This window comes from Neovison vison, chromosome 2, assembly GCF_020171115.1.
Source record: "Neovison vison isolate M4711 chromosome 2, ASM_NN_V1, whole genome shotgun sequence".
Classification (NCBI taxonomy): Eukaryota; Metazoa; Chordata; class Mammalia; order Carnivora; family Mustelidae; genus Neogale; species Neogale vison.
This window is the reverse complement of record NC_058092.1, coordinates 52,401,461-52,545,639: the sequence shown is the minus strand read 5'-3', so window position 1 is coordinate 52,545,639 and position 144,179 is coordinate 52,401,461. Positions and strand designations below refer to the sequence as shown.

The 144,179-nt window shown below is 43.7% G+C and overlaps 1 protein-coding gene across 1 annotated transcript; it reads right to left on the bottom strand.

The window, feature by feature from the left end:
* Positions 1-64,787: 64,787 nt before the first annotated feature.
* Positions 64,788-127,962, bottom strand: PGM1 (phosphoglucomutase 1). Its single transcript, XM_044238373.1, has 11 exons — positions 127,469-127,962; positions 93,703-93,865; positions 93,214-93,360; positions 90,989-91,114; positions 88,451-88,641; positions 87,041-87,195; positions 83,970-84,085; positions 73,677-73,812; positions 70,473-70,656; positions 67,842-67,976; positions 64,788-65,427 (listed from the first exon to the last, which is right to left on the bottom strand). The coding sequence occupies exons 1-11, from the start codon at positions 127,712-127,714 to the stop codon at positions 65,338-65,340; spliced, it is 1,689 nt and encodes a 562-aa protein (XP_044094308.1). The 5' UTR covers positions 127,715-127,962; the 3' UTR covers positions 64,788-65,337.
* Between the last annotated feature and the right edge of the window lie 16,217 nt (positions 127,963-144,179).

Genomic DNA, 144,179 nt, shown 5'->3' with positions numbered 1-144,179 from the left:
TTGATTCTAGGTAAGTCAACTGATTCCTGAGTACCTCAGTTTCCCTATCTATAAAATGAAAAAAATGACTCACTGGAGCATGGTTGTGGAATTTAATTAAGATAACAGACACAAAAGTGCTTTGAAAATCCCAGATAGCCACAAGACAGGAGATGCTATTGTGGATTATAATTATTAAATTCTAAATTGTCACTGATAACTGTAATACTAATAGTAAATTCAAGTTGCATTGAATTCCTGGTAAAAAGCACTTTTCAGAATGACATCCAGCTTTGGTCTGTGTCATATAGTTTACTGGTAAATACTTGTGTATGGATGGCAAGCGACGTCCCCAGATGTGTCTAAGCCAATAGGAACATAAGATAGCCATCATTCCAATGTCTGATTCCTCCTCTCTGAAAAATGTTGTCCTGTTATAAGTGAATGGCACACACTTGGGATATTTGAAGAGTAGCCAAGAAGACAGTATGGCCAGAGCAGAGCAAGCAGGGGAGATGGTAAGAGGGAATGAGCTCGGAGAAGCATAAGTAACAAGGGCCTGTAGCATCATGGAGGGGGAAACCCACTGGAGGGCTGTGAGCAGAGCATCTTGTGACCCAGCTAAGTTCTGACCAGACCTGTCCTTGTGGAAGCAGGGAGGCCGGTGAGGAGAACATAATCTCTACAAGAGACAGGGGCTTGGAGTGGGGAGTCAGTGGTGGAGGTGGTGAGAAGTGACAGGAGTCTGAAGAGAAGAAAGGATGTGTAGGAGAGAATTATATCAAGGATGAGCTCCAATTTTGGCCTGAACAACTGGAAAGAGGACAGTGTTGCAAGTCCTGGGAGATGAAGAGTTCTGCTTTTTAAAAGTATTTGAAAGAATTATACTTTTGAGTTTTACTAAGAAATTTTTCCACGTGTGATTTTTTGAAGAAAAGGCTCACATTTGCATAATACACATTATACTTTTCAAAACAATTTCTCCTCCATGACCTCATTTGATCCTTAAAGCAGTCTCATGAAGGGGCTGCCATTGTGCTCCATTAGGTCGGTGAGAATTGGAGCAGAGAAGTGGTCACTGGGCCGATAGAGAATAAGGCATCTGTTGTAGAAATAAGCCTTTCTGCAGTGTGTGAAACTGCCAGAGAAGCGGACATCAGCTGCTGGGCCTCAAGTTGATACAGGTCAGTGGGCTGGAAGTTGGGAAGGAAAGCTGGACATGAAATAACATGAGCCAGAACAAACTGGAACCCACGTGGAAGATCTAGAGACCATGGAGATCAACTGGAACCCGCATTGGTCTTCCACCACCTCCAACCTCAGTGGCACAGATGACCTGCCGGAGAAGCTGTGCCCTTTGCATGTAACTGCACACACTTGGGTCAGGAGTTGCCAAAGCGACAGAAGGATCTAGCAGGGGCTGAAGGCACTGTGGGCCCAGCTTCACCAACTGGCCGAGCTAGCAGGCCAGCAGCAACATGTGAGTGCCGCCACAGTGCCTAAACACAGCTGGAAAACAGTTCCTGCTTCACTTTCACCTCGCCTCCCAAGCTGGCACACAGGTGCCCTGGGGCCAAGTCTAAGGCAGACCCATCAGGAAGGGAATTCTGAGAACCAGAATTCCAGCTTAGCTGAGTTGACACAGTAGCAAGCCACCACACCGACCTGACAAATGAAGACAATTACCACCCAGAGAAATCAGCAGAATTGCCCATGGCCTTGCAGGACAATGGTAGCAGCTGACCCCATGCCAACTGGCTTTAATTCATCTTTTTTGAACCCTGCTGTGTGGCAGACTCTGAACCATCACATCCAATGCTCACCACAACTCTATGGAATTGGAATTATTATGCCCATTTATAGATGAACATGCTGAGGCTCAAACAGAAGTCAACAAACCAATGTAACACAGCTGCAGAAAGGGATAGCTGAGACTTAGACACAGGCTGGTCAGACCTCAAGCCCCACAGTCAGCTTCTGGGTGTTTGGTCTTTCTTGCCACTAACTCTGTGCCTGCCCTGTTTCCCAGGGCAAAGTATCAGAACGTGGCTCACAGTAAGAGAGGTCCTGACGCCCCAGTTTCTCCTCTGTAGCCTGTGGTGCTGGTCTGGGGCCAGCTCCCTCCCACTCCCATGGACAGTGTAAACACATGGTTGGCAGAACTTTGGTTAGTGCAGTGAGGACTTGCACAGATGGGAATATGGACTCCAAAAACAATGGGGCAAAAGCACCAGAACACAGGCTTACAAGTCAAGCAAGTGCTCCCTCCATGCTGAGAAACTTCCCATGATTCCAGGGAGGTCAGAAAATAGAGCTGGGTGGGCATGGGGAAAGGGCTATTGCTTTAGTAATGAAACCCGAGATTTGCAGCTCTGGAGTCAGCAAGCAACTCTACATTCATTTCTTCATCGTCATCATCACCGCAACAGCTATCCTTACTTGCTGCAGTTGATTGCTTATTTTATGCCAGACACTCTTGTAAGCATTTCCCTTTAATTAACCCAGTTATTCCTCACAATAAGCATATACAGTAGGACATATTATTGTCCCCATTTTACAGATGGGGAAATGGAGGCACAGTAAGTTTAAATAACTACCCCACAATCACAAGAGGCCATAAAATCTGCCTATAGAGTCTAACCTCCCAACCTTTACCCTGACTCCCCAAAAACCCTGTGAGAGAAGGAGACAGGATGAGAAAGTGGCGGGACTATGGTTCCCATTTTGCAGATGAGGAAACCAAGGCTTGCGATGGTTGACTAAAGTATCGAAATTCTTCCTTGAAGCCAGAGTTGTGGGACTACAAAGCCCAGGCTCTTTCCACTCTGTCACTCCGCCCTGTTAACTGGCACATTCAGGACATGAAACCAAGTCTTTCGGTGTCTAACTCAAGCCCAACCACAATTCCTCATGATTTGCTAGAAAGACTCATTGCTTTGAATACCCACATGGGAAATTCATTAGCCAATGTCCAGCTGGAGGCCAAAAGCCAACTACCTGGTGAGCAGAAGGGTCCTCTCACACTTTCAGTCAGCAAAGTACCAACACTAACTTCCCTAACTTGGAAATGATACCTCACATCCTGGAACCAGAAGAACAAAAATAGTCTGATTCTTGGAGATTAAACAAACCCAACTCTGGTCTATGGTCAACACCATGGTCACCTCAGTGTTTGGCCCATTGGAGGTAATGGTGAAATCACTTATTCATAGTTCAACAAATCTCATTCACCCAGCATGGACTTACTAGGGCATCCCCTCCATACAGACAAACCGTAAGGGAGCTCACACATAGCTCCTGCCTTCAGTGAATTTACTGAAGATATGGAAAACTCTAGTTCTCCCTCCTCCTCCCCACCCCCACCACATACCTAATGTCAAGAAGCACCATCATAGAAACCAGGGGAAGTTAGTAGGAAAATAGCAGATAAAAATTTCTTTCATCATTCATCAGTGATGAATTTCATCAACAGTAAGTAAATATATATTGAGTTTCTCTTACTTGTCAGGCACTTTGCTAGGTGCTTTGGATATGAATCACATTTAATCTTCATAACACCCCTGTATGGGAGGTATTATTATCTTTATTATCTCAGAAAACTGAGGCACATGCAGGGAAAATTACTTCCTCAGGATTATCCTGTGAGATAGTGTTAATTCTAGAACCCAGATCTGACTAATAATTCTAGAACCCAGATCTGACTTCCAGCTCTTTATTTTATTTATTTTTTTAAAGTAAGCTCTGTGCTAAATGTGGGGCTTGAACTCATGATCCTGAGATCAAGAGTCATATGCTCTACCAACTAAGCCTGCCAGGAGCCCTCCATCAGAGTTCTTCTAATCCCATCGTCCCAGAAAGGGAATTATAAAATCCTGGAGAGCCAACAGAAAGCCAACACACAAAAAAGAGTAAAAGAGGCAAATCAATGAGAAACTAAAGTTTGTTTGTTTGTTGTTTTTTAACCTACCAGTGAAAAGCAGTAGTGATAAGACAGTTAATTTCGCAACAATGTGACATATTCCTTTTCCATAGCAGAGAGATGTTGCAGAAAGTGACTGCCAAGCCAGGGTCTCCCTTACCCCCTGCATCTTGCTATGGCCAGGTGACTAGCTCTCTCCAAAATAATGTGGACAGAAGCAATATATATCATTTTTGGGTTAGAGTGTTGAAGAAATGGGTATGCCTTCTCTACTCCCATTTCTACCTACAACTAGCAGAAAGCAGTGATCCTGTGGACACTAAGTTTCCTGCAACCCTTCTGGGAGAAGAGCAGCTTGGTAAACAGAAACACACATTTGGACTTGATGTGAACAAGAAAAGAACTTCCATTCTGTTGGTCCATTATACGTGTGTGTGTGTGTGTGTGCGCGCACGCACACGCTGGGGGAGGTGGACAGTGTTACCTGTTACAGCTTCTGACATGACCTTAACTAAATATGGTAGATGAGGCCGAAGTGCCAGGCTCTGAGTTATAATGGAATAGAATTCATTCTACCCTACAGGTAGTCAATAAATCAACCTATATGTACCTGCTTCGAATCACAAGTACATATAGGTTAATTGGCCTTTCTGAAGCCAGGAAAGACCCTTGGTCAGAAGGACAACCTTCACTAGGCAAAAAGATGCTCAAGGACGGGAGATATCTCACTGTTCTCTGCATCCGGGACTTGCACAGGGCCTGTTTCCCAGCACACATCCAACATGTGCTCAATCAACACATAACTTCCCAGATCTCCCTCACCACCAGAACATAGTAAATGGATGCAAGACTGAACCAGAATATCTTAAAACCAAATATCTTGGGACCAGAAACAAAGGGAATATTTCTAGAACATCCAGGAAAGAATTTTAACTAAGCTTTGAGCTTCTCTCCACAAGACAGGCTGGACGAACATGACAACAGATAGCAATACGGAAATATTTTGGACTTAAGTGACATTACACTTAGAGTAAAACAAAAGAAGAAATCCCTCAATAAAATACCCTTGTGACAGTCCCACCAGGGGAGGTTTCCTGTGGCATGAATGGAAGTGCTGCAATCCTTGTCCTAATCCATGACCAGCCCTCATATCCCCAGAGGATTTTTCTGCTTAGGAAGTTGAATGGGGAGGCCCTTGACATACCCTGGGGGAAAGCTTATGGTAAATGTTTTAACAGGGTACAGTAGCCAAAATATGATACTTAATGTGGAAGGAAACCCAGATGGTGGCTGAGATGTCAGGAAATACAATTTTCTGTTTTATCTGGGGAAAAAATTTCCCCTGAATTCCAGAATCTACAGTGATCTGGCCTCATAGAGAGTCAACTTGAAGCCTCAACACAAAAGGATCTCTTTGTATTTGTTCAGGAGGGGGTCCCGGGCCCCTACATCTGGGACCACTCAGCAGCTGGACTAGGGTCCCTCTAACCAAGCTGCAGCAGAAGTCAACCGATTCGACTAAGAGAGTGATTCATTCATCGGAAGGCCTGTGGGCTGATAAACACGGTGGAGTTGAGACAAGCCCGTGCTGGACAGTGAGTACCCTGCGGATACCACTCCTTTACCGTGGGAACTTTGAAGATATTTACCTTCACAATAACTCTGAAAAGTGGGTATCCTACTACCACCTTACGAACTCACCCGCCTGAGGCACGCCAGCCGTCCAGCTGGGAAGTGGCAGCGTCTGGCTTCAGTCCAAATCTAGAGGATGCTACTAAATCCCACTGGGCAGATGCCCCTTAGGCGGTACCCTCCTGACTGCGGATGCAACAGGTTTCCCACCACATCGCCGCTGTCTGGGGCAAAGGGAAAGACATTCCTCCTTAAATCACACACAGTGGCTCCACCTCGGGATTTGGCTTTGCTGAAGGGACAGGGCTAAAATACCTATAACTTGAAGGGTCAGGAGATACCATAAATATGTGATCTCTCAGGAAACCCCTTGGACCCTCGCTTTGGTGCCTAGTTAATTCAACTGCCATCACCACCAAAGGCAAGAGCCTGCCTTTCTCCTCTCTTGCCTCATGCCTTATGAGTGCAGCATTAACAGTTCTGTAACCTTCTTTTACGATGAGGTGCCTGAAATATAACACTCTCCGCAGTTTAGAGCACAAAACTGACTTTAACACATTATGGTACATCTGGGGATTCAAACCTCTTGGAAGCAGGTCAAACGCAAGTACTGAATCTGCTGTAGAATTCAGCTCGCCAAGTCAGACACAGAAAGCTACGTTTGCATTCCAACCTGTTATACCTCTAAGCCCAGCTACGCGATTTCCCCAACCCCAATGCTGGGGAGTGTCACGCTCATTTTGGCTGGAAACCAAGTACAGTCTCCAGAGCTTAGGCCAAAATTGTTTTTTCCAGGAGCCCTTGACACACCTAGGTCACCTGCCTCCTTTTCTGAGCCCCCCTGAATTCCCCTCTCTCTAGCCAGCCATTCTTGCTCTTGACCCAAACCTCCTCTCATAGAGTTTTCTTTTCCTTTTTCTATCCTTGTCCCATAGAATCATCATTTTTTTAAAAGATTTTATTTATTTATTTGACAGAGAGAGATCACAAGTAGGCAAAGAGGCAGGCAGAGAGAGAGAGAGGAGGAAGCAGGCTCCCCGTCGAGCAGAGAGCCCGATGTGGGACTCGATCCCAGGACCCTGAGATCATGACCCGAGCCGAAGGCAGCGGCTTAACCCACTGAGCCACCCAGGCGCCCCAGAATCATCATTTTTAAAATCTCTGTATCTCTGAGGTATTTAAACCTGCCTACTTATCATAAAAACAGGACCCAAAAGCCTCACCCACATCCTGCTACTTGTCCTGTTTCTAGTTCATTTGCAGACACAATAGCTATAGAGTTAGCATAATTAGATCACAGATACCATTTTGGCAGCTGCTATATTCCTTCATGGCTGTGAAAGCAAATGAGCCTCATCTCTTACCCTCAATTTGGCCGGTCCACCTGGGGAGCTGACTTGAAAAAATTCTTCGACTTGGCAAGTAAGCATGCTGCAACAATTAGTAGTTGCTGTCACTGACACGTCTACTTCTCTATACGGTCTATGTCTGCTGCAGATTGTCTGATAACATCACTTCTACCAATTCCTCCTGTCTCTCGGGGCATGGAGGTTGAGTCTATGTCTCCCTTGAATCCTGGCTGGCTTTTTAACCAGTTTTGACCAATAGAACACAGTGAAAATGACACTGTTGCCTTCTAGCCCTTTGAGGTCTTGAAGCCTCTGTGTACACTCTTGGGATCCAGCCACCACATAAAGAAATTCAAGTTAGATTGGTGAGAGATCCCACGGAGAGAGAGAGAGAAGCCCCGTTGGTCCCAGCTTTTCCAGCCACCTCAGTGAAGCACCAGGCATGGGAATGAAGCCATCTTGGATACACAGCCCACACCAGGCTCCTAGCTGAATGCATCCACATGAGTGACCTGGTTAGTACCACATGCACCAGAAGAATTTTCTAGCAATACCCATCCAATCCACAGAATCATGAGAAATAATACAATATTGTGGGTTTTAGCCACAATTGGTGGGGGGGTCTATTATACAGCAGTAGACAATGCATGCATTGTTTTAATAACAGATTTTCCTAATTTCCAATTTAGACCATCATGTCACCTCCTGCATAACATCTTCCTTGACTCTTCTCCACTCAAATGGAAATCACAGCTCTCTCTTTTGTGTCTCTTCTGACTCCTTATCTGTCTTCTCTACTGGATTGTGGACTGCTGGAGGCCACTGTCTGGGTTTCATTCATATTTGTATCATCAGCTATATAAGAGAGGGCATAGTGATAAGAGCTCAGTAAATGTTTAATAAATGAAGGAACCAAATTAATAAATTGACCACTGCCCTGTGTCCTCTCTGCCTGCAATACTGTCTCCCTCACTTCACCAAATCTCTTAATACCAAGGACTCCCTCTACTACCTGATCCAGAAGAGCAACTTCCTCTATACCTCTGTAGTCTTTTACTCACTTTTATTTTCCTTCATAGCCCACATAACCCTCTGAGAGTTTGTATACTACTTACTGTTTGTCTCTCCCCATTTTAGAAAGTAAGCTCATGATGTCTGAGACTTGTTTTATTCACCGTTGTGCCCTAGTACCAAGAACATTACCTGACCTCTAGTAGGTGTTCGATAAATATTTGTTAGGCAAATAAATAAATATATGTATCATAACAAGAATGACAAATTTGGGCAGTTTTCTCACTTTTGATTTGGGCTGCCCTACATTTCACCTTGAGCCTTCCTGAGGTTGGCATGGTTAGTACACACAACATCCAGTTCTCTCCGCCTGCCTAGGCACACAGAAAACGAGTCATACTAGCAATCTTGCCACGGGGTGTGGCCACGTGAGAAGATCTGACCAATGGGCTCTGAGGGGAAGTGACAGCTAGCACTCCTGGGCTGAGGCACAGCTGAGAGGACGTGTTTTCTCCGCAAGTTCTTGCCCGCTTGATGCTGAGATGATGGGGACACCAAATCAAAGGATTGTGGGATTGCTGAGATGCTGTATGGAGAACAGCTGCCCTGGAGAGCTGCCCGGAACCACAGGGGACTTTTCATGAGTCAGAAATAAACTTGCATGAAGTCCCTGAGACTTGGGAGTGGGCTGTTAGTACAACAGCCTAGCCCAACCTGATTTAAAAAAAGAAAAAAAGGCAAAAAGTCTCTTTGGTTCAAATTCCTTTAGATCTGAGAAATAGATGAGGCACATGTGTGGGAAAGAGGGAAAGAATGAGGTGTTTCCAACACCCAAATACTAATCTACAATTTCCAAGTACAAAAGTGTCCACTCTGAGCCAGGCATGGTGCCAGGACCTGAGCTAGGCGCTGAGAAAATAGGGATGAATCTGACTTTATCTCTCTTCTCACATAGAACACAGACCAGTAAGAAAGACAGGCATGTTGGGGCACCTGGGTGGCTCAGTTGGATAAGCATCTGACTCTTGATTTCAGCTCATGTTGTGATCTCAGGGTCATGAGACCAAGCCCTGTGACAGGGGGCAGAACGGAGTCTGCTGAACATTCTCTCCCTCTACCCCTCCCCTTATTCGCACATGCTCTCTCTTTAAAGTGAATAAAATAAAATATTTTTTTTTAAAAGAAAGACAGGTATGGGGGCGCCTGGGTAGCTCTGTGGTTTAAAGCCTCTGCCTTCAGCTCGGGTCATGTTCCCAGGGTCCTGGAATGGAGCCCTGCATCAGGCCCTCCGCTCAGCAGGCAGCCTGCTTCCCCCTCTCTCTGTGCCTGCCTGTCTGCCTACTTGTGATCTCTGTCTGTCAAATAAATAAATAAAATCTTTAAAAAAAAAAAAAAAAGAAAGAAAGAAAGACAGGTATGTTACTGAAATATGGTAGAATATTGCATGGTTATAGTTCTACCATGTACAAAATGCTCAGGGCACACGGAAGATGGGACAACTCATTCTGCCTCGTTCCATATTAAGCTCCCTCAGGGCTCAGCCAAACAAGCACCATTCCTAGAATACTCACACTAGCCAGACCAGGTCAGACTATCTGTGACAGTTAAAGTGGACAAACAAGGAAATGGGGCAAAGTTTTCCTTCCTTCCCTATCACACCTGCTGTTGGTTCCTGCACCTGTGAGGCCAAGAAGTCCCAAGATCTGTAATCAAGAAGCTGGAAACCCAGGAAAGCCAATGTTGTAGTTCTAGTCCAAATCCACAGGCTTGAGAATCAAGAGAACCAACAGCGTGACTTCCAGTCTAAAAGCCCGCAGGCTCAAGACCCAAGAAGAGCCGATGTTCCAGTTCAAGTCCAAGGGCAGGAAAAGACCAATGTCCCTTTACAAAGCAGTCAAGTGGAAGGAGTTCCTTCTTACTCAGCCTTTTTTGTTCTGTTCAGACCTTCACTGACTGCATAAGGCCCACCCGTATTAGTACAATCGGCTTTACTCAGTCTACGGATTAAAATGTTAATCTCACCCAGAAACAGCATCACAGACAAATCCAGAATAATGTTTAACCAGATACCTGGGCACCTCACGCTCAGTCAGGTTGACACATAAAGTTAATCATCATAGCTGGTGACAACCTGTCCTGCCTGCTTTCCCATTGATTCACAGCCAGTTCACTTTTGGAAGCAAAAAGGGGAGAAACAGAATCCAATAAATCAATGCACAACAGCAATGAAAGTAAATCTCACTCATTTCGTGGCTACTGGTAGCCAGGCAGGTGAGACACATATTCTCTAATCTTCGTAACAACTCTGCAAGATGGGAAGAATGAGCCCTGTTCTCCAGATAAGGAACCTCAAGGTCAGAGATGTTAAGTACTAGCCCCAAATCACACTACCAATAAGTCATTGTATCTGCTAGTGGCTCTTCTAGGTTGTACAATACATTCTTCTTTGAATTCCTGCCCTGTGGTCAAGATCCTGAATTTAGTATCCATTCTGCCTGCTCTGAAGCCCTATGTTTAGTTTCCCTCCTATGCCTTCGTAATAACAAAGTAAAAAATCCCAAATACCGGCCACCTAATAAGAAGAAAAGTATTACTTTTAACTAAAGTAATGGTCATGGCAGCAGGAAGACAGCGGGGGCAGGGAGATGGGCTGATGGCAAGAGTTTCAGGAACCTATGTTCCCTGACTTCTCCCAGGAACCTCACTTTGTTACTTCCGCAAAGTCATTAAGGGAACAACTCTGGCTCTGAAGGGTACCCGAGGAAGACAATTCAGAAGCTGGTCCTTTGATGACAAGCTGCCTTCTGGGTCTGTTGCTCTCAAGCTTGGAGACCTCTTCCATTTTCCTGCTTAGGTTGCTTTTATAGATTCTTTGGAACTAGGAGGCTGCCACTTCAAAACGTCTCCTTACCTTTTATTCGCTGGTCACTTCAAGCATGTGATCCCATTGCTTCTCCAATCACAAGCAATTAAGGTGGGGGTGGGGAAGTCTGCCAGCTGGAGGGCAGGTGCAGGGGCCTCAGGAAAAGTCAGCAGGACTGCTGCCATTGTACCTCTGGGGGCATGAGGGGGAGGACAAGGAGTCAAAACACAAGGAGTCAAAACACAAGTTTTTGTGTTTTTTTTTCTTTTTTTTTTTGAGGAGGAAGCAGGCTCAGTCCCAGGACCCCGAGATCATGACCTGAGCCGAAGGCAGAGGCTTAACCCACTGTGAGCACCCAGGTGCCCCCTCTTGCTGCTCTTCTGCACCTCTAAGCAGTGAGGGCCCCCCAGTCTCCTCCTGTCTACCCCACTTCACCCATTCCACCCCTGGAGCCAGGGTCCTGTAGGGCCCTCCAGGGCACTGCCGCCGGCAGCACTGACTTCCAGTCTGGCCTCCTGCCCCTGCTGCTGGGTACAGGGACTGTCTCTGGCAAGGTTCCCCTTCTTCAGGGTTGGGACATTTCCTCCACGGAGCCTGTGCTCCAGGCCCCAGAAAGACCTCCTGCACCCCCTGCCCCCAAGCCAAGAACCGTGTAACTTGGGCAATTGGGAAGATTCGAGGCCTACGCCCAGGGAAGCACTGGCCGGATCTTAAAGGAAAGCTTCAAATCATTCAACAGCCACAGGCACCATGGCTGCCCCCCACCCCCGAGACAAGCAGCAGACACCCTGGCTGCTTTGGGGGAGTTTATTTCCCGGTCAGAAAAGGAGAAGCAGGGTCAGGCTCCTGAACATTCTAGGCCCAGGCCCAACAGGGGAGGCAAGGGGAGGGGAGGCACAGGGGAGGGCTCCGACTGTGCGTGCTTGGTCCCACAGTTGTCCTGGTTGGGTCTGGGGATAAGCCAATGGGTCTGCATAAGCCAATGTCTTCATCTGTTCAAGTTGCTGTAACAGAAAATGCAAAGGTGGCTTAGAACAACAAAAGTGTATTTCTCAGAGTTCTGGAGACTAGAAAGTTCAAGATCAAGGCGCTGGTAGACTTGTTGTTTGTCTGTTGAGCCCCTGTCTTGGTTCACAGATGGCTATCTTCTTGCTGTGACCCGGTTAAAGGGTTAAAGGGGGGGACAGACCTCTCTGACACCTCTCCTTTAAGGATACTAGCCCCAATTCATGAGGGCTTTCGCAAAAGCCCAATTTCCCAAAGGTCCATTTGTAGTGGGTTTGAACATGTGATTTTAGGGGACACAAATATTCAGTCTATAGCAGCCCAGGAGCACAAAATCATTAGGAACAAAATATTTCTAATCCTTATGTTTTGCTGAGAAACCATTAGCCCAAGAATAAGGACATTTCCTTGGTTATAAAATTGAACTTCGTTAGGGTAAAGGGCAAGATAAACATGAGATTCTTAGAGTTTCTAAGGACAAGCCCTGTGTGTATGTGTGTGTGTGTGTGTGTGTGTATTTAAAACAGTTCTTACCATACTGAAAAAATAAAATTAAATTTAAAAAATTTAAAAAAAAAATAAAATAGGGGCACCTGGGTGGCTCAGTGGGTTAAAGCCTCTGCCTTCGGCTCAGGTCATAATCCCAGAGTCCTGGGATCAAGCCCCACATTGGGCTCTCTGCTCAGCGGGGAGTCTGCTTTCGCCTCTCTCTCTCTCTCACTCTTTCTGCCTGCCTCTCTGCCTACTTGTGATCTCTGTCTGTCAAGTGAATTAAAAAATCTTAAAAAAAAAATAAATAAAATAGTTCTTGCCCACAATTACAGTTGAGCCAAGACTGTAAAGAACCTAAATAACCCTTACTCCAAAATCCACACAAACACCATGCATCCTCCATATCATCCAATGTCACCTGCACAGGTGACACAGGTGACATGTTTTGTGTAAGAAATGCTTATTCTCTGCATCTGAAATACAAGCTCTTGGGATTTCATAGGGACTTTTGAGGAAAATCTGTAATCAGTGATTTTCAGTCTTCACTTTTGGCTCCAAACACAAAATAAATATTCGTGTTTCCACCAGGAGCAGCAACTCAACTACGGCCCAGACGTAGAGCTTTACTGCCCGCTGAGAGCGTGCGGTGAAGACTGCGCATGTGTGAACTGAACAAGCCCCTCACGTGGTCTGGATGCACAATGGAGGACAGTGTGGTCTTCTGCATGACACAGATCCTAATAGGGGACCGCCTAGCCAAGCTTTGGAGACCAGACAGAACTCATTTTATTTCTTTTTTCTAACTTAAATTTAAACAAATTTTTATTAATAAGATAATTAAAAATAAACTTGAATCTCTTTGGCTCACTCTTTGTTTTCTTTAGATCTTTGCTGGAAAATCAGACCAGCCAGGAGCTGCATTTGCAAGAAGATGTGGACTTTGGAATCTGAGAGATACAGGCTTGAATTCCGGTTCCTCTCAAGGAGACCACTAGACCCCTTGCACCTCAGTTCCCTCCTTACACCCAGATCATCCCTCGCCTTTCAGGATTTGAAGTGTCTTCTATGCAAGAGACACTCGGTAACTGTTTTCTGGTCTGCTGCCCCTCACTGGACGTTACCTCACAAATACATTTCCAAGAACTGGCCTGCTGTCTATATTTGTCATTTTTAATAGCTATAGAGTATTCCATTGCGATAATGTCATAATTTTCCCTGCCATTTCTCCAGTGGTGGCAATTTGGATTGTTTCCAGTTTTCCTTTCTTATGAATTGGACCGCTATGAACATTTTTTCCCCCTCATTTCCTTGGAGTGAATTCCCAGAAGTAGAATTACTGGATCGAAGAGTAGGAACAGCTTTGTAGTCCTTGCTGTTTATTGCCAGATGAATTTTCATTTTCTGAGAAGGCTGTCAGCTGGGAGAGCCCAGCATATGTGGTAGATATTATGGATGGTTTCCATCTGTCACTGCTGTTCCTGTCACAAGACCTACTGAAGAAACCATTCCCAGACTCTCAAATCTTGCAGTGGGCACTAGGTGGTAGGAAATGGGGACTAAATAGAGAAGAAAGTACAGACCCGGAATGTGTAAGGATGCAGGCCTGGGAGTGTGAAGGTTGATCAGGTTCTCTTGGATATGACATGACCAAGCACTTTTGTCTGGAAGTAAAGGATGCTGGGAGATAACTCCTCAAATAAGTTCATATTTACTGTTTTAATCTACATACATTCATGAGCACTCATCTAACATGTTTCACCACTAACATTTACATAGTGTTGGAACTGTCTTCCCACTCACTTTGAAATGCAAGGACCATGAAGGGTTAAAGTCTGGCCCTGCCTACTAGGGGTTTCTCTCCACTAAGACACTGGAAGAGAAAAATCTTGTTTAAGAAGCTGAGGAAGCCACATTGAGGGCATGAGTAGAGCCTCAAATCAGAGATAAAAAGTAAACCTGAGGCGCGGAACACAAGCAAGAGCTTCCCTGGGACAAGCAAATGGAAGTGTTAGAAGCAAGAGTGATGGGAGCATACTTGCAGTAAAGGAGGAAACTGGATGGGGGCAGGGGAATGGGTTATGAGAATGGTAAACCAAGGCAATTTCCAAAGCTTTGTTGATTGTGCTATTCAAATCTAATATCCTGAGGCACCTGGGTGGCTCAGTCAGTTAAGCAACTGCCTTTGGCTCAGGTCATGATCCTGGAGTCTTGGGATCGAGCCCCACGTCAGGCTCTCTTCTCAGAAGGGAGTCTGCTTCTCCCTCTGCCCCTCACCCTGCTCATGCTCTCTCTCTCTCTCGCTGTCACAAATAAATATAAAAATCTTCTTTTAAAAAAAAAGTCAAATCGAATATCCTTGCCAATATTATTTTCTGCTGACCTATTGATAACCAAGAAAGCTTTATTAAAATAGAGAAGCATTTGTTAATATCTCTTTGTAGATCTAACAAAGAGTTTATGTATTTTGAAGCTATGCTATTCTGTGAATATGTTTTCAACTGTTACCTTCCTAATTAATTGAAGCTCATAGCATGATGCTATCTTTCTTAAAACTTTTTCTCTCAAAGTCTATTTTGATTTGCATTGATTTGACTAACCTACTTTCTTTTGGTTAGTATTTTCCTGGTACATTTTTTTCTGGTCTCCTACTTAAAAGTTTTCTGTGCTCATACATTATAAGTGAGTCTCTTATAGAAAGCATGTAGCTAAATTTTGTTTTTATATAGTCTGAGAGTCTTTATGTTTTAACAGTAGAGTTTAATCCATTAACATTTATTTGGATTACTGATGGATTTGGATTTTATTTCTATTCTCTCATTTCTATTTGTCTTTTCTCTTCATACCACTTTTATGCTCTCACACCACCCTTCTGACCTTCTTTGACATGCCTGCATTTTTTTTCTCTCACCCATCCTACTTCTCTTTCTACTTGTTTGGACATTAAATGCCCTATTTTAAAGATTTTTTTATTCCTTTCTTTATTTGTTTGACAGAGAGAGACCACAAGTAGGCAGAGAGGCAGGCAGAGAGAGAGAGGAGGAAGCAGGCTCCCTGCCGAGCAGAGAGCCCGATGCGGGACTCGATCCCAGGACCCTGAGATCATGACCTGAGCCGAAGGCAGCGGCTTAACCCACTGAGCCACCCAGGCGCCCTTAAATGCCCTATTTTATCTTTTTCAACAAAGTCTAAATGGTGTCACTGCCTTTTTCTCAAAGAAATACTATAAGCTTCGAAGTTGGCAGGGCCAGACCTTAAATCTAATCACCCACTCCTCCAATCTTGCATACTATTTTTTAAAAGATTTTATTTATTTACTTATTTGACAGACAGAGTAGGCAGAGAGGCAGGCAGAGAGGGAGAAGGAAGCAGGCTCCCTGCTGAGCAGAGAGCCTGAAGTGGGGCTCGATCCCAGGACCCTGGGATCATGACTACCTGAGGTGAAGGCAGAGGCTTTAACCCACTGAGCCACCCAGGCACCCCATTGCATACTATTTTTGTCCGTATTATAATTCTAGTCTCTCTGCCCCAAACAGACATTAGACGTTATCATTATTTTGTAAATTAAATGTTTTTTTAGTTTTGTCTCCAAATCAACCAAAATCTTAACTCACCGCACCTTTCTTCAAAAACATCAACTACTCCCAACATACCCTTTCAGTTCCATTCTCTTTATAGCTTGTTTCCTCTTTATTACCCAAATAGTTGACCCACCATTGAGTAGAAATACATTCGTATATATTCCCAGTTTACCATGGTGAAAATTCTAACAATTGCACTGCTACCTCGTGCCAGGAACATATGTATTTTATCTTCCACCAGTGATGGCATTCTTACTGCCAGCAGTCAGCTCAAAAATTTCATCTTAACATCTGCTTTCTTGGACACTCCAGGAACTGACTGCTGCAGGTCAGATTTCCTGAAAAGCAGACTCTGGGATGGACATTAGCATCTAATAAACTTACTGGGGGAATACTCTCAGAATAAACACACCGAAGGGCATGACAAAGCAGAACTGAAGTCGGACGGAGAAGTTAGGGTGTTGAAGCACAACAAAAGGTCTCACAGCAAAGATCTCAGCTAATCCCAGGTGGCATTCTGGAGCTTAGATGGAACTTCAGACCCCTTAGATGGAACTCAGGACCCCTCGGGAAGGGGGTGTGACCTTGGATGAGAGCAACTGTTCACATAGGTTTGAAGTCAAGGAGAAGCAGAGAAATGGAGCCACAGCTTGAGGTGGTATGGTCAGGGAAAGATTTCTTTAAATGAAAGAGATGTTAGGCTAAGGAGAAGGAACTAGAGGAAAGGGAGTTTTCCAGCTATCAGGAAGGCTATGGCCTGGCTGTGGGTGGGATGCCCTTTGCTGAGAACTATGGCGCTGTGAGAGAAGCGGCCTTGAAAACTCTGGTCCACTTGGGAAAACAGCTCTGTGTATGAGTGCAGATGTTCATGTTTAAGAGTTACTCATTAAATAATCGTGAGAATGGAGAGGTACGCCTGAAACTCACACAGATGGGGAGATCTTGAAGGGAGTCAGACCTAGAAGAGAATCTATGATTTCAGGAAATTTACAATTTAAAAAATCTGTTGAACTTACTGAATCACTATTTCCCAAACTTATTTGACCACAAAACTTTTAATTTTTCTGGAATATATCTGTTGATGTGTCTCATAACATTCCTCAAAATACAGTTTGGAAAATAATGAGCCAAGTAACCACCTCAAGGTTTTACTGTCTTCCAATGGCCAATTCATAAATCAGGACATAAATCAAATGAAATAGAAGAATGATTTCAAAAAAAAAAAAAAAGCAAACTTTAAGAGCACCTGGGTGGCTCAGTTTGTTAAGCATCTGACTCTATTTTGGCTCAGGTCATGAGCTCAGGGTCATGGGATCAAGCCCCGTGTTGGGCTCCATGCTCGGCACGGAGTCTAATTAAGATTCTCTGTCTCCCTTTCCCTCTGTCCTTGCTCAATTGCTCTCTCTCTCTCTCTCTCTCTCAAATAAATAAATAAATTTTTAAAAAATTTAAATAAAGATTTCTTATTCAACTGTGTTTCAACTGGGAAGACATTTATAGACTGCCTACTATATCTCAACCCTGCTCTGTGCCCAAAGGACACAGAATTGACAAAAGCAAAAAGGCTCTGAGTTCCAGGAGTTGGCCACCTGTGAGGGGACTCAGATGGTCTCTAAGTAAATGTTATACTGAGAAGTAAGCCCCTTGACGGGAAGAGAAACCCCAGATCCAGCACGGAGACTTGCTTGTCCAGACCATCCTTCACGAGAATGGCTCTGAGGAAGGAGGAAGACACAAGCCAGGCCTGGGTGAGGGGACTTCTGGAGAGACTAAGCAGTGGGAGGTCTGGATTTGGGGTAAGGGTCTACCTGGACTGATGCTGCCATTACCCGGTCACATAATCCTGGCCCAGGCTGGATTTTTCATTTCCTGGAGTTTCTGTCTCATTTGCAAAATGGAGGATAGTAATAATCCACACCTCACAGAGTCGCCATGCGAATCAAACAGGAAGAAAGGGATGTGAAAAAATTATTTAAACTGTAAAGGACTCCACAAAGAGGGATCTTATGACTTACTTATTCCTTCACAAAGTGCATTTCAAAGAAAGCTAAACAAACTCCCCCAAACTTTCCACTCTCAGGGCTATTTTTATTTTGTGATTTTCCAAGCCTCAAAATGAAATTGGAAAAAAAAAAAAAACACACACAAAACCTTCAGCGGCTGCTTTTTATATGGTAGTTTATAAGAGTCAGGATGAAATAGAAATCATGATAGCACAAGGCCCCAAGTTTACATTCTCAGAGGGAGGCCGAGGGCTGTGAGCACTGAGGACTTCGGAGAGGGCAGCTGAAATCACTAACGCCAGCCTGGCTCTAGCTGGCCTGTGTAGTTTTAAGAGGTCTAATCAGCCCTGCTTTTCACAAACACAAATAAATAAAAATTGACATTACATCGGGCAACAATATGGCATGCCCTGTGCAATTAGAACCAGCTGAGTTTATGCACCCCTCGGTTTACAGAGAAGGCAGCCATGCACGGCACTCAGGGGACAGATGTCTATGTGGCTTCTTAAGGCCCATGTTCCAGAGCAGTGGCTCCCAGTCCCTCAGGGGGATGCAGACTTCTTTCAGCTAGCTCTGGGGACCCATATGTTGCAAGAGCCATGTCAGTCGACTAGCTAAATACTGGCTCCCACTTATACACTGGCATAATTTTCAAGGGCACATGCACCTACCGAGGACTTTGTTCTTTGGGTATTTTCTCAATGAACAGATAGGAAACCCACAAGACTGTGACGTGGGGGGGCAGGGGGGAAGTCTTACATTAGCCAAGGGTTGTCATCCTCGAAAGGTTTGGATCCCATTGCTTTTATATGATAAAAGCTCCAGAATGTACTGAAATCAAATTTGAGAATGCTGTGGCCCATGGAAAAAAGGAACAATGGGGGTCTGAGAAAGGACGGGAGCCAAACTTTGTTCTTGAAATTCCAAAGCTGCTCTTTGAGTCAAAAGATTCTTCTGCATTATTCTTCCTCTGAGGCATAGCTGGTCCTCCAGCCTAACCTCTTTGCAGAGGGAGCTCCACACCCTGCAGCAAGAGTGTCTTCCTTGCTTTCAGACCTCATTGCCTGTCCCTCCATGACGCATACTCTCTACTTAGCCACTCAGCACCCCTAGACACATATCCCCAACTTGGCTCTTTCAGTTACACTTAAATACCTTCAGCCTTGAATCCTTGCCCACTCCTCACCTTTGTCTGAATAACTTCTCCTCTCTTAATGTCTCCTAGTTTAGATGTCATCTACTTCGGTAAGGTTTGCCAGAAGCTTCCCTCCCAAAACAGGTCTACCAAAAGGAAACTCGTTTAGAGTGGATTCAGGAGGCCAGCAGGGGGAGCCCTCATGCCCTACCACCCGTCCTTATTTGGAGACCAATAGGAAGAGAGGATACCACCTGCCAGGTAATTAGCACTTTACTATCCCAGCAGAAGGAAGAAAGTTTTTCCTTCTCCCTCTGCAACAGACCAGCCAATGAGAGCCTGTCACTGCTCAGCCAATGAAAAACCGCTATACTTCAAACTCCCAGTTTACCCCAATGGATTTTTTGTTTCTAGCAGTCTTTGTAACCTCCCCCACCTTCCTCTATAAAAGAAGGATCCTTGCCTTTGTAGATCCTCACTTTTGTAGATTTGTCTATGGTTTTGTCATAGCTGGAGTGTCCCACATAATTCTCTGCTACTCTGGAATAAAACTTTTTTCGTGCATAAATAACTGGCAATTTTATTTTTTAAGGTTAGTGGGTCCAAGTTAGGTAACCCTCCTATAGATAGAGAATAGATATAGATATAGATATAGATATAGATATAGATATAATCTCCCTATGTAGTTGTGCCATGGGATCCTAAAATGTGCCTGATTTCTTAACTCTTACTCCACCACCAGACTTTAAGCTTCACAAGGGTGAGGTCTGCATTCTGTTCCCTGTGGCAAAAGGTCAATAAATAGTTGCAGAATAAATGTATTTCCTCTCTTAGGCCCCTCATGTCACCCCACAGAGCCAACCACTTACTCCACAAGCCCAGGGGGTCTTGGGCACAGTGCCAAAACAGAAGATTTTGGCATTGGTTACAAGCTCTTCAAAAAAGAGATGCTTGAATTGGGGACAACATTAAGAGAGAAAAGAGTTGACTCAGTGGAACAGACAAAAAAAGGGTGGGGGGCGCTGAGGTTCTTTCTCTTTCTCTCTCTTCTTAGTCATTCTCTGATCAAAAAATTGATATTCTCTCTTGAAGTCATAGATGCTACTAAAAACAAAAGGTTCAAGAGGGGGCAATAATTTGCCCCACATGACCAAATAAGAGAGGGGGCAGAGCTTAAAGGAGAACCCAGGCCTCCTGATGCCAAGTTGCCTCCTCTTTGCAAAAGGCCATGGTGCTTAGGCCTGTGTGCACACTTTCCTGGAGAAATTGTGCCAACTCCCAAAAGTAGCATATGTGCCCTTCAGCCGGAGGCTGCCTCAGTAAGTATGTATTGCTCCTTGACTTGCAAAGCAAATATTTACTCAAAACCCACATAGCACGGAGCATAAATTCCTGACAGCCTTGGGCAATTTCTAACTCACTTATCGTTTATTTTTAATTTGTTTTTTAGTGTGTATATTTTCTGCATTAGACCTGGAATAAACAGAGTTCAGAGTAGAGGCTGGGAGAACTGAAAAGTGGTTTTTACCAAAAAACCCTAGGCCCTGCCTATTACCTCTAAATTCCGGTTTCTGACAAGCCCATGAGCAAATCCAATCAAGTTTAAATGGTGTCAGTGCTCCACTTAAGGGTGGTCTTGAGGGCAATGCAACATGCTGAGGAATGAAGGAGACACAAGTGGCTTTCGGCACCCACGTCAGATTGAGACTTGGGTTATCTGGGTTCTGGTCCTGACTCTGTCTCTAACTAGTTGGTGACACAGAGCAAGTCACTTAACCTCTCTGAACTTCAGTTTCTTCATCTGTATAATGTGACTTATGATGTTCTACCTAATTCACAATATTGACAAAAGACCAGGGGCGCCTGGGTGGCTTAATCAGGTAAGTGCCCAACGCTCAGTTTTGGCTCAGGTCATGATCTCAGGGTTGGTGGATCGAGCCCTATGTCAGGCTCTGTGCTCTGAAGGGAGTTACTTGACATTCTCTCTCTCTACTTCTCTCTCCACTTACTCTCTCTCTGTAAATAAATCTGGGCGGGGGAGGCCAAATTGAAGGTGAAGTTCAATATCCATCCACCAAGTATTTATCAACAGCCTACTAGGGGCTTGGCAGCTCTAGGAACTGAGAAGACAGCAGCAAACAAAATGGAATTCTCTCTCATGGAGCTTGCACTCAGACAGATGTCGGGCAGACAGATGACAGATGATAGACCTCTAAACAAGTGATAGGTCTAATACTAATCTCCAAGAGGAAAATCATCATGATAAGGAAATAGAGGATGATGGGATGGGTTGACGTTTTATAAAAGGGTCAGTAAGAGGCCCCGAGGAGGTGATTCCTGAAGGAGGTGAGGGAAGAGAATCCCAGACAGCAGGAAGAGCAGAAACAAATCTGTGGTGGCAATGCTTGGAGTGTTCAAGTGGGAAGACAAAGGTGCTACAGCAGGGTGAGAGAGTGAAGAGGGATCAAGGAGGGAGGGGTCAAGGAGGAAGGATGGGGTTCCAGAATTTAATGTACATAAGCATCTCTGAGGGTGCTGGGAAAGGTTATCCAGAGACTCCCCCTACCTTGTAATAAATGGCAGCCCAGAAACTTCCATGTGCTAAGGATTCCCTAGACCACAATCAGCACCACCCCAACCTAACTCAAGAATGCAAAACTCTTCCTAGTAACCTGTGTATGTATTCCCGTTCACGCCAACTCAGCTCGTAGAAATTACACAGTCTAAATTTTAGCCCATCTTCAGGTAACGACACTGTGTTTTAGAATCTGTAGTTTATTTGCAGAACTGGACGTTAACTTGGCCATCGTCAGAGGCTGGGGGACTGAGTCATTTCTGCCTTTATTCACAAGACAGGCTCTGGTTCTTTATGTGAAATCTGGCCGAGGTTCCCAGTCTCATTTGCCTGCCTGCTAGTATCTTGCCTGCCTGTACTCCCCAACAGCCAGAGAAGGAGACTGGGCCTGAGTCTTAATCATAACCAGGGAGCAATTGGAATCCCTGGCAGGCAGACAGGAGCCATCAGCAGGCCACGTGGCCCAGGCAGGCTGGTCAGGGTGGGCACTGCAGGAGCGAGGAAACAGGTCAGCCCAGGGCTCCGCTGTGATGAGGGAAGGACGGGGCCTAGCCCAAGGACCAAAAATGGGGCTTGAAGGTAAGGGAAAGGAACATTTATATTAAGTACCTACTGCTGCTGGGCAGTAGGTTAGGCTGTTCCCATGCACAATCTCATTAAATGCTCACTAAACTGCAAACTAAAATGACATTACTGTTTTAGGTAAGAGAAAAGTGAGACCCAGAGATTCTGAATGAATTGCCCAAGGCCACAGAGTTATTATGAGGTAATTGGGGGTGGGGGGATTAGAACCCACTGATTCCAAATCTTAGCCTCTTTCCAAGCAGGACACTGCAACTGTTGCTTTGAAATGAGTTACTTTAACATGAGCAGTTCAACGAAGTCCTGCCTGGAGGTGGGTAGCTGAGGCAAATCACCCTTCTTACCATCCCAGGGATCTGGAGATGGCCATATTGTCTAGACAGATCTGGGGTTCGGGTAGGGGAGAAGGATCTATGTTCCCTAAGGGCTCTGTTGATCTGGCCCTTTGAAGAGGATGCCCATCTCCTTACCATCAAAACCCTCATCCTTGGTGTCCCTTCAATCCAGGCAGGGCTTCTGGCCCTGGATACCTATTCACATGGACCCAGCACCCAGCTATCCAGCCAGGACTCAGAGACGTTGGCCCCCACTTCTGTGTCTCCCCAAGTCTGAAACCCTGACTTGTTTTATAACCTTCTGCCTCCGCTCCCTTCTTCCTTCTTGGGCTCATTGGCACTCACTCTCATTTGCGGGCACCCTTGTTAACGGAATATCATCTGCAAATATGGGAATCTCTGCACCAGCCCCACATTGTTGATATCTCTGGAGTCATTTATAAAAATATCCCTGGCATTCGCTGCCCGACATGGTTCCGCGTCATGCTCTCCTCGCAGCCAAGCTTTGCCAGCCTGATAAGGAGCCCTTTACTTGCCCTTTAGGGAAGTTATGACTCATATCACCAGCCTTCCTTCCCTTTCTAGAACTCATGTTATCCATAAAAGGGGCCATTATAAAGGTCATGGAGAAGATTAATCCCAGTCTTGGGTTTTAAATGTTTTCGGTAGGATATAGTTGATTCAGTGGTAACTTCAGGACAAATAGTTTGATTTAGAACTAGTTAGCTTAAATGGAGGATGGTTATCTCAGTGACCAGTCTATTCATCTTGGGACTGGCTAGTTTAGCCAGGCGCCGAATAGCTCAGCAGAAATCTGGTTAACAAAACCTTGGTCAGGTTAGCTCATATTTGGGTCAGAAATTATAGCTCAGGGGTTAGTTAATATATTGTTCTGGCTGATTAACTCAACTTGCTATAACACTGGGCTTTGGAAGAAAGACCCTGATCTGTATCTCTCTGAAAACAAGCCAGCATCCCTCCACCAGCTTCATTAACCACATACTTCAGGCCTAACGCAGGTACAAACATCCCAGTACTAATTATGAATGGATCCCTGCAGTCTATCAGCATCACAGGAGGAAAAACTCTAAGTACAACCCCGACCTTCAGCTCATATTTAGGAAAGTGGGTCTATATTGTCTCTGAACCCAAAGCAAGACACAGGTAGAACAGTGATGATGAGCAAACGAGATCTTGTTCGTCTGGCATGTATTTGTGGTGCTGAGCACCCACTCTATTCTAGGTGATGTGCTAGGCATGAAAGTACAGACTGTATCGTGTACACCATTTACTATTTTCCAGCCTCCGTGGCCGTTAGGGGTGGCCATGTGATTGAGGTTTGGCTAATGGAATCTGTTTGCGAGCAAAGTGGTGTGTACGCTTCCCAGAGTGGCCTACAAAGTTTCCTACACAGTCCTCCACGGTCTTTCTCTCTTCTTGTGTTGGCCAGCGATGCAGAAGGTCCAGAACAGGACTCTGGGATCCTACAGGAACCACAAAATGGGGAAATCCATAAAATGGAGGCTGAGTCCCTCATCACTGCACAAAACAAAGGTCTCTCCTAAGCCACCAAAACTCAGGGATGGCCTGTTACAGCACTTAATCTATCCAGACGCAAGTACAGCCCTTCACCTTATACCCATCACTTTCTCAGGGACTTTGCCTCTTTTTGTTCCCAGAAAGACAGGCCAACCTGGAAGTTTTTCAACTTCCTTCTGCTACACCCCTGACTTGTCTATGTGTCTTCACCCCTGCTTTCCCCACGCGCACCACCCAGAGGATGGTTCCATCGATGTGGGGGATCGATCCCATTCTGTCTTCTGTTTTGCACCTGCATTTTGTGGACTGTCTTCTGCCCCAAAATATACATTTAACTCTCCTCCCTCCTTAAAGAAAAGAGGGTCCCAAATAGAAGCTGGGTAGTCGAGGCCAGTCATCCTGTTTGTCATCCCGGAAGTCTAGACAGATTGCCAGATGCTCCAAACAGATTTAGGGTTCGGGGCAGAAGGAGCGGCTGGCCCATGCTCTTTGAGAGCTCCATGGATCTGGCCCTTTGAAGGGAATGTTTCTCTCCCTAAATAAAGTATGTAAGAGAGGGCTGTTTACCCATCCTGTATCTCACTGAGACAACCGACTTATGTGTCTGTGACCCTTCATGACCCAACTTCTGGTGAATAGGCCAGAGTTACTATTTCTACCTTATCAGTCACTGATTTCTTAACCCACAGCAATCTGGCTTCCTCTGCCACCACTGTCCTGATACTTTCACACAAAGGTCACTAATGACCTCTAACGGTCAAGTCCAGGGGATTTTTCTCAGCCTCTTCCCACTTAATCTCTCAGAAGCACTTGACACCTGACCAGTCTCTCTTCTAACTCATTCTTCCTCAACGCTTTTTCAACCCTTCTCTTTCCTGGCTCCCTCTGATGCCCCTAAATGGAGGAATGCCTTATGTTCTTCTCTCTGCCAAGCCTTTTCTCTTGATATTTTCTTGTTTGGAAAATAGGGCTGGGGTGCCTGGGTGGCTCAGTGGGTTAAGCCTCTGCCTTCGGCTCAGGTCATGATCCCAGGGTCCTGGGATCAAGCCCTGCATCGGGCTCTCTGCTAGCAGGAGCCTGCTTTCCCCTCTCTCTGCCTGCCTCTTTGCCTGCTCATGATCTCTCTCTGTCAAATAAATAAATAAATAAATAAATAAAATTTTTAAAAAGAAAAGAAAATAGGGCTATTGCCACTAATAATAACAACAATAACTAACATTTACCGAATACAAACATCAGACAGGTGCCTGCATATCCCATGCATTATCCCGCTTCACCCTAACACGGACCCTCTGAGGCTGGGGTACTATTAGCCCATTCTACAGGTAAAGAATCAAGGCAAAAACTGGGTTAAGGAACATGCACAAGGCCACCACTGGCAGAAGGCGGAGCCAGTGAGGCCATTTCTTTTTTTCACATTTGGAAAAGGAGCCTCGTTCCTCTGGGCAGATGTAGCCCTGATCCAGAGAGCTTGGCTTGGCATACAGAGAGGGCATTTAGCCCCTCTTGCTTCCCTAGCCAAGCCCCCTCACGCCTGGCACAAAGTGCAGGGCTGTCCCAGGCTCTCATGGAGGTAAAACTCAGACAGTGACACTGTACCCCTCACCAGTTCATCCTCCAACCTCACAGGGCATTGTGGGGACCAAAACCAGAGAGATCATGGCTCTAAAGCTCTTGGTTCAGAGCTGGCATGTGAGAAACACATGAAATAAGAGAATTCCTCTTATTGTCAGTATTCCTCTCACCCTTCTTCACCACTTCCAAAGTCTCAATCAGCAAATTCCTCAAAGACTTCATGATGTCCCCTGTGCCAAGCAGGATGCTAGGAGCTGAGGTTACAAAGGAACAAAACATTGTTTCTGCCTCCTGGAATTAAAAATCCCGGAAAGAAAGCCACACAAACAATGAATTAAAGCAAAAGGCAACAAGTACAGTAACAGGTGATACAAAGTACCGTGTGAGCACAGAGGAGAGGGCACGATGCCAGCCTGGGGTAGGGATGGGAACTGAGGCAGCCTTGCTGACAACTTCAGAGAGGAGAGATGACAGACATCTCAAAAGCATCTGCATCACAAGGGGGAGCAATCCAGAGAGGGGAAACTGCTTCAAGGAAAGCATGCAGGTGGGCAAGTACCCGGTGTATGTGACCTGGAATTTCCACTTGGCAGTGGGAAGTCATTGAAAGTATCTGAGCAGAGCTGTGACAAGGTCAGATCCTGGTTTTGGATCTGGTTTTGGATCCTAGCACCTAGAACAGTGTTTTGCACATAGTAGGTGCTCAGTATGCATTTGATGGACGACTAGATGGAGGGAGGCATGAAAGAATGAACGAGAGACTCTAAGGAAACTTTGCCTCCTGGTGCAAGCATAGACATTCCATGTGAATTTCAATTGTGTAAACATGCATGCTCACGTATTTATTTTAATCCACTGTAGAACAAACTTGGACTCAGATGGAGAATGTTAGCACTGGAAGAGTCCCTGATGAGGAATTGTTCCTGTCCAATCTTTCCAGCCCAGAAGCTGAGACCCAGACAGGGAAGCGGCTTTGTCAAAATGACTTGTCTATAAGTCAGCCACAATCTGGGTTGCCCCAGTGTGGCCGTCGCTGAGTCTAATGGTCTTTCTAGGTTTCTGATTTGATCTGGTGCTCCATTCAGGGACCTTACCCTCTAATAGCACACCTTATATATTCCCACTTCCAAGCCTTGCTTAGATGTCTGTGCCCTTCCTAGAATCCCTCCTCCTCTAGTCTTTCCAGAAACTATCCTTCAAGTCTCTTTTCCTCCAGGAAGCCTTCCTTGACTCTCCTGGAACGAAGTGACCTTTCTTTCCCACTAGCAGTAGTTCTTGAATACTTACTATGTGCCAAGAAGCAGGCTTAGCAATCTACATCCTTTATTATACTTAATCCTTACAGAGGCCCTATGAAATGTGGATCATTGTTATCGGCAATTTACAGAAAAGGAAACTGAGGCACCATAAAGATAATAAAAGCTAATCATGTACCAAAAGCCAGACTAAACATCTTTCATGGATTGCCTCAATTATCCACACAACAACCCCCAAAAGTCGGCACCGTTATTATCACTCTCACTTAACTGATAAGAAAACTGAGGCTCTGAGAGATGAACTCGTCCAAGTTCCCACAGAGATGAGGAGCGGGTTCCAGGATCAGACCCAGTATTCTGTCTCTGGAGCCCCCCTGGCCTCCCAGTGAGGCGAGTGAGGACTCCCGTCAGATAAGCCCCCAGGACAGCAGAGGCAGTACGCTCACACTTCCTTCCCTGTGCTAACCAGTCTCCTGCCATCCCGAATGTCCACCCAAGCACTCGTTGGGCTCTTTCCGTGGTTAGTAAATGGCCTGTCTGCTCCCACGTTTTACTCTAGCTGGATTGCAAGTGCCTTCTAGCTGGATAGAGAAAATGCCTTGGAGATCTCGGGGCCCCAACAAACTGCCGCCAACACCTGGGTGTTTATGTACTATTGGCTAATTGATTGATGAATGAGACCCCTCAGCAATGGAATACAATCTTGCATCCTCTTTAGTACGGAGAAGTTAGTGGAAGGCAGCAACCCAAAGCTACATTGCAGCAGGAATCGTGGCAGGTCCCATTTACTTCTCACACCCTATAAAGGAGATCCCAGAACACAAATGTTCAGCTTGTTGTTATGTGCTCAATTTTTAAAAATCGATCTTCCTTTGAAGGGGGGTGGCCTTCTTTGACTGCCAGCCTAGTCGCTAGAACACCACCACGTAGTTGCTCTCTAAATGTTGCTGATCAATTGGTACATAAGGACAGATTATATCTTAACACTGAGGAATATATTTTTGTTAGGTTTTTGGTCCCCTGGACTCTTGTTCTTATAGCCTAAATCCCACTGATTTTACATGGGACCTGATGTCTTTATGTGAATTTCCTCCCTAACAGAAAGACCTGCTCCCTGAGAACAGACTGTAAAGTTTTGAATCAGCTCTCTATGAGAGAAAAAAATATATATATTTAATATATATGTAATTATATATATACACACACACACACACACACACATATATATACAAAATTGTCAGACTTTCTATCTCCAGCTCCTACTTGAGGAGACTAGATGTTTCCCATAGGGTCCCTTCTCCAGGACCAGCTTTAATCCATCGTGTTGTCGCCCCCTACTGGTGACAGATAGAGGGTGACTTGCTCTATAAGGTTAGAGTTGGAAACTTCTTGCCTTAAAAATGGCCGGAAGACTTTGCAGCTAAAAATATTTCGCTTTTAATAGCAAATCTGCCTACCAGAGGCTAAAGAGTTTCTCTCACCTAAACAAGAAGCTTCCCCTATTCTCAGAGTTCTCCAGCACTAGCTGTACAATAACTCCTACTTTCTGTGTATCGTGATCATACCCTCCATCCTCACTGATCAGAGCTCCTTCCAAGGAATCCATTTTGTTCATCTTTGTTTTCTCTGTGCCTAGCACAGCACCTGACACATAGAAAGTCCTCAGTAAAAGCTTCTTACATGCATGTGTGCATAAGCGAATGAAACCACGAAAGGAAGGGAGGGAGGGAGGGAGGAGGGATGGTAGAAGGGAGGAAAGGGGTCTGTGCTTCTCAGCTCCTGGCGAGTTGCAGAGAGCCACATTTGGTTTGCAGAATCATTTAGTCATAAACAAGCGCTTCAGAATTTTCATCAGCAGATTCTAATATGAGAGTGAAATCCTTGTTTTTCCTGTCTCCCTTTTTCTTGTAGCTGGATGTTGTTTAAGTTGTGGTCATTAGGCTCTCAGGATCACATGCTATACTTTCCCCTTTTTTCCTTGAGGTTTTCAGTACTTGCACAGCAGCTGAAGCGTTTTCTCTGTTCCAGAGAAAGACTGAAGGAGACTAGCCCTGCATGGCTGTGGTGGACACATGTAGGTCCAGCTGTCCAGCACCAGTCCTCTGTCCATCAGGGGACTGACTGGCTGCAAGAGCAGCCTGCAAGGGGCAGAGCCCTGCCTTCTCCTGGTCCCCTGGGAGCCATTGTCCTAGTATATAACTCAAGATCAGCCAACGGATCTCTCTTGCCCTTGACTTGGGACTCCTGAAGGAATGGTGGAAAAGTGAACCGTCGTTAAAATCCACAAAGGGCAGATCTGGAGAGACTCACCTTCGCACAGCAGCAATCTGCTGGGTTTGGAGATTCAAACGGGGCTGTGCCTCAGAGATAGAAATGCTGGGTCACAGGCCAGGTGAGCAGGAAACCCAGCCTGGAGACCCGGGAGACGGGACGGATTGACCGCTTTTCTTTGAGAGTGCACTGAGGAGTGGGACCCCCGAGCTCTCTGCTCCCAGGGGCCGGAGATTGGGAGGTTGCCATTTTCATTCCCGTCCTCCAAAGCAGTATGGAAAGCATTCAGGGAACAAAAGCTACCAAACGCAAACCTGAGCAGATTACTTAGCCCAGCCCCTGGCAAGGGCGGTGCAATTCTGCCTCTGGCAAAAACATTTGAGAATCACTGCAACAGGCCCTTCAGAAGATCAGCAAGAACATCCAGCCAAGACCAAGTTCACTGATCAACAACAACGGAACTCCAAAACTATGGGAAAACAAAACATAGAATTCATAGCTTTTTCCCCATGATCCTTTAGTCTTGCAAAGTTAATTTCTTAAACTTTTTTTTCTCTATTTTTTAACTTTTCCTCTTTCCTCTTTTAATGTTTTTTAACCATTTTATCTTATCAATACTTTTTAAAAAATCTTTTAAAATTTTCATTGTTAAAGTCATATTTTATCCCTTGTATTAATTATAAATTAACTGTAATTATTAATTACATTAATAACTACAATTACAATTATTAATTATAAATACACTGTATGTATTATAAATTAACCTTATTTTTTATATAGGTTTTTTTTTCTTTAAAATTTTGGGATAAAAAAATGAAATTTGGGGATACAATTTCTTCTAATAGATCAAAATATACCCTAAATCTAGCACATGGCTTTGTTGTAGTCTCCAGCCTAATCACATTCTCTCCTTTTTCCTTTGTCTTTTCCAACCAACTTATCTTATCAATTCTTTTTTTAGAATATTTTTTAATTTCATCTTTAAAGTCATATTCCATCCCTTTATCATGTTTACCCTCATTTTTGTATATATGTAAGTTTTCTTTCATTAAAATTTTGGGAGGTAGTTTCTTCTAAGAGACCAGAATACACCCAAAATCAAGTGGGTGGCTGGCTCTGTCCTATTTACCAATCTAATATATATATTTTTTATTTTTTAATTCCCCCCCTTTCTTCTCCTCCTGGTTTTGAGTCTTTTCTGATTTTGTTAACATATATTTTTCTGGGGTCTTTGACACCCTCTTAGTATTTTATTCTCTCATTCATATATTCGTATCTGGATAAAATGACAAGGCAGAAAAACTCACCACAAAACAAAAGAACAAGAGGCAGTACTGACAGCTAAGGACCTAATTAATACAGACATTGGTAATATGTCAGAACTAGATTTTGGAATGACTATTCTCAAGGTACTAGCTGGACTCAAAAAAGGCATGGAAGATATTAGAGAAACCCTCTCTGGAGAAATAAAAGCCCTTTCTGGAGAAATAAAAGAACTAAAGTATAACCAAGTTGAAATAAAAATAAACTATTAATGAGAGAGGTACAATAAAAAAATGGAGGCTCTTACTGCTAGGATAAATGAGGCAGAAGAGAGAATTAATATAGAAGACCAAATGATGCAGAATAAAGAAGCTGGGCAGAAGAGAGACAAACAGCTACTGGACCACAAGGGGAGAATTCGAGAGATAAGTGATACCATAAGATGAAACAATATTAGAATAATTGGGATCCCAGAAGAAAAAGAAAGAGAGAGATGGGCAAAAGGTATATTGGAGCAAATTATAGTAGAGAATTTCCCTAATATGGCAAAGGGAACAAGCATCAAAATCCAGGAGGCAGGCACCTGGGTGGCTCAGTGGCTTAAGTCGCTGCCGTCAGCTCAGGTCATGATCTCGGGGTCCTGGGATCAAGTACTGCTTTGGGTTCTCTGCTCAGCGGGGAGCCTGCTTCCCTCTTTCTCTCTCTCCCTGCCTCTCTGCCTACTTGTGATCTCTCTCTGTCAAATAAATAAAATCTTTTTTAAAAAAATCCAGGAGGCACAGAGAACCCCCTTCAAAATCAATAAACAGAGGTCCACACACTGTCATTGAATATTAAAACTTAAAAGTCTTAGTGACAAAGAGAAAATCCTGAAAGCAGCTCAGGACAAGAAGTCTGTAATATACAATGGTAGAAATATTAGACTGAGCAGACTTATCCACAGAGACCCGTCACACCAGAAAGGACTGGCATAATATATTCAGAGCACTAAACAAGAAAACATGCAACCAAGAATACTATATCCAGCTAGACGTCATTGAAAATAGAAGGAGAGATTAAAAAGCTTCCAGGACAAACAAAAAATAAAAGAATTTGCAAACACCAAACCAGCCCTACAGAAAATACTGAAAGGGGTCCTCAAGGCAAAGAGAGAGCCTAAAACTAACAGACTGGAAAGGAAAAGAGACAATATACAGTAACAGTCACCTTACAGGCAATACAATGGCACTAAATTCATCTTTCAATAGTTACTCTAAATGTAAATGGGCTAAATGCCCCAATCAAAAGACACAGGGCATCAGAATGGATAAAGAAACAAGACCCATTGACATGATGTCTACAAGAAACTCATTTTAGACCCAAAGACACCTCCAGATTTAAAGTGAGGGGGTAGAAAATAATTTACCATACTACTTGACATCAAAAGAAGGTTGGGGTGGCAATCCTTCTATCAGATAAATTAGGTTTTAAGCCAAGGACTATAAAAAAAGATGAGGAAGGACACTATATCATACTCAAAGGGTCTGTCCAACAAAATCTAACAATTTTAAATATCTATGCTCCTCACATGGGAGCTCCCAACTATATAAAACAATTAATAGCAAAATCAAAGAAACACACTGACAATAATACAATAATAGTAGGGTACTTTAACACCCCCCTCACTGAAATGGACAGATCATCTATGCAAAAGATCAATAAGGAAATAAAGGCTTTAAAAGACACACTGGACCAGATGGACATCACAGATTTATTCAGAACATTCCATCCGAAAGCAACAGAATACACATTCTTCTCTAGTGCACATGGAACATTCTCCAGAAGAGATTACAACCTGGGTCACAAATCAGGTCTCAACTGGTACCAAAAGATTGGGATCATTCCCTGCATTTTTTGAGACCACAATGCTCTGAAGCTAGAACTCAATCACAAGAGGAAAGTTGGAAAGAACTCAAATACATGGAGGCTCAAGAACATCCTACTAAAGAATGAAGGGGTCGGGGCGCCTGGGTGGCTCAGTGGGTTAAAGCCTCTGCCTTCGGCTCAGGTCATGATCCCAGGGTCCTGGGATCGAGCCCCACATCGGGCTCTCTGCTCAGCGGGGAGCCTGCTTCCTCCTCTCTCTCTCTGTCTGCCTCTCTGCCTACTTGTGATCTCTGTCTGTCAAATAAATAAATAAAATCTTAAAAAAAAAAAATTAAAAAAAAAAAAAAGAATGAAGGGGTCAACCAGGAAATGAAAGAAGAATTGAAAAAATTCATGGAAACAAATGGAAATGAAAACACAACTGTTCAAAATCTGTGGGACACAGCAAAGGCAGTCCTGAGAGGAAAGTATATAGCAATACAAGCCTTTCTCAAGAAACAAGAAAGGTCTCAAGTACACAATCTAACCCTACACCTAAAGGAGCTGGAAAAAGAACAGCAAAGAAAGCCTAAACCCAGCAGGAGAAGAGAAATAATAAAGAGCAGAGCGGAATGAAATAGAGAACAAAAAAACTCAAAAAAACAAAAAACAAAAACAAAAACACAATAACAAAACAGTAGAACAAATCAATGAAACTAGGGGCTGGTTCTTTGAAAGAATTAACAAGATTGATAAACCCCAGGCCAGACTTATCAAAAAGAAAAGAGAAAGGACCCAAATCAATAAAATCATCAATGAAAGAGGAGAGATCACAACCAACACCAAAGAAATACAAATAATTACAAGAACATATTATGAGTAAATAAACGCCAGCAACTTGGACAATCTGGGAGAAATGGATGCATTCCTAGAGACATATAAACCAGGAAGAAACAGAAAACCTGAACAGACCTATAACCAGCAGGGATATGGAAGCAGTCATCAAAAATCTCCCAACAAACAAGAGCCTAGGGCCAGACAGCTTCCCAGGGGAATTCTACCAAACATTTAAAAAAGAATTACTATCTATTCTGAAACTATTACCAAAAAAATAGAAATGGAAGGAAAACTTCCAAACTCATTTTATGAGGCCAGAATTACCTTGATCCCAAAATTAGACAAAGACTCCATCGAAAAAGAGAATTACAGACCAATATCCTTGATGAACACAGATGCGAAAATTCTCAGCAAAATACTAGGCAATAGGATCCAAGAGTACATTAAGTACATTCACCACAACCAAGTGGGATTTATTCCAGGGCTGTAAGTTTCATTCAACATCCGCAAATCAATCAATGTGATACGATACATTAATAAAAGAAAGAAAAAGAACCATGTGATACTCTCAATAGATGTTGATAAAGCATTTGACAACATACAGCATCCTTTCTTGATCAAAACTCTTCAAAGTGTACTCATAGAGGGTACAGACCTCAACATCATCAAAGCCATCTATGAAAAACCCACAGCGAATATCATTCTCAATGGGGAAAAACTGAGAACTTTTGCCCTAAGGTCAGGAACACAGCAGGGATGTCCATTATCACTACTGCTCTTCAACATAGTACTAGAAATCCTACCTGCAGCAATCAGTCAACAACAAAAAAAATTAAAGGCATCCAAAGTAGCAAAGAAGAAGTCAAACTATCACTCTTTGCAGATGACCCAAAAGAGGCCACTTGAAAACAGCTAGAACCTGTAAAGGAATTCAGTAAAGTGTCAGGATATAAAATCAATGCACAGAAATCAGTGGCATTTCTATACAGCAACAGCAAGACAGAAGAAAGAGAAATTAAGGAGTCAATCCCAATTACAATTGTACCCAAAACCATAAGATACCTAGGAATAAACCTAACCAAAGAGGCAAAGAATCTATACTCAGAAAACTATAAAGTACTCATGAAAGAAATTGAGGAAGACACAAAAAAATGGAAAAATGCTCCATGCTCATGGATTGGAAAAACAAATATTGTGAAAATGTCTATGCTACCTAAAGCAATATACAGGCTTAATACAACCCCTATCAAAATACCATACATTTTTTTTCAAGGAAATGGAACAAATAATCCTAAAATGTATATGGAACCAGAAAAGACCTCGAATAGCTGTGGAATGTTAAAAATGAATGCCAAAGTTGGTGGCATCACAATTCCAGACTTCAAGCTCTGTTACAAAGCTGTCATCATCTAGACAGTATGGTACTGGCACAAAAACAAACACATAGATCAATGGAACAGAATAGAGACCCCAGAAATAGACCCTCAACCCTATGGTCAACTAATCTTTGCCAAAGCAGGAAAGAATGCCCAGTGGAAAAAAGACAGTCTCTTCAACAAATGTTGTTGGGAAAATTGGACAGCCACATGCAGAAAAATGAAACAGGACCATTTCCTTACACCACACACAAAAATAGATGCAAAATGGATGAAAGACCTCAATGTGATACAGGAATCCATCAAAATTCTGGAGAAAAACACAGGCAGCAACCTCTTTGACCTCAGCCACAGCAACTTCTTCCTAGAAACATTGCCAAAGGCAAGGGAAGCAAGGGCAAAAATGAACTATTGGGACTTCATCAAGATCAAAAGCTTTTGCACAAGAAAGAATACAGTCAACAAAACCTAAAAAGACAACTGAGAGAATCGGAGAAGATATTCACAAATGACATACCAGATAAAGGGCTAGTATCCAAAATCTATAAAGAACTTATCCAACTCAACACCCAAAGAATAAATAATCCAATCAAGAAATGGGCAGAAGACATGAACAGACATTTCTGCAAAGAAGACATCCAGATGGCCAACAGACACATGAAAAAGTGCTCCATGTCACTCGGCATCAGGGAAATACAAATCAAAACCACCATGAGGGCACCTGGGTGGCTCAGTGGGTTAAAGCCTCTGCTTTAGGCTCAGGTCATGATCCCAGGGTCCTGGGATCAAGGCCCACATTGGGCTCTCTACCCAGCAGGGAGCCTGCTTTCCCCCCTCTCTCTGCCTGCCTCTCTGCCTACATGTGATCTCTATCTGTCAAATAAATAAATAAAATCTTTTTTAAAATAAAAGCCACCATGAGATACCACCTCACACCAGTCAGAATGACTCATATTAATAAGTCAGGAAATGACAGACGTTGGCAAGGATGTAGAGAAAGGGGAACCCTCCCACACTCTTGGTGGGAATGCAAGCTGGTGCAGCCACTCTGGAAAAACAGTATGGAGGTTCCTCAAAAAGTCAAAAATAGAGCTTCCCTACAACCCAGCAATTGCACTACTGGGTAGTGCAATTTTTGCAATCTTTACCCTAAAGATACAAATGTAGTGATCTGAAGGGGCATGTGCACCCAGATGTTTATTGCAGCAATGTCCACAATAGGAAAACTATGGAAAGAACCTAGATGTTCATCAATAGATGAATGAACAAAGAAGAAGTGGTATATAAACACAATGGAATACTATGCAGCCATCAAAAGAAACAAAATCTTGCCATTTGCAACAACGTGGATGGAACTAGAGGGTATTACGCTGATTGAATAAAGTCTCAGAGAAAGACAATTATCATATGATCTCTCAGATATGAGGAATTTGAGAGGCAGGGTGGGAGGTTGGGGGTGGGTAGGGAAGGAAAAAATGAAACAAGATGGGATTGGGAGGGAGGCAAACCATAAAAGACTCTTAATCTCACAAAACAAACTGAAGGCTTCTGAGGGTGGGAAGGTAGGGATAGGGTGGCTGGGTTATGGACATTGGGGAGGGTATGTGCTATGGTGAGTGCTGTGAAATGTGTAAGCCTGATAATTCACAGACTTATACCCCTGAGGCAAATTATATATTATATGTTAATAGAAATAATTTTAAAAATATAAGAATAAGGAGATAAGGTGAGGAGTTAAATGACATATGGAGAAAGCAAATGATTATGTTAATTCAACATACTTTCTTGTGCACCTGCTCAGTACCAGCCACTCCACCAGCAGCTTGGCACACTGAGAAGAGCCCACCAGCCAAGGTCCTGGGAAAGGTAACAGGGGAAAGTCACTTATATACATCCTCTCGTTTCATTCTCACGTAACCACGGGTTAGGAATTAGCTGCAGGTATGAATGAGAACTACAGTTGAGAGTTTAACCAGTGTCCAAGGCCAACAGCTGGTAGATGATAAAACTGCCTTCCGTTTCCTGTCCGGTCTTCCCACTCATCTCCTGGTGCTGGGATCACCTCCTAAATGATCCCTGTCTACATTTTCCAAGTGTTGGAGTTGGCCTCTGGGAAAACACCAGTCAAGACAAATTACAAGCAGCTCACACGTCCTTGCCCTCAGGGGCACACTCAGGCAGCACTCACTCGTGCTTTCCAATCTTCATTCTCTGATTAACAGTCGTTAAGTAGGGTTTGCAAGTTCCTATGGATAAATATTATGAACACATACGGATTTCCTATGAATAAATAATATTTACAGAAACAACTTAATGACTACGTCTGAAGCAGAATCAATATTCAGGAAGATTTGTCATAAGTTTCCCCCTTTCAGAATTTCTGATTCTCTCTTCGGTTTTCTTTGCTGACTTCCTGAAGTCAACTTCTTAAGGAGGCACTTTAAAGGATTTTTAAATTTAGATGATAAAATAAGTCATAAGTTCCCAGTCAATAGCACTATGCATTCAAAGGTTTTCAGAACCTCATCAGATTATGACTAATGGTGAGTTTCACAAAAACTCCATAGTGATTGGCAGGGGATAGCAAGGAGTATTTTTCATTCCCAGTGATAGATGCCATTTCCCTTAGTAGAAGCAGATGCAACTTCTATTTTGATAATTCAGTCCCATGTGTAGATCAGCGTCCTGGCTGGCCATTGCCTGGCCTATTCTTTGAATCAGCTCCATTTGTTTGTATAGAGCTCTGCCTTCCCCTTGGTGTCCTTAGTTCTGGCAAGAACGGACCCTGGTTGGTAGGAGTTTGGGACTCCAGGGCCAGATGCCAAGGTGAGTCTTGCACATCAGGGAGACATAGAACATAAGATGCTTCAGCATCTGCCCTTCTCTCCACCCCAACCCTACCCCTTCTCCAGACCCTGGGTGGAAGCTATACCGCTGTCAGAACAATCTGGCAAGAGCCACAATGATGGCGAGAACCCCAGGACATGAACATGGGGATTCAGAGTAAGCATGCACATGGGAGCTCTGGTCAGAGGTGGGGGTCTCTCGAAACTTCTGGGCAGCTTTCTCACTTTTCTTTCTTGACAACTGAGAGAACTGGGCCAAACACTGACTCGAATTTGACCCGACAACTACAGCATGTTCACTATGCCCTTAGCACCATATTGAAACCCTGCGCAGAGGGGATGATGTCAAAGATGCATGACATGTGTCCTATGCTTTTGAGGAATGAATAGGCTTCTTAGCAGGGAAATGATTTATACACATTAAACGAGTAACAGCCTGAATCTGAGTCAGGCATAGTACAGACCTGGCATCTAATCTTTTAGAGAGGACAGGGCAGTGGGGAGGGGAGAGGAAATAATCTGTATTAAGAAGCTACTGCCTGCCATATAACTTACATTTGGGTCCTCATTTAATCTCCCAACCACCTTAGGAGGTAGTATTTTCATTACTACTCTTCTCAATATTATAATTTCCGATTTACAAATGAGGAAGCCAGAGACTCAGAAGAAGCCCTTTGCTCACTTTGTTGCAGAGGGGGCAGAGCTGGCATTGGAGCCCATGTCTGTCGGATTCTGAGTCTTCTGTCCTTTAATATTACATCCAATCCAGAGCTACCCTGAGCTCGTTTGGATTAATATAGTGAGAGAAAACTTCAACGATGATGAGGGACTTGAACTGGATGTGAGAGCTGAGGAGAATCTGGATGGGCAGAGAAGAAGGGTATCCTTCTGAATGTGGGAAACAATATGAAAGCTAATGTGTCATGGGAAGCCAGCACCTGGAAGGGGTCCTGGTACATGGAGGACTGAAGGATGGCTGGATGGAGAGATGAGTGAGTGCATGGATGGATGGATGGATGGATGGATGGATGGATGGATGGATGAGTGATTAGGTAGGTAGGTAGATGGGTGAGGGGATGAACAGGTGGGCAGGTGGATGGATAAAGGAAAGGACAGTGGGAGGGATGGGCAGACAGGCAAGTGAAGGAACAGATGGATAGAAGCCACTGCGTATATGGCATGATAGCCACTATAAACCATGAATACAAAAATGGGAGTGATTGTTAACAAGCATATCAATATATCTCAACTCGAAAACCAATGTCCCTCAAGTGTTATCACCTCAAAGAGTCTGTGGACATATTTCCTGGAGGGTTTCACCTGCCTTTAGAGTTAAGATGGTGCAGTAGTTAAGATTAAAGACTTTGGTTTGAATTTGCATTTCACCAATTCCTAGCTGTGTGACTTGGGGCAATTTTCTTAACCTCTCTGGGCCTTGTTTCTTCAACTGTATAAGGAGGATAATACCTTATAGCATTTTCCAGAGGAATAAGTGCAATATAGCTCTTAACACAGTGCCTGGAATTTAATAAATGAGAAATAAACTTTAAAAATAAATAAATACCGTAAGGCTCACTCATACAAGAACTTGTGGCCAGGAGCCTATCTAATAAGCAAAACCCATCATTCGTTAAAACCATTTTCAGGGAGACAGAAGTAGTCTAGATTTAAGTATGCTCATTAAGGCTTCTAAACAAATACATGACAGGCCAGAAAACAAAATTTCAAACCACCTAGCTCCCGAAATCCAAAACACAGCTCTCAGCAGTGCAGGGAACTTCACACTCAGAGACTTTAAAGGTACAGCCATTTTGAAACCTGAAGGCGTCCATTACCATTTATTTTCATGGTAAATCTGTGGCTTACAAGTGGGAAAGAATCACATCTCCCCATGTAGCCAGCGGCCGTGGCAGGTAGAGGGAGGTCACAGTGTGGAGCCACAACAGAATTACCCAAAGCACAGGATGTGGCCATGGACAGATATAGGCTTGTACAGCTTGAAGCTTGTAAAACCTGGGGGAGGGGGCACAGGGGGGACTTCTTCAAGAAAAAGAAGAAGAAACTCTATTACTACTGCACCTTTTACGAAAGCACATGACCCTGTGACCACATGGCAAGGGTCCTTCTCAGGGCCTTGTGGGGAGCGTGCAAGGGAGGGAGTCTGAAGCTTAAGCTCTGTTAGCCTTGTGGGGCCTCTGCCTCTGGCAGTAGGAGGTGTACCTGCCTCTAAGAGGGACCATGCCTGCCCTCAGCAAATATTACCTAGTTTGCATATAGACGTCCAGAACCTCAGAACTGCAATACACCTCAGAAAGTATCTAGCTCATTCATTTTACATACAGGGTGACAAAAGTAGTGTTTTGGACTAGAATAATTAGAAGCTAACAGCTAAATGAGTTCCATGAGAGAGAGCATACCTTGGAAAATTAAGAATGCTGATCTGTTATCCTTTTATAAATGGATATTTTCCACATAGATGAGTACCTTTTTTTTCTTCACAAAAGGGAGAGACATAAAAATATATAATCTACAGGGTAACTGGGCAGTTAAGAATAGCTTCCAACAAGACTGTGGCAGGGAATGGTTCTTAAGTTGCTTTGAAATTGTCTACCACAATTGAACCATTCATGTGCTCAAGAACTATGAAGCACTACCTTAGTTTGGGAGCCCCTGAAAGAGAGTCCAGGACAAGGATTTTGATGCAGGAAGTGTATTTGGGAGGTAAGAAAGAGAGCAGGAGGCTGTGGGGGGAAGTGGGGAGGAAGACAGAGAAGAAGGAAACACTAATAGAGGGTGTGAGCTAGTCTCTGCTGTGGGCAGTGGTGGTCCAGTTCTGCTGGGAACTGCCTGAGGAACTGTGAAGAACACACCTCAGGATAGTCCCACTGGAGGATGCAAGGCCTTTTTTTTTTCTTTTATTCTATTTTTTGTAAGTTATCTCTTAAGCCTCTACATGGAGCTTGAATTTATAACCCCGAGATTAAGAGTTGCATACTCTACAGACTGAGTCAGTCAGGCGCCCCAGAAGATCAAAGCCCTTTTATCCCTTGATTTTCACTCCCTGTGTTGAAGTTTTCCCCAGAAGCATAACCTTCCTAGCTCTTCTGGGCTCTGCTATTCTTTTTTCTTTTTCCTCTCCCCTCTTCCCCTTTCTTTTCCCTTCCCTTCCTTTTCTTTCCCTTCCCTTCTCATTTCTGTCCTTTGCAAAAGGGCTAAGAAAAGCTCAGTATTCAGCTTTGCCCACTACAGAACTGCCCCCCATAGCTACAACTGAAATCAGAAGCAAGATAAGGAGATGTGACATGGGACACTAGAAGTGTTTCTACGCATATCAACTATGACCCAGGAGCCCATGTCTGTCTAAACCAGTATTTGTTTTTAACCAAGCTAATCTACCCACATGCTCTAAAGAGGCATGAACATACCATGCCTCTCAAAACCATGAGTCAGTCACTTAATAAATGTTTGTCCATCCCACCATGGCCCCGGTATTGTTTTGGGAACTGGATAGAGAGTAGTGACCAAGACAGATCTCATCTCTTTCTCATGAAGTTTATTCCCTGATGAGGGGAAGGCAATAAAGAAATAAATGAATAAACAAAAAGACAGTAGAATTCTTTGCAAGTAACAAATGCTATCCATGCTGACAATTACAATATGCTAATGGGATAGTGACTGGCTACTTCAGCACAACAGGCCACAGAAATCTTCTCTGAGGTGGCACAGCATTTGCCTCAAGAGAATATTGGTGGGAGGGTGGTGCTGGGGATGGAGGGAATTCTGGGAAGAGAAAACAGGCTGAGGCATCAGCAGCATCACTAAATGGAAGCTGTTGCTGTAATCTGAGGGGGAGGGGAGAGGACTCAGGTTGTGCTGGAACTTGTGGAGAAGAGAAAAATGGAGCATTCAGGAAGTGTTTCTGAGACCAAGTTGATAGTACTCTTAGATGCATTGGAAAGAAAGAAGTGAAGGGGGTGCCTGGGTGGCTCAGGAGGTTAAGCTTCTACCTTCTGCTCAGGTCATGATCTCAGGGTCCTGGGATCAAGCCCCGCATCAGGTTCTCTGCTCGGCAGGGAGCCTGCTTCCTCCTCTCTCTCTCTCTGCCTGCCTCTCTGCCTACTTGTGACCTCTCTCTGTCAAATAAATAAATAAAATCTTTTTAAAAGAAAGGAAGGATGGATAATGATTTTTTGGCTTGGGCATATGGATGCCCAGAGATTATTTATTGAGGTGGGGAAAACGAAGTGTACCAGTTTGGGTTCTCCAGAGAAAGAGAACCAATAGGAGATACATGCAGATAGAGAGAGAGAGAGAGAGAGAGGACAATAAATGACAGGTAGATAGACAGTTAGATAAATAGATATAGATACAGATATATAAAAATATATATAGAGAGAGAGACAGATAAAGCAATTTACTATAAGGAATTGGTTCACATGATTATGGAGGCTGAGAGGTGCAATGTCTGCTGTTATCTAGTTAGGGACCCAGGAATGCTGATGGTGGAGTCCTAGTCTGAGTCCAAGTCCAAAGGCAAAAAAATACTGAGTCCCTGTTGGAAGACAAGTCAAGCAGAAAGAAAGAATTCTCTCTCTCTCTTATTTTTTTCCAGGATAAATACTTTTATATACTGAGGGAAAATAAGCCATATATTTTGAAGATTAATCTACAGAGAAAACAACACTAAACTTTAAAAAGGGGATTTCTAAAATAAATAAATAAATACATACATGATTTCTATAACCAACGAACTATTTCAAATCTTAGATGTGGTTGGTGTTGCTTAATGTAGGAGAGCTAGCATTGTTTCTTGCATCAGGCCAATGTCTAAGATGATCTGTTCAAGGAAGATCACTTAGTCCAACCTGATAAAGCTGATTATCATTCTCATCCTGACGGAAACACTGGCAGGACACACTGAGGCCATGTTTCTGCATCCGACCATGAGCAATAAGGGCTCCCGCTACATTCTCATAGATGAGTCCAGTACACCTACGGGTGACAGCCTCTTGCTTTCAGGGATGTGACAAGTCCAAAGAAAAAGAATTCTTTTCTACCCAGACTTTTATTCTACTCAGACCTTCAGCAGATGGGATGAGGGCCACCCACGTTGGACAGGGCCATCTGCTTTATTCATTCCACTGATTAAAATGTTTGTTTCAGGGGCCTGGGTGGCTCAGTTGGTTAAGTGACTGCCTTTGGCTCAGGTCATGATCCCAGAGTCCTAGGATTGGGTCCTACATTAGGCCCCCAGCTCCATGGGGAGTCTGCTTCTCCCTCTGACCTTCTCCCCTCTCATGCTCTCACTCTCTCCCTCTCTCTCTAATAAATTATAAAATTTTTATATACTGCCTGACATAATGTCTGATAAATATCTGGGTACCTGGTGGCCTATTTGACACATAAAATTAAGCATCATTCCCAGGAAAGAAATAATACTGTCATACTAGTATAAGAGAATCAAGATTTCGGCTTGAAACACACTAATCTGAAATGTCTAAAAAACACTCAAGTAAATGACAAATGGACAGTGGAATATAAGAGCTTGGAGTTCCAGGGAGAGGCTTGGGCAGATGATATAAATTTGGAATTTATTGGTTTATGGACAGTTTGAAGCCAAGGAAACAGAGGATGCCACCTCGTTAGAGAGGAGCAAGGGTCTGGGCCCTCCCACACGCTCCATGTCCGTTAGTCCCCTGGGGTTGCTGTCACAAAGAAGGGCTTAGCTTTGGCTGTCTCCACTGTGCAAAGAAAACTCAAAGATCTGGGATGGAGAGATTTTTCTGGATTATACAAGAAAGCCCTAAGTGCAATTCCACGTGTCTTGATAAGACAGAGAAAAAGAATATTTTGCAAGAGGGAGGATAGGCAGTGTGACCACAGAGACAGAGATTGGAATGACGTGGCCACAAGCCATGGAAAGCTGGCAGCTTCCAGAAGACGGGAGAGGCAAGGAAACTTTCCTCCCTAGAGCCTCTAGAAGGAGTGCAGCCCCGCTGGCACCTTGATTTCAGATTTTTGCCCTACCAGACTGTGACAGAATAGATTTCTGTTGTTTTAAAGCACAGGCTTGGGCACCTGGGTGGCTCAGTCAGTTAAGCGTCTGCCTTCAGCTCAGGTCATGATCCCAGGGTCCTGGGGTGGAGTCCCACAATGAAGGGGGCGGCGGTCCTCTGCTCAGCAGGGAGCCTGCTTCTCCCTGTCCCCTTGCCTACTGCTCCCCCTGCTTGTTTTCTCTCTCTCTCTCTCTGTCGAATGAATAAAATCTTAAAAAAAAACAAAAAAAACACAGGCTTGTGGCCATTTGTTACAGCAGCCCCAGGAAATAATACAGGGCATGACTCATCGCCCAGTGCTGGGCCAATAACATGTGGTGACTCTGCCCACATCTGCTCTGGCGGCTCACTGTTGTTCTCGTCTTCTGCTGTGTCTCGTCTCCACTGCAGAGCCCCCTGCCTGCTCACAATTCCTGCTCCCTCATGACACTGGCTTCCACTTAGCCCACCCATGTCCTCTCCCGCTCCTGTCTGTGGTAGAACGTTCTAGCTTAGGCAGCTATTCCTTTTTTCACTGCTTCTTATGGTTCCCATTTTGCCCCAGTGCACATCATTTTGCCAGACATGGATTAGGTTGGCTGCCCTTCAGTCAAGTGCCCTGGCTCAAAAGAGATGGAGGAGGAGTGGACAGCAGGTCATGCAAGCATGTGGGACTGTCTTCCCATCGGGGACTATGGACTGTGAGTGTGGCAGATGGCAGGGTTGCCAGATCTGGCTTGGCTCAAAAAGTCTGGAAATTTTTAACCAAAATGATAGGAACTCAGTTCTGAGGCAGAGCATGTGTAACGAAGGAGAAAATGACTGCTGAAAAAACTAACTCTTCTTAACGAGGAATTACCAAAACTTAGAGGTGGGCCAAGGCCCTAGTTAAATAAAGCATTCTTCCTTCATGTCATGTTTATGTTCACTGGACATAGGGATAAGGGAGCTCTTTGGACAAGGAAGAAACTGATCTTTCTCTTCAAGTTAGTTTTCCAAATGAACAACACTTGCGCAGACATCATTTAAAAAAAAACTGGGCGGCTGAAGGAATTTACTTAGGGGGCTTCCGGGTCCACTGACCTTTGCTTAACTCTCCTTTAACGTGGACCGGGGTTTCCCAATGCTAGTCCCTTCAGGTCACCCAGGGCTCCAGTGGATTTGGCATAAGGCCCAAGAATCTGCATTTCTCATGAGCTCCCAGCAGCTGCTGCTGTAGGTAACAAGGCTCTGGGGCAGATGGTTTCTCAGGACTCGGTCCCAGGGATGCCTCTGGAGTGCCCTGAAACACAGAACTAGATCAAATAGTTCAGGGAGCCAGTGGGTAAAGCGAAGCTCATCAGGTTTCCTACTTTCAGGATGTCTGCCCAGTCCCCATGACTTGTGCTGCTAGGAGGGATCAAGTATACATAGTGGTTCCCTAATCTATTGAACTACGGGACTTTTGTCCCCATATATCTTAGGGACCGGGATGTTATAAAGTATGCCTCTGGAAATGCTTCTCTGAAAATACATTCCTTTCCTCTTGCCTTTGGCTCAAGGCTCCAGGGGGAATCTTGAACAACAGGAAGGGACAGGAAACTGTGTTCTTGGCTTCAGAGCCAGACTCTTCCTTCAGGTGAAGACAAGTCAGCCAGATGAATGCCTCCGAACCCTGGAGAATGCGTCAAGTGCGGTGGCTGGAGGAACACAAACCTGGGTTTCCATCCTTGCTCCGCACTGACTAACCATATGACCTTGAGCCAGTCATCCTCTCCGAAACTTGGTTTCCTGATCTGTATAAAGGGGTTTCTGGTCTATTCCTGTTTTATGAGGTTACGATGAGAAACGAGTTGAATACGTGTTGAGGCCTCAGTTGCCTGGTACATAGTAGATGCCCAGTGGAAGCCTTATTACTATAATGACGCAAAAATGTCACCACATTTCATGTGCACCCCATTTTTTATTCCAGTTTTTTTTTTTTTTTTTTTTTTTTTTAAGAGAGAGGGGGAAGGAGACGGCGAGAAAGAGAAAGCACAAACATTCTGACTTGGAAGGGAACTTGTGCTTTGAAGCTGACAAGTATAATTTGTCTTGAGACTGCCAAGCTCTTGGGTTGAGCCTTCATATTGGAAAAAAGAGACAAGTTTGATTAATCTGGGGCCTTCATTACTTACTCCATCTGGCCTGGCTTGGCACAGTACCTTCCCTCTACAAACCGATTACTCCTTCAAAAGCCTCAGCAGAGTGGCCTCTAATGGGCTCTGACACGGCAGGAATGGGGCTCACGCAGCACAGAGATAAGGGCCCCAGCACCAGGGCCAAAACACTTCCAGCGCTCCAGCCCAGATGCTCCACCACAAAAGAAAGAACTGAACTGAAAGGGAGCCAAGGCCTCTTGGCCAGGGCAGATCTCAGGACTCACAGGAGACCTGGTTCCCCACCGTGGGAGAAGCAGCAGCAGTAGGGCCCCCATGGATGGGACTAGAGAAGTAGATGATCTGACTAGCTTGTGTTCTGGTGACTGTGGGCTCTTTTTAACCTGGCTTTACCCCCGTCACACCGGTCAGAAGAAAGTGCTTGGGGGAAGTGAAGAAGGTTGTTGTTTTTAGACATCTGCCAGGAAAAACTTGCTGAGAAGGCTCACTCTCCCACCCAATGCATGTGGCCCCGCGGTGATGGCAGTGGGAGGGGGGAACAGAGACAGAAGCAAACTGTAGTTTCCTAAGCACCTACTACGCACCAAGGCAGGGCTCCAGGAGGTCTGCATATGGCTGGCTCTCTCACTCAGCACAAGTCTGAGAAGTAGACATGACTATTCTCTACTGAAAGAAGGTAAGGTGTTTATTCTGGGCTACCCAGGAAGGGATCTGGCCAGAATTGAAATGGAGGACTGTCCACTGGTGGGTCCACGCTGGTCATTGGGCTCTTTTGTACCCTCAAAAGCAGCCTCTGGATTTGAGAGAAATTGTGAGAAGGGATCAGGCGCACTGACTGTGCGCTCTCTGAGAATTCTCAGCGTTCTCTCCAGAAGGTCGCAGAGCACAAAGGTTGATATCCTGAGGAAGGTGGAGTTCTGGAACAGAGTACTCCCACCCAGATCCCTCCATCGATCCATTAGGAGCTTGTTTATCTTGGATTGGGGAACAGCCAGTCTCTGAAACAAAGCTCGGCTTCAGAGCTGCTTTGAACAAACAGCTATTTCAAAGGGCCATGGACTTGGGCTTCCAGGACATGAGGGGTCAAAGTCCAGCAAGGTAGCTCCCAGGCCTCAGAAAAGCCAGTCTGGGAGGCTGGATGAGTGAAATTGTACAACACTGCCATCTTCTGGGAGCAGGGCCCATGCTGGCTTGGCCAGGTAGAAATCCAGCTCAAAATACCTGACTAAGGGGTCGCTAGGTGGCTCAGTCAGTCAAGCATCTGACTCTTGATTTCTGCTCAGGTCATTATCTCAGGGTCATGCTCTTGGGGTCATGAGATCGAGCTCCATGCTCAGCAGGAAGTGTGCTGGGGATTCTCACCCTCTGCCCCTCCCCCCACACTTTCTCTCTCTCTCTCTCTCTCTCTCTCTGCCTCTAATAATAAATAAATAAATCTTTTTAAACAATCTGACTCAATTATCCTTCCCTCAAGGAGCCTTCTATAGTCACTTTCCGAATCAGGACCACCAGTGTTCCTTCACTAGTTACCAAAGCCCACAGAGACTGAAAGCATGGGCTTTCGAGTCAAACACTGAACTGTTCATTTTCTTCACTTGGCAAATATTTACTGAGCCATTTTTGTGCCAAACACTGTACTAGGCACTAAATACACAATGATGATGGAGACAAATGGTCTGTAACTTCATGAAGCTTTCATTCCAGCAAAGAAGATGGACTGTAAACAAGGAACTGTCTCCTTGTAAGCAGGGAATGTGTTAATTATTACTGTGATGAGTGTCTAGAAGAGAAAGCACAGGGTGATGTAGGAGTATTTCATGCTGAAGAGGAGATGAGGACTCTGGCCTAGTCAGTCAGTCAGTCAGTCAGGAAAGCCTTCCCTCAGGACATGATCTATATGCAGACATCTGTAGGATGTGTGGGAATGTGTCAAGAAAAGTGACCTCGGAGAACAACATGTGTGAAGGCCCTGAGACAGGAAGGAGACTGGAACATTTGAAAAACTGAGAGTTCTGTATTGATGGGCCATTAAGAGAGAGAAAAAGAGTATGTGAGGAGAAACAGGCAGCAACTGGATCACACAGGATCCTAGAGCTCCTTGTAAAGGATTTGGCCTCATATTGGTCAAGTCTCTTTGTTATGTGTGACAAAGACCTAACACAAACTAATTTAAGTGAAAAGTCAATTTATGGGTTCATCAAATTGGGAAGTCTGGAGTTAAAGCTTCAGGTAGGGCTGGATCCAGGAGCTCAAATATTATCATTAAGACTTCCTTTTCAATAGAACTGCCCTATGACCCAGCAATTGCACTACTGGTTATTTACCCTAAAGATACAAACGTAGTGATCCAAAGGGGCACGTGCACCCGAATGTTTATAGCAGCAATGTCCACAATAGCCAAACTATGGAAAGAACCTAGATGTCCATCAACAGATGAATGGATCAAGAAGATGTGGTATATATACACAATGGAATACTATGCAGCCATCAAAAGAAACGAAATCTTGCCATTTGCGACAACATGGGTGGAACTAGAGCGTATCATGCTTAGCGATATAAGTCAAGTGGAGAAAGACAACTATCATATGATCTCCCTGATATGAGGAAGTGGTGATGCACATGGGGGCTTAAGTGGGTAGGAGAAGAATCCATGAAACAAGATGGGATAGGGAGGGAGACAAACCATAAGTGACTCTTAATCTCACGAAACAAACTGTGGGTTGCTGGGGGGAGGGGGGTTGGGAGAAGAGGGGTAGGGTTATGGACATTGGGGAGGGTATGTGCTTTTGGGTAAATTCGAAGGGGAGGTGAACCATGAGAGACTATGGACTCTGAAAAACGATCTGAGGGGTTTGAAGTGGTGGGGGGGTGGGAGGTTGGGGTACCAGGTGGTGGGTATTATGGAGGGCACGGCTTGCATGGAGCACTGGGTGTGGTGAAAAAATAATGAATACTGTTTTTCTGAAAATAAATAAATTGGAAAAAAAAGACTTCCTTTTCAACTAATTAATTATCTCTGTTTGTTTCTGCATTTCTCATTAAATATGTCTAATTTTCTCCAGCACTGACACATTCTGTCAAATCTGGTAGGAAAATAATAACTGATATTTATCAGGACTACCTCTTCACAACCCTATGGTACAAAAGGAAGAGAAGGTTACTTCTCTATCTCCATTTGGAAAATAAAATCAAGACAAGACTCTGAATGGCCCAGCCTGGGTCACATGCCTACCCTTTAGGCCAGTCACTATGTCCACGGGGATGCCTTACAATGATTGGCCAAACCTGGGCTGTGTTCCTAAAACTGTAGCTAGAACAGAGGTAGAGGGTAAAGAAAGAAGGGGAGGCACCATGCCTGACAGCCCTAGGGCCATATGGAATATGGAAGAAGTTCCCCCATGGAAAAGTGGTTCTTGATTATAGAAGAGAAATGGGGAAGACTGGGGGATATACAAAAACATTGACAAAACAGCATTATAATTTGCAGAAAGCTGTGAGAAACTATTGAAGAGTTGTAAGCAAATGAAAAACAAGATAATGGTTATTTATTTATTTTTTAATGACCACACTGGCTAGATTGAAATGGAAGGGACAAGGGCAGAAGCAGAAAGGACTTCAGATTCTAAGCAAACTGAAACACTTCCCAACTGCCTTGAAGTTATCTAGAAATGCCCCCAAAAACATAGCAAAGATACTTTTAAATGCATAACAAAACTTGCAGGAAAGTATGAGAAATCCTCATGGGGTAAAAACAAAGAAAGAACTGGAAAACAGGGTTAGGTGAGTAGTTGAAGCTACAGCGCCCTAGGAAAGTTCTACTGATCTCAGGTAATCAAGAGATCTCAGGTAATCAAGAGACCTACATTTTAACAGCCATGTGAGGAAAGGAAAGGCGGCCTTGGGCTTACATGGATAGCTATTAGATCTGAGAACCTTCTTCCCCCATACCCACACCACACATAAAGCTGGGCACTTCAGTGAATGGTGACATAATGGACCAGAACAAAAATGCACCCATTGCCACAGAGAGATAACAAGAAAGCATTTGTGTCTTGGCCTAGTCTGTGAATGAAAACAAGCCATCCCCTCTGAGGGGCACCTGGATGGTTCAGTTGGTGAAGCATCTGACTTCAGTTCAGGTCATGATCTTGGGATCTGGAATCGAGTTCCTTGTCTGCCTCCCTGCTCAGCAGGGAGTCTGCTTCTCCTTCTCCCTCTGGATGCCACTCCCCCTGCTTGTGCTCTCTCTCTGTGTCAAATAAATAAATAAATAAAATATTTAAAAAAAAAAAGCCATCCCCTTTGAGACTTCATAAACATGAGTTTTCTCATGGGCTTGGGGTTGAAATTCATTCCATTTACATGGTCCTAGAGTCAACAACTTTAAACAGGGTTCCAGATTAGTCACACCCTTGGGGGTACCTGGGAGAGGACAGAAGTTTACTCGAGACCCTCAATCCAGGATGCATCCAGAGGAAAGTCTCACTGAGCATATGCTCACACTCTCATACTAAGGTTTTCAGCCATCTCTTTTCCCCCATGATGCCCACACAGACCATCAACTGGCTACTGGCCACAAGGACATTCCTGACCCCTTCCCAAACTGCTTCTGACCTTCCTCGTCTCTGTCCTCAAGATTCCTCTTTCTACCTGTGTCCTGAACTGTGCCGGCTATAGCCCTGATATTTACATCACTTCTCTGGCTGGGAACTTCTACCTCCCTCTCCACATAGCAAGGGAATGTGGTTCCACTAGTTACAAGGCCCCTGGCTGACCTCAGGGACCAATTTGTCTCTACCTCTTAGACCCAGCCTAGTGTTGGGATGGTACATCTTGGCGGGACCCCACATGCACGGAGGGTCATTTTCCCTGCCCCTCCGCAGAGAGAACAGGGGAAAAAGAGAAGAGGACCGGGGCAAGCTCTGGGTTGGTCTTCATCCTGGCCTGCGGCATCTCGTGGAGGTGGCATGGCCCGGTGGAGCCTGGGCTTCTCCCGACACCAGAGCCCCGTCCCTGACCAAGCCCAAGCCTGGCACACGTTAGATAGTGGGTGTGGGAAGCCTCTCCTGACCCCACCCACCTGAATTGAGGAGTGTAATCTCTGACCGTGCTCTGGGAACCTAAATTCCTTCTTACACCACAGCCTGTGGCAGTGAGGCTGGCTACGTGGAATGCTGGCACTGAGTTCTGAGGTGGAAATCAAATAACTATCTGACTTAGAAAAACAGATCCAACACAGCCGTCTTTGTGAGAGAAGAGCCATGGTGCAGGCCAGAAACACGAAGGTAGCTGCTTGGCAGCTCCACCCTGCCCTGCAGTGGGGAGCAAAGGGCCGCCTGCCCGTTTCCCTGAGAGACAAAGGCAGGGCCTTCACAGCTGTTGCCAGGGCAGGATTCTCTACCTGGGCCCTCACAGGCCAGGAAAAGAACCAAGTGGAGCCACCCTCCCTAGGCATGTTGAGGGTGTACAGGAGGGTGTCGAGGGTGGTGATAAGGAGCTGCGTGAGCTCACACTTGGAGATGTGCTTTGCTGACAGCAGAGGACAGGAAGATTGGCTCAGGCCCTGGGCTGTGGTCCCTGCATAGGTGCCTTGAGCCCGCCATTCCTGCAGCCCTTACTGCACATGAACCCCTGACCCAGTGCCTGCTGCAGGGCATTGCCATTGTTGAGTTTACCTTTGCTCCTGAGTAGTGAAGTGGCTGGCACATGGTACAGGCTCCCTAGGTAAATGCAAATGTATCCTAGACCTCCATTTTCTTGCACAGACAGAGGAGGTTAGACTATTTCTAAAGGACTTTCCTTATAATTTAGAAATACAGACTCAAATACCAGGAATAGGAGTTCAAAGTCTGGCTCTACCATCTAGTATCTAGGACTTGGGGCAAGTTACTTTTTATTTATCTATTTATTTATTTAACCTCTTTATGTTTCCTATCTGTAAAATGGGCATATTACAGTACTCATCTCACGAGGGTGTTATATGGGTGAGGTCACCTTTGCAAAGTACTTAGCCTCGTGCCAAGCCTATAGTGGACACTTGGCAGAATTCAGACTCTGAGTTTATTTAGTGTCTACATATATTTGCTTCATAATTCATTTGTGCATTCAATCATTCATTCAAAAGCACAGTGGATTCAGAGCACTGTGAGGACAAACACAAACAAAACAGCCTTCACACTGGAGGAGCTCCTGGTCTAGGGGTATTTACTTGTGTTAAGCGCTCCAAGGACACAAAAGGCTACATATCATACAACTCTATTTATATGAAATTCTCAGATCAGAAAAATCCACAGAAACAGGAAGGAGATTTGTGGTTGCAAGGAGCTGGAGGGAATGGGGAATGGGGAGAGACTGCTGAGAGGTACCAGGTTTTTTCTGGAGGTAAAGAAGGTGTTCTGGAATTGAACAGTGGTAATGGTTGCACACGCTGCACAACCTGGTGAATACACTAGAAATCGATGAGTTATACACTCTACAAGGGTAAATGTCATGGGATAGGAGTTATCACTCAATTTTTTACAATAGCATTCTGGAGTCTGACTGCCACTTTCAGCTACTGAATTTGGGTAAGTTTTACAACCTCTCTGGGCCTCAGTTTCCTCATCAGTGCAAAGGGATTAGTAAGAATCCTCTAATGGAGCACAGAGGAGAAGAGCTCACTCACCACACTGCCTTGGTATCAGTGCAATTTTATCGTTCTGCTGGAATGAGGGATCTATCCTTCTCCAACCTTTCCCTTCCAGTCTGTATGTATCGTTACATGTGAAACAAGTCTCCTGTAGATGACATGTAGATGGGTGTTGGTTTTTTTAATCCATTCTGCCACTCTATGTCTCTAAGGAGCATGTAGACCATTTAGATTTGAAGCAACTATTGACAGCTATGTACTTATTGCCATTTTTTTCACTGTTTTCTGGTTATTTTTGTAATTCTTCTGTGTTCCTTACTTCTTCCCTTGTTCTCTTTCCTCGTGATTGATGATTTTCTGTAGTGTTACGCCTGGCTTTCATTCTCTTTGTTTTTTGTGTCTCTGTTGTAAGTTTGGGGTCCGTGGTTATAATGAGGTTTAATATAACATCCGAAGCAAACAGCAGTCTATAATAAGTCGATGGTCACTTAAGTTTGAACACATTTTGAAAGAACTTTATATCCCTCCTCCACATTTCATGTTTATATTGACAGATTTTAATTCTTTTAATTCATAATTTTCTCACTTCTAATTGTGGCCTTTTATTTCCAACTTAAAGAAGTCCCTTTAACATTTCTCCTAAGGCCAGTTTAGTGGTGATGAACTCCTTTAACTTTTGGGTGTCTGGAAGGCTCTTTCTCCCTCCTTCAGCTCAGAACGATAGCATTGCCAGGTGGAGTATTCTTTCAACTCTTGAATGTATCACACCAGTTCGATGTGGCCTGCAAAGTTCCTGCAGACACATCAGCTGATAGTCATTTTTTTAAAAAGATTTTATTTATTTATTTGACAGAGAGAGATCACAAGTATGCAGAGAGGCAGGCAGAGAGAGAGGAGGAACCAGGCCCCCCGCTGAGCAGAAAATCTAATGCGGGACTCAATCACAGGACCCTGAGATCATGACCTGAGCCGAAGGCAGAGGCTTTAACCCACTGAGCCACCCAGGCACCCCATCAGCTGATAGTCTTATGGGGGATTCCCTTGTACGTAACTGTCTACTTCTCTCTCGCTGGTTTTAAAATTCTTTAAGTTTTGGTATTTTAATTATTGGGGGTCATGGTAGGGACCTCCTTGGGTTCATCTGGTTCCATCTCAGGGAAGTTTTCAGCTATTATCTCTTTAAATTTTCTGCCCCTTTCTCTTTCCCTTTTCCTTCTGGGATCCCTATAATGTGAATGTTTGTTTACTCAATGCTATCAATAGATGTTTACTTGATAGATCCCCAACCTATCCTCATTTTTAAAAAACCTTTTTCTCTTTTTGATGTTCAGCTTGTGTGCTTTCCATCACCCTGTCTCCCTGATCTGTGCTTCTGCAACCACGAATCTATGGTTGAGCTCCTCTAGTGGACTTCTCATTTCAGTTAGTGTATTCTTCAACTCTGATGGATGCTTTTTAATGTCTTCTCTTTGTTGAAACTCTTGAGTTTTCCATTTCTCTCTCCTATCCAGTAAGCATCTTTATGATCATTGCTTTAAAAGTCTTGGTCAGGAATACTGCTTATCTCAGGTTCGTCTAGATTTTGTCTCGTACTTTATTTGGAGTATATTCTGTCTCATTTTGCTTAACTTTCTGTGTTTGTTTCTATGAGTCAGGCGGAATAGCTCCTTCTCATAAACTTGAAGGAATGGCCTTTGCATGGTCCCCAGTGTAGACTGCATGCCTGGTGGCTGACACTGTGGCTGGAGTGGGCTGGGAGTCTTGGGGACTCCATGGTGGGACTGCCCAGTTGAAGTAGCTGGGGCTGAAGTGGGGGTAAGCCTGAATGGTCTCGGGGCTCTCAGTGGAAAGAGTATCCTGGCAAGAGAGCTGAAGCCAAAATGTGTGCAAGCGAGGTACCCCAGGGGATCCAAGCAGGGGACACACCAATAGGATGGCTGGAACCAAGACGGGTATGGACTGGGCATTCCCAGGGTGCTCTACACAGGGGGAACCTTAGAGGGGCAGTTGAACAGGCATGAGCCAGGAGGTCCCACAGCACTCTGTTCCAAGAAGGCCCTAGAAAGCTGTCTGGAACTGAAATGGTGTTGGTCTGGAGTGTTCAGGGTTCTTTGTACCTGTGTCATTTGGCAAGATGGTTAGAGCTACAGCGAGCACCAAAGGGGTGTCCTGAGGAGGCAATCTGGCTACAGTGCCCAGTCCCAACTCCCATCTATCAAGGTAAGGGGGGAATGTAAACCATGGCACTTAACAGCCCCTCTGACCCAGAGAGAATTCTAGCAGCTCCCTTGGCTTTTGGCAGATTCTAGAGATGGTACCTTGATATTCTAGCTGCTCTCTGAAAGACTTCATTTATTTATTTGAAAGAGAGAGAGAACATGAGGTGGGAGGTAGGAGCAGAGGGTGAGGGAGAAGCAGGCTCCCCACTAAGGGAAGCCCATATGGGGCTCAATCCCAAGACCCTGAGATCATAGGCCTTAACCTACGGAGCCACCCAGGCACCCCTCTACTCTAGTTGCCCTTTTAAACCATGGCTTTCTTCCTGTTCTCCAGGGCAGACAAATCTGCTCACAATTGCTCAGTAATATCCCTCCCCACAGCAGTTCATGGTGTTGGGGGTGGGGGGCGAGGTACGTGGGGATGTAGGAGTTCCCTTTATTACCATGCCTCCTTCTATCCCTCTTGCTGTTTCCTATGTGGTCTATCTTTTGTTGTGCAAAAGCTGCTCAGTCAACCCTTGGTTCTTCAGAAGGCACTGCTTTTTCAGTACCATAGATTTGGTGTGTCTGCGGAGAATGTGAATTCACGGTTTTCCTACATCACCATTTGGACCAGAAGCCTCTTTACTAGTGTGATATTAATGTGCTGTATTACAAAATAATTCCAAATCACCAAGCAGAGAATGACAAGAGAAAGATCCATTAAAAAAAAAAAAAAAAAGACTTTCATAAACCTACTGCTTAGGTATGTAACATCACACTTCATGTGATTTACAGAAAATATCCAAGAGTATTTGGAACCTAGACCACTCCTTAACTTAAGCTCCAACTTTCAAAGGAAAGCATGCAAAGGCTTGACTTGATGATCTGGAAAATTGCAGTCTGAAGTTAAATTTTTCAAAAAGAGGAAAGCATCTGGGCTTTAAAGAAAGAATCCCTTCTCAAACCAACAGCACCCTGAATTAGTGTTTCAAAGTATATAAATTTCAGCCACATTTAGTCCATTTTTCTCTGCATTCCCTGAATAGTACTTGGCATAAGGCAAGTACCCATCATTAGCTCTAATTATTACACTACAGGAAGTTCTCTGCAAAAGGTGTGGATAGATTAAATATGAATGAAATAAGTGCTGAAGAAACAGGAGAAAGAGAGGAACCAAGTGATGGAGGAAAGGAGTAGTAGTAGGTCAGAAGACTGTTTTATTCATTCAGTGGTACATCTCAGTGGAGATGAAATCTGAGAGGTAGTGATTAAGAGCAGGGATTTGACTTGCTGCCTTTCATCTGAGATCTGTCACTTATTATAACTGTGACCTTGAGCAAGTTACCTAAATTCTCTGCACCTCTGCTTTTTCATGTAGAAAATGGGAATAAAAGTCACACAGAAAGTGTCCAATTATTTAAAAAAAAATCCTGGCAACCTACTGGAATAAGGGTCAGAGCCAGATTTAAATTGCATTGAAATGATTAAAAAATCTGTGAATTTTTCTTGCCTGAGTTTAAGGATTCACTATACATTTACCGATTCCCTACTACGCACCAGGCATTAAACCAGTCGCTGGGAATATAATACAAGACATCATTTTTCTCCTCAACACTACTGTAGGAGGTATCCAGAGGAGAAAGTCTTACTCCTGACAAGGTAAATCCAGCAAATTTATTCCTGTCTTACCTCACATTTCCAACAGAAAGCCTGATTATTCCAGCTCATCCTTTTGAACCAAGCCATAGGTCATAGGTGATAGGTTGCTAACTAGTGGATTGGCTGCCATTGAGTTAGGTGTTAACTCCTCATCAGCTGTAGACAGGAAATGTAATGGTGGCTCACAGTACAAAGCATGGTCGTATCTTCCCTCCTAGCAGAAGCTAGTTTTCCTTAAAAGAGGAATAGGGCACCGCAGATAACACACTAATACAAGGAAACATTTTTCCAACAGATGTCGCAGCATGTGCAAGGTCAGTCCAAAGTGGAAAAGTATGAGGTATTTGGGGGAACTATGAAGATGGAGGGTGAAGAAATGGATTGTGATTGGAGATAAAGCTGGAAAGGGAAGCTAGAGAGGGGGCAACTGGGCTGAACATTGTCCCCTTGCTCTGGAAGTCAGGAGAGTTTTTGACTACAGGGCAGGAGTAATGGTGGTCATTATCCCACAGAGTATCCCCCAAATGCTCACTGTGGGCCATTCTAGGTCAGAGTCATACTGGGCAGTGGAGTGGGAATCCCTGGTCACTGTTGTCAAAGGTCTTCTTCCCACCCATCCCACCAAAAAAAAAAAAAAGAAGAAGAAGAAGAAGAAGAGGAAGAAGACATTTTGAAGATAATCCTTCATTCTCTGCAAACTGCTAGATGACAGAAAAGAAAATTTGCCTTGAGCATAGACAGGAGCATTAACATGAATTCAGGGGTTCTGAGAGGAGCTGTTTATGTGATGCCAACCACTTTCCCTACAGAATAACCATTACCAGACCGGTTCAGGGAGACTGGGAAGATGGGGCAGACCCTCAAGTCTTTCTTCCATAAATCAACTACATCACAAGGGGTGATCTACTGAGGACACTTGGGACTACTGAACCTGGGCTTCCATTTTAAACTAGCTTTGATCTCTTCCCAACTATCAGTTGTGTAAATATGTCTCTCTACCACCACCATCTATTGGTAGGAAACATTATACTATCAAATTACACATCGGGGCACCTGGGTAGCTCAGCTGAGTGTCTGACTCTTGGTTTTGGCTCAGGTCATAGTCTCAGGGTTGTCAGATTGAGTTCCATGACCAGCTCTGTGTTCAGAGGGGAGTCTGCTCGTGATTTTCTCCCTCTCTCCCTCTCTCCCTCTGCCCCTTCCCCTGCACTCTCTGTCAAATAAATAAATCTTTTTAAAAAGTATACATCAAATTTTATTATCAATTTTCTTACCAAAATCATTCAAAAAAAATTTGATCTGAAAAAAAAAATTATTTCCCAATGGAAGTAAGAGAGGCCTTGCTTCTAGCATTTTACTTGGACTTTATAGTCTGATCAACTCAGGTTCAAATCTCAGTTCCACCACTTGGTAATTTCAACCTTAGGCAAATTACTGACTCTTGAAAAGCCTCCATTACCTCATCTGTAAGATGGGGTGAATAATTCCCATTCTTAGGGTTGTGATATGGATTAAATGACCAGGTGTATATCAAGTGATTAAAGGTATCTGGTACCTACCATTAGTCTATTTATCTACAACTTGTCATTTAATAAGGTGATCAATATATGTTAGTGGTAATAGTAATTTTTAAAAGATTTTATTTATTTATCTGAGATAGAAAGCAAGAGTGAGAGATAGCAAGCATGAGTGGGGGGGGGAGGGCAAAGGGAGAGGGAGAGGTAAGCTTTTTACTGAGCAGGGAGCCAGATGAGGGGCTCCATCCCAGGACTCCAGGATCACTACCTGAGTCAAAGGCAGATGCTTAACTGATTAAGCCACCCAGGAGCCCCAGTAGTAGGAGTATGTATGATTTGGGACAGAGAATCTGATCACTAAATGTCACGTATGCTGCAAATCTATTGCACAGGGCAGTTGTGAAGATTAAATGAGACAGTGAGTGGAAGGGCTCTGAAAAGTGCTCTACAAGCTTTAGGAGTCATGAAGTGAGATGTAAGTGACTGTTACAGCCAAGGAAGCAAAGTGGCAGGTGGAAAAAACCAGTGTAGAAAGCTGGGACGGTGACCTTCAGATAGTGAAATCAGCCTCCAGTTCACTTCTGAGTTTAAAAATAACAGTAAAATCATTTTATTAATGTTTCATGCTGTTTCTGAAATCAATGGTGATTTATTTACGAGTTATCACTGATTTTCTCCATACTGTGCACATATTTTTCATCAGTTTACAGACTGAATGGTCTATTTTCTTTTTTTTTTTCTTTAAGATTTTATTTATTTATTTGTCAGAAATCACATGTAGGCAGAGTGGCAGGCAGAGAGAGAGAGAGAGAGAGAGAGAGAGGAGGAAGCAGGCTCCCAGAGCAGAGAGCCCGACGTGGGGCTTGATCTCAGAAACCTAGGATCATGACCTGAGCTGAAAGCAGAAGCTTTAACCTACTGAGCCACCCACGCGCCCCTGATCTATTTTCAAATAGGCTTTCACACCCTGTATGAGGTGTTAGTTAGACATCATAAAAGTAAGAAAGTAAGAATAATCCCAAGTAGCAAATAAGTTTTCATTCATACCCCCTCTGCCATTGCTGAATATTTCTTGTCTGGTGTATCCTACTGAGGTTTCTGGAGCCCCATCTGAGCTTAGTAGAACAGCGCTACGATTGATCAGTTATGTCTGTCATGGGTATGGGAATGTGAGATGACAGGACGCATCTATATTCAGATAAGCGACAGACGGGTGCTCCTGGTGAAAATAATTTCTAAACTAAATTCCTTTTCATACTCACATGACTCAGAATGGTATCGTTACTGGGAGAAAATTTGAAAATTGTGACAGAATGTACTTTCCAAAGAGAAGAGCTCCCGGAATGGGACCCTGCCACTCCCCCCAGATTAGGTAGAATGCAGTTCTCCTGCCCTTGAATCTGGGCTGGCCTGAGTGAGTTGGGCACAACCAGCTGGACAGAGGCAGGTAGGAAAGGAAAATACAGCTTCTGCCTGGCTTTCTCAGTACCCTTGCTCTTGGGAAGCTCCGTCCTAGAAGCTAACACCATGCTAAAAAGCTCATGAACAGGAGCAGCAGTCGGCAGTCTCCCCACCACCCCGCACCCAACCCTCAGCCCTGGGGGCTGGAGGCCTCCAGGTGGTGCCAGCCCTGGGCATTTGAGTCCTTCCTCACCTGTTCCAGTCTTCTCACCTGAGGGCCCTGACCCTGCAGGGCAGACAAGCTTTTTCCACTGTGCCTGATGCCCTGACCCACTGAACCCATGAGCATAATGAGACTGTGCAAAAGTTTACCACCACTAGATTGATTTGGGGGTGCTTTGTCAGACAGTAACAATAAACCGGAGAAAGAATCCCAAACACTGAGGGATGGGCGTGGCGGGTCTGCTTTCTCCATCTGATTGTGAGACTCTGCGCAGGCCATGTAAGCTCTCGAAGTTTCTTTTCCTTTATCTAGGATAATAACAGCCCTCCTAAACACAGTACAAAAATGAAGTCAGAAAGCAACAGAGACAGAAATTTTACAAAATAACACTGTCGTTAAAAGCACACAGATTGCTACTCTTTACTGGCCTTCCTGTCAGCTGGAGAGCAGCACTCTGAATCACAGAAGACATGCTTTTTGGAAAATAGCTATTAGCCCACACCCACAAATCCAACTTAATAGATCTAGGTAGAGTCTTCACATTAGGTGAAAACCAAACCAAAGCCCTCAAAAGTTCCCACACGACAAGCAGACAGACATGAGACATAAGTCTTGCTGGCGGCAACCTCACTTCTTTTGTGTAATGACAAGACACATGGTAAGAATGCCTCTTGCTCTCATGAGAGGAACCAAGAAGAGCCTCTCCCTCTTCTGGAAATACACGCTGTGCTCCCCAGCAGTGTGAGGCCCAGGGCTGGTGGACCTGCCTTGCCCCGTCACGGCTTCCCTCCCATGAATCTGCTCAGAGGCCGCCTTCAGGATTTAGAGCTGGCTTTCTTGATTCTACTCCTTGAACAAAAATAACTTCTCTCTATATTCAGGCTAATTTGATAGAACCCTTCCCCCACTATACCCCCAATTCACTTTTGTGGCAATCAGAGATAAAATACTCCTTAACATTTAAATCATGTTTTCTGGGGCGCCTGGGTGGCTCAGTGGGTTAAAGCCGCTGCCTTCAGCTCAGGTCATGATCTCAGGGTCCTGGGATCAAGCCCCGCATCGGGCTCTCTGCTCAGCAGGGAGCCTGCTTCCTCCTCTCTCTCTCTGCCTGCCTCTCTGCCTCCTTGTGATTTCTGTCTGTCAAATAAATAAATAAAATCTTTTTAAAAAATCAATCAATCAATCAATCAATCAATCAAGTTTTCTTCAAAGTGACCATGACACGTATGTCTCCCATCTGCTGCCAGATTCTACCCTGATCCTCTGTCCTGGGTGCTTTCTCACGTTCAACCTCTCAAGCTTTATCCAAGAGTTCTTGGTTAAAGGGTTCACGAGCTGTGAGAGTTGGTCAACTCACTTGTCATCAACAATATGAAGACACTCGTGCCGCAGAGGCCGGCGGGGGCAGGGAGCCACAGTGTAGAGCGTTCTGCCATGCAACTGGCTTCCCTCCACTCTTTCTAAAAATTGTCTCTCGAACTGAAAAATCAGTCTCTGCCTTCTAGGAGCCCAGAGGGCAGTGGGAGAAATGGAAAGTAAGCAGGCTATGAACTACAGCATGCTAAGTGGCATAAGGAGGGTTCTATAGGAATACCCAGATTCCCAAACCAGACCCTGGAGGGTCAGCAACAGCTCCTTGGAGAAAACAGTGTTTAAGGAACAGGCAGGAGTTGGGGGTTATGGTGGAGGATGGGATGGAAGGGGAAAGTGATGCAGACAGACAGAAGAGCAGGGACAAAGACACGGAGACGACAGAGCACAGGATGTCCAGGTGGTTCCCTATGTCTGAACCGTAAGGCAGAGAGCAGAGGATGAGGAGTTGGCGGGTAGGAAGCAGGCAGTATACATGGCCTTATGGGCGACACACACAGGCGCCTGGACATTAGCACTGGCAAGAGCACCTCGCTGATGCGATAGAGAACAGATCAGAGGGGGCGAGCGAGCACGGAGGCCCGAGGCCATGAGGGGATCTCTGCAGTAATGCCGGCGAGGTGCGGTGACTCCGCTCACAGCGGCTGTGATCACTCCTGTCACAGCCCCCTTGCTGGGCGTTCAGAGTGTGAAAGCATGAAGGATGTGTGTCCCACATGTTGTACTATGTTTTCTAGAGGAGTCTTACACAGGAAGACCACCTTCTGTCTGGTAGGTGAATCAGAAATGCAGCTGAATTCAGCATGAACTCGGAAGCAGAGGAAGCAGAGGGACAAAGACCCCAAAGCTTGGCCTCCCCTGAAATGCAGCGAGCTTGGCCTTTGTTTTCCTTCTCTGAGGCAGGGCCCCTCCCTTGTAAGCCTGGCCCCCCTTTTTGGACCTAGGGAGCTTCCCTGAACTGGAATCTGCTTTTCCAAAATGAAAGCTGAATGTCAAGAGGGAGGGGAAATGTGAAATTTCAGAGTTTAGCCCCAAGAGTTCCAACCCAATTTTCTCACTGTAATCCCCGCCACACCCCAACGAAAACAGGCCTGACTCACAGACCACATCAATCCTGGCGGGTGGGGAAGCTTGGCTGCAGGCCGCTGGCCAGCCTCTCGGGGCCCCATCCCCCAGCATTCCTGGCGGGCACATGTGTTGGGGTGTCTCTCTGGAAGCCACAGACAGAGGAAAGGTGGCCCTCACCCACACTCACCCCCACGGATCCGTGGCCCCAGCCATCTTCCTCCCCTGAGCTTTTAGAATCCAAACCTGTAGCCATGTGGGGTCGGGGAAGCAGCTGAATTATGATCAGGGATGAGGAGAAAATTTCTAAAGCCATTCCAGGGGCCACAGCCCTGTCTGCGTCTGATTCAACAGATGGAGAGGCAGGAAAAGGGTCGTGGAAAGTCAGCGAGATCCCCACTCAAAATTCCACTTCCACCACATGGTAGCTGAGCACCTGGGGCAAATTATTCAGGCTTCTCTTTTGCCTCAGTCATCTCAGCTCTAGAATGGGAATAATAATTTCTTGCTTGGAGGGTTACTCGGAAGCCTGTAGCCCAACATTTGAAACTGAATAGGTACTTAGAAAATTTGGATTCTAGAGGCGCCTGGGTGGCTCAGTGGGTCAAAGCCTCTGCCTTCGACTCAGGTCATGGTCCCAGGGTCCCCAGGTCCTGGAATCGAGCCCCACATCGGGCTCTCTGCTCAGCAGGAAGCCTGCTTCCTCCTCTCTCTCTCTGCCTTCCTCTATGCCTATTTGAGATCTCTGTCTGTCAAAAAAATAAATAAAATCTTAAAAAAAAAAAAAAAGAAAATCTGAATTATAGCAACAGGGGCTACCTACACAATTCGGAAGGCAGTTATTCTGTACAGTCTACTACCTGTGCTGACTTCACTTCCTTCACTAGACTCATGGACAGCTGGAGGGCATAATTGTGTTACACATTCTTCCCTTCCCAGGGCATTTCACACTTAATGTGGGTCAATACACATTTCCTGACTGACTGATACACCGAAGTATCAAGATCCCAGGGCCAGCTACGACCCAGCAATCGTACTACTGGGTATTTACCCTAAAGATAGAGATGTAGCAATCTGAAGGGATGCGTGTACCCGAATGTTTATTGCATCAATGTCCACAATAGCCAAACTATGGAAAGAGTCTAGGTGCCCAACAACAGATGAATGGATAAAGAAGATGTGATACACACACACACACACACACACACACACACATACACACACAGGAATACTATGCAGCCATCAAAAAACTGAAATCCTGCCATTTGTAATGATGTGGATGGAACCTAAGCGTACTATGCTGAGCAAAATAAGTTAATCAGAGAAAGACATTATCATATGATCTTTCTGATATGAGGAATTTGAGAGGCAGGGCGGGGGGTTGTGGAAGGTAGGGAGGGGAAAAAAAATGAAACAAGATGGGACTAGAAGGAGAGGGAGATAAACCATAAGAGACCCTTAAGGTCTCTTAAGAAAACAAACTAAGGGGTGCTGGGGGGTTGGGAAGGGAGAGAAGGGGTGGCTGGTGGGTACATGCTATGGTGAGTGCTGTGAACTGTGTAAGACTGATGATCACAGACATGTACCGTGTACCCCTGAAGCAAATAATACATTATATATTAAAAAAAAAAAAGATCCCAGGGCCAGAGGGAGGTGAGGACAACAATGCCAAAATTAACACTCTCTGGCACCCAAGGCACAAAGTATGACCCTTTAATAAATAAAATATAGAGGCATTTGTACAAATGCAAAAACCTTTCTTTCACTTGTTAGAAGCGGCCAGTCAATAGCAGGGGCCAGGCAAAGTACTGGCAAACCAGGCAGGGCTGAGCTTCATTGCCTGGGGATATGTCCCCACTACCCAGTGATGCCAACACTGGGCAAGTAAACAGACCTCATCTGTAAAATGGGAATACTGGGAGTATCTAGAGTGAATGGGAGCATGTGAAGAGTGTATGGAAAGCACTCAACAATGTTTGGCATCTAATGTTCAATAAATACTCATCTTCCTCTCATCTTTGTGAGAGCTCAGTTCTGTTTGCTGGCCTAGACCCCCCCTTGTCAACCGGCAACATTGGAAATCTTACCCCAGAGACCCTGTCCACCTGGGTGGAGGAGGGGTACAGACCTGAGCTGCCTCTCTGGAATACAGCAAGGGGACTTTGTGGAAATGCCCTGCAAACCATTAAATGCATTACAAATATTAGTGTTACAGTTTTGTCTTCCTAATACTTTAAAATCTAGAAACAGTATTATAAGCATAATCCTAGTTCCTGCTCACTTGACAATCTACCATGGGCTAGATAAAGTGCCCACTGCTGGGCACAGGTCCACTCACTGAATGTTCTTGAGGACCCCATCAAGTAGGAACTATTTTCATCCTGATTTTATTTTTTTACATTTTTTTTTTTAGTAGGCTCCACATCCAATGAGGGGCTTGAACTCGACCCTGAGATCAAGAGTCACAACTCCAGCGACTGAGCCAGCCAGGCACCCCTTCATCCCAATTTTCAAGATACTGAGAATGTATTCAAGTGACTCAAAGGCCCAAATTGGATTCAAACTCATGTTTGTTGGCTTCCAAACCTATGTATTTAACTACTACATTACACTCACGGATTGAATATAAATGTTCCAAGTTGGGGTACCCTGGTGGCTCAGTTGGTTAAGCGTCTGCCTTTGGCTCAGGTCAGGATCCCAGGGTCCTGGGATAGAGCCCCACATCGGGCTCCCTGCTCAGCAGGGCAGTCTGCTTCTCCCTCTGCCCATGCTCATGCTCTCTCTCTCAAAAAACCAAAAATCTTTTAAAAATACAATGAAATCATTCTAAGATGAGTAAGACGTCAATGCACTCAAGATATCCAGCCAAATGCTGGTCATCTTACTCTCAGCTTCTGAGAGTTCTGCCCCTGTCCCCTCAATATGCATTACGGTATCTCAACACCACAAGGCACATGGCCGCACTTTGCTATTTAATATTTCCTGGGGGAAAAAAAATCTCCTGAAAATCTCTAGCTTTCCCTCATTCCAAATTAACCAAGATGAGCTTACATAAAGCAAGCTACCTCGGATGAATCCAGGGCTCAGTTGACTCTGCTAAGATCTGAAATCACAGTTCTTGAGTACAAGGATTTTAAACCTAGTGCAGAGAACATTTTGTCTTCTAGCTAGGACATCTAAACAGAATACAATATCTTCTTTAAAAAAAAAAAAAGAAGTATTTTCTTTCTGAAAGTGAAAGAGCATTTTGCAGTTAAGGGGGGAAAAAAAAGACATCAAGAAATAGTGACTTATTTTGCTTTAATATCCCACAATATTCGTGTGGGACTATGTCGCAAAAACAAGGCAGACATCTGTAGACAAGTACGTCTCACTCTGAGGAAAGAACTGATTGGAGAGAAGGCACCAGAAATTGGATTTTGCTGGAACACATGTAAACAGTGAACGGGGGAGGAATTCACCCAAGAAAAACGAGCTTGCACTGTCATTTCACTGGGACAACCTAGCGTGAGAAATGGCCTCACTGGCTCCCACTCAGCCTCCATCCCACATTGTAGTGAACAGGAGCAGGTGCTTGGGAGACAAACACCTGCACAGCAGCAGGGCTTAAGGGCACAACACGGAGTGACGTTAATAAAAGCCCCTAGGTCCTCTTGCCCACACGGCATCTCAGCTGGCCCTGTCACACTAATGGGCCAGTCATCAACAACTGGTTAGTGGAAAAAACAAATCTTAAGAAGCCTGGGTGGATACATTTTGTTTGTCCATGCTCTTCAATCAGATGACTTGGAGGGTCCTGAGGCAGAGGGACGTACCGCAACTGGCCTATCTTCTTAGGTTATAACGGTGGGTGCAGTGCGTCCCGTCCTCTCCTGGAGTTGGGACACCTTCAGAGCGATGGAAATAAGGGGGGCCAACATGACCTGAGGGAGACACAAAGAGAACCTTTTCCATTACTTTCTCTAGACACAGATCCTGAAGCTCCAGCCCTCAGATGGCCTCCAAGACCCACATGTCTGACTGCCTCTTCCCACATCCCAAAGGCTCCTCAAACTCTCCAAGTCTAAGCACAGAGAAGTGTTCCTTCCCTAAAATCTGCTTCCAGCATTCCCCATCTTGGTGACTCAACAACACAGCCTAACATCTAAACTTAATGAACAACTACAAGTTACTCTTGACCCCTTCTTCTCCCACATTGCCCTTGTCTAATCTATTAGCAAACGTAAGTAGTTTTTACCTTCTATGCATCTCTCAACAGGCACCATTTCTCTCCAACCTGGGTCATCAATCTCGCTAAATCAACTTTCTCTTTCTCACCTGGAACAATGGTCCTTCTACTTCCGCATCCTCTAATTTGCCGCCCACATTGTCCCCAAAGAGATCTTTGCAAAATGCAACAACACTACCTTCCAACTACTTCTCACTCAGGGGGGAAAAGAAAAGGATTCTGCTGTTGCAGGATACATTTATAAATATAAATAATTTTTAATTTTTTTTAATGAAAACATTTTTAAAAACCACTTACTTATCTAGCTAAACTGCCCACGTTACAGATGAGAAAACTGAGATCCAAAAAGATGAAGTGATTTAACCAAATGACCCAAGGGCAGAGCCAAGAGCAGTTCATTTCCTACTGCCCACTGTTGCTTTCCCTCTTCTTAATCTCCACCAACTCATGATTCCTCGCTGAAAGCGGGAGAAGCAACTCCACGTGCTGAGCACAGCACTTGCCATTCCCCTAGGGGTTCCAACAGTCCCAGAAAGTGCTGAGACAAAGGTCCAGCAGCTCCAGAGTAAGGGAAGGCTTCTCGTGGCTGGAATGGTGATACATCTAGGCACTGTGGGCACCTCACACCCTTCAGGCCCCTCCCTTTGCCCTCCCCACACCCCCCCCCACCTCCTGACAACTATGGTTCAAAGAAACTTATCTTTCACTCACTCATAAATGTCTACAACATGCCTGGTATTAGGGCAAAAGAACACAATTCCCTTCTTTTTCTCCTGCTCTATTATTCTGTGGGTCTACAACGCAGACACCATGGCCTTTGGTTTAAGTTTTAGGGACACGTACAGCACGACAGAGATCTTGCAATAATTGAACCTGGAGTCTGGACATGATAAAAAAAATATATATATATGTAAAAGCGAAGCCTCCTCTCGACTCTAAGAGCCACACGTCCTCAAAAGCTAATCCTATGGGCCAGGCGCAGCATTTCGAATTTCGCATCCCTTGTCTCCTTAAATCCCTATAATACCTCGGAGCAGTAGGAACTACTCTACCAGGAAACCACAGCTCAGGGCACGGAAACCACTTGCCCGCAGACACACGGCTACTAGTCAGGTGGCAGAAACTGGATTGAAAGCAAGACCTTTCTACATCTAAACTTTATTCTCAAAACCGCTATGCCAAGGCTTTCCAAAAGAGTTTGCTTGGATTTTAATTAGGTGTTAGAAGGAAAAAGGCTTAATAGAATAAGCATGGTGAAATGCCACTCAAACAGGCATCTTTGCTGCGAGTTTTCTCAGAGCCCGTAAGGTGCCATGTGTGTTATGAATCCTGAAGAAGGGGTTAATGGGCCACAACAGCTCCTACACTTTTTTGGCTGTGCAACTATGGTGGAGGAACATCTGTCAAGACCATTGTGTGAGGAACAAACAAGTGAAAGTCCCCTGTGTGTCACTGTCTCCCCTTGGCTCCTCCCCTGGGGTGGCTCCCCTCTAAGTTCTCCACCCTACCCCTGCCTCCAGGGTCCCTCCTCACTCTGACGTACTTCTGGAGATCCTCTGGGTAGGTCTGGGAGCCCAAACCACCAGGCTACCAGTCTGAAGACTCTTCCATATTGACCTTTGTTGCTGGGTCATGAGACTCTCTGCTCCACCACCAAATCTGGAACCAGCATGTGCTCTTCCAGAACAGGCGATCAGACCAAGCAGAGTAGCAAATGACCAGTGACAAACCAGAACGCCAGAAGAGGGGCTGATTTAAAGATTAGTTTTCCTGACTCTGTTGCTCACCAGGCACGTGACCCTATGAGCTGCCACTTAACCTTTCTCTGCCTGTTTCTTCATCTGTGGTAGGGAAAAGAATGGGGGCTACCTCATTTGAGACTTCAGTGAGTATATCCACTTGGGTAATGGGTTTAGAACAGAGAAATGCTGAGCTAATGGTTAGCTGTCACTGTTGTTATGACCTACTGAGGGAAACATATAGAGAAAACTGAACACACGTGTTTGACCACCGGAGAAACGGGCTGTGGTAACACAGACTCGGGGAAACCACTACTGTTCCCTCTAATGGGAAGCACTAACTCGTCAGGACACAGGGCCTGAGCATTACCTGAGGGTCCTGGTAGATCTTGGCGATGTCCTTCTCGTAGCTGTCGATGTACAGCCGAATCGTGGCCCCCGCGCTCCCGGTGCCACTCAGCCGAAAGATGATGCGGGAACCATCAGCAAAAATGAGCCGCAGGCCCTGGAGAAGGGAAGCAGAGATGTGTCCCCCACCTGCTGGAAGGGAGACTGAAGACTGGTAAATACAAGGGGTTCGTCTGAAGATGGAATTTCCTCTGCATGTGATCAACTGGAAGATCAGGTCCTTGATAAAGGGCAGCAGTTAAGCCCATGGAGTCGGCTGTGGTCAGCCTGTCACTGCGTCCCGCCAAAGGGGGCTGAGCTTACAGGGGGAGAAGCATGCCCAGCGTCAGGTGGGGGATCTGATCTGGGGCACAGGGGTCCTGGATGACCCAGGCCGGCCCTCCCCTCTCTCTCCACTCCCCTGTAGTTTATGGCCTAACCATTCCAGTTTGAAGCCTAATAAATAAGTAAACAAATAAGTCGCTAGATACAGAAATTTGATCCCCAGATCAGGAGGAAAATATGGACAGAATGGGCTGAAACCAGAGCAGAAGAGATTCCGGACACAGAAGAGAAGGAACTCTCACAATACCAACAGAGAGGCTCAAACGGCGAACAGCAGGCCACACGTCGCAGGTGAAGCCAGCTACAGCCATCCCAGCAAGCAGGAGCCAGTGATCACTCTCCCCTCGACGCCTGAGGACTCAAAGCGGGGTCCATGTGGGTGCCATGCCAACCCGTGCCCCCAACCGCCTGCTGCCGCCTTCTTTCCTCCCTGGCAGCATCTCTCATCCTCAATAACCTTCTTGCTTCAGGAGAACTGAGGCTAAAGATTCTCAGGTACATATTCTGTCACCTGAGGTAGGAAGAGTCAGCAAGACAGCGGTCTGAGACCTAGTCCTCGTGAGCCTGTCATTCTTCTATACAAAGAACTTCAAAGCCGGACACCAACCAGAAGGAGAGACACTGCTCCTCAGCTGCTGTTTGTCACCAAATGCCATGCCGTGTCTAATCGTGCCATTTGGCAGTGAAGACAGCAGACGAAAGGCACACAGTACCTTCCTGATTCCATCATCATGGGGAGGATACTATTAACTCCCATTTACCATTTCTTGCTTCTAGAAACATACCAGGTTGGTCTGCCTCTCCCACAGCTTCAACTTGAAGCTTCTCAAGTCTTTCTACTTGATGGCAGAGGCTAGGTCTACTTCAGAGGATTCTCCCTCCTCCCTGCCCTTCCATCCAAATGTTCAGACTTCCTGATTATAGAACGTGAAGCTGTCGGGTTCTTCCTCACAGAGTGCAGCAAACGGCACCCGTGCTCATACCAACACCCTTCCCACACACGCCTCAGCTCCCCCTCCCTCCTCACAGATGCTGGGTGTAGCGCAGAATTGGGGGTTGCTTTCCCTAATTGCCCGTTTTGTCTCTGAAGGCTTCTCTACAAACACTTCTGCCCTGCTGTCCTGTGGACCCCACCCTGCCCTCTTCCATACCCACCTCCTACTTTATCCTCGGCCTCTCTTTATCTCAGACGTCGCTTACAACCATCTGTACCAGAACCAGAGTTCTCACGGCGGGTGAACAGGCATAGAGAAGAGAGCCCAGTGGGCCAGCATTTTGAGGATGGGAGACTCCTGGTGCTCAGGGTCGCTGTGGCCACGCTCCAACCACCCGTCCACTGCCCACTCTCCAGACAGACACTCTTAACAATCCTGCGGTCCCCCTCCTTCAAAGCTGTCGGCTACCTTGAGAAGGACCGGGCCAAAAATCTGGGTCCATCAGGAAAAAGCAAACTGGAAAGCTATAAAATAATTTTCATCTCCTTCTTTATTATCTCTGCTTCTAAATTATTAGTGGTGAGTCCATCCTGAGACAACAGCAGAACCAGAGGAGAGAAGACCCCGGGCCCCGGGTGTCTGTGAGAAGCTTGGCTGAGGGCCGACCCAGCCTGCAGCCTTGGCTCCCTGGCACCCAGCGAGGGAAACCCTAACAGCTGTCTCCATGCAGACACGATGCAGGTTCTCAACTGTGATGTCTTGCTATGCACGCACCACCGTGCTGGACTGGCTGTGCGTCACATGCTGCAGACGGTAACAACTAACATTTCTAAGTCCAGAATGCCTCATCAATTTTTTTTTTTTTTAGAAATCAGAACATACCAGAGAAAGGTCTATGATAATGCCACTCTCACCGCTGGCTTTCTGCTATCATCTCCTGAGAGAAAAAGAGGGGGCTGATACCAAGGCAGTAGTTCACCTTTTCAGCTTCAGATTCTAGGGCTCCTTTCTGCACACGCATTCAACACAAAGTCTTGCATGGAATTCTGGAGGATGTAAAAAATCCCTCTGGAGCAGGGGCTAAGAATTCCAGAATGAGGGCAGAGGGGAGTACACGGAGCCAGGGCAAAACCCATTTCCCCTATGAGTATATTTGTAAGTTATGTGTGATCCAGCAGAAAGCCGGCAACTGTGGGGAAAAGAAGGGAGGGCTGTGAATAGAAATAGAAAATAGGGGGAAGAAAAAGGCTCAAGCAGCCTTTTTCTTTTTTCTCTTGAGATTTCAGAGATGAAGCTCTGAGGCCTCTCTCCCATACACATAAATCTGTTCCTACCTGATTCCTTGAAACGCTTCCATCCACTGGATCACTGTATTCAAAGTTATCAATTTTCTCCACAGTGTAAACTTTGTCACCCACTGAGAACTGCTTCCCCACGAAGGAGCGGTCAGATATCAGGGCCTCCAAGTCCTTCATCATTTTGTTGGCGCCCTCAGCCTCCACCTCCTCATAATCGTACCTGCAAGAAGTCACAGAGGTGGGCCCACACACTCCCTTTGGATCATTCCCGAGATAGATCACCACTTCCTTCACCCTCTGTTTGGACCTCCCCGCGCCCCCCGCCACCGCCCCAAACCCCCTAGCTGCAGAAGCAGCTGGCAAAAGGCTGTGCCTGTCTGTCTCTGGGGAGGGAGCAGGTCAGGGATGGGAGGAAGGCTTTGCGGGGTTTCAGGGAAGGGTCAGGAACTTCTGAGTAAGCAGAAAACTCCTGTCTTGGCTCTTCTACAAGAATAAGTTCTAGAAGGCTTGTGAAAGATTCTAACATCTAATCACTGCATCCTGAGGAGGTAGAATTAAATGCAAGGTTATCTCCCAAGGACTCTGCATCAAGAACATGAGTCAAGCACTTCTCTTTCAAACTCCTGGAGCTTCTTCGGGATAAATGCTGGGAGAGTTCCCAGTCTGCGACCTGCCTGCGGCTGCTGAGATTTTTGGCACAAGAGCGTTCCGGTCTCCAGGGGAGCTTCCTAAAGTGAGGCCAAGTTTTCACTGACCAGAGAGAAGGGGCCAAAGCCTAACTCTGTACATCTGAAAACAGCTCTGTCCTTTCAGTGAGGGTGGAATCTGGTCCAAAGTGCTTTGGGTTCACCCTGACGGAGGAGGCCTGATGTAGATAGAGAAGGATCAAAGCAGAAAAATAAATAAATAAATAAAAATCATCACAAAAGAAATTCTATGACTATTATTATTATTACTCCCAGAATTGTTCCTGACTTCTTTCTTATGAGGTTAAAGACTCTGACAGGTGGCTTTTCTTGACCTTGTGGCACACACCCTCTTGAGAGTTATTTTTTAGAGGCTCAAGCAGAGTCTGTATTTATTTCTGATAGTGAAACAAACATGATATGTGCAAGATGACACCCTCTGAGACATGCGAAATACTGGGGAGTTAAGGCCAACCTGTTCAGTCTCCAGGATTCTACGGATCAAGGACAGCAGTCCTTTAATCTTGAAGTCAGCTCTTTCCCCTAGTTAATGTGATAAACAGCAAGAAATCACAACCAGGTGTCTGTGCTTTCCGCCTATGACCTTTGGGTGTTTGGGGGAAGTGTTCTACAAATCCTAGGCACAGAGGGGTGTGATGGAAAGAATCTGGACTTTGGCATCGGAACGACCTACGAATCTAGCCTCAACCCCTTACTAACTGGGCAACTAGGAGCAAGTTGCTTCATCTCACAGAATCTCAGCTGCCTCACCACTAACTGTTTTGAGGCTGACATAAAACAATCCCTAGCACTCCTGTTAAGTAGATGAAGGGTACGATGGTGTCTTAACGAACTAGAAATGCAGGTTCTAGGGACTTGATTTGCAATAGTTAGCAGTTATCTGAAACTAATACAAATACGTTAAAATGGTTTTTATTATTTATTTATTTATTTTTAAGATTTTATTTATTTATCTGACAGACAAAGATCACAATCAGGCAGAGGGGCAGGCAGAGAGAGAGGAGGAAGCAAGCTCCCCAATGAGCAGAGAGCCCGATGCGGGGCTCGATCCCAGGACCCTGGGCTTTAACCCACTGAGCCACCCAGGCACCCCTAAAATGATTTTTAAACGGAGAGTTTTAACTGATTCAAGAGTGACCTCTTCTCTGAACAAACCTTCTAACCTTATTCCATTCTAGTTACTATTCGTTCTAGTTACTAACTCGTTCATTTATTCATCCAAAGCATATTTACGGTGTCATTAGGAGTGAGGTATTCAGTGATAGCAGAAGCACAGAACCAGACATGGTCCTGCCTTCATGACACTCTAGAATCTAGTGAGCCCATGACTGCTGTTCTGAATTACCAGGTTTTCCTGGTTCTTGGAAAGTAGAGATTCTTGCTGTGGCTCCTAGGGCTACTGCTGCGGTACCACGTGAACCTTATTACTTAGACCTCCCTCAGAAGAATGACTTGAGGGAGGAAGACAGCAACAGCCTTCACTCGAGTTGATAAAAGTATTCTGAGAAAGGAGGCTGAGTTGCTTAAGGTAATTCTTAAGGGACTATCCAGAGACCGTGGACTGACTATTCAATCTGTGACATAGTTTTTAAATTCTCTAATTTAACTCACCTATTTTATAGAAAAGGCAACTGAGGCCCAAAGAAATTATATCTATGCATTTCTTACCAATTAGCAATTCATCTACTCCCTTTTACTCATAGTTCCTTTCAATAATTAGAATAGTGAGGTCTGGGAAAAATTCTGTTAGATTTTTACACTTACTGGGGGAAAGGCAAGTTGGAATTAGTGAAAAGCACTTCTTGAAAAAAAAAAAAAATTAGTGCCTTTTAAAAACAGAAGTATGCGTGCCAAAGAAGAATTACTATGTACTCTAAGTATTTTGTTCACTGCCCAATCCCCAGTGCCTGGCAGAAAGTAGGCACACAGTCAATATTTATTGAATCAATGAATGAAGTATTGACAAGTATGCAGCCTTTGGGGACCTATTTTAATGAGTCAGAAAAGTTGATTTAGACTAAGCATAATTGTTTCCATAATTTCAGGAAAAAAAAAAGTTTCCATACTTTGAGTGTCCCAGAGTTTATAAAACACTTTCAGACTCATATTTCATTTAATTCACTCAATGGCAGACTGTTATTACCATTTCTACAAATGAGGAAAATGAGGACAGTTTTCTGTTAGAGAGAAGTTAAATGACTTCTCAACTCACTAAGGGGCAGAAATAAAATTCTAATCCATTCTTCTGAGTCCAAATCCAGCACAATCATCCTGTCCACCTCCGTACATTTAAAAGGCTTACAAAACATTTATTCTTTTGAATACATTTACTAAATTTTTTAAGCCTTGTTCTTTATGGCGAACATAAAAGGCAACCCTGATTGAATTATTTTAAAATCCATCAATGTGTAGAGGCTAGATGAACTAGAGTTTTATTACCACTTGAGAAACAGGAAAAAAATCTATACACATGAGAACTCTCTCAGCGCACCTCCCCACTCTACCTCTGTACCCCAGCCAGGCTGGGACTTACCTAGTGAAGAAATTCCGGCCATACTTCTGCCAGTGATCTTTGAGAATGTCCTCCACACTCTGTTTGCGGGTGGCTAGAATGGAGAGCCAAGCGAGGACAGCCCAGAGTCCATCTTTCTCGCGGATATGATCAGAACCTGGCCAGGGGGCAGCAAGCAGCTTTGAGAAACATGATTTCTCCAAAACTATTTGGGAATAAACTAAACAGTAAACATGGAGACCCAATCAAAAAAGTCATAAAATTTGACTCAGGAACTTGAATACATGGAAGGAACCACATAGGGAACAAAGCAACATAATATGGGAAAGAAGTTGATGCTTCCCAAAGTGATCTAGATATTTACAGAAAATGCCAATAAAAATGTCAGAGGGATAATCTGGTGGAACTGGATATATCAATTACAAAGTATAAATGTGAGCAGAAAAAAAACAAACAACAGAATAACATGACCATTATAAATACTCAATAATTAAAAGCCTGACAGTCTAAATGGAACAAAAGAGGGCAGCTAGAAAGAGACCTAAACATGCATATGACTTGGATATATGATAAGGGTGTTACTTCAAGGCTGTAGGCAAAGAAGGAATTTCTTTTTAAGTAGTATTTAGCTATCTAGCTAGACAGTTGGAAAAAAATTCAGTTTTTTCCCCTATAAAACACCATACCAAAAAGATTTCCAGGTAAATTACACATTCAAATATAAAATTTGAAAAGCTTTAAGTCTTTGAAGATATATAAAAATAAAAGATATATATAGATATAAATATAATATATACAATATAAATAAAATAGAAAATATATATATATTTTCTAAGTCTTGGGAATGGCAAATACAGGTAAATTCAGAATTCATAAAAGAAAAAAGAATCTATGTATTTGCCTACTAAAAAAAATTATTGGGGTGCCTGGGTGGCTCAGTGGGTTAAAGCCTCTGCCTTTGGCGCAGGTCATGACCCCAGGGTCCTGGGATCGAGCCCCACTTTGGACTCTCTGCTCAGCAAGGAGCCCGCTTCCCTTCCTCTCTCTCTGCCACCACTCTGCCTAATTGTGATCTCTGTCTGTCAAATAAATAAATAAATAAAATCTTTTTAAAAAATTATCATTTCGATCTGCAAAATAACTATAGGTAAAAGTCAAAGGCCATTGGCAAACCTTAAAAAAAAAACCGATTTGCAACATAAAGTAGATGTTTAATGTACCTCAATACAGAAAAAATTTACATGTTAATAAAGAAAAAGCAAAACTTCAATAGAAAAATAGCCCAAGGATATAAACAATCGCTGAAGAATACATATAGGTGCCCAATTACGTAGGAAGGTATCATTATTTTTTAAGAAACAAATTGAAGTTAAAAGCTCAATAAGAAACTGCTACTTGTTTGACAAATGGCCACAGATTTTAAAATGAGAACACCTAGGATCAGGAGAGGTAGAAGGGAAATGGGGTTCCAGTATGCAACTGCAGGGAGAGGTACAACCTTCCAGAGACCAATTTGGCAAAAAGTATCAAAGCCTTAAAAAACGGACCTACTTGTGGATCCAGCAACTCCAATCCAGGGCATCTTTCTTTAACCAAGAGGGGTTTGGTTAAGTCAACTATGACACATCTGTCCCCTTCCAAGGTACCTGCTAAAATCTTTACCAGAGCTAACACACTGGCTCATCCGGATGTGCTTATGTGCATGGAGATCCTCTTCCAAGAACCTGATACAGGACACAACTCTCCTTTTCAGTCCTTAATTTCCTTGTTCTAAAAGCCAAACAAAACGGAACAAAATCTCCACACATGGACCATACTGAGCGCTACTTTCTGACTCCTGAATAGGACTCAGTACAAACCCTCTCCCACAAGGCTTTGCACATCATCATGCCTTGAACTCTTCAAGTGCCTGTGCACCCTTCTTGACTTCCCACTGGGTCTTATTCTTCTTAGAACATCAGAGTGTCTCACAATGCTGGCTACGTAGTAGGCATGAGTGAAGTTTGTTTTCTTCCTCTTTTCATCCTTCTAGACCCAATTCAAATGTCCTCTCCAGTCTAGGACTAGTACCCAGCTCCCCTAGGCAGTTACGAGCTATGTTCTCTTCCTTCCCTCATAGGGACCCGCTCAAACCCTCTACCGATTTATGAGCCTCTCACCCCACTCCTCTCCTATTTCTTTTCTTTTTTTTTTTTTAAAGATTTTTATTTATTTATTTGACAGAGAGAGATCACAAGTAGGCAGAGAGGCAGGTGGGGGGTGGGGAAGGGGGAAGCAGGCTCCCCGCTGATCAGAGAGCCTGATGCGGGGTTCGATCCCATGCCCCTGGGATCATGACTTGAGCTAAAGGCAAAGGCTTTAACCCACTGAGCCACCCAGGCGCCCCTCTCACCTATTTCTTAGAGACATCTTTTTTACTATCCTTATAACGAAGTCTGGTGACTAGAATAGCACACTGAGTACTTAAACAACTAAGGAGTGCAATGAATGAGTTTATCGGTTAATTAATCTATTACATTTTTTCTCTTTTTGGCTCAAAAAACACACATTTTTTTTTTCCCTCAAAAGACCTTTTCTTCAATAAGATACCACTTTCAGAAACCACAGTTCTCAGAACCTGGAAGCTGACAGACCTGGAGATGTTGGGCAATACTTTTACGTAGCACTTTATGTAACAAATTCTTGGTTTACTGAATTTCATGATCTATGGACTTTTATTTGCCTGTATTGCTATCTCAAGGAACAGCAATGAGCTCTCTGGCCCTTACAGCATTTGCAAATGATGTTTTGGCGATAGTTCACTCTGAGCAGCAAGATTCTGGCACCTTCCCTGAAATACTGAGAATTCATGACAGAAGGACACAGCTTGGAATTATTTGTCTATGCTCCCATGGGTATTTTTCTTCCTTCCTTCCTTTTTCTTCTCTTTTTCTTATTTTGTATTTATTTATTTATTTATTTAGGCTACACTGAAAGCATAAGGGCCAGTGTCCTTTGTGTTTTTCCTGTTCTAAGTAAAGAATTCTGCTTTTTCTTTTATACAGAAAAGAAAATAAAATCTAAAGATCTTAACCAATTCTGACAGAGTTACTCAGAGATAACTGAATCACACATCTAATACCATCAACCAAATATCTGTCTTGGATAACATGCACAAATATTCTATTCCATCTGCAAGATCCCTAGTCTCTGGAAATTCTTACTACACTCACCAACCACCTTCATGTAATCAAAACTCTAGGTAACTCTACTACTCAGAAGGTCTGGGTACACTTCTTTTCTTTTTTCTTTTCTTTCTTTTTTTTAGGATTTACTTCTTTTATTTTAGAGAGAGAGTTAACAGCTAGAACAAGTTGGGGAGCAGAGCGAATTTCAAACAGACTTTCCGCGGAGTGTGGAGCCCAACATGGGGCTCAATCCCAGGACCCTGAGATCATGACCTGAGCTGAAATCACGAGTCATGCTCAACCGACCGAGCCACCCAGGTGCCCCCAAAGTCCAGGTACATTTCGGGACGCCTGGGTGGCTCAGTGGGTTAAGCCGCTGCCTTTGGCTCAGGTCATGATCCAGCGGTCCTGGGATCGAGTCCCGCATCGGGCTCCTTGCTCAGCGGGGAGCCTGCTTCTCTCTCTGCCTCTGCCTGCTTGTGTGTAACTTGCTTGCTCTCTCTCTCTGGCCAAAAAAAAAAAAAGAAAGTCCAGGTACATTTCATTTTCTTTAGGATTCTGGTGAATGAGGACAAGTTACAAGTAAAAAAAAAGGCAATGGCGTATGTGTGTATGTTTCTAAAGATGTTGCTATTGTAGTCATGGCAATTGTGTTTCATTGGAAGTTGCTTGTATTTAAGTCATGAAACCTCAGGGTGCCTAGGTGGCTCAGTCAGTTAAGCGTCTGCCTTTAGCTCAGGTCATGATCGCGGGGGTCCTGGGATGGAGTCCTGCTTCAGGCTCTCTGCTCGGCAGGGAGTCTGCTTCTTCTTCTCCCTCTGCTGCTCCCCCCGCTTGTGCTCTCTTGCTCGCTCGCTCGCTCTCTCTGTCAAATAAATAAATAAAATCTTAAAAAAAAAAAAGAGTCATGAAACCAGAATCTAAAACTCTGTTATTTAGCTTAACTTTTCCAAGCCTCAGTTTCCTTGACTGTAAAATGGGAATAAATGTTACCCTTCTCACAAAACTGTAAGACTTTACCGTGATAGAGGGTAGAAATATTTATTAACTGCTAAGTACTATATAAATGCAAATTACCATTATGGATAAGGGAAAAATAAGAAATTTTGGGGGGGAAATGAGTGCTTTCCACTACTTTATTAAGCTTTCAAAAATAATGGCTCTTAACTGTACACATTGGTGATAAAAATGGAATAGAACCCAATACATTCTTTTCTCCGGGCAGTGGCATTACAGTGTTTTCCTCTTCTTCCTCATCTAATTTTCCCATTATGAATGTGAATTACTGCTATCATTTCTTTTAATTTAAAAAAGGGAAAAGCAGCCAGGCTCCCATAATTGTGAGGAAAGAGAAACACCGCCAGCAGGCACCCCAGCCCTAGCTAACACAAAGGCAGTGGTGGGCTTTGCACTGGGTCTCTTTATACTCGGTCCAGCTCAGGGACTAACTGAATGCCTGGGAATTCTGCCCCTTCAGCGTCTTCAAACACCTGTCACTTGACTTCGGCCTAATCAGCACCTTGTGGTAAGTATACCCTCCGCTCGGTCAGGGCATATTCCAGGCCTCGGCCAAGAAAAATGTCAACGCTTGCTGAGGGAGCCAAAAGCTAACAGTTTGGGGATTAGTTTCCATTTACCAGTCTAGGCATCTTGGGAGTGCCCGGGCGCCTGCCTCTGCCAGGTGACAGGTCTGAGGATGGGGCAGTGGCAACTGAAGAGCTACACGGAGTTGTCTGAAAACACTTGCATCTGGCTGTCATGTCTTTCTATCTTTCTCTCTCTCCCCATCTTTAGCTCCCTTTTGGTCTTCTTCTTCTTCTTCTTTTTTTTTTTAAAGATTTATTTTACCCATTTAAGAGAGAGGGGGTAAGGGGAGAGGCAGAGGGTGAGGAAGAGAGAGAAACACAAGCAGACTCTGTGCTGAGTGTGGAGCCCAACCCAGGGCTCGATCCCATGACCCCGAGATCAGACCTTCGCCAAAAGCAAGAGTCAAATGCTCAAACCAACTGCACCACCCAGGCAACCCTCCCTTTTGGTCTTCTAAACACGTTATTCTCTCTGTCTGAAAATTTCCACTCCATATATCACTTATTAGCCTGGCTAACATCTCCTGCAATTACTTTCCACTTCACCCCAAACCAGGATGGCTTTCTTGTTGCCCTCCACGCTCACCCCTACTCCATCCTACCTGTCTGTTCTTACTCCACCTCGACTCTGAGGTGTATCCCGGGCTGATGCCTGCATATCAAACATCAGTAAGAGTTTGCCCCAGGAGTGGTCAGACCCCAGCTGACTGGCTAGAGGTCCAGCAGACCTGCTCTGTCTGCAGTCTTGTCCTCTTTGGCTTTTATGACCCAAATAAATTTACTCTGAAAGGAGAGGTAAGCTCCTCCGGAAGCCTGTTCCAGATCACTCCAGCCTTCAGGGCCTCTCCCCCAGCCACCACCAGACTTTCCCTTTAGCAATGAACCCTGTATTGCCATGTGACTGCCCTGGAATTGGGTCCTTGGAGGAATATTGCAAGTGCCTGACGGGCAGGAGCCACGTCGTAACCCAAACTCTATCATGTGCTCAACAACTATGAATCAGTGCCCACCATGTTCCAAGTACATGAGAAAATACCAAGATGTGTAAGACATATTACTTGCCCTCACAGATGAGCACAGACATACAGGGGAGGGAGACAGACATGCAGGTAATAGTTTGACTGAGTTAGTTATAATTAGGTTCTCAGCCTAGTTTTAGTGCGGTATTCTGTCTGGGAAATCTCCAGAGACAGGCTGTTCTAATTTTCCCATGGCCACCTCACCTACAGGAAAATACACTCAAAAGCTGTGCAAATCAGAATGTGCAGAGAACTAGACAGAAAATCGGATTCCCAACAAGACAGAACCAGGTTAGGTGCCCTGCCAGTAAAGCTCCCAGGGCCCCCTGTATGTCACCATCGATCACTCTGTATACTTGTAATTACCTGGCCAGGGTCTGATGACTTCTTGCCCCAAACGTGGATTCTACAGGGCCCTGCACGAGACCATACCCATCGTGCCCCCAGAGCCTCACTCAGTATCTGGGATGCGGTTAAAGTTCAATAAACATTTGAGAAACGAGTCAACGCAAAGACGTACAAACATGAAAAACTTTTCCTAAGAAATTACAATTAAGAGAAATTTGCAAAGCATCAATGCTGAACTTCTTCAAGTCATCACTCCTACAGCATGCATCATCGCTAAAGCCTTTTAAAGATGCAGCAGGAAAAACTGTCACTAACCTCCAGATCTGGCCAGATCATAATTTACTGGCATATTTCTACATACCAGGTTCATCTTCAAAGGTTTTCTATCCCTTTCCCAAGCCCCCCATTTTCCTGAGGAAGTTTCAAAAGCAGTGACATTCTATTCTATCTACGACTTCACGTTCTATTTCCTTCCCAATTTCCCAACAAATTCAAAATGGGACAGAACACCACTTCCGCCCTCTGCCATTGTGTGTAAACATGGATATCATCATCCACAGTCAGGGGGGAACAATAACTGCACCATGAAATCAGCCAAAAATAATAGGTTCAGCCTGTCTCATTCTGCTGCCCATTTCTGAGTCCCTTTACCCCGACATTTGTAATGCTGATGTGTGAGGAAGAATCCCAGCCTTTGTGGCTGTGATGATCCTGAGAGGCCGTGGCTGTCCCTGCATCATGGACAGACTAATGTATGCTTGGGAACATGAGTAATATTACGGCTTGTGCTCTGAAATGCTAGTGGTTTGTTTGCTGAGCCGGTTCTTCTGAAGTCTGACTCCTTTGCACCTCTTTGCAAGTCAACTTCTCTTCCTTTGTAAAAGCTCATCTGTTCTCACGAACACCTTAGGTACACGACTCTGGACTACGGAGTGGGAATGGCGTTGAGTCCCCACAAGGGGTAAGGTAAGGATTCTCCACTGAGGTGTATGTTTAAGTCCAACAGCACTGCCTGCCAACTACGATTCCAACACCACACAGGAAATCACACCGAGTGACTTCATTTCCAACACCGGGATTCTGTTTGTCTAACTGGAGGGTGTCAGATGAATACTGTGGTCACTCACTCATTTATTCAACAAGTGTTTGCTGAGCTCCTACTCCACGCTGGCCTTTATAGGCGGCTCTGGGGATATGATGGAGAGTAAGACAGCTGTGATTTTTTTTTTTTTTTTTTTTTTTTGACAGCTGTGATTCTTGTCTTCACATAACACAGTCTAGTGGAGCACTGGCTAGATCAACTAGATGTTAATCAAGTAATCATAAGCAATTTTTAAATGACAGCTGTAATACATGCAAAAAAGAAGAAATGTGTGTGCCATGAGAGCCAACAGGAAGGGGAGTGGACCCCCAGTGGAAGGTGAGGGAGGCTTTCCCGAGAAACTGCTCCTGCTCTCATCTGGAAAAATAAAGAAATAAAGGACACTGTATTCAATGAAACTACGGAATTGAAATACCACAGAGCTTGTTTAGTCACTAGTGTCCACCCTGAGAAACTCTGTAAAGAAACTGCGGGAAGCACTCACCAGCAAGGGACTAGAAGGTGGAAATTAACTCCTCTGTAAACAAGGAGATCAGAAGTTCACTTAAAGGACTTCAGCTGCTACTCATTCACAGCAGGAGAGGCCCATAGCTATGCAGCTTGGTTTTTGAACCGTTTGTGGCAGAAACATTACAGAACAATCTTCTTTTTTTCAAAGAGAAAGAGAGTTTACGGATTATTCTCACGATGCATTCCCTCTTTGCATAAAAGAGATATCAAAGGGGAGATAAAATCACGGTTGGCCCTTAGTATTTGAATAAACTGAATAAATAAAGAGGAACAAACTTTAACAAGAAATAATTTAAAGTCTAATGTCTGGGTTCAAAGAAATCAATCCCTCAAATGTAACATGAGTGACAAATTCTCTTGGCAAATTCTCCTGAGTAAAAACTTAAAGGGGCTTCATTAGCCACATTATATGAGCTAAGCAGTATTATGAAATGCCCTGAAAGCTAAAATAAGTGAAAGTTATTTCCAAAAAAGCAAGGGGCCCGGTTCTCTAGAAATAATCATCCCACTCCAGTCTTTACTTCTTAGCTCACACATGGATTTGGGCTCAGTTCTGGACCTCATCTAGGAGAGGCACTGGTGAACTTGGAAGCATCGAGAAGCTGGTGCTGGGCATACAAACAATGAGGAATGAGCGGGAGGACTAAGGATGGGTAGCCTGGACAGGAGAGGACCTGCAAGCTGCTTTGCAGTAGGTCAAGCCCTGTCATGTGAGAGGGGCCCCTTGTGGTATGCTCTCCAGGTGTGTTCCCAGCCTGTCCACTCAGCGACTCCTAATGGCTCCAGGCTTGGCATCCACCTTGCCCAGTGCTTCCCACATGGATCTATGGGGCAAGATGTCACTAGATATCACACACACACACACACACAAAGACAGAGAGAGATGCAGCTAACTGTTTAGGTAAAACTGTACAAACAGGACCCCTTACAGTAGAATGTTTCGGAATCTTCGAATGCTAGTATCATTATGAATATCCAAGACAGAGAGCTGTGTTCCAAGTTTCCCAATCTCCGTTGAATTCAGAACCCTTTCCTGGAATTAGTATCTTTCCACACACCCAAACACCCTGGGAAACCTTGTTCTAAACTTTTCTCCCTTTCACTCTGTTCAGCACTGATACAGATACAAGGGATTAGCAAACCAAAGATTAAGACATGGTCCCTGCCTTCAAAGACAGCTCCGTCCATAAAAAAGAATGCTTGAAAGCAAGCCTGTGCTTAATAACATTGGGCGGGGGGGGGTGGTATTTCACAGAATACAACCACCTCACAGGTTCATGTACATTCATCTGGTATCCCACTGAGTTAGACAGCATCATCCATATTTTATGAAGTAGGACAAGGCTAAGCAGTGGCCTTGTATTCTCTGACTGCAGACACAGAATGCTGGGAAACCACTGAGTCTTCTTTGTGGACACTGTTCAGTCCCAAGACTCATCCATCTTTCTTACATCCTTCAATTCTATCAAGTCAATTCATTACCAAGGAGCATTACCACTCCCTCTAGGACATTCCATTTTAGAGCTTTGTATATAGGTGTCTTAAATTTACCAGCTCGTTCTACCCACCCTACCCCAGGACTTGCAGGAAATGAAAGAAAATCAGTATTCAAACTGCTATTCAAAACAGTATTCAAATCAGTATTTAACCTGGTATGAATTGCAACTCTGTTGCAATTACAGAAGGCTAGATTTCAATCTTTGCTTTGCTTTGGTACTAAAGGACCAAGATCAGTCCTTTTATTTCAAAATATTGGGTAAAAATACTAAGAGGAGAAGAAATACGGCCAGTTGATGTACCTTGTAACCTGGCTGGAGACCAACACATGGATAAGGGCCACAAGCCTGAATGGAGGGTTAGAAAGGTGAGAAACTGACAAGGGTAGGATGAGGCAGTAGGGAAGGTCATGAAAGTAGGACTTCCGGTCAGTATCTGGACAGGCAGAGAGGAGGGAGAGCAGAGAAGGTAGGGTCTAAGGGTCCTGAAAGGTCCCCCAGCCTACCACGTCCCCTCCCTCATCACGCTAACCATTTTTGCAGACCTCCTCACGGACAAGGACATGGTTCTCATCTCTTGATCACCTAGCAACTTCCTTCTACCCTAAGGGCCTCCTTCCATTTAACCTTAATGAATCATAACTTGTTGCTACAGTAAACTTGGGCCGGTTCAAGAGAAAGATTTAATGCTGTGAGGCAACTTCCTCTTAAATAAAAACGAAAAACTGACTCGTTCCACCGTATTTCTTCCCCAGAAAGGAAAACATTTATAAAGGTTTCCTTGGCCACGGAGGGAAGAAACACATGTTTATCACTCTGTTTAATCTCTACGGGCTCAGGGACAATGCCGCCGAGGGGGCCCCCCAAACTTCCTGTCTCGGTGGATCTGATCCTCTGGAAGTAAAATTAGCCCTCCTCGAGGCTTTTCAAATGTGTATACTTCACCAGGGTTGTTATAAATAGACTGCATTTTGATTTAGGACACATCAGCCACCGGTGCTATTTCGGTCCCGCCTTAGCGGTCAGAGCGTCCCCGCGAGTCGTGTTTACAGGAAAGGGCACGGTAGCACAGGGCCATGCACTCACCAGTCCCGAAGCTCTCCTCCCCACAGAGGGACAGTTTGCTCGCATCCATCAAATTGCCGAAAAACTTCCAGCCCGTTGGGGTCTCATACAAAGCGATCTTTGTAGCATTAGCCACCCTTCAAAGGCATGAAATCAAAGTTACATCACAGCAGGACTGTTAGCTTAGCCACGCGATGGGGGGGGCACTGGCAACCGTTATTGTAATCAAGGGTCCTATTTAGCACGGCTTGGAGGTACACATAATTCTAAGATGGATGGAAAATCGTAGGAGAAAACTTGTGCACAATGGACTATTATACGTGGAGTCGGAGGAGGGGGTAAAAGAGGAAGAAGGAAGAATTAATTCAGGACACTGAGGTTAATATCTTAGAAGGAGCGACAGTAGCAAAATGTGCAAGGCTGTTTTTGAGGCTCTTTCCACCCAACGTGTTTTGGACACAGACTACAGCTATCAGCATTCCATAAAGAACAAAGGAAGGATGTTTTGATGCACTTCACGTCACAGACTCATGGAATATTGGGCTTAGGAGGGCACCATTTTACAGAAGAGGAAACAGGGTCTAGGATGGTAGGTGACCAGCCTAAGCCCACAGAGCCAGGATGAGCAACAGTCTGCTATCTAGCCGCCCAGTCAATGCTCTTTTCATTTCACCAGAAGGCCCAGAAAGGACAGTGTCCTGTGGGTCTCCCATTTGTACCAACTCCCCCACACTACTCTTTGGTCCCCTATCCTCTCCAACACATCTTCTACTCCTTCCTATATATCTGTAGACTATTTAGAATCTTAAATATTTTATTTATTTGTCAGAGAGAGGGAGAGAGAGCGAGCACAGGCAGACAGAGAGGCAGGCAGAGGCAGAGGGAGAAGCAGGCTCCCTGCCGAGCAAGGAGCCCGATGTGGGACTCGATCCCAGGACGCTGGGATCATGACCTGAGCCGAAGGCAGCTGCTTAACCAACTGAGCCACCCAGGCGTCCTTAGAGGCCTTTTTTTCTTCTCTTTTTTTTTTTTAAGATCCCTTTCCCTCTGAAAAGGAAGACAAATCTACATTTAATTCGCTGTTTTTAAAGTTTTGCCTTCCAGAAAGCTGACCTAATATTGCTAGCAGAGCAATGTCACGTTTAGACTCTAAAATCTGAAGAAAATTAAATCTATAAGCTTGAAAGCTGAAAATACAATAAACTTTTACCTGGGTAATGAGTTATTTCCATTGTGATTCTATATGTGCATTATCAATTTTTCCAAAAACCATCTCTTGGATGAAAAGGAAGTTATTTCCAGGCCTGCTAGGTCTAATTACAACAGCTCGGCCAAAACTAGCTCACAACTTCAGCTGTAGGGTGTGGACCCAGAAGCACAGGGTTCTAATTCTCACTTTGACTTAGCTGTGGGGTCTTCAATAAGACAACTAGCCTCTCTGACATTTGGGGTCCTCTTCTTTAGGATTAGGATTGCTGTGCCGATCAATTAAGACTATAAACCACTCTATGAATATTATCAACTTCTTCTTAGCAGAAGAGAAGTTAGCACTGATTGTGTTAACACATATGCCTCCTCTCCCCCACAGTAGGAAACTACTACATGGCCCACTTGGGCCGATGAGGAGCAAAGGTTCTGGGTTCAAATTCTGACTCAGCCATTTACTAGCTGGGTGACCTTGGGCAAGTTACTTAACTTCTTTGGCCTTTTGTTTTCCCACCTCTAAAGTGGGGTTATAGATAGCATTGACCTCCTAAGGTTGGTTTGAGAATTAAATGACTTAAAACACAAGGCAATGCTCAATAAATATCAGTTATTCCTAGAAGAACCTTGATATATCCATTCTGCTTTCTTCTCTGACCTTGACCTTTTATTCATTCACTCATTCCTTATTCATTCATTAACCAAACATTTACTGGGCATCTAACATGTTCTAATTAGCATTCTCCTTGGTCCTCATTTACTATGTATTACTTGTATTTTTCTAATTGTTTTAGATGTGTTCTCACAAATCACCTTAAAGCCTTTGTGAATGAAGGGTTATATAACAAATAAATAAATAAGCAAATTTGAGATACTAAATGTTTATTATACCACGTCCTTTCTCATAAAAACTGAATATAACTTTCCTTAACTATTTGAGCTTTTTGTTTATTTGGATTTTGGAGAAATGAACATTTGCTGTATTTGCGTATGGACAGGCACCCAGTGAGGGATGGACGTGGAATGCTTCTTCAGAAATTCTCTGACATACTGACCCTCCTTCAAACTGCTCTTTCATTCAAACTCTGTGCACACCTGCTAAAGGAGGGGGGTGGTTCTCCGGAGTGATGGCTTCAGTACAGTGGGGCTGCCATCCACTCATTTCTTCAGTAACATTCAACTGTTCTTTTTAAAGAAGTGTGTGTGTGTGTGTGTGTGTGTGTGTGTGTCCTACTGTGTGCCAGGCACACCATGGCATATACTTCAGTGAATAAGACAGTCTTTTCTCTGTAGAAGTTTATAGTGTAGCAGGGCAGACAGGTAAGCAAACAAGCTACGGAAACAGTGTGGTAAGTGCTGGAATGGAAGAAGCACAGGGTCATGAGGAAGCACAGAGAGGGGACAGAAAATCCCAGAAAAGAAAATCCAGAAAAAAACCCACCCCTTCCCTCATAAACACTTATATGTGGAATAGAAAAAACAAAACAAAAAACAAACAAACAAACAGATTCTTACATAGAACAAACTGGCGGTTGCCAGAGGGGAGGTGGGTGGGGGAATGTTGAAACAGGTGATGGGGATTAAGAGATACAAGTCCCAGAAATGCAGAGCACAGCATAGGGACCACAGTCAGTAATACTGCAATTACATCGTATGGGGACCGGTGGGGACCCCGCTTACTGTGGTGAGCACTAATACACAGAATTGCCAAATCAATACAGTGTGGGCCTGACACTAATAAAACACTATATATTAATTCTACTTCAATAAACAATGTTTGACTAAATAAACAGCACACATTATGCCTCAGATGCCCAAGCTGCAGGGGGAGCAAGAGTGTTCTGGACACAGAGAAGAGCCCGGTGAGGGCCACGGGAATGAAGACCTACCGGTCCAGGGCCCCACTGGTGGGCATGCTCCGGGCAAAGCCTCGGACCCCGGTTTGCTGGAAATACGGAATGCTGAAGATGTTGGCAGCAATGACAGCCACGGAGTCCGAAGGGTTCACAAAGAACCCATGCTTGCCCAGAATCATGTTTCGATCCTTTGGGAGAAGGGGGATTCAAAGGAAGAGCTTTTAATCAAACTGTTAAACAAACAAACAAATGAACACCACCAACAACAAAAACTATCTTACATGGGGGGGTATCAAAACTTTAAATTCTCAAATTTAAAACTGGTACCTTTATTCATACTGGGTTCTAAGCACTGGACTTTGTTTCTAATGGCTCTGCATAGTACACTGCTACACCAAAGGCACCCCCGTGCCAAAAAAATAGAAACTGTTTTCAATTAAAGTGCAAGCACAAACTCCTTCTGAACCAGAATCTCTGCTCTTCCTCCAGAGGCCAGCTGACTTGAACTTCCCAGACCTTTTCCAAACTCTGGAATCAATCACCTCTCTCCCAAAGGAAAGAAGAGATCGACATAAGAAAAGGAAACAATGACTGTTCACATAGTTTGGTGGGTCTACCAGGCATCTTTCGAGGAATAAAGCAGATTTCTTCAAGAAAGGGCTCCTAAATCACGGCCCCTCCCTCTGATGCAGGGCCCAGCAAAACACACTGCCACCTTCACTGCTTCCTCGGTGCCTGGTGTAAGGGAGTACTCGAGTAACACTGTGTATGGAGGCAAGAAATCCCATCATGCCCTGCTTCAGAAAGGGGCACTGCAAAATAATGTCTTGGAGGACCTTTTAATTGTCCAAAATTTTGATATGGGAAATTTTATGTTTTTCTGGAAATAATGGATTCTGGCTGAATTTAAGAAGAAGAGCAATAAAAATATATTTTCGTCTAAGTAAAATGTGTAGTACCAATGAAAATACATTTCTTCCCTGTCTGTTATATAGTCACCAATGTAAATAAAACAGCCTGTTTATTAAAGATACTAAGTGTAGAGAAGGAATAAAAGGTTAATTCTCTCATTATAGTTTTATTATTCAGCTAATGCGAATGACAAATGGGTATAAGGCCAAATTCTTTTAAAGGAGTAAATAAACCTAGGATGGATTTCTAGAACCTGACCAGCTGTTACACTGTAACTGCGCCCTGATCACCCTGCCACTCTTAGGAAATAGGAATACCTAAAACCAAACACATGGGTCCCACTTCAAGGATTTATTCCTGTACATGAGGGTCTTCTAATAACTTAGCCCTGACCCCATGTGCAGTGAGGACTCCTCGACAGTCACTCACTCACAAAGCCCACAGGGCCTGATGGAAGCAGCCTGCTTCTCCCCGATTTGTAGGATCAGGCCTGGCCTGCATCAGAGTTCATGGAAACGCCCTTGTACCCACCCCATCTCCATCAAAGGCAGCCCCGAAGTCATGCTCTCCTGTTTTCATGGTCTCCACCAGGTCAGCAGCGTAGGTGAGGTTGGGGTCAGGGTGGTGACCTCCGAAGTCCTCCAGAGGGACACAGTTAACCGCTGAGTTGGCAGGGGCACCCAATTCTTCGCAGAGGATCTTCTTCACGTATGGTCCCACGACTACGTAAAATGTGAAATGAAGAATCAGAAACTATGATTTGTTAAAGCATGTCAGGATCAGGGGAGGAGGTGGAGGCATTCTAAGGAGAACGGCGGGAAGGGCAATGAGAACATAAAGCCTATGTTCAGGGGCCAGCAGAGAGGTAAGTCTAACTGGGATGGAAGGTTTTGCCAAAAGGAATAATGAGGGGTTCGACTAGAAAAGGTGGGGCTAGCTGATGAAGGAAAATGGGGGAAGGCAGGGGAGTTAGTGTCTATGAAGGCCCTACTAAACACCTTGCCAGGGGCTTCACAACCATTTTCCTCACTCCTTCCCCCTACCCCCAAAAAAAGAGCTCACAACATAGTAGAGCTTAGTGCTTAAGAGCCTGGACTCTGGAATCAGTGTCTGTGTTCAAATCCCAGCTCGGTTAGCCATGGGCTGTACAACTGTGGGAAAGTTATTTCATTTCTCCGTGCCTCTAGCTACTCTATCTGCAAAATGAGGAGAATAACGGTGGCTACCTAACAGGGCTGGTGAGAGAATTCAACAAGTTAATAGATAGGAAGCCCCGAGGACAACACCCAGCACATATGTTATAAATATTTGCATTATGATTATCACCTCTACTTTATAGATCAGAAAACTGGTCTGAGATGAAGCCATTTGCCCAAATTTACATATCTAGTGGGAGAGGGAGCTGGGCTTCAGAGCCCTAATCCTCCTACTATATCCGGTTATCAGACAAACTGGTTAAAAATAGAAACAAATAAAAATAAGAACTACCAGCAAGAGGAAAAACCAGTCACATACTTTTATGGTGACATCTTGTACAACTACCAAGAACATTCATCTCTAAAATGCTGAGAATGTGTTTTCATCAAGGAAGGTACAGACACCAATGTAGGCCACAGAGGTTGGAAGAGGGCAGAAGATGTTTCTCCAGTTAAGGGTCACATTAAGGAGGCTGTGGACACACCACAGAATAAGGTCAAGGCAGCCAGGGCTGTGAAGGATATAGAAACTGAGGCATTAGAGGAACCTCTGAAAGACCTGGAGAACAAAGTGTACTTCATGACCAGCTTCCTCTACCCCACACCCCAACACAAACCCATTCTTTTTATTTTTTTATTTCTAGTTTTTATTTAAAATCTAGTTAATTAACATACAAAGCCCATTCTTAAGCCATTCTCCTCACTTCTCTAACATAACATCTCTTAAGCCTTTGTGGCTTTGCTCCAGCCATTGCATCAGCTGGAAATGACCACCCTAGATCCTTCTTTCATAAAAACTAAGCGGGTTGCCAACTTCTTCCAGGAAACCTCTCTTGATACTGCTAGTCAAGCTATGCCTTCTTCCATACCCCAAAAAGAATACTAGAAATTCTATCTACCCCTCATTTTGTTAGCAGTTTTTGACCCATCCCATCTCCCCAAGACCCTGCCTACCCCCAATCACACATGTAGTAGGTACTCAATACATACCAGGCGAATGGTTTGAAATGACAGAATGGCTACTATCTTAGTAAGGAAGTACATGCATTCTGTGGGACTTCAGAGGCAACTTAGGACTCAAAGGTGAGGTTCAGGGATGGAAGATATCAGCCCACCAGAAGGTTTTCTAACTGTGGTTTCACAGTAACAGGAGGCCCTAATGGCACATTGAAAAGGTTCAATCCCAGACAGAAAGTCTTCCCAACAAGGCGCACAGCTGGACTCTAAAACCAGGGAGCCTCTTTCCTGCTCAAAGATACAAAAATTCTAAATTTATTACAAAACAAATAAATAACCTCCGTGCTCAGGAATTCCCGAATTTCTCCATGTGAGAAAGCCTCATGGTTCTAGTCTACAATGATGGCTGCTGTCTCTGCTGACCAGGCCACGCACCCATAGAGGAAGAAGAGGGAGAGACACCCAACTGTTGTTCCTGAATTTAATCCTCAGCTTGCTCTCGTAAGCTCTGCTCTTCTAAGAAAAGGCACATGTGGGGGCAGCTGAGTGAGGTATGGGACTCAGAACATGTTGACCTCTTCTAGCAAATGACTCCCCCCTTGGAATAGATGGGGGCGTTTGGGAAGAATGTAAGGTATCTTCTGAGCGGGAGGAAGCACCCACAAAAAGTTGCTTAATGTGGAAACTCTGACCTTTGCACTACCTTGCCACAAGGAATGTCTCTACCGTTTTTTGACTGTATACAATTAGATCTTTATCTATGTGAATGACACTCTGATATCATTGCAAACTCACTATTTAAAAACCCCGTGAAGCAGAGTCTCGAGAAAAGGCTTGTTAAAGCATCATGGTACCCAAAGTAGAGAGCAGCTTGCTGTCTCTGAGAGGAGGCAAGGGAAGAGACATGGCTCCATACCTCCATGCATGGCATCGATACGGATCTTCAGTCGGTTTGGACCAGAAAGCAGTTCTTTCAGTGCATTGAAATCAAAGATGTTCCTCAGCATGGTAGCATAAGCTTCCACGGAATCCACAATTTCCACTGTGAGAACAAGCAAAGTTAAAATATGGGGGAACTAAACACATTAAGAAATATTAGCCTTACGCTGCCTGGGTGGCTCAGTCAGTTAAGCATCTGACTCCTGAGTTGGGCTCAGGTCATGATCTCAAGGGTTGTGAGATCGAGCCGCATGTCAGGCTCTGTGCTGAGCTGAGCATGGAGCCTGCTTAGGATTCTCTTTCTTCCCCTCCCACCTCCTTCAAAGAAATTTTTTTTAAGAAATACTATCTTCTGAAATTAGTACATTGTTGTAAACCCACAATAGCTACTTTAAAAGGATAATTATCAAGCCCCTCCAGTATGCCCAGGCTGTTACACAATTTCTTATTCAATACTAACAATATTCCTGACAGGAAATGTTCTTAGTCCTATTCTGTAGACAAGAAAGCTTCAAGCCTGAAAGGGTAAGTAACTTGCCCACATAGCTGGGATGGGGCACAGGTGGGATTTTTTTTTTCCCAAGATTTTATTTATTTATTTATTTGACAGACATGGAGATCACAAGTAGGCAGAGAAGCAGGCAGAGAGAGGAGGAAGCAGGATCCCTGCTGAGCAGACAGCCTGATGCGGGGCTCGATCCCAGGACCCTGGGAGCATGACCTGATCAGAAGGCAAAGGCTTTAACCCACTGAGCCACCCAGGTGCCCCACACGTGGGATTTTTTTTTTTTTTCTAAATTCCTCAGAAGTGCTTCTTTTTTTTTTTTTAAGATTCTATTTATTTGACAGAGAGAGGTCACAAGTAGGCAGAGAGGCAGGCAGAGAGAGAGGAGGAAGCAGGCTCCCCGCTGAGCAGAGAGTCCGATGCGGGACTCGATCCCAGGACCCCGAGACCATGACCTGAGCCGAAGGCAGCGGCTCAACCCACTGAGCCACCCAGGTGCCCCCACACGTGGGATTTTTGACACAGGTTTGCCTAACTGTAAATTTGGCTACGTGGCCACACTCACTCCTTGCCTATCACCATAAGAAGCATATTTTGATGATATAAGTAACAGGAAATGCAATGCCCACTTTCCTTTCCTTTTTCTAGGCCCACTACTGTGGAACTTAATGGTAAAAAGCAGGGAAAAAAATTTTAATAAACCACTTCCCACATGTACCACTAAAGAAATAAAACAAATAAAAGAACTTAGCATTGTTCTTGTTGGATGTGCGGGGTTCTGAACATTTTTGAAACATTAAGAGTTTAAGAAATTCTCTCCTGTTGTTTTCTAAACCCTAAGCATGTCTTCAAGATGTGCCAAGGTGCCAGGTTATCTTCATTAGGATGAAACCGCGACCTCTCGATGGCTAGGTTCCAACAAAAATGCATTCCATCAAATTGCAATCCAGAGGAAAGTGTGCACATTAGAACAGCCAAAATGCAGGTCGCCTTACTAACTACCTCATTCTTTTTGTGCTAATATGAACAATGTTATAAACCCTGACTCCATCAATTACTGCTAATACCTTGGCATTCGACCACAAAATCTACCACAACTGCCTGTGTGGGGAGTTTCATTTAGCCCCCAAAATGGCTGACTTGGATTTTACTAAATATCAGGGCAGGAAAAATAAAGAATCCAAGCCCAGGCTTTGGGATCATTCACACCTGAGTCTAAATCTGGTTCACCACTCACTGACTGTGGGATCTTGAGTTTGTCATGTAAGCTCTCTCAACCTTTCTTTCCTCATCTGGAAAAACTGAATACAGATAGTGCTGCCCTCACAGGGCTCTGTCAGAATAAAGTGGGATAATGTATGTTAGGAGCTTGGCATATAATGAACGCTCAATAAAAGTTAGCTTTGAATGTAATCCTACAGGTCTTCTAATCAAGGCTATTCATTTTATAGGCATGGAAGCCAAGGCCTAGAAAATTGGAAATGATTTATCCAAAGTCACAGGGCTGATTCCTGGCAGGGCCCCGAGAGTCCAGGTCTCTGGATTCCCAGACCCAACTCCAGACCTGCTAATTAAGGCATGCAAAGGTTAGTGACCACGATCTTTCCAAAACTGAAGACTCATTGTCTTAAAACCTTGAAAGGCAAACTGTTCAAGTTGGAACTAAAGAGGGCAGGAGAGGAGGAGAGTCAACGTGCCTGTGAATGGTTTGAACTTGTTTTCCAGGTCAAACTGCTGCTTTCCCAGAACTCCAAGGTCTACTTTCAGGTCAGGGCAAATTGCATATTCTTCAATTGTCTTGCTGATTTGGAAGATTTTATCCGTTATTGCTTCTGGAGCAGGACCTGGAAATCAGACAGCGAACTGTGGGTCATTTCGTGGGACTGACATGAAAATACAAAGAACACAGAGCTCATCCATTCCCCTTCATGAGCACATGTGCCATTCCATCATTTAGGCAGCAAAGTGCCAAAATTTCCTAAAAAAAAGTCCACGTTAATGGTCATTCATGCATATCCTCTCATATTCAAGTACAGCAGAATGAGAATCATTCCACTGTCACCAAAAGGAAACAAAGAATTCCCTTGCAAAGGATCAGAACCAGAACCCTGGCCTTCCAAGGCCTCGGTTATTAGTTTACCCTAATGAACAGAAACTGACTACCCTCAAAATGACAGCAAACTCACCTCCATTGGAAATATTAAATTTGATTCCAAAATCTCCATTGGGCCCTCCTGGGTTGTGGCTGGCTGTCAAAATGATCCCACCAATGGCTTTGATCTTTCGAATGATGCAGGATACGGCAGGGGTGGAAAGGATTCCATTCTGCCCGATAACCAAGCGACCAATCTAAGAGAAGAAATCCACAACGTGCATCTTAATATCGATAAATCCAGAGCTACTTCCCAGAAATATCAAAACAATAGGCAGATGGACAAAGAAATAGTGCTGAAGCAGAAAAGGTGTTCTTTAATCAACACCTACAGCTGGGTTATTATTATTTTATTATGAAGTAGAATGTTGAATAATACTATTGAAGAATCGGCATTGCAGAACAAAGCTATTCCTTCACAAAGCCATCCCTTCAGATAGTTTTTTGGGACTTTGTAGTTTTAAAATGGTGTGTAGCCTGGGGAAGCGCTCAGGCTCTGGCAAGAAAACACAGAGTATTTGAAACACAGTCTTTCCAGACCAGGTTCATAATTTTCCACTGAAAAGTTGTTAGAAAACCCACATTTTAATCCAGTTCAATCATACTTTCAAACCACACTGATGGGAGAAGATGTAAGTTTAGCTAGTTAGAGGAATTCTACCCAGAGAGAAGGCTTTTTGCAAATTAAAAAATTTTTTCAAGTGAAAAGGGAAAACTTTATACGAAGAGTTTAGAATCTGCGACTCATAAACTTATCTTTCTAGTCAAGCCTGGATTCTGATCGGGTGGTCCCCTCCGAGCAGGACAGACCTACCCATATGGGGATGTACCTGGGTTACCTGCTGGGCCTAAGGCAAAAGATGCTGGGGCTTATTACTGGTTAATCAATCAGAACCACCGACAGGAAAGGACTCCAGGTGGTCTTTTGCTGTGTTCTCAACTTACCTTCCCATATCTCTCATAGATGCTATTAGCACAGCTCCTAAATCTTCCTTCACTAAAACGTAATTTATGTTTGTTTCATCATGACCCAAGTTAGAAAAGAAGGAAGAAGTCCCACCAGTTCCTTGAACATACTTGGAGAAGACCTGATGACTGCATCAAAAGTTTTATAAAATGAGTTTGTGCCCTCATTCCATTCTCCCTTCTGAGAGCAGAAAGGGACAGGAATGTTTTAAACGTTTCCGTTTGTTATTTCTTTCTGCCCCACCCAAGATAAAGAAATGACTTGTGGTAGAAGATGTGTCTGATGATACCTGGATTCTCTGGTAAAGCTTTTCTGGGACTGTTACCTCTGCCCCCCTACAAGTCACCGAAAGCTTGCCTGCCTCGTCATCAACCCCTCGGCTGCCAACCATCTCCCAGGAAGCAGCTTGTTCATTTCAGCCACCTCTTGGCTCCCACTTGTCCATCTCAGAACAATGTTCGTTAGACCAATACATTTGCTCTGCCTTGCCTCCCTTAGGAAGTGGTGATGACCAGGGTAGGCGGTATAACGAGGCTCCTCTGTAAACTAGAGGGACCAGAAGGCGGTGCGAAATCAACATTAATGATTATCACCGAGCCACAGAGTGCTTTTTAAAACCCATCACATGTTCGATTCATTCTCATAACTGCTCCCTAGGACTGCTGTATAGACGAAGAAGCTGAGGTTCAAAGTTATGATGCTGCCCATTCATCCGTTCTTGCATTCATGCAAAAGCAATAATAAAGTGTTTATGCAAAGGTGGTATAGGAGGCACTGGGATAGATGGCAGGGCAAGGTTACGTGGCAAATTAGTAACCATAGCTGGCCACTAATAGCTAACTCAATACAGTGCGAACAGTAACATCTCACCCTTGTAGCAGTTTCTGGGTTCTTTTAAGAGCGAAAGTCTATGGTTGAGCAGTTCCATAATTTCAATAGGAGTGGCTTAATTAGAGATGGCAACTTAACCAGCCAGAGTAGTGATGGAGTTATCTGGAAATTATACTTGCACATACTTGCACATCAGTTATACTGACCTATAACTGTATTATATGTATTTGGTCTGGAGAGGGAGACTGGTGAATGAATATTAAGCTGCACCACCCAAGTCATCCCTTATTCTACCATTCTTTAGGGTGAAATCTGCAATGGTCAACCAGTCAGCAATGGTCCAAGAGTGAGGGGATTATACTGGGGTAAGAATAAGAAAGTCAAGAGACAGAAGCAAGGAAAGTCCATGGTTCCTTCTTCCTCTTCAGCCCAATAAGAGGTAACAGCGGATCAAAGTCCCTCCTTCCAGAGGACTCTATCCTATGAATCACCCTTGGGAATATTAATCCTCAACCTGATATTGAGGAGATATTACTCTATTACCCTCCTTCCCTTGACAACATCTGGAGAACTACAACGGTTCCTGACTCAATCTCCCTTTTCTCTCTCCCACCTGTACCACCCTTATTCTGCCCTGGCTGATTCATTCTTCCAACTCAGGACCATCTAGTTCATCTTTTTAAATCATAGTTCTGTGCCTCTCCTCTATGCAAACCTTCCCTGTACTATACGATCCAGAAATTCTAATTCGAGCTGTAGACACAAAAGAAAGCAGGGACTCAAACAGATCACTTGTACACCCATGTTCACAGCAGAATTTTTCACAATAGCCAGAGGTCCATGCATTTATGAATGCATAAACAAAATATGGCATATACACACCGTGGAATGTTATTCAGCCATAAAAGGGAATGAAATTCTGATACATGCTACAATGTGGATGAACCTTGAAAACACTGCACTAGGTAAAATAAGCCAGACACATAAGGACAAGTATTGTATGATTCCATTTAAATGACATACACAGAAGGCGGCAAATTCATAGGCAGAAAGTAGAACAGAGATTGCTGGGGGGTAAGGGAGGAGCAATGGGAAGTTATCGTTTAGTGGGTACAGAGTTTCAGATGGGATGAGAAAAAAGTTCTGGAAATGGATAATGGTGATGGATGCAGAATATTGTGAGTATAATTAATAACACTGAAGTGTGCACTTAAAAATGGCTGACACACTAAGTTTTATGTTACATTTACTTTACTACAAAAAAAAAATGTATTTTTAAAAAAGAAAAATCCTTCCCTGGCCCCCAAGTGTCTACCAACTTTCAGATAATTCCCTCTACCTGGTACTGAAAGTTCCCCCATCAAACAGCCTTTCCTGTCCTTCCTTCTCCCTCCTGCTACTCCTTCCCACATGACACACTACCAGGAAGGATACCTCACGGTTTACATGCCATTTTATCATCCAACATGACAGGGAGCAAACTTAGTTTTCCTTTTAAAAAACAGGTCCTCAAACTATGAAAAGAACCTAGATGCCCATCAACAGATGAATGGGTAAAGAAGATGGGGTGTGTGTGTGTGTGTGTGTATACACACATATACAAATGGAATACTATCTAGCCAACAAAAAAACCCAAAATCTTCGCATTTGCAACACCGTGGATAGAGCTAGAGGATATTGTGCTGAGCGAAATAAGCCAATCAGAGAAAGACAATTATCCTATGATCTCTCTGATTATGAGGAATTTGAGGGGCGGGGAGCTGTGAGGGGTAAGGAAGGAAAAAAAAAATGAAACAAGATGGGATCAGTAGGGAGACAAGCCATAAGAGACTCTTAATCTCAGGAAACAAACTGAGGGTTGCTGGGGGGTGAGGGATAGGGATAGGGTGGCTGGGTTATGGGCATTGGGGAGGGTATGTGCTATGGTGAGTGCTGTGAAGTGTGTAAACCTGGTGATTCACAGACCTGTACCCCTGGGGCAAATAATACGTTCATTATATGCTAATAAAAAAATTAAAAACAAAAAGACAGGGCCTCATGTTTTCTTATGTTTCAAAAAGAAACAAGTTCCATGCTCTTTGTCCTGCTAGTCATACACACATATTCTTATTTCTAAATGTATCTCTACATTAAAAGCTCTGGAGACCAAATGAAATATCAGTATTATAAACAGGGGCCCACTAATGTCTTATTTTGTACATTAAAATTTCCTGTACTTCTTAGCTCACAGAAGCATCATGTAAAAAAAACTTCTAAATGCAGATAGCTCTATGCAAATAAAAACAAAGGGAAACTTCTAACAAAGGCAAATTATATTCTACAGTCCACAAATGCACCAGATAAAAGTGTAATAAAGAGGGAAAAAAATGAAATGATCTTCATTTAGCTCACTAGGCTGAAGACGCTTCCAAGAATCGGCTTAAGGGTGGAGTGGGTATTGACAGAGGTGGGGAGGGAACAAACCTGTGGCAATAAATCATCTTTCCTCTACATTTCCTCCCTAGAGCTCTGTCCACAGTCAAAGGGATGTTATAGGAGTCAGAACTGAGGATATGTTAGAAAAGGAAGGAATCAAACCATCTAGGAGGTGATAGGTTTTATCAGATTAAAGTGTTTTACAGGTCCACTAAATGTTTTACGTAATTCAGTTTGGTTCCATGACTGCTTTAAATGCAACACTATTTTAAATCAAGAATGCCCTTGAGAAGATTTGAAAATACTGCTTGGACTGCCACAGCTCTAACAAATAGGCACTTACCATATTTAGTCAATTATTATCACTTAAATGTATTATTTAGCAAACCTTCAGATCGTAAATCTGAGCAAGTCTATAGGGTCTGCCTGAATTACACATTCTTACCACCTTTTCCAACATCCTTCAACTCCACACAAAAATGAAATGAAGCCAAATATATCACAGCAAAGGGGACAGTGTACCACATCCACTCAACGATCTAGATATATGCGGAGAAATAATGTTCCTTTCCTTCTTTCTCTAAAGATTAAAAGCATCTTAATACCTTTCCCTTTGCAGCTCTCCTCAAAGGTGAAATTTACAACATGTCACATTTTATCTTAAAAATCTGTATGCTTCATAATAATTTCATATTTGAGTGCTTTATCAGCAATTTTTACATGAGAGGCATTCAGATTCTGAAACTGGGTAGGAAGGAAACTTCGCATTAAAAACAATAGGATCTACAAACATTTTTAAATTTAATTTGGTGGGGTGTTTTTATTTTTGCTTTTAATTTGGGTTTTGCAATCACACCTGCTTGGCATATTATTTAAAAGAGACCGACGGTGAAAGCCCAACACATTTGGTTGCCATGCTAAATTTTTATGTTCTCAGGACCAGAATCCCTCTCGGAAAGGAAATACAACAGATTTTTTAAATTTGTGAGTTCTGAGGGACCGTGTGCTCCAAATTATTGCTAAGTATAATCTAAAACACTGAAAATATATTTTTGGTCCCACAGAGGAATCTGCAGAGCAAAAACAGCAATGTCCTGCTGCCCACCTTCCTGCAAATCATTGGGACTGTGCGAATTGTTAGATTATCAAGATCAATGCCTTCTGGCGCCAAGATTCCTTCTGATTTGGTTAATTTGGCCAATGCAGTTTTTCACAATGCCGAGCTCTCAGCCAAGCCTCCTTGTATTATAGTCTTACAGGAGTTATGAACTCTACCCTGTTGCACAAATTCGCCACACACAGGGCTTCTTTGTGTCCAAGGTCATTATAAGCAGGCTCCCCTGTAACAGGTCCTCTTGGTAGGCTTATACCTAACATTTTCCAATCCCCTCCTGGCATTTCTGCATGACTACCAGGATCCACAAACAACAGCACGCCCTGGCTTTTGTTTTCCTGTTTGACAAGTGACTGAACTTCAACAAGGAAGCCATTGAAAGAAAACAAAATCCTCCTCTCTCCTCTACTCATTAGAGCTGTCTTACATAGGCGAGGGTACCCCTCGGAACTAGGTTAGAACGTAGATAAGACAGCTTAAGGCTGGGGGGTGTGCTTTAATGTTTAAAAAGCAGCAGGTACTTTTTCAAGCAAAAGGCATGGAGTACAACACAAAAGGAGCCGAACTTACATTCCTAGATCCCAACATGACTACTGTAATTTCAGGAGTAATATCACAATACACATTTTCTGCAGTCACAACGAAATGCTATAGGGATGCTAGTAGAACTGAACTGTATACAACATACAAATCCTTGTACTCTTCTATATTTCTGCAAAACGAAGAAAGAAGCATATGTGGAGAGCCAGAAACATAATAATAATTACCGTATACCAACCCCATTGGCAGCCGCCATCTGCACTATTGTTTCTATCGCCGACTTATTAAAATACCGCCCATCTCCACCAACCACCAGTGAGGATCCCTGGCGATCTTTGAGGTCTATGGAAAAGAACAGACTCTGGATGAAATTCTCCAGATAACATGGCTTCTCCTCAAAACAACAGGTTTTCTTCCGTAATCCACTAGTTCCTGGTTTTTGGTCATGGTAGGGTGCGGTAGCAAAGGTCAACAGAGGGAGAGGACCTTCTTCCATTGTCCTGTACTTCCCGGAAATCCATTCACCAAAATTACTCATCTTTCATTTTCACCACTTGGCTCAGTGAGGGTGTTCAGGGAGCAGGCAAGGGTCCTCAAAATAGTCTGTCCGACCCGAAGCTGCAACAGTGTCATCTGAGTAACTAAAGGAGAGGTTGATCTCTCTCAATCGGGAAGCTCTGTTAAGTCCTTGCTGTCGTCACCCATGGTGAAAAGTTAAGGGCCACACACCCATCCACACCCACACAAAAAACACATTTTCCAAGTTGTTTTGGTGAGGATATTTCTGCCCACATAACGACGCCAAATACCCTTCAATTATTTTTGCCGCATCTCCCCCGTTGGATAGTCCAAGGATACTGCCTGTAGCAGCCTCCCGTCACAAACACCGGATGGCTGCCAGCCTCCACTCGCAGAGCCCAGGCAACGATGGTGCAAGCGCAGTCCCAAAAAGCAGGGACTTTTGAACAGGACACCCTGGTGTGGCTCCCGCTGCTCCCAACACCTCTTAACGCAGAGCCTCTCTGGGCACTCGTCACTGAGAAGGTCATCTGCTGCTACAGTTATCCCATGCCATCCTAGCAAGTTAAAGGTCAATCTTAAAATGGAAGTGAAGGATCTCAGTTACCTCTGGTTTCCTTACATCACCATCATTTTGATACCCGAGTAATTTTTTACTTCCCACATGCAATTCCAGTTAGAAGGAAGAAAGTCACCGAACAGAACAAATTTATTCATTGCCCACCAAGGATTTAACAAGACAGTATTCAGCTCCAGAAGAGTAGATACCTACCAATATGCCCTGAATGATCAATACCTTGATCATTCCCTTGAACTTAGGGAAATGTGGGAATGGAGATGCACCAAATCCTTGAAAATGCAAGGGAAACAGGGAGGGGGAAAAAAAGTATGTTTTTCTAAGTGCATGAGGTTTGATCAAGTTATTATCTGGACAAATAATATAAACATAAGATTAAAACTTTGTGTTTTCATTTTCTCAGGTTTTTAAAAAATATTTTATTTATTTATTTGACAGAAATAGAGGGCACAAGCAGGGGGAGCAGCAGGCAGAGGGAGAGGAAGCAGCAGACTCCCCGCTGAGCAGGAAGCCTGACACTGGGCTTGATCTCAGCACCCTGAGATTATGACCTGAGCCAAATCAGATGCTTAACTGACTGAGCCAACCAGTTTTCTCAGTTTTACATAGACTTGGCTTTTAAGAAAACATTTTTAGTGAAGCAGGTCAAGTCCTTTGCATTTGAAGAACCTAAGATGTTTTAAAACATTCTACCTGAATAAATTTAATATCCAACCCCCATTTGGTCCCTAAGATCTTATTTAACGACTGCGTCACCCAGCCACCCTTGGTCCCTAAGATCTTATTAATTCTATATAAATGCATATTTCCTTATCTAGTTCAGCAGAAGTTGTCAATTAAGAAACTCCATTGTCAAGGTTTTGGTGAACTTGTCAAGGATGCTTAAAAAGTAAACCAGGGCTAGTTACACCACACGTTTGGAGAGTTCAACATGCATTGGAGTCCAGGTTTTCAAGCGAAACATGAATAATCACTTGATAAACAAAATCTGAGTATTTTTCTACTAACTTGTCAAGCAAGGTCCGAAAGCAAACAGGACTTTGAGCAAAGGACTGCCCTCTCTACAGGACCAGCTGAGGGGACGGATCCCAGAACTGAAAGCAGCTGCTGGCAGAGAAGCCTGGTCTCCTTCAAATGACAAACAGTGCTGGTCCAAGTGCAGGGAAGACCTTGAGACATAACATTAAAACAATTCGCAAGACCACGTCTACTAAGTCGAAAAGTAGTTGGCCAAAGGCCAGGTTTTATAGTTTATTTGGGGCTTTTATTTACTTCTTAAAGATAAAATTCTTTAGAAATTAATTTATGAAGTCAGCTTGCTATGCTAACCATAGTTTACATGCCTACTGCTGGCAATGACAATAAAGGCGTTTTTTTTTTTTTAAGTCTGGCGCCAAGTTTTCTCTGGTTCTAGATAAGTTTGCAAATTAGGCCAAGCATATGTGTCTTGACATATTTAATAATAGATCAAGATTTGGGGCGCCTGGGTGGCTCAGTGGGTTAAGCCACTGCCTTCGGCTCAGGTCATGATCTCGGGTCCTGGGATCGAGTCCCACATCCAGCTCTCTGCTCAGCAGGGAGCCTGCTTCCCTCTCTCTCTCTCTGCCTGCCTCTCTACCGACTTGTGATCTCTCTCTGTCAAATAAATAAATAAAATCTTTTTTAAAAAATCAAGATTTATGAAATATCAACCCAATAATCTTTTCATTGGGAATAACAGAGCAACCGGCCACATATTTGGTGGTTTTCTTAACAAGTTCTTGAAACAAAACAAAACAAAACAAAAAACCAAGTTCTTGAAATCCCAGGCTAGACCTAGGGGCACTTGGTCAAAAGAGTACTCCAACATCCCCAGCTGGAATGTCTTTGCTCACACGGTCCAGCATGTTCTCTGCTGATGGTCTGCCATCTCTTGCTGAAGCTCAGTTCCTGAAGCTGGAACCAAGAGAGTTAACATGTTGTTGGGTTTTTTTCCCCCATGCACTGATTTTATTTACAGTTTGATTAATGCAAATCAATTTCATAAAATGAGAAGTCACAAAGAATCAAGGCATAATTATGCAAACTCAAAGTAGAAGTTCAATACAAAAAAATACAATCATAGGAATGGTTTTGTTCACAGCATGAGATCCAACGGTTCTTGCTTCAAAGGACAGGAAATTCTTTTTTTTCCTTGAAGACCATGGCCACATCACACGCTAGAACACCTCAGCTTACCAGTGTGTTTTCATAGGAACCATAACTTGTTTGTTAAAAAATTTTTTTTACACCATAAGTGTTGTAAAAGAAGCACTTCTCCTGAATTAAACCTTCTCTGGGACACAGCACCAGTTTCTAACTATCTGAAAACTAACTGATACAGGAAGTATTCCAAATATAACTATTCTGATTCTTAAAAGTTGAAAAAAAAACTTTCTGGGCCCCTGGGTGGCTCAGTCCGTTAAGCATCTGCCTTCAGCTTAGGTCACGATCCTAAAGTGCAGAGATCGCATTCTGCATGGGGCTCGCTGCTCAACAGTGAGTCTGTTTCTCCCTCTCTCCCTGCCCCTCCACCTGCTTGTGCTCATGAGCTCCCTCTCTCTTAAATAAATAAACAACCTTTAAAAAAAAAAAAAGGTTATCCTATTTAAAAAAAAATAATGACTTTCCAAAGCTTAGAAAGAAATATTGCAAACTTGGTCATGTTGGTACTCTTCCAATAACCTGATATGCCACTAGGGGTTGATTATTATTTGCCTCTTAATTTCAAGATTTTTTTATATATACCTTCCCTGTAGATCATCTTTATATTTTAAAAATTATTTAACGCAAAAGGAAACTTCTGGGTGACTGGGCCGTGACTGAGCACTAAGAGATCAGACATGTCTAACCTGTGGAATCAGGTCACTAAGTGAACCCAGTGTGCATCCCTCTTGCATGGAAATATCTAGGTGGGCACATGGCCTCTTTCCCTCCCTGTGTGTGAGCCAGCCCTCCAGCGAGGCATGGACTGGGGAGAATTCCCTCTCATGGCTCCCACACATGTCAACGAATACCCAGCAATTTAAGTGCATGCTGAATCTAAACCTCCAGAGGAAAGAGTTCTACACCCCAGGATGGACAGTAACATTGTCAGCAACTACGCATGTCTGGGATGGTATTGGTCAGGATGCAAATCTAAAGCAAAAAGATATAACCCTTGCCCTAGAAAAGCTTCTATTCTAAAAACTGGCCCGAGTCGTAATTTTATGGACACCGTAGAACTCAACCCCATATAAAAATATTACCAGAAGCAGCAATGTTAGATGAACTGTGAAGTGTGGTTAAAAAAGAAGGGGCATTAAGAACATGAAGCTTCCTACGACGTGTAGACTAAGTGGGGCAGCTATTAAGAAACTCATTTGTTTCAGCTCTCCAGCAAAGGTTGAACTTCATCTTCGGAAACGTTACTGTCGAGCATAGCGAACCTAATTTGGCCTAATGAATTCGCCTGCGTTGCCAGTACTCCTTCACAATGACACAAATTACATTTAAACCATATGGGGGATTTAAGGATTACTCCCTTCAGACAAGGAACTTTCATACTGGTCTTGGGTCCAATCAATTTCACGATGGCAGAGTTATGAACCCCTTCATTCCCCGCCTCACAAAGACTCCAGCTCCCGTTCTGATCTGCGGATACCTTCCTAGTAAATAGAACACAACAGAAACTGTAGACATGCCCACTCTTTAATCATTTATCTTTCTTTCCATCGGTAAATACTTACTGGACAGCTGACAACCATGTTCTTTAGCTAATGCCACGGTAGTGGACATGGGGGAGGGATGGCTAACCCTGTCTCTAGATGGAAGCACTAGGAAGAAAGCTAGTAATTGGGCTAAAAGCAATGGGGATTATCAGACCCCCAGTCTGACACCCAGCACTTGTGACAGCTGAGGGTGCCTGCCTGAGTGGTTGGGGTGTGTGACCCAAGTGACAGGAAGACACTTATTCGTTTCTCCCACCAACAGGAGGTAACGATGTCATGAATGCCAGCCCCAGGCTAGGCATCACAGGATAATGGAAAGACCATACGTTTAGGAGCCAGACAAAACCAGAGCTCGAAGCTTTGACTTTGAACTGCATGAGAAATTTCATCTTGAGCAAATTCCTTAACTCCACCGAGTCTGTAAAATGGGGAAAGCTCTCAAGGTTGTCCTGGGAATTGAATCAAGTAACCTGTGTGAAAACATGTAGTGCTGTGTCTGGCATCTAGCAGAAGATCAGTAAATGGTACCCCCTCCCCATCCTCAGTCTCCTCATCTCTACAATGGGATCATATCTGCCTCACAAGGTTTCTATGAGGACAACCTCGCCAAGTATCTCTGAAAGGCTTTGTGAACTAGAAAAAAATTTAAAGATGTGAAATTCTTTTTTCATTTTCAGGAGGTGGAAGAGGAGAGAAAAAAGTGCATGGACCTTTGTTCTTAAGAAGTTCACGTGAGGGACGCCTGGGTGGCTCAAGCATTAAACATCTGCCTTTGGCTCAGTTCATGATCTCAGGATCCTGGAATCAAGCCAGCATTGGGCTCGCTGTTCTGCAGGAAGCCTGCTTCTCCCTCTCCCACTCCCCCTGCTTGTGTTCCCTTTCTCGCTGTGTCTCTCTCTATCAAATAAATACATAAAGTTTAAAAAAAAAAAAAAAGAAGAAGAAGAAGAAGAAGAAGTTCACGTCGAAGGAGCCACCACCATGTGGCGGCCTCAACCCCATCCCAGAGGTGCATGCACAGACCTACAACTCCTGAGACATTACAGGAATGGGGTGAGACCAGAGAAAGAGCTGGGGCAAAACTACAGTCTCCTAACACACACGACAGTTGATTTTGTAGGCACCGGAAGCTAAAGAAGCTTTTAAGCAAAAGGAATCTAAACTGATAGGTTTTTGCAAAGTTAACTGGATGCCAGTGATGCATCAAAAACCTTTGAGAAGGAGAGACTGGAAAAAGATGAACAGGGCTTCAAAAAAGGATTCCTTCCTCGGCTGCAGTGGCTCTGAGGATCCTGTCAGTGGGGTCTTGACCAACGCTGCTCGTCTGCCGGCCTCCTGCACAAGAAGTCTACTTTAAGTCCTGGGGCTACTTTGAGCCCTGCTGGGATTTTTGTCCTCCAACACAAAGACACCACCCAAATAATCTCTTTCCTCAGACCCCTTCTCCATACAGTGCCTTCCACCCACCCCCTCTCTTCTCAGAGAACTGTGCTCTAGCCAGCCCATAAGAGTAGACTCCTAGAACCATGTTCTTCTACAGGGCCTTGGTGCCAGGCCAGGATCGCCAGAGGTGGATGTCTGTCCCAAGCTAGATCACTCATATTTTCCCTCCCAGGAATCTAGAATTAGGACTCAAAAAAGTATAGATTCGATTTAGTCTCTGAACTGGGAAGATCGGTAAATTCAGGAGCTGTGGGGCAGGGACAGTTGTGTCACGAGAATATCCATAAATGGTGACCAACAGCCACACAATATGTGAGAACACCTGAACGCTACTCAGGAGACCCCTGTGGCTCATTTAGACATCTCTAAGGTTTGCAGGCCCAGTGTAGGGAAAGAACTGGAAAACAGTTCAGAATGGAATCAAGCATGAAATAGGTTACATGAATCTTCTCAAGAGGGCGGGGACTGCAGATTCAGCAGACATGAGAATTAGGGAATGTGGTCTGTGAACGCACGCTGCATGAGATGCCCTATTGACCTTGTGCTCTGGACTGGGGTGGTTTCCTGTTCAGATCTCCGGTCAACATGTACTTCGGCCGGCCAACACTGTCACCCCAATTCAATGGGAAAGATCACTCCTAACTGTTGGGGTGAGAGACTCGTTTTTGAAGAGAGCATTTTTTTTTTAAGGATTTATTTATTTATTTGAGAGGGCACGCAAGTGAGAGAGAAAGCATACACATGCATGGGTGGGGGGAGTGGGGGCAGGGGGGCAGGAGAGAGGGAGAGTCTTAAGCAGACTCCAAGTGGAGCGTGGAGCCCGACACAGGGCTCGATCTCACAATCATGAGATCATGACTATGAGATCATGACCTGAGTTGAAACCAAGATTTGGAAGCTCAACCCAATACACTACCCAGGTGCCCCCTGAAGAGGGCATTTTTAAACATAGGAAGATTTAGAATTAAGTATGGATATGAAGTAAATCAAATTCATATAGTGTACAGATAACAAAATAAATCAGAGTTGTAGCATTAATATTTTTGCAGTAAGTTTGGGAGAAATCTAAGCATATTTGATATTTTAAGTATGTTAGGAGAATCTGGGATATTAGTTTATCTAACAGATTATCTTATATTTCCAATTTCTAATGTATAGTTGAGCAACCTATTTGGACTTATGCTTTTAAGTCTGAGGTAAGAGAACAATGGAACATTCACAGAAACTTTGTACCATATTTACAGTTTGAAGTTGAAATAATCAGATGCAGACAATTTGCTGTAATGTTTCAGGAAATGGGCTGTGAGGCCCTACTGACAGGCTGGTAACCCAGCTCTGCCGGCCACTAGCTGTATGACCTCGGAAAAGTCATTCAAACTCTTTGTGCGTCCATGGCCTCATCTGTAAAAACAGGGAGAATTACAGACCCCCTAGCTCACTCACTGTTTGCAGTCGTAGTTGAATGAGGTGATACACAAAAGTTCTAAAACAAGAGCCGGTACAGAATGCCACTTAGTATACCAGTAAGTACCACTTACTAGTTGGGTGACCCTGGGCAAAATACCCAACTTCTTGGGGCCCTCACTCTCTCAAGTTTAAAATGGAGACTGAAAATAATACCTATTGAGATTTACGGTGATCATTTTGCACAAATATATAACACAAATATCATATCATTATGCTGTTCACCTGAAAGTAATATGTTACATGTCAATTATATGTAAATTTAAACAATGCATCCTTTAAGGAGAGCTAAAGAAAGAAAATAGTACATACAGCATGGTTTATCTTATAAAGACACAATGAGTTAATAAATTTAAAGAACTCAGCATTGCAGGTTCTGTTGCCCTGTGAGCCCTACATAAGCCTTAGCTTTTATTAATACCCTGAATCAATCTGAAACTATGCAGCTGTGTTTCATACCTATCTACAGGTATATGTGTTTTAACAGAGTTAGGAAATGTCCCTTAAAGATAAAGAGAAATTGCATTAAACTATAAAGAAGGTACAAGGTCTGAAGAATTCCAAGGGCTGGAAGGCTTAGAGCTGTGCAGAGTCTCAGGCTCAAAAAGACTCCTGGAGCATATTTTGAAATTAAAAATAAAATAGTTCCATCAGAGCGTGCACGTCCTTCAGCATCTGTCCCGTCTGCTGTCCATCTGTTTATCCACCCATGCAGCCAGCAATTACTACAAAGACTGACTTGCTGCATTCATTTCACCAAACGCTATGGACCATGGGAAAAGGACAGACTCAAGTTGTCATGGAACTTTTGGTCTAAAGAGAGAGGTAAGTCAACAAATTTAAAAGAGAAAAAATGGAGTAAGAAGTGCTAATCTGGGAACTCAAGAGAGAGATATGAGCTCCTAGAGGTGAGAGAGAAGGTAAGGAAGGCATTCCTCACCTCCACAAATGCATTCTTAATTCATGTGGCTAAAACCAAAAACAGATCTTTGAAGATGCAAGGGCTTAGGAGGCTTTTCCTACATACCGAACTTGTGAGAAGGGCTCCTGTTTTATCAGGAATTACCAATATTCGATCATTTTGACCTATAAAAACAGAAACTTACATGGTTCACAAAGAATTTTTATAGGTATCTTCCTTTCCTTTTTGGAACATCTTCAAGAAAACTTTCATTTAACTCCCTTAGGAATATTCATTCGGTGCTAACAGAGTATTTGCCCATATTCTGGCTATCACCAGAAATATGTATGAAAACCCCTTGGGTTAAAAAAAAAAAAAAAAAAAGGAAAAGAATTAATTAAATAATCTAAAAAGTGGATCTAAAAATTTGATGTTCAAATCACTTGTGGTTCTATGTTTCCCTCTTGTGGTAGGAAATGGAAAAACAGTCAAGATTCTCATGACCTCACAAGGGGGCGTGCTGGCGGCATCACACAACCCAGGGACCAGGGGGCCCCACTCACCCCACATACAATGGGAATCATGCCCCCTAGAGTTTTGTTGCAGACAGTGGTTGGCCCTCTATCACATAATTAAAATACAAAGGGATTCCTGGATTTTTATATGGTGAGGTCGTTCTCTGTTTCATTATTAAGGATTTTTTCAACTGCAAGGCCTGACCAAACTAGGATGTCCAGGTATAAAGGAAGTGAATGAAGGTGGCCACAAACAGTGGATGTCTTTTTCTGTGGAATCTTTGTGAGCCTAAGTTCTGCGAAATAAGGGTAGTAAAGCTTCCTATAAAAATTCTGACAGTATCTGAGAAAAGGCATGTAAAATGCTTATCAGAATGCCTAACCAGAGAGTGGCAGTCAATAAATGTTATCCAAACTACCAAAATCAGAAAGACACATGGATAAGGACTGATCACATCCTTCTTACCCAGCCTCTGATCTCTAGAGCAGGTTAGACCAGGCAGGAAACAACCAATGCTTCCTAGGTAGGACTGGGTCATGGAATGTACAACAGGCAGGGAAAAGGTGGGGGAAAGGAAACTGCGGCCCCTGCTCTAACCAGAGGGCTTTGCAGTCAGATAGGCCTGGGTCTGAATCCTGCCTTTGCCACCTCTGGCTGTGTATGGCCTTCCTGGCCTCAGTTTTCTTATTTGTAAAATAGAGGCAATGACACCTGCTTTTAAGGTTGTTGCATGTGGAAAATAACCACAGTAGGTCTGTATGTTGGGCAATGTTCCAAGGGCTTTATAAGCATCAACCCATTAGATCTCTACAACAGCACTGTAAAATCAATGCTATCATTCTCAGCACCATCTTAAGGACAAGGACACCTAGGGATACTGATGATACTGATTCATCATCTGCCCAAGGCCAATTAGCTGGGAAACTATGGAGCTGGGTTTGAACACAGGCAATCTGGTTCCAGAGCCCACACTCAGCCACCGTGCTGTGCTGCTTCTTACCATAGTATGTAGCCATGTAAATGGCAAATAATCAACAATAGCTTTTTTAAAAACAGCAATCTATGGGGCGTCTGGGTGGCTCAGTTGGTTAAGCATCTGCCTTCGCTTTGGGTCATGATTCGAGTCTTGGGATCAAGCCCCACATCCGGCTGGCTCCCTGATCAGTGGAGAGCCTGCTTCTCCCTTTCCCTCTACCCCCACCCCTGGTTATGTTCTCTCGCTCTCTATCTCAAATAAATAAATAAAATCTAAAAAAAAAAAAATTTGTCTGGCCTGGGGCACCTGGGTGGCTCAGTCAGTTAGGTACCCAACTCTTGATTTCAGCTCAGGTCATGATCTCAGGGTCATGAGATCAATGGGGAGTCTCCTTGAAATTCTCTCTCCCCCGCTCCCTCTACCTCTCCCTCCTCACCCCACTTGTGCATGCTCTCTTTCTCCCTCAAGCCTACGTCTAGGAATAAAGCACAGTGGAAATCTGGGTTTGATCCCAACTCTGGATAATTTTTAATATCTTAGGGATCTTGGGCAAATCATTTACCTTCTTTTTCCGCAACTGTGAAACAGGAGTCTAAATACCAGTGTTTTCAGAGTTGTTGAAAAGATGAAATGAGATGGTATAAAGAGCATAGAGCCCAGAGCAGAGCAGTACACACAGGTTCTCATGCAGGCTTTTTTTTTTTTTTTTTTTTTAAGATTTTATTATTTACTTGACAGAGAGAAGAGAGAGAGTGAGCACACAAACAGGGGGAGTGGGAGAGGGCAAGGCGGGCTCCCATGCTGCACAGGGAGCCCGATGCAGGTCTCAGTCCTAGGACCCTGGGATCATGACCTGAGCTGAAGGCAGATGCTTAACTGACTAAGCCACCCAGGCACCCCTCATGCAGGCTTAAAAACAGCCTAGAGAGGCAGGTAATCTCACCGTTCCCATTTTACAGAAGAGGACACTGAGGCTGAGAGAAGTGAACGACTTATTCCACGACTTGCAACTAATCAATTGGAAAGGCAGATTTCAACACCAGTTTTAATGCCAAAGCTCCTGCTTAAGCTGTCTGGCTCCTTTGGGTGACCAAGCATATTTGAATTTAAAGAAAATGAAGAGGAAATGGGTACCAGGTGCCTGTCAAAGGGATACGGCCCACGTGCAAAGTAAAAAAGCTTTGGTGGTCTGCACAACCCCCTGCACTTGGCAGACAGAGCACAGGTTGTGGGTTGAAAATGCCTCCCCTCCCCCCAAAACAAGTTTGTTGAATTCCTAACCCCAGATGCGTGTGAATATGACCTTATTTGAAAAAAAAATGAGTCTCTGCAGATGTGATCAAATTAAGAGGAGGTTATACTAGATTAGAGTAGGTCCTAAATCCAATGACTGGTGTCTTCATACAGGGTGTAGAGATCCAGGGACAGAGGCACAGGGGGAAGAAAAGCAAGTGAGGCCAGAAGCAGAGACGGGAGCCCTGCTCACGGGTGACTACGGCCACCCCCACAGCTGGAAGAGGCAGGGGAGGATTCCTTGGAACCTTCAGATGGAACATGGCCCCTCTGTAAGCCTCTAGAACTGTGAGAAAATAAATTTCTGTCATTTTAAGCCACACCGTTTGTTGTATTTGGTTGTAGCAGCCCTGTAAAACTAATATTAGAAAATTTTTAATATAAATAAATATAATTTTTTTTTAAAGGCAAGCCCAGCTCCAGGGGCAGCTGATCCCCCCGCAGCAGGGTGGCTGGTCTGAGCCAGAGGTCCTTGGCTAAACCTCTCTCCACAGGTACCCCTATTCTTTGCCTCAGGGTGCTTGGTTCTTACCACTAAATAACACAGGATGCACCATGGCTTGGTATATACAAACAAGCCTCTACCCTCGCTCGGCGAAGAGGGGAAAGCATATTTTGTAACCTTGGTACCTGGAATGAAGAGGGGACACTCGCTAAATATTTGAAGGTTGCACTGTTGAAGTAAGAGCGATCTATGACCTCTGCAGCTAGGGTTTCTGATCACAAAGGTGAGCATTTCCAGGCAGTTGCCCAGTAGGTCTCCTGTCCTGAGACCAACCTCAACTATAAAATTACTCCCAGCATCAGACGACTTCCCAAACCATAAGGCATCCACACTAGAGCACACTCCGCTGAGTACTGGCACTTTAGGTAATTTCTATAGCACACAGACTCACGCAAAAGCAATCGGGAACAGAGCTAGAAACTGCAGTCGTGAAAGGAGCAGAGCTGGTTAGTCTGTGAGGTTGAGGCCCAACACTTGGGCTGCTTCCAAGAGGAGCCCCGTATCACTGCAGGCAGAGAGACACAGAGAGGAGCTCGTTCCCAGAAGCCAACTTCAGTGTGGGGGAAAAAGAGGTGAGAGACAGTCAGGGAGAGAGAGAGAGACTAAAGCCAACAAGCGAAAAAGAGGCCCACCCAGCATCTCAGTCCTTCCACTAATACTCCTTCTACTAGTATCTGTAGGAAGAAGCACAGCTCCATTGCATGTCTAATTTTTTTTTAATTTATTTATTTGACAGAGAGATCACAAGTAGGCAGAGAGGCAGGCAGAGAGAGAGAGAGGGAAGCAGGCTCCCCGCTGAGCAGAGAGTCCGATGCGGGACTCAATCCCAGGACCCTGAGATCATGACCTGAGCTGAAGGCAGCGGCTTAACCCACTGAGCCACCCAGGCGCCCCTAATTTTTTTTTTTAATAAATTTTGGTGTGTGCTTTAACTGAGTGGACTGTGTATCACACATTCTACAATATGGATTTAGATCAACCAAGCCAAGGGAAAAGACCTCCCGTGATGAAAACAGCCGGTCACATATGGACCGTTGTAGGCCATATACTCTGGTTAAAGACAAGTCAGTAAACAGAGCTTTGATGCATTACTGGACAAATCCTGTGGCCCAGTCCTCCTTATAAATAGCTTTTTAGCTTTGCTAATCTAAGCCTCCATCCATGATTCTCCCTTCCTACCAGAGTCACAAGACAATTCTTAGGCGGCGTCTTAGGCTGGCCTGTGTGTAAAAGCAAGCATGGGGCGTTAAGGACCTGAGTGGGGATAACTCACCACTGGCTACCTGGCTGCCTCCTCCCTTCCTGCACAACAGGAGTTAGGAAGACTTCTATTTTCATGTCTAAGCCTATGGACTTTCCACAATGGCCTCCTTGTTTTCCCCATACTCCATTACGTGGAACATCCCCGCCGTTTCCTGGCTTCCTTTTCTTCATCCTTCAAGACCTGACTCGAACGCATCTCCCCTGGAAGCTTCCCCCGACTGCTTCTCCAAGCCCCCTTCCCTAGGGCTCCCAATGGCACCCTAAAGGAGGCGCCTGTCACCTGTTGTAAGGCCCACTGGACAGTGAGCTCCATGGGGTGCTGAGACTGTCCCGATGCGCTCGTGGACACCCCATGCACAGCACAATACTGAGCAACGATGGAAAGCTCAGCAAATGTCTCAGGGACGGAAGCAGCCCCTCAAGTACTATTCAGGAGAAGCTGCCAGAGCCAGCAGATCCAACCGTTCACCAGCACGGCTATGCAGAATCCCTGAGAGGGAGACATGGTGTGCAAACACCCAGCGCTGTGATGGGCACTTGAGCTGCTCGGGGACAGCTTTGCTTATCTGGGGTTATTTGGGTTATTCTGGGTTCTTTGGGTTACTTGGGCTGGTGGCTGTGTTCTTTTGAGATGAGATAACTAAGTATCAGACTGATAACAGATTACTGAAAGCCTCAAGTTCTGTAGAACTGGTCCCCCAGCCCCTCCACCCCTCAGGCCCTGCACAGGAAACACTTACTCTCTGTAAGAAAGACATTTCTGTTCTGAAATTTATAGACCAATGGGTGTGAAGCATCTTGGTAGGTCATTGACAAAGCTGAGAAGTAAAACTGAGAAGGTGGGAGCCAGCTGGGGGACCCTTAGCAAAGAGAAGTTTAAGGTGTCTGTATTTCCCATCAAAATCCCCACTAGCAACAAGCTTATGACTACATGTGAGGCATTACACCAGGTGACTTCCAACACGTACCTTATTATTTCCTAAACATACCTCTATGATATATTTTATTAATTTTATAAATGAGTTTTTAAAAAGAGTTCAGTTTTGCCCCAGATTAAGCTGCTAATAACCAGCATATCCAAGAATCAAATTCAAGTCTGTCTGCCACCAAATTCAAATGCAAAAGAGGTCATCCTGATATCCCACTAAGATCCTTAAAGTGGACTAATAGCTGTACTTTCTGGTTATTGGTTAGCACATCTGGGTTTGGACTTTGAGAGATGCTGGATAAAATTGCATGTGGAGATTTGTTTTGGCAGGAGGCATACATCAGACCAGTGGGGTGACTTTCCTGAAGCAAGAGTGGAATTTCCAAACAACCATCATAATGCATGTCTAGGTTGCCTCTTAGAGTTCCCCGAAACCTTTGTGTGCTCATTATTTAATCCTCACAAAACTCACGGATGGGACAGATATTAGAATTAATCCCATTTTACAACTGAGAAAATTGAGCTTTGCATCGGTTAAGCAGGGTTCCATGATACTGTATTGTAAGTTAGTTGTACAACTAACATTTGCACTGAAATCTTCTATTCCAACCCATCACTGGGCACTGAAGTCATTTGGTAAGATTCAGGAAGCCACAATGGGGCACCTGGGTGGCTCAGTGGGTTAAGCCTCTGCCTTCAGCTCAGGTCATGATCCCAGGGTTCTGGGATCGGGCCCCACGTCGGGCTCTCTGCTCGGTGGGGAGCCTGCTTCCCTTCCTCTCCCTCTGCCTGCCTCTCTGCCTACTTGTGATCTCTGTTCATCAAATAAATAAATAAAATCTTAAAAAAAAAAAAAGATTCAGGGAGCCACCATGTGACCTGTCTTCCATCTGACATTAGGTCACAAGTCTACAGAAGTACTTTGGATTATGGGGTTCTGGAATCTTCTCAGCAATTATTCCAGCAGCAGACTTTTAAATCAAACAATGAAGGTATCAGCCATATGCATTAAACCAGAGACTGCTCCCTAACTTCCTCCTTACTTCACTCTCAACTGAGGTCTCCCTCATGGAAGAAGGCATCCTTGTTCTCCCCTCCCTGCTCAAGATGGAGCTGGTTGCTCACCTGTGTGTTTAACGATTCCCCGAACTTCTCTTCAGACAGCTGAAAGTGGACTGAATGGTAGCCATTGCCACCCTTTCCTCGCAAAGATATGTCCACCTGGAACCTGTGAATGCGACCTTGGAGATTAATGAAGGATCTCGAGCTGAAACCATCATGAATTATCTGGGTGGGCCCTAAATCCAGTAACAAGTATCCTTAAAATAGACAGAAGAGAAGACAGACACATGTGAAGGCAGGGGCCGAGACTGGGGTGATGTAGCCATACACACATAGGACACATGGAGCCACCAAACTCTAAAAGCGGAAGGAAGGACTGCCTCATAACTCCAACAAGGTCAAAGTCTCAACTCAATGAGCCTGTGAGGGACAGTCACAGCAACTCTGCCTCGCAGATCGAATTCAAGGGATAATATATGGCTAGAGATAGAGTAAGACTTCTGTGTGGAAGGTATGGTGGCAACACACAGAAGACCTGCCCTCCACCCTCCTTGGCATTTGGAAGAACCATAATGATTAGAACTACCCAAATCTTCCATTTACTAAAGACAATGTCAGCCACTATGTAAGCACTTCATGAATTCTGCTCCATCCTCACATGGACATTTCAAGGCAGGTATTATTATTACTTCTTTTTTTTTTTTTAAGATTTTATTTATTTTATTTGACAGAGAGAGAGATCACAAGTAGGCAGAGAGGCAGGCAGAGACAGAGAGGGAAGCAGGCTCCCTGCTGAGCAGAGAGCCCGATTCGGGGCTCAATCCCAGGACACTGAGATCATGACCTGAGCCAAAGGCAGCGGCTTAATCCACTGAGCCACCCAGGCGCCCCTATTATTACTCTTTTTATACCAAATCTATACATGGGGGAACTGGCTATATGGGGAACTGTGTGATCATGTTTGTCTCCTGGATTTGACTACACAGGGTTTGGTGCCAACTCGTGGCCCAGCTCAGAGAGGCAGTCTGGCTTTTGGAGCAGGTGCCAACCTTACTCCCAATTCCAGTTGAGTTTCCCACATTTATTTCCCTTTTGCTTCATTTTTAAACATACTTCATTTCATTCTGCTCCACAGAACACATTTCTCAAGAGTCCCCATGAGGCAGTGTAACACAATAGCTTTACGACTAAAGTAAAAGATCCTTCCCCAGCCCCACCCAGGTATGCCAACCCAGCTCCATCTTCTAGCCTCTGTGCAACCCTGAACAAGCCCTTGGAGTCAGGTGGGCGCAAATTTAACATCTAGGTTTCTGGTTTCTGTGGCTTAGCGCTGACAAGACTCTCATCCCAGGTCGGAGCGATTTTGTCTTGTGTTTTAACAAACCTTCTCATGGTGCATGATTTCTAAATGCCTAACCAAAGCATGTTTAGATGTCTACCAGAGTGGAAGAGAACCATATCCCCAGGCCAACATGGGCATCTACAGAAGGAAAGCAGAATGCCAGAACCTCCCACAGCATGAACCGCCTTTTTTTTTTTTTTTTAATTTATTTGACAGAGAGAGAGACATCACAAGTAGGCAGAGAGGCAGGCGGAGGGGGAGGCAGGCTCCCTGCTGAGCAGAGCGCCTGATGTGGGGCTCGATCCCAGGACCCTGAGATCATGACCCGAGCCAAAGGCAGAGGCTTAACCCACTGAGCCACCCAGGTGCCCCCATGACATTTTCTCCGCAGGGCAGCACGAAATATGGCAACTCATTTTAAACAGTTATGCTGGAGTATTTTCATTTAAATTAATGCTATCTCCTTCAAAACAATCATCTTGGGAAGCAACATATTTATTCAAACAGCGCTCACACTGTACTAACATTTCTGGAACTCTTTCTCAGCAACTGTCTTAACAGTCTGTGGCACTTCCTTTGAAAGTCTTCAGTCATAACAAATTTCATCCTCTGAGAATAGATTTGAACTTTGGAAAGAGACAAAAATTGGTTGGAGCCATGTCTAATGAATAAAGTGGGTGATCAAATCTTGTTACATCGTTTTAGGTGAAAAATGAGGCATGACTATAAAATAATGTGACTGGTTTTCCTAGGTGACCCATAAACCGACTGGCTGAAAAATAATTCCCATAGAGGAGTCTCAAAATGCCTTGAGCACTAGACGCATCACTGGAATAAGTGTACGGTTCCCAGAGTGGTGATTTGGCAGGGTACAAAACTAATTTGGATATATAAGTTCAAATATGTTTGTTAAAAAAAAGAAATCTGATTGCTTACACTCATGAAAATGAAGAAGCTATTCTCCTGGAGAAATTTCTCCTTTTTTTTTTTTTTTTTTTGACAGCCTGGTCTGCTTTGGACAAGGGAATCTGCTGAGAAAAACCTAAGTGGTGATTTTCATTTTTTGTGTCAGTCCTCCCCCAACCAACCAAAGACTCCTTGAGAAAGGGGTCATCTTCATCTCTGTGTCTCCAGTGCTCAGCACAGCACACACACATGGGACACTAATTCCACTGTTCTGGACACAAACGCTTTGACTCTGCTTCTCGTCCTCTTGGGACTTCCCTTGCTAAATATAACTTCTGCCTAGCAACCGAAACTGGGCCATGTAAATAAAACCCACCCACACAAATTTACAGAGACCTAAGGTATACAAGTGGTTGCTTGGGGCCAAAAGCATAAGGAAATAAGAGGGACTGACTGCTAATACACGGGCTTCCCTTCGGGTCATAGAAATATTCTAAAATTAGATTGTGGTGATAGTTGCACAAGTCTGTGAACACATTAAAAGATGCTAAATTGGGGCGCCTGGGTGGCTCAGTGGGTTGGGCCTCTGCCTTCAGCTCAGGTCATGATCTCAGGGTCCTGGGATCGAGTCCCACATCGGGCTCTCTGCTCAGCGGGGAGCCTGCTTCCCTCTCTCTCTCTCTGCCTGCCTCTCTGACTACTTGTGATTTCTGTCAAATAAATAAAGCTTAAAAAAAAAAAAGATACTAAATTGTCCACTTTGAATGGGTGAATTGTGTGATAGGTGAATCATATCTCAATAAAGTAGCTTATTTAAAAAGCCCTCCACAATAGAAATGTTTGTGCCTTGGTTCCTTTCTAAGATGGCAGTTGGAATAAATGATAGTCAGGTTCTCTCTTCCAAAAATCTAGTTCCTTATATAAAATTGTTTCTGTCTTCTTCTGTAACTCTATCACTTGAAAATGACCTCGGGGTTCTCAGCAGATAAGGAAAGCATGTTTGGATGGTGAGGACTGCTGAGTGTCCCTCAACACCAGTTATCCCATTCCTTTCAATTGACACCCCCAATGTTTAGCCTGATACACAGCTCCCAGAAAAACATGAATATAACCTAGCCTCCCTTGCTGCGAGAGGAGGCCTTAGACTATGTTTTGGCACAGAAGATGTGAGTAAAATAAATGACGTACAGTTTCTGAGAAAGGTGTGCCTTCATTCCACTTCCTTCCTGTTACCTGGAATGACCCTATGCGGTAGGCAGCCATCTTAGCTCATGCAGATACGGGCAACTCACTAGGGAAGGCCAAGCAAAAAAGAAAAGAAATACAGAACCCTTTATATAACAGACCCACCACACCAGCCCAGGACTGACCACACCCAGTCTATTACAGAAAGAGTTCTATTACTATGAACTTATATTTTAAGTAACTTATTTTGAGACTTTTTTTCACAGCCAAAGGTGTATGTTAACTAATGATACAATCTGATCTTCTGTATCATCAATAAGCATCATCAGCATACCTTTTATGCCATGGCAAAACTGTCACCACTGCTACCCTGGAAGGCAGACCACTGGTCAACCAAACCTGGACAAATGGGAGAAATTCAAAACAGGAGCAGTTGTTGGCTGCTTCTTGCCACAATAGAGAGGAGCTCAGGCAAGGACTTGCCAATCCACAGGCAAAAATGAAGATAAAGCTCCACTAAGGGAAATATCTTTGACTGGGGCCTGCAAACTGTGTTGCCCAAGTTCAGTAATTTGTGGCCTTATAGAGTCGAGATGACTACTATATATCCCCAAGCTAAGGCAGCTCTCCATGAAGCAGCAGGTGTAGAAGAATGGGCTGTGGCCTCAACTCTTTCCCAGGATTCTTTTCTAGACAATGAAAACTGACCCATCAGCAAAGATCTGATTAAGGATACTGCTTTCTTACTCAGCCTAGCTTTTCCTATCTCAAGGCAGGCATCAGTGATGGAGATGTCCGAGGAGGGACAGAGCACAGAGGCCAAACCTAAAAGTTTTCAGGCTTAGGGCGCCTGGGTGGCCCAGTTGGTTAAGCATCTGACTCTTGATTTCGGCACAGGTCATGATCTCAGGGTCATGAGATCAAGCCCCTCATTGGGCTCTGCACCCAGCATTGAGTCTGCTTGGGATTCTTCCTCTCTCTCAGCCTCTACCCCTCCCCTGACTCTCTCACTCTCTCTCTTGCTTGCTCTATCTCAAAATAAATAAATAAATAAAATATTTTTAAAAAATAAAGTTTTCAGGCTTAAAACCCTATCTATGTGAGAATTTTCCCTGGATTATCAGTATGCGGAATTGATCAGAATAGGCCGGAAGAAGCCTAATAAACTTTCTAAGTAATTACACAGTGAAACAAACCAAAAACTGGGTCTGCAAAAGTAACCCCTGCCTTCACACATCCACCAACTTTCATGAGCAGAAAGCAGGATACAAAAAGCTGTGCAGATCCCAAAAATTCTCAGAATCTACTCTGCCGTGCCCAGGACTAAGTGAGCACCAAGGACAGAGAGTAAGAGAGTCCCTCCCTGAGGGCAGGGCTCCCTGTGGACCTACTCCAGGGTCAGGGCAAGGAGTCTGCACTCCCTACCAGCAGCACAGTGTGAACACTATGGCTGCTGACTGCTCTATTTCTGTAACTATGGAAGTATATATATTTATTGGAAGGAACCTAAGCTGCTGCCCCAGGGGGCAGAGTGATGTATTTCATGGGTGAGAAGAAGAGTGGACACAGTTACCTGCACACCCAAAGAGATGCCCGTAGCAGAGATTTTTCTACTTGCAACTCCTTTTCTTAAGGTAACAGAACCACCCATTTTTAGCCGGCCACGTGCCTCCCAATATGAAGTCTACATTTTTGGGCCCTTCTTGCAGGTAAGTATGGAAAATCTAATCAGTGGGTTGTGAGGGAGTGAGGCGTGCAATTTCCAGACTGTTTAAAGGGGTGGGAGGGGGAACGCTCTGCTCTATCTTTTTTCTGTGCCCACTGGCAGCAATGAGGTTGAGGTTATGGCCGCCCCCCACCCCGCCCCACCACATCCTGATGGGCAAAGGCAACACCTTTAAGACAGCAGAGCCACAGACCTGAAGGAGAGGGAGGTCCTAAGGACCTACTCCACTAGTCCTGGCCTGCGACACTTAAGACGAGGGCATGAGACAGAGAAAAACTTCTATTTTGTTTAATCCACTGCTGTTTTGAGTGACAACATCTTGAACTTATGTAATTGTACAATCTTTTGACTTAAAATACAGGCTACATGGTGTACATCAAATTCACTTTGGGAGGTAGTTTAAAATGTCATCTTCTAGAGCCTCCAAATCTGAGCTACGGTGGGACGCCGGGCCTTGCCAGGGAGCTCTAACAGAGATTTCAGATATGAGCCAAGGAGAAAGCCACAGGGCCCAGTGCTGCATAGTACACTGGCTGAATTATAATTGCTCTCCTTCTGGTATGTGCAGCTCTGAGTAGCAGCAGGAATGTGCAGTGCTGTGCGGAGTGAGAGGGGAAAAGAGTCAGATTTAGATCAGTGAAGCTGAGAGAAAGAGAGAGACACCCTCCCCCCTACAATTCTGTTAAAATATTTTACATAACAAAGGCCATTTAGTGGCTAAGTGCTCAGCTCTAAAGAACAGTCCTGTCCATTCCTTCAACTAACCTCTTTCTGCCATGTACCCACTCCAATAAAGGGGCCTCTTTTCTGTTCACACGCTCTCCACGCTTCAAGACACAATTCAAGTTCCATCGCTTCTTTCCCCAACAGATGTTGTCTCCCTTATCTGCACTCAGCACTTTTTCTAATTCTGTTCTTTGCACGTGTATGTACCTCTTGTGTCTTATCTCCCCCAAAGACTGCACACTTCAGGATGGAAAAGGACCGTAACTTATTTATCCTGGTATTTTTTTTTTTTTAAGATTTTATTTATTTGGGACGCCTGGGTGGCTCAGTTGGTTAAGCAGCTGCCTTCGGCTCAGGTCATGATCCCAGCGTCCTGGGATCGAGTCCCACATCAGCTCCTTGCTTGGCAGGGAGCCTGCTTCTCCCTCTGCCTCTGCCTGCCACTCTGTCTGCCTGTGCTCACTCTCTCTCCCTCTCTCTCTGATAAATAAATAAAATCTTTAAAAAAAAAAAAAGATTTTATTTATTTGACAGAGATCACAAGCAGGCAGAGGCAGGCAGAGAGAGAGGAAGGGAAGCAGGCTCCCCACCGAGCAGAGAGCCCAATGCAGGGCTCAATCCCAGCACCCTGGGATCATGACCCGAGCTGAAAGCAGAAGCTTTAACCCACTGAGCAACTCAGGCGCCCCTTACCTTGGTATTTAATACCAACTCCCACTCAGAAAGTGTAAACGGGGGGAGAACAATCATTCATAAACCCATCATAACTAAAGGACTTTTTTTTTTTTAAATAGGAGTTTTACCATATTAAAAAGTTACCCAAAGATGATCCTGTGCCAAGTCATGCTTGCCCCAAGGATATCAGGTTTCAAGTAAGGGTAGCAAGGAGCCTCTACCTAACACCAGTGACCTCAGAGTCCCCAAAACATTCTCCATCCTACCCAATATTCTTTCATTCCCTTCTCAGAACTCTTATCTAGAAATATATCCCTTCACCTGTGTTTGCAGCTGGCCTCATGAAAGTTCAGGAAAGAGTGATCCATCCCAAACGGGAGATAGTGAATAAGACTAGGTTCTCCAAGCCCCACTGGTTTAGTGAGAACCTGAGACCATTAATCCCTGTGTCATGCATTTGATGCCCATTTCAGTGCAGGCAGTATCTGACACTAAAAGGGGATTGTCTGCTTAATGCAGGGGTTCTTAACCCAGGATCCTTAGATCCTACTGGCAAGAGGACCCTGGGTAGAAATGAATGGGGTCTGCGAGTTTGAATGACAAAGCAAACAAAATCTTTATTTAACTAACCTCTAAATGAAATTTAACATTCCCTTGAATTTTGAACTTAGGCAATAAACCACAGAATAATTATTATTATCATTACTAATACCACCTGGGCCTTTATCATCAATAGAAATCACAGATATTTTTCAGAGGTACCTTGGGTGGCTCACTCCATTAAGCATCTGACTCTTGATTTCAGCTCAGGTCATGATCTCAGGGTTGTGGGATCCACCCTCAAACCAGACTCAACAGGGGGTCCGCTTGAGATTCTCTCTCCTTCTCCCTCTGCCCGTACCCCCTTGCTCTCTCTCTTTAATCTTCAAAAAAATCACAGATATTTCACAGCATATTATAGTTATCTCAAATATTAAGATTGCAGATATATCAAAATATCATTTATACTTACCTCTATTCTAAAGATGGTATTAGATCTTCTACTAAATTTTGTTAATGTGTGAGTAAAGAAGCATATATATCTTGCTATATCACAAACTTGGTTAACATTTTGATAATTTTATTTCTAATACAACTTTTATTTCCTCTGTAATCCTTTGTATTTTATTTATTTTAAAATAAAATTATTCTGAGATGGGGTCCATAGATTAATCAAAGGAATCCAGGGCATAAGAACCTCTGTGAATTGATGAAAGAAAACCTGTCTACTCACAAGTTCTCATGAAAGCATTTATTTTATTTTGTCGAAGATAATGATGAACCATCCTTCAAAATATCCATTCATTTACTTTTGAGTTCAAACTTCCCAATTCCTAAGACTGGTCATGTGTAGATCACTGGGCCCAAGAGCAATTTTTAGAGATCAGGAATTGTTTGAACTAAGTTGCCTGCACTGGTATCTGTTAGACTTCTCAGTAACCGAGGCCCATAAATTCCTTTCTCACTGTGCTAATCTGAGCTAGGTTTTTGGCCTTGAACCCAATTGGCTTCTGAGTAACATGGAATCCCTCTATATTGGGGGGCCACTGGGGATAGAGGAAGGTGGGGACAGTACCGATACCTACGATGCAGTGTTAATAACTGCATCAGGTTGGGCCTGATGAACTTGGTGTCCCCCTAGCAGCAGAACACTAATAACAAAAAAGTCCTGCCCCAGGTCCATCATGAGGTTCTCCCACAAGGGTCATTCAGTCAGTTTCCAGGTAAGTCGAGACTGCAGGTATTTTTTTTTTTTTAAAGATTTTATTTATTTATCTGACAGAGAGAGATCACAAGCAGGCAGAGAGAGAGAGAGAGGAGGAAGCAGGCTCCCCGCTGAGCAGAGAGCCCGATGCGGGACTCGATCCCAGGACCCTGAGGTCATGACCCCAGCCGAAGGCAGCGGCTTAACCCACTGAGCCACCCAGGCGCCCTGCAGGTACTTTTAAACATGTTGTTTCATTTAATCCTCACAAGAACCTCTCCGGGTGTCTCATCATTTCCAACCTTTACAGACCAGGAAGGGGGAGGTGGGTAGGGGAAGGATCAGAAATCAACTAACTTGCCCCCCAGTCTCCAACTCCTCTATTTTTATTCTTTTGTGCATAGAATTCTTCCCCTTGACAAGTCCACCTGCAATTCCAACTAGCCCTTTGAGCCTCAGTTCAGCTACCACTTTCAGTGTTCTCAGACCCCAAAAATAAACCTCTTAAGGTTTTCTGATACCTTAGGAAACCTCTTGCTAATGGACACAAGTCAAGACACAGCACAGAAGCTCACAGGCACCGTTCAAAGCTCGGGTGGCTTCATGCTGAGATGCTGAGTACAGCTCTGGGAAGACGCTTGGTGGGGCCACTCTTGCTGCTGGGGGTGGGTCCTTGAGGCCTCTCCAATGGCTCCCTGCACACTGAAGTCTGACCTCTGCTTTCACTTTCACCTTTTTTTCATAAGAGCAAAAGTCCTTTTCAGATTTCTTTTGGTTTGCCATTTGCAAAAACAGGCATTTAACGTAGGTTATTCATAAAAGTCAAGTGGCATAAGACAAACTTCCAGAAAGCAGGGGATACCTCTATAGCCCTCCATGCTCTTCCCCCTTTCAGTACCTGGCACATACCTCCAACAGAACACCTAATGCACTGTGCTTCTCTGTTTATTCTCATCTACTTCCCTCCACAATGTTTTTGCTGAGGGCAGGAATATTTTGTATCCTAAGTACTCAGGACAACATAGTAAATGTTTGAAGAGAATACAAGCATGGTCACCAACTATACATTAGCTTTGAGGGCTGGAATTTGCTTATTTCATTTTTTAAGATTTTGTTTATTTATTTGTCAGAGAGAGCACAAGCAGGGGGAGCGGTGGCTGAGGTCCCCCACCGAGCAGGGAGCCTGATTCTGGACTCAATCCCAGGACCCTGGGATCATGACCCAAGCAGCAAAGGCAGATGATTAACTGACTGAGCCACCCAGGTGTCCCGGAATCTGCTTAACTTAAAGTGTATTCCTCATCCTTCACAATTCACGACAATTAAACAAGGACTCACTGAAAGCTACACTATCCTAGGTACTATAAATACAGATAACACCAGACCCTGTCTTAAAGAAGTTTACTTTCTAGGGGGTAGTGTCATATGTAAATATAGTTTCACTGGGATTTGATTAACTATTCTAGAGGTATCTATGAGAACGGAAGAATTCATAGGGGAATGAAAATGGCAGAGAAAAGTTTTGGGGGAAATTTTCAGAAGATGCTATGTGAATTGATTCACACCAGAAGAGAGGAGTAGGGGGTGCCTGGGTGGCTCAGTGGGTTAAGCCTCTGCCTTCAGCTCAGGTCGTGATCCCAGGGTCCTGGGATTGAGCCCCCAAGTTGGGCTCCCTGCTCAGCGGGGAGCCTGCTTCCTCCTCCTTCTCTCTCTGCCTGCCTCTCTGCCTACTTGTGATCTCTGTCAAATAAATAAAACCTTCAAAAAAAAAAAAAAAGAAAGAAAGAAAGAAAAAGAAAAGAATAGAGGAGTAGCATACTTAAATCCCTGGTATGGAGAGAGAGATATAGAGACAGGGAACAAAATCAGCGAGCAGAAAGCTGCGGACAGAAACAGAGGGAACAGCTAGGGTATACGCAGGGCAAGCAGTCCATGAAGGAACTCCCGAAAAGTGTGAGTAGAATCAGGAGAGTGATCAAGACAAGGGAAGGAGGACTTTAAAACTGCAAAACCAGTAGTGCCAAAGGCAACAAAAGGCCAAATGAAGCCTAAAAGATTATTCAATGGATTTAGCAACCAGAAAGTCCTTGGGAACCTCGGCAAGAGCAATTTTAATGGAGTGGTGGAGGAAGCAGAAGCCAGACTGCAGTAAAGTGGTAAGTGAATGAGTAAAAAATCAGTGTGGCCACTCGCCAAAGAGGGGGAAAGCAATAGGGCAGTAGCTGAAGGGAGATGGGGTTTTAAGAACATATATATTTTTTTAGTCCTAGCCTAATTTTTTCCTTTCCACCCCACATTCCTCCCAAATAGACAACTTTCCATTTAGACCTCTAAAATCCCTACTGTGCTGTCAGCAAGCTCCTTAAGGATGATTCTTGTGTCTGAAGCATCTCTTTATTCCACACAGTTCCCTGCACATGGCATAAGTTCAATCTCTGTGGAATGAATGAATGAAATATATATTCCACACGGGTGATAAGGAATTGAAGGGCTCTACTGGAATACAGTTCACTTTCTTTCAAGGGAATTTGTGGTTGTCTGAAAACTCAAGAGCACCTTCTATCCAGAGGGCCTTGTCTCCTTGATGCTTTTAAGTTTCTGACCCAGGGAGGCAGACGTAGATGGGGTCCAGAATAGAATTTACAGATGACCAGAAAAATAGATCTATAAAGATTCAAGCATCCCAAGGGGCACCTGGGTGGCTCAGTGGGTTAAGCCACTGCCTTTGGCTTAGGTCATGACCTCAGGGTCCTGGGATAGAGCCTCACATCGGGCTCTCTGCTCAGCAGGGAGCCTGCTTCCTCCTCTCTCTCGCTCTCTGCCTGCTTCTCTGCCTACTTGTAACCTCTGTCTGTCAAATAAATAAATAAATAAATCTTTAAAAAAAAAAAAAAAAAAAAAGGATTCAAGCATCCCTTTATTCCCAGAAGCTGGAACTGGCAGGTCAATGTTAGACTCAGGGTATTGCCACGGCAGTTCCTCTTTAAGCTGCCTGGCTTCAGTTTTCTCACTGGCAACTTGAAGATGCCCATAATAGCATCGACCTCTTCAGGCCCAAGCATAAATCAGACACCGCATGTTTAGAGCTTTTCATAGTGCTTGGCAGAATGATGCTTTTATGTTAAAGATAAAGTACTACTAAAATGAATAAAAATATTACTAAAGGGAATGAGTTCCAGAAGAGTTGGGTAGAAGTCAAAGCTTATTTTATTTTTTTTAAAGATTTTATTTATTTATTAGAGAGAGACACAGCTACAAGCAGGGGGAGAGAGGGAGAAGCAGGCTTCCTGCTGAGCTTGGAGCTCCATGCAGGGCTCTATCCCAGGACGCTGGGACCATGATCCTAACCGAAGGCAGACACCCAACAAATAAGCCACCCAGGCACCCCAAAACTTATTTTAAATACAGAGAGAAAAACTCATTAGAAAACGTTTCTTAAAAAGTGAATGAATGATCAGCCCCAACTTAACTTATTTTATAAATTCACCTTTTCGTTGATCAGGTTTACTGATTTACTGATTTTAATTCAGAGTTTCACCTATCAGAGTGGACCTGCCCATAAAGTCAGTTAACGGTCCTTAGCTGGTGGGGAAAGTGGGGAGGGGATGAGCCAAGGTGTTGCATTAATTTCCTGGCCAGCCTCTAGGGCTTGCATAAGAGTACCCTTGGGTATGCAGTTTCTGTTCTATTGAAAATTCGGCTCCAGCTCCTCGATGCAACAGATCTAGAAGCACCACCGGTGCAAATACCAGCCGTTTCAAAAGCCTTTGCCCCAGCAACCAGGCCGTGCAAGGGCAGGAGTTGTCCCGAAGCAAACTAGGGTGTGGGGAGCGAGAATGCAACCTCCTTCTCAGCCCCGAGGCCTCACGCACCAACTGGGCGGGAGCTCCCGCCACCCCGGCCCCAAGGCGTCGGGTTCCCTGCCAGTGGGAAGCGCCAGTCCCAGACGAGAATAGCAGGCAAACAGGCAAACGAGCGGGATGCGAGGGGTTCTGAGCAGGGCAGAGGCCCTCTAACCTTCCCGGTTAAGGTGACTGCACCGTGAGCTGAAACCAAATCTTCAGTCCCCGGAAAGGTTAATGTAAATGTCAGAGGCCTCGGCAGGAGGAGGGGAGGGAAGGGGAGGGGAGGAAAGGAGGGAGGAGGAGAAAGACGGGCGGGGCAGGTGGCGGAGGGTCGGTCCTCCCAAGGTCAAGTTCCACCCGCCCGCCCCCCGGGGAGTCGACCGAGCAGCTCCGCGGAGCCTGGTGGCCGCCTTCCAGCACACCGCGACCTCCTCCCGGCCTGCGGGTCGGGAAGCGCGAGCGCAGAGGGGCGGGGGGTGGAGACTGGGGCGGCCGCGCGCGGAAGTGGCCCGGCCGAGCGCGGCAGGGGGCGGTCGAGCGACACGGGCCGCACGTCGCGCACGACCCCGCGCCGGGTCCACGCCGCGGAGCAGTCGGCGCGTCCCTTACCCCGTTGGCGGCCGCGATGCGGACGATGAGCTGGATGGCCTCCTTCATGTAGAACCTGCCGTCCCCGCCCACCACCAGGGTGGCCTCCTGCCGCTGCGCGGGCTCCACCGTGGAGATGATACTCTGGATGAAATTCTCCGCGTAGTTGGTGCTGCTCTGAAACACCTTCACCCGCTTCCGCAGCCCGCTCGTGCCCGGCTTCTGGTCGGGGTACGCCTGGGTCTTAACCGTCACAATCTTCACCATGGTGGCGACTCGCTTCCTGGGGCCGGAGCTGACTCTGCTAACCGTGGGGCGGCCGGAGCTGTGGCTGCTGCTGCTCTAGGGTGAGGGTTCGGACGGGGTACGGGCCACGCCAGCTCTCTCGCCTGCGCTCGGCCCTCCTCCTTAAAGGGACAGGGGACAGGGCCCTCCCTCCGCCGCTGGCCCCACTTTTCAGGTCCCGAGGGGGGAGGGAGCGCCCACCTCCAGGCCTCTGGTGCAGTGGGTGGAGCCTCTCTCATTTCCCCATCCCACCCCATCCCCGTAAGCCAATCCACTATAAAACGAAATCCGCCGCTCCTCCCCTAACTGGAAGGGCAGAACCTGGGGTAGGGGCTCTGTCCTAGGGCAAGAATTGGAGGAGTGGGAAAATTAGGGAGTATAATGATTTCCGGTGGTTTGGCTAGAGTGTCATGTGTAAATAACCTTCTGGAAACCTGTTCTGAGGGATAGAAGTGCCAGCCTTAGGTGGATTCATGACTATTCTTTATATCCTCCAAATATTGGAGTATTTGTATCAGAAAAAGGAGTCAACTCCGAAGGTCTAATTCGACCTGCTACCTTCCGTGTGATTACTTATGGACTAAACCCTTTTCTTGCACCCTAAAACTAGGGTTTATTGAACATGTTTCTAATCCTTGCTAAAGTACAAGATTTATTTTTCCCTATTCCAGGCTTAAAAACTGAGATTCAAAAAATTAAATGGCTTATCAGGGCCAGAGAGATAAGTATACACAGGAGGCCAACTCGGGTGGGTGTGGCTCCAAAACCAGGGCTCTCACCCTGATTTGCCTGCCTGTGTCACCAGGTTTGATAACTAGGAAATAAATGTACAGGGAGGCCTTGATAAATACATGCACAAATACAAGGTAAGGCTGAGTGTCATATAATTCATCATCAAAATAAGCCAGTTAGTTATTCACGTAATAGAAATTTGGTGAAGAGATGAAGAACTGAAAGAGTTCATAGAGGACAGAGAGTCAACAAAAGAGTCTTGATTATTGAGTAGGAATATTGATTCTTTCCTTTTGGTTTGGCATCCCCCTGGATTTGGTGAGAGTGATTGCTATGCTCAGGGAATGTGTCATTTGTAGAAAAGCCACGGCTTCTTTCTCCCTGCTTATGAGATGTGTGACCTGGAGAAAGTAACTATGGGCAACCATCTCTTTACTATAAAATGTGCATAAAACCTACTTTAAAGAGTTTCTGCCAAGAATTAATAGGGATTTGTATGTCTGTTTCTCAATCATGGGTACACAGTAGAATCACCTGAGATACTTTTGAAACTACCCAGGCTCCAGTCCAAACAGATTAAATCGTAATCAGCTGATGTAAGTAAATCACCTAGCATGGTGCCTGAAACAACAGCCCTCAAAAAAAAATCAGCTCCCCTTCCCTAATTCCCAAACTAGAACTTACCATTAGCCTGTGAATTTATATTCTGTTCATGCCCCTTCAGTGATTAATTGATTATCTTGATCAAGCAGAGAGGCTGACAGATGCATATAGCTGTTGATTCTCAGACTTCAAAATGTTGATATAGGTGTTATGTAGATACAGGTATGAGTTTTGTTTTGTTTTTTGAAGTAGGCTACACACCCAATGTGGGGCTTGAACTCGTAAAGTCAAGATCAAGAGTCACATGCTCTGCCAACTGAGAGCCAGCTAGGCACCTTGTCAGTTTCAGAGGCAAATAACATGTGAAAACTGAATGCTGGACTGCTGTTAATGATTTCTAATATTTACACAGAAGTGCACAAAGCTTCACAGAGTAGGATCATCTTGTGAATTAAGTACTGTAATCAATCCCATTTTATAAACTAGAGAACTGAGGGTAGAATGATGAATGTTATCAAAGTTACCTAACTCCACAAAATGAAAACAGAGGGTAGAATCACAGAGTCAGAAATCCTACTTTGCAGTTGTATGGATTCATTTAGATAGTGAATATAGAGTTCCTAGCATAGTACTAATAAGTACTCAGTGATAATTCAGTTTTATAAAGTGATGGGTTCAAATTTGGCTAAAATAAAAAATACTGACACTATGAAGTCTTAAGTGAAGACTTAAGTGTTCAGGAGTTAAGGTGTTAAGGAGGATGAAGTGTTAAGGAGGATGCAGAGAAACTGAAACTCTCATACCTTGCTGATGGAAATGCAAAATGGTACAGCCACTCTGGGAAACACTTTGGCACTTTGGTAGTTTCTTAAACAGACAAACATACACTTAACGTATGACCCAGCAATCTCATCTCTGCCTATCTATCCTAGAAAAATGAAAACCTATGTTCACACAAAAGAATCTGTAATCTGTGCATGAATGTTTATAGCAGCTCAATTAATATTGCCAAAAGCTGGAAATGGCCTAGCAAATGAATCAATAAACAAATTGTGGTACATCCATATAAAAAGACTACTACTCAGGGTTGCCTCGCTAGCTCAGTCAGTAGAGCATGCAACTCTTGATCTCAGGGTTGTATGATAAAGCCCCACAAAAGAGAGATTACTTAAAAATAAAACCTTTGAAGAAAAAAGAAGAAACACACATGCAAAGAAGTAGAAGGAAATCAAGGTATATAACAGCGATTACCTCTGGATTATGAGAGAGGGTATTTTTATGATCCCCTTTATACTTTATTTATAGATTTTTCATGTTTTCTATGGAGAATCTGTATTATTTCTATAAATAATTTCTATACCTAAATTAATATTGCACTGTGTTAGCTAGCTGCAATCTAAATGAAAACTTGGGACGGGGGAAGAAACTACACTATGTGGGGAAAAAGATTCCACTATTTGTTTTCTTTTTAGTACCACCTTTAAGTGGTAATTCTCATGTTTTTTTCACTGATAAGTTATCCTTTATCATTTAGATGGATGCATGCATTCATTCATTCACTGACTCATTCAATTCACAAATATGTATTATACTTCTGCTAAGCACCAGCTCTTTGAAAGGTGTTAGGTGAACAAGTCAGGATGGTCCTTGGTCTCATAGAACTTGCAATATGTTGGAGGAGACAGATATTGAATGCCAATCATGATTGTGAGAAGTCCTACAAAAAAGTATAGGTGCTGTTGGAATGTGGACAGGAGGAACTAGCATTGGAGGGAGACAGGGAAGATGTCCGAGAGAGTGATGTATAAACTGACTGTAAGGGTTAAGTAGTAGTTGGCCAGGTGAGAAGGGAGAAAAACCACTTCATTCCAGGGGAAAGAACATTAAGGGAGAAGATTTTAAAGTAAGAAGTTAATGTATCATCATTGAAGGTTTAAAAGGCAGCCAGTATAACAAGAGCATAGAAACAGAGTAGAGTGGAAGGCTTAATCGTATCAGGCTTCTAGATGGTGTCAAGCACTGCAGTCTTTAGCATGACTCCAATGAGCAACCAAAGGGGTTTTTTTGTTTTAATTGTGGTAAAATATATACAACATAAAAATCACCACTATAACCATTTCTAAGTATAAGTTCAGTAGCGCTAAGTACATATACATTGTTGTGCAACTATAACCACAATCTATCTCTGGAACTTTATTCATCATCCAAATTCCATTAAACAATAACACCCATTTCTCTTTCACCTTGCTCTTGGAAACCACTATTCTACTTTCTGTCTCTATGAGTTTGACTATTTTATTCCCATATAAGTGGAATCATATAATATTTGTCCTTTTGGTCTGGCTTATTTCACTTAGCATAGTGTCTTTAAGGTTCATCTCTGTTGTAGCATTTCAAAAGGGTTTTAAACAGAGGAATATTGCAGTCATAACATTTTTAATCAATCATTCTGGCTGCCTTTTGTGAATGAATGAAAGGAAAAAATGAAGTGAAACCGGATGGGGGGAAATGGTAGACTGTACTAGGTCAAAGTCAATGGAGATGGACAGAAGTGAATAGACTCAACTTATTTTCAGAAAATGGGAGTCAACAGTACTTGCTAATAGATTATATGTATAGGGTGAGTGAAAAGAAGCAGTGTCTCCTGGCAATTTGAGTCTGAGTCTGTTATAAGAAATGTGGAGTTGGAGGGTGGTACAGTATGATCATGACTTGTTTGGTACGCATAAAGTTTGAGGTTTCTGCCATGCATCCAAAAGGAGGGACAGAAGTAAGTGTCAGATACAGAGTTCTAGAGTTTAGAAAAGACATGTAGCAGAGTGATATGAATTTATAAACCATTAGCACATAGATAGCATTTGAAAACTTGAGAATGAATGAGATTACTAGGGAGAGAATACAGAGTACAAAAGAAAAAAAAAAGAAAGAAAGAAATCCGTCACTGAGGTCTGAGAAACTCCAACATTTAAAGGCCAGTAACTGCCATGTGCAAAAGTTAGGCTTTTCTGCCTCTGAAAGAGAATTTCTTTAGGAACATCAATCCAGCAGGAAGATTTAGATTCTTTTATAAGCCATCCAGTTTTCCATAAACCTGAGCTCAAATCACCTAGGTTACATTCAAAGGCTAGGAAGATCTACTTCTTCAGTAAGTTATTAATATGCCATTTGGGAGTCTTCCTACAAGTCCAGAATTTTGTCAGGTTTCACCAAGATTAAGGGGGAAAAATAGCAGTTGGCAATTCTGTGAAAAGATTTAATGATTTCTCTGTTTATATATACGAATACATATAAATGAGAGGTAGGTTAAGTCCTGGCTAGATAACTATACAATGCTTGGTCAATCCCATTTCCAAATTTTACAGTGTTCACTGAAGACAGCTTTACCTTCACCATTTATAAATCATTTGCATTCCAACAACAATGATTTAAAGAAATGTGTTTATCATAGGATATCAATCTCTGATAAAAGCAACAAATAACAAATGGCTTGCATATGCAGTCTATAATGAGAAAAGACATGAAATTTAAAATGGAAACATTGGATGGTGATCTAGTGCCATTAGGCATTAGCAGTTATTAGTTACATGGCTCATACAGAAATTGATAATTAAAATACATTGAAAAGTGGGGCACCTGGGTGGCTCAGTCAGTTAAGCATCTGCCTTGGGCTCAGGTCATGACGATCCCAAGGTCCTGGGATGGAGCCCTCCTTCACGTTCCCTGCTCCACAGGAGACTGCTTCTCCCTCTGCTCTGCCTGCTGCTCCCCCTGCTTGTGCTCTCTCTCTCAAATAAAATCTTTAAAGAAAAATTTAAAAATTAAAAAAAGTATGCTGAAAAGTAATTCATTAATATGTAGACAAATGCTTTAGAAAGCACCTACATTGTCAAAAACAAAACAAAACACAGTGCTGTATTTGTGTACACTCAACTTCCTGTCTGGTGGTGTCAAGTGATGGTTGAAGAATCTGTACTGAGGAATCTTTATTTTTTTATTTTTTGGGGGAACACACAGAGATCACAAGTAGGAGAGAGGCAGGCAAAGGCGGGGGGAATAGGCTCCCCACCAAGCAGAGAGCCCACTGTGGGGCTCGATCTCAGGACCTTGAGATCATGACCTGGAGAATCAAGACCTGAGCAGAGGCTTTAACCCACTGGAGCCACCCAGGTGCCCTAGCACTGAGGAATCTGTATTGGGATAGTCTCCAGTTTAGGCCAAGAATCGTGGCCCAAATCTCTCTCCCTTTTTTTTCTTTAATTTTAGGATTTTATTTATTTGTCAGAGAGAGAGAAAAAGAGCACACACAGGGGGGTTATAAGGCAAAGGAAGAAGCAGGCTCCTTGCTGAGCAAGGAGCCTAATGTGGGACTTGATCCTAGGAACCCAGGTTCATGACCTGAGCTGAAGCCAGATGCTTTGAGCCACCCAGGCATCCCCCAAATCTCTCTTCTACCCAAGAGTTCTACTAGGCCTGAAAGGTGGTCTCTCAATTAAAAGAGCTCTGACAGAATAGGTAAATTTTAGATAATCTCTTATAAGAATTTTCAATTATTTGTAGCTGGCAAATAATTAATTGATGATTCCATATGAATCCATACAAATTAATGCTGAGCAACACTACAAATATTATGTTAGTTCATTTGTTAAACCCAAATCACAGATTCTTCCTGGCTGCAGTTTTTTTTTTTTAAAGATTTTATTTATTTATTTGACAGAGAGAGATCACAAGTAGGCAGAGAGGCAGGCAGAGAGAGAGAGGAGGAAGCAGGCTCCCTGCTGAGCAGAGGGCCCGATGCGGGACTCGATCCGAGGACCCTGAGATCATGACCTGAGCCGAAGGCAGTGGCTTAACCCACTGAGCCACCCAGGCACCCTAGATTTTTTCACTATGTTAAATTTTGATTTATTTGTAACTTGCTGAAATGAAAACAATATGAAACCATTTAATGTCTTCTATTTGTATCCATAAGTCATTCGGTGCTTAAAACTTTTATTTGAATAAAAGTTCATGGATATCTGGAGTCTCTGATTCTGAATTAAGTTTGTTCCTGTGCCAAAATAATAATAGTTTCTGAACTCATGTTTCAGTGTCAAATGGTTATTAATGAAGCTATATGTGAAAAAGATTGATATATAATAAATTGGGCTTTTCCCTTAGAATTCATTTTTGGAATCTACTATAAAGGATATCAGTCTGAATTAATTTATATTAATATTTTATATACAAATATTAATATTTCAAATGGCAAAAAGATAAGATTTTTAAAAATACAGATTATGAAGGACATTTTTTAAGAGATAATGAATGTCTTCTGCTACCCCTTTTCACCAGTGTTCTTGACTAAGGAATCAAGATGGTGTGGGAGGTTCAAAAATGGCTGCCTAAGAGCAATCCACATCCTAACCCCTGCAACCTATGAATCATATGGCAAGAAAAGGACTTTGCAGATAAAATTAAGGATCTTGAGATGGGGAGATTATCCCAGATTATTCAGATGAGTTCTAAATGCAAAAGTGCAAAAGAACATAAGTGTTCTTCTAAGAGGGAAGCCAAGGGAGATTTTATTACAGAAGAGAAGACAGTATGACCAATGAAGTAGCGACTGAGGTGATGCAGCCACAAACTATGAAATGCCAGCAGCCATCAAAAGGAAGAAGCAGGAAATATACTCTATTCTAGAACCTCTAAAGAGAGCAGAGCCTTCATGACACCTTGTTAACCAGTGTTAACCAGTGTTAACTCGGTGATACTGATTTTGGACTTACTGTAGGAAAATTCATGTTGTTTTAAGCATGGTAAATTTTACTGTGGTAAATTAAGCCATAGGAAACTAATACAAATGCTTTAATTTTATGGAGGAGTATGAGTCAGGAAGCTCAAACTCATCTCCTGATTCCCTAAAGTGTGACATCAGAAAGTCAGTAAGAGAATAAGAAAAAGAAGACTATATTTTAAGTGTCTACCGGTGAATAAAAAATAGAGGAAAGTATATCAGATACAACATAAGTAAAACAGGGAATCAAGAAATCATGGAGTTATTTCCAAGTTATTTTGCTCAAATTATATGAATAAGTTAAAATGTTTTTTTTTTTTCTTGAATTGGCTAGGAAAGTTTCATTCACCATGTAGAATTGGATGCAACAGACTGTGAGTGTTCTGTATACCACCTTGAGGTTTTGAATACTCCCTATCAAAACTAGCTTTAATGCGTGTTAGCAATTTTTCATAATGAGTGAATTTTTCTTTCTTTGACTTACTGACTCTTGTAGCTCCTATTATATATTTTTCTTAATTCTGAAGATATCTTTGAAATAATTTATATTCATTGCCCTCACTCTCCTTTTATCCATCTATCCCTCCATTCAAATAACCTATAAAATACTAAACACATAGTGCAAAGTACTTAGGGTTCAGATTAGTCATCTCAGATAAGATCCTGTAATGAAGGAGTTAAAAATAGAATAGTGCAGGGGCACCTGGGTGGCTCAGTGGCTTAAGCCTCTGCCTTCAGCTCACCTTATGATCTCATGGTCCTGGAATCAAGACCCGAGTCAGGCTCTCTGCTCAGGGGGGAGCCTGCTTCCTGCTCTCTCTGCCTGCCTCTCTGCCTACTTGTGATCTCTGTCTGTCAAATAAATAAAATCTTTAAAAAAAAAAATAGAATAGTGCAGACACATATAAGAAACAAAGTATGAGACACAAAAAAGTATTAATTTTTAAAGCTAGTATTAGAATTAAAAAATCTAATCAATAATCAAAACTTCTACCTTAACTAGGAAAAGAACAAATAAGCCCAAGGCAAATAAAAATAATAAAATAATAAAGATAAGAGCAGAAATCAATGAAATTGAAAACAAAAATAAAGAAAAATCAATGAAACTAAAAGTTGATTCTTGGAAAAGATCGATAAAATTAATAAACTTCTAGCAAGACTGACAAAGAAGAAAAGATACATCTTATTACTATCAGGAATGACAGAAGAAATACCACTACAGACCCCATAAACAATAAAACTCTCTACACATAAATTTGACAACTTGGATTAAATGGACCAATTCCTCAAAACCCACACACTATTAAACCCTCCTCCACCAGATGAAATAAAGTGAATGGCCCCATAACTGTTAAAGAAATTGAATTAATACTTCAAAACCCCCCAAATTCTCCACACCCAGATGTATATTTAAACATTTAAAGAAGAAATAACACCCAATTCCATTCAGTCTCTTTAGAAAATGAAAGGAAAAAACATTCTTGATTCATTTATGACGTCAGTATTGCCCTGATACCCAAACCAGACAAAGACATTATAAATCAAGAAAACTAGAGAGGGGGAAAAAAAAAAAAAGACGAAGAAGAAGAAAAAGAAAAAACTAGAGAGGGGTGCCTGGGTGGTTCACTCAGTTAAGCAGCTGGCTCTTGGTTTGGGCTCAGGTTGTGATCTCAGGGTCCTGGGATTGAGCCCCTTGCTCAGTAGGGAGTCTGCTTAAGTATTTTCTTTCTCTCCCTCTGTCCTTCTCCCCACTCTCACATGCGCTCTTTCTCTCCCCCTCAGGAAAAAAAACTGGAGGCCAATATTCCTCATGTACATAATCACAAAAATGCCCAACAATGTGCTAGCCAGTTGAATTCACAATATATACTGTAAAAATAGCATATCACAACCAAGAGGGCTTTATCCTGGGAATTATAGGCTGGTTCAATATTTGAAAATCAATTTTCAAATTATGTGGATTACACAACAGTGCAATCCATCATATTAATAGTCTAAAGAAGAAAAATAATATAATGACAAAAAATATTCAACATTTCTGCATACTGAAAATATTTCAGTAATTCAGGAAAAGAAGGCAACTTTCCTTACTTAATAAAGGGCATTTGGGAGTGGGGGTGGGGCAGACAGAGATCACAAATAGGCAGAGAGGCAGGCAGAGAGGGGGAAGCAGTCTTCCTGCTGAACAGAAAGCCCAATGCATAGCTCGATCCCAGGACCCTGAGATCATGACCTTAGCCGAAGGCAGAGCCTTAACCCACTGAGCCACCCAGGGGCCCTAAAGGGCATCTACAAAAACATCTTCAACGAACTTCATATTAATGGTGAAGTACTGAATGCTTTCCTTCCTAAGATTGGGAGCGAGGTAGGGAGATCCACCTTCATCATTCTGACTCCACATCATTACAGAAGTCTTAGCCAGTACAATAAGGCAAGAAAAAAAGAAAAGATATACACATTGGAAAGAAAGAAATGAAACTGTCACTATTTGAAGATGACATGTTTTTCCATGTAGAAAATCCCAAAGGATCTACAAAGAAAAAACTCCTAGCACTAATAAATGAGGTTAGCAAGTCTCAGGATACAAGAGTAACGTGCAAAAATTGATTATGTTTTTTGTATAGTAGCAATTTATAACCAGAAACTGAAATTTAAAAAATAATACCATTTGAAATAGCTCATAAAAATAAAATATTTAGATACAAATCTTACAAAGGATGTACAAGATTTGCAAGCTGAAAACTGTAAGATGATTTTTAAAGAAATAAAGGAAAACCTAAATAAGTGGAGAAATATACCATGTTCATGGATTAGGAGCAACACAAGAAACATGTCGGGCGCCTGGGTGGCTCAGTGGATTAAGCTGCTGGCTTCGGCTCAGGTCATGATCTCAGGGTCCTGGGATCGAGTCCCGCATTGGGCTCTCTGCTCAGTAGGGAGCCTGCTTCCTCCTCTCTCTCTCTCTGCCTGCCTCTCTGCCTACTTGTGATCTCTCTCTGTCAAATAAATAAATAAAATCTTTAAAAAAAAAAAAAAAGAAACATGTCAATTCCCCAAAATGATCAGTACATTTAAAACAATAGCAACCAAATCCCAGCAAGAGTTTTTTATAGACAACTAGTTCTAAAATTCATTTGGAAAGGGAAAGAAACTAGAACAACTAAGATAATTTTGAAAAAGAACAATAAAATTGAAGGAATCACATTTACCTGATTACAGATTTATTATATACAAACTATACAATGAAGACAGCATAGTATTGAAGAGAAAGACACATAGATCAGTAAGATAAAATAGAGTCCAGAATATAGCCACACAAATATATACAAGTCTATACAATCAGTTGATTTCCAGCAAATACACAAGAGCAACTTAAAGGAGAAAGAATAATCTTTTCAGGAACTGGTGCTGGGACCACTGACATCCATATGAAAAAAAAAATGGACCTCACCCCAAACCTCAAAACTCATACAAAGATTAACTCAGAATAGATCACAGATATGACTGTAGGAAGTGAAATTATAAAACTTATAAAAGAAAGTAGAAATTTTGGGGTGACATGGGATTATGTAACAATTTCTTAGACTTGACACCAAACACATGACCCAATAAAGAAAAAATTGATAAACCAGACTTCATCAAAATTAAAAACTTTGCTCTCGGGGTGCCTGGGTGGCTCAGTGGGTTAAAGCCTCTGCCTTCAGCTCAGGTCATGATCTCAGGGTCCTGGGATCGAGCCCCACATCGGGCTCTCTGCTCAGCAGGGAGCCTGCTTCCTCCCTCTCTCTCTGCCTGCCTCTCTGCCTACTTGTGACCTCTGTCTGTCAAATAAATAAATAAAATCTTTAAAAACAAAAAACAAAAAACTTTGCTCTCCATATGATTGAGTTCAGACAATGAAAAGATAAGCAACAGACTCAGAGAAAATATTTACAATTCACATCTCCAACAAAAGGCATATCCAGAATTTATTTAAAAAAAAGAGTTTCAAATCTCAAAAGTAAGAAAACAACTCAATTTCAATGGGTAAAATAGGGCACCTGGTGGCTCAGTTGGTTAAGTAGCTTCAAACTACCCTTCTTTCATTCCTTCAATCTTCTGGGAGTCTTATTCCCATCAAAAAAATTGCACAAGCCTTCCCCTCCTTTTTTGTTCCCATGACTTCACCTGTATCTTATGCTTAATGATTGCTGCTTATTAATTTAAGACTTAATATTATTCCTTAATAGGCTAATATGTAACACATTTTCTTAATCATGGTATCTTGACCAGTTCTTTCTCTTACAAGTCTTATAATCTGTCTTAACTAGGCTGTGCCCATATTAGGAAGAAGTAGATAATACTTAAGTTTCTTAGATTCCTTAATTTGACTTTATTTTTCTTATTGACAGAATGATGCTTGTGGAGGCAATTCAGCCAAAGACTCAGAGAACCTCATCTGTAATAAATGTCCAGGCCTTAGCTTTTATAAGGAGAGCCATAAAGAAAGTGAGGCTCTACTTCAGTGGTTCTCAAAGTGTGGTTCATGGAACCCCATAGCCTAAACCTATTTAGGGGTTCCAAAAGGCAAAATTATTTAAGAATTTATTTATTTAGAGCACCTGGATGGCTCAGTCGTTAAGTGTCTTTCTTTGGCACAGGTCATGATCCCAGAATCCTGGGACAGAGGCCCAAGTTGGGCTCCCTGCTGGGTGGAAAGCCTTCTTCTCCCTCTCCCACTCCCCCTGGTGGTGTTCCGTGTGTGTGTGTGTGTGTGTGTGTGTGTGTGTGTGTGTGTGAAATAAATAAATAAATCTCTTTAAAAAATTTATTTATTTGAAAGAGAAAGCACAAGCACGGGTGCGGAGGGGTCCCGCGGGAGGGTATAGACAGGAGGTTGAAGAAGAAGCACTACCCACTGAGCAGGGAGCCCAAAGTGGAGCTCAATCCCAGGACTCTGGGATCATGACCTGAACTGAAGGCAGATGCTTAACTGACTGAGCCACCCAGATGCCCCAGCAAACTATTTTTTTTAAATCAAGATTTTTTTTTTTTTCCTTTTTACTGATAGTGCAAAAGCAATGGTGGGTAAGTCACCTTAGCCTGAATCAAGATAGAGGCAACAGGGCGCCTGGGTGGCTCAGTGGGTTAAGCCGCTGCCTTCGGCTCAGGTCATGATCTCAGGGTCCTGGGATCGAGCCCCGCATCGGGTTCTCTGCTCGGCAGGGAGCCTGCTTCCCTCTCTCTCTCTGCCTGCCTCTCCATCTACTTGTGATTTCTCTCTGTAAATAAATAAATAAAATCTTTAAAAAAAAAAAGATAGAGGCAACATACTGCATTGTAAAGATTGTATTCTTCATTGGCACACACGACTTAACTTAAAAACAAATGCCAGTTTCACTTTAATTCTCAACCCTTGGCAACATATTATATTATATATTGGCATCATATTACATTAATATACTGTGTGCGCCTGGGTGGCTCAGTGGGTTGGGCCGCTGCCTTCGGCTTGGGTCAGGGTCCTGGGATCGAGTCCCCCGTCGGGCTCTCTGCTCAGCGGGGAGCCTGCTTCCTCCTCTCTCTCTCTGCCTGCCTCTCTGCCTACTTGTGATCTCTCTCTGTCAAATAAATAAAATAAAAATATTAAAAAAAAAAAAAGAGAATGAACATACAAAGCACTTCTACACATTCCTAAGTACAGCTGGTGTTTCAAGGGAAGGTCTTTATTTGAATTGAAATTTGAATGAACGACCTTATCATTTATACCATTTTTACTTGAATAAAACAAGACAAAAAAAAAAGGCTCACAGGGGAAAAAAAGTATTAGATTTAAAATAGAAGCTCAAGAAGTAGAATAATTTCTTCTGGATTGGAGAAAGGATTAAAGGCTCATGAAGGATGAGGCATTTAAAAATATATGTTAAACGTACAGAGTGTTAGTACTTATCACAATCTATCTTCTCTGACAAAGCAGGGCTCTACACATTTTTGGCACTCAACAACTATGTGATTGACCTATTGTGTATGATATTAATAGTCAGAGACACAATACAGGAAATTCTAGGAAAAGTGAAAGACACGAGAAAATGCCTGATACTTCTTTCTATCCTTTTCGAAATCCCACTTATCCCTTCAAGTTCATTTCAAGTTCTAGCTCATTCCTATTCTTCCAGCCCACACTAGTTTTTCCAACTTCCCTAAACTTGTTCTATCAAACTTAGTCTAATGCCTTAGTGTAGTACTTCTCTAGATTTTAAAACTCATGCTTCATTTCCTTTAATAGTTATTAAAATGTGCTTTATATTATTTAAATTTTAAAATACATTGTACTGTAGGACTAAAAACAAAGCACTATTTAGCTTCAAACTACCCTTCTTTCATTCCTTCAATCTTCTGGGAGTCTTACTCCCATCAAAAAAATTGCACAAGCTTTCCCCTCCTTTTTTGTTCCCATGACTTCCCCTGTATTTTATGCTTAATGATCACTGCTTATTAATTTAAGACTTAATATTATTCCTTAATAGGCTAATATGTAACACATTTTCTCAGCTTTTCCTTTTCTGAGGTCAGAGATCATGTCTACTACTTCTCTATTATAACTAATGCAATATGTAATAGAAACTTGCTAATTGGATATCCCTGCATACCATTTACCAGCCTAGTCATCTAAATTTTTATTCCCTTGTAAGAAAACAATTCAAAAGATAAATCCAATTTTTTGCAACAGATATTTAGAAAAAGGCACAGAGAAATATACTTTTTAGCAATGCTGCATACTCATATCTGAAATTCTTAGAAAGCTTACAGCACCGGAATTCTATAACCAGCAGTACTGTATTTACCTTAGCCTCATCCACATGACTGAACTTAAGCTGGCAATAAATTTAAGTTGGTTGATCTTGTATTAAATTGTAAAGGAAAGAATAAAATTTAGAGCATGTATAAAATGTTGGATATTTATCAATTGTGTCTAAAAGAGGGGCACCTGGGTGGCTCAGTGGGTTAAAGCCTCTGCCTTCGGCTCAGATCATAACTCCAGGGTCCTGGGATCAAGCCCTGCAATCAGGCTCTCTGCTCGGCGGGGAGCCTGTTTCCTCCTCTCTCTCTCTGCCTGCCTCTTTGCCTACTTGTGACCTCTGTCAAATAAATGAATAAAATCTTTAAAAAAATTGTGTCTAAAAGAAATAGAAAAATATATATTTTTTAATTTTGGGAGAATGGAACCATACCTCTAACCCCTTTATAATATGCAGGTCTTCTTTTTTAATATTAATATCTTTTTTTTTTCTTTTGACTTATTTATTTTTAGAGGGCAAGTACACACGAACGCAGAGTTGGGAGTGAGAAGGGGCAGAGAGAGAAAAGAGAGGATCTTAAGTAGATGCTCCACGAGACGCAGAGCCCCATGCAGGGCTTGATCTTACCACCCAAGATCATGACCTGAGCCAAAAATCAAGAGTCAGATGCCTAACTGGCTGAGCTGCACAGGTGCCCCTTAATATATAACTTTAGAACTGTTAATATTTTTTAAAAATAAGAGAACTTGGGGCGCCTGGGTGGCTCAGTGGGTTAAAGCCTCTGCCTTCGGCTCAGGCCATGATCCCAGGGTCCTGGGATTGAGCCCCACATGGGGCTCTCTGCTCAACCGGGAGCCTGCTTCCCCTTCTCTCTCTGCCTGCCTCTCTGCCTACTTGTGATCTCTGTCAAATAAATAAATAAAACCTTTTAAAAAAAAATAAGAGAACTTATTTCTTATTATGCATGTTATATAAAACAAGTACAAATATATATATATACAAATATATATATATATATATATATATATATATCTTTTTTTTTTTAAGTAGTCTCCATGCCCGAGGTGGGGCTTCAACTCACTACTCTGAGGTCAAGAGTCACATGCTCTAAAGACTGAGCCATCCAGGTGCCCCAAGAATCTATCTTTAAAGTACAAATTAATTTTGGTCAAATATCACAAATATAAGCCACTGTGAATAAGTGGCATAAGAACTGAGAATCCTATTCTTCATCTTCCTTAGACAAAACTAGCCATAGTTAACAAGTACAGATACTTCTAAGCAGCCAAAATCCTTTACCTCTTCGACTTTAAGCAACCATTCCCAGTACTGCCCCTCAAACTGTCTCTCACATTAATTTCATCTGCTTTCCCTAATTTATTTCCACGATTTGCAATCTTTTTCCTTGAATCATTATGGTTTTTTGGTTTGTTTGTTTCTGTTTTTGTTTTACTCAAGCTAAGCTGAGTAGCAAACATAGGCTTTACACTTCTAAGTAAAGCTAACAGGGCCATCTTAATATGTCCTTATACTTGTAACTTCACAAAGAAGTGAGTCAGTATCTTTTTAAGAGCAGAAGACTTAGTATCTACCTCACAAGTTAGAAGTAATTTTTATATATTCTCTAATAGGGTGGGCGCATATGTCTCTTATAGATAGATCCTTAATATACAATATATTTCACCAAAGCAGTCTTAGAAGTCATAAAGGACTTAACCCAGTGCTGAGAAATATTATCAATCGGCCTCTCTCTTTCATTTTCTCTCTCTCCCTCTAATGAATATTATGAATAATAAGTAATATGCTCACCCTCTGGTGGCCAAAATCAGAAATATATTTTCATTTTCCTGGATTATATCCAAAATATGATTAGTGTGGTGTATTAAATTTCTGTATCATATTCAACCTACACCAAAAATAGATCTAAAAGAAGGCTTCTGGCTTTAAAAAAAAAAAAAGCAACAGATCTACTAGAATATCTAATGAAAAATCAACAAAATTATTAAATGTAGTTGTCTTAATCTGTTAGTTAATGACATAAAAACAAAATCTGGGTAGGGGCGCCTGGGTGGCTCAGTGGGTTAAGCCGCTGCCTTCGGCTCAGGTTATGATCTCAAGGTCCTGGGATCGAGTCCCGCATCGGGCTCTCTGCTCAGCAGGGAGCCTGCTTCCCTTCCTCTCTCTCTGCCTGCCTCTCTGCCTACTTGTGATCTCTCTCTGTCAAATAAATAAATAAAATCTTTAAAAAAAAAAATCTGGGTAAATAGAATTTAATAGTAATGAGCCATTTTTTCTTACATGTCTATTTTTTTTTAAGATTTATTTATTTGATACACAGAGAGAGATTACAAGTAGGCAGAGAGGCAGGCAGAGAGAGAGGGGGAAGCAGGCTCCCTGCTGAGCACAGAACCCGATGCGGGGGCCCGATCCCAGGGCCCCGAGATCATGACCTGAGCTGAAAGCAGAGGCCCAACCCACTGAGCCACCCAGGCGCCGCTTATGTGTCTATTTTTAATACGTCCTAATAATTAGGAAAAGTTCATACTGCAGGTAAGTTTAGTTT

Bases quoted from the DNA above. Each gene is read 5' to 3' on its own strand.
- PGM1 (XM_044238373.1), bottom strand. From the start codon at position 127,714: ATGGTGAAGATTGTGACGGTTAAGACCCAGGCGTACCCCGACCAGAAG. The intron at 73,813-83,969 runs GTGAGTGCATGG...CCCCCTGGCCAG, and splicing joins GGAGGAGAGCTTCGGGACTG to GTTCTGATCATATCCGCGAG. The intron at 65,428-67,841 runs GTAATGCTCAGG...TGTCTCCCTCAG, and splicing joins AGATCTACCAGGACCCTCAG to GTCATGTTGGCCCCCCTTAT.